Genomic DNA, 129,601 nt, shown 5'->3' with positions numbered 1-129,601 from the left:
TGTTCCAGCGTGGTGTTTTTTACCACCTGTCATACTGGGTTTGGTTTGCCAAGCTGCAGTTTTCTTCTGTATAACCCCCTGCCAGATTGATGGGTAGCAGAAATTGCTTCTCTAAGATCATTGTTGATGTCCAGACCAACAAACTGCCAGAGTATTGACTCAAATACTTTGTTATTAGTGATGGGATTTCCAGCTCTTTTTAGAGAACCGGCTCTTTCGGCTGCCAACCAGCTCTTCAGGTTGTTTTGTTGCTTTAATTAATTTATTATTAACAATACAAAATTATGGACAAAAGGAATTACTAATGTAAAAGAAAACCTGTGGTTTTATTTATATGTTTATATATAAATATATACGGTGGCCCCTACAGACAAAGCACGTACAAACTCCAAAACACATTTCTAGCATTAACTGAACTTCCAAAGCAGAGCTACCTAGATCACTTAAAATTGAAAGCATATGTGTATTGTTTGTGTATTTATACACAGGCACTCATATATATTCAAATAATTTAAAAAATGTTCATTTACCTGTTACTACCACACACCAAATCCGATCGTTGGTACTTCCTGGCTTGTGTAGCCACGAGGTAACAAAAGCCCAACACTGCCCCCTAGCATCCTGGAGCACTTCTGTTGTCTTTTGTACGTGTTTTGGAGTTTTTACGTGTTTTGTCTGTAGGGGCCACCGTAAATATACTTTTATTTATTCACTCCACATAAAATGTAATAAATAAATCATATAATACAAAAACCAACTATTTACATTTTAACTTTTAACTATTTAAATTTTCATCTTTTTCCTTTTGAACAAATTTAAAGTGAAACAACACAAAACACTGCAAACCACAACACAATTAAATATAAATTAAAAATATGAAAACAAAAAGAACATGCATATTCTCTGTCATATGGACCTGCATGAATAAACTTTCTGTATCCTTTATCATCCACAACTGAAAATAGTTGTGGATGATTACTATACCTTTCTAATGTGACGTTGTTGTCCCTGGCTCTCTTTCTCTCTCCCCCTCCCGCTCTGTTCCTGTGCTACTGCGAGTGTAACTACCGCCCCTCCCCTCTCTGTTGCTGAGCGTAAGCACAAGGCTCGAGTGCGGAGTGAAGCGGAAAAAAGTGCGAGAGAGAGGGTGAATGCTCGGAAAGCTCCCGGCCCAGACGGCGTGTCTCCTGCCACCCTCAGACACTGTGCAAACGAGCTGGCCCCAGTGTTTTCTGGCATTTTCAACTCCTCACTGCAGGCATGTCATGTGCCTGCCTGCTTCAAGTCCTCTACCATAATCCCTGTCCCCAAGAAACCTAGGATCACTGGACTAAATGACTACAGACCCGTGGCTCTGACATCTGTGGTCATGAAGTCATTTGAGCGCCTAGTTCTCTCCCATCTCAAGACCCTCACGGCCCCCCTCCTGGACCCCCTGCAGTTTGCATACAGAGCCAACAGGTCTGTAGATGACGCCATCAACATGGCCCTACACTTCATCCTGCAGCATCTGGACTCCCCAGGAACCTACGCCAGGATCCTGTTTGTGGACTTCAGCTCTGCCTTCAACACCATCCTTCCAGACCATCTCCGAGGCAAGCTTTCCCAGATGAATGTGCCTGATCCCATCTGCCGGTGGATCACTGACTTCCTGACGGACAGGAAGCAGCATGTGAGGCTGGGGAAGAATGTCTCGGACTCCCGGACCATCAGCACCGGCTCCCCTCAGGGCTGTGTTCTTTCTCCTCTGCTCTTCTCCCTGTACACCAACTGCTGCACCTCCACCCACCAGTCTGTCAAGCTAATCAAGTTTGCAGATGACACCACCGTTATTGGGCTCATCTCAGACGGGGATGAGTCTGCCTACAGGAGGGAGGTTGAACGTCTGGTGTCCTGGTGCAGCCACAACAACCTGGTGCTGAATGCCCAGAAGACAGTGGAGATTATTGTGGACTTCAGGAAGCACACAGCCCCACTCCCCCCCATCATCCTGACTGACACCCCCATCACCTCTGTGGACTCATTCCGCTTCCTGGGTACCACCATCACCCAGGACCTGAAGTGGGAGCCCACCATCACCTCCGTCATCAAGAAAGCCCAGCAGAGGATGTACTTCCTGAGGCAGCTGAAGAAATTCAACCTGCCAACACGGACGATGATGCAGTTCTACACTGCAATCATCGAGTCCATCCTCACCTCCTCCATCACCGTGTGGTACGCTGGAGCCACTATCAGGGACAAACAGAGACTGCAGCGTGTTGTGCGCTCTGCTGAGAAGGTGATTGGCTGCAGACTCCCATCTTTGCAGGACCTGTACACCTCCAGGACATTGCGGCGTGCAGCTCGGATCTCAGCTGACCCTTCTCACCCTGGACACAGTCTGTTTGACCTGCTCCCCTCAGGCAGGAGGCTCCGGTCCATTTGCACCAGAACCTCTCGCCATAAGAACAGTTTCTTCCCCTCTGCTGTTGGACACATGAACAATAACCGTATGACTGTTCCCACCCCTAACACATGACCCTACGCTGTGTTCACTGCATGATTCCATGTTTTGGCACTGATCACCACCTGCACTCATGTATATATCTATCTACTTAGCACTTTTAATTCTTATTCTCATGTATATATCTCATGTATATCTCATGCACATATCTTTCTACGTAGCACTTTTAATTCTTATTACTACTTTTATTTTTTCATGTCTATTTAAGTGCTATTTATGACACTATGTTTGCACTGAAGCACCGCAGCAATTTCCTAATGTTGTAAACCTGCTCAACATTTGGCAATAAACCCCTTTCTGATTCTGATTCTTTCTGATTCTGATTCTGATTCTGAGAGAAAGAAAAAAACAAAAAACAAAAACAAACCCCACGGCTCCCAATAAGGAGTTGGCTCGCGTCGTTCACTTCAAAGAGTCGGCTCTGAGAGCCGTTTCGTTCGCGACCGACACATCACTATTTGGTATGAAGATGCACAGTAAAGAAGGTCAGACATCAACTAGGGAGAAAGTAGAAGGATAAACAAAGCCATATTGTCATTCTCTATGTAGCAGGTTTATCAGAGAAACTCAGGAGAGTCTTCTCCAAGCACGACATCCCAGTGTACTTCAGACCAAACAACACACCCAGACACCAACTGAGTGGAGGATGATTTTGGAGTGGGATCAGGGTGTAGCCACACAAATATACTACGTCAACCTCCTAAAAGCTTGGTGAAGGAAAGACACGAGTTAGGGCCCAAGGTGCCAAATTCAACTATTCCTGCCTCACTCTATTGCAATAGGGTTGGTAGATGCAGATGTGTCCTTCCCCTGCCTGGACACTCCACACTCAAAGAGCACCATTTTGAAATGTGTTACCCATAGTTTAGCTGCATTTAGTGTACTTCCTGGGTAAAGTCCACTCCGGAGTACCAAAATTGACTGATGTCGCATTCTTATGGAAAACTTGAGTTTTGCTGGAGCATTTATGTGCTTTGATATTCCTGCTTGACTTAATCTCTCTTATCTCGGTTTACTTCATATTGGCAGATGTTCCTTTCATTTAATTGGCTGTGGCAACTACTGTCTCTGTGTATTTTAATGGCCTTTTAAAATTAAATAATACACAGACTCAGGCCAGCTGATAGAAATGTGAAGTTATTGAGTTTCCCAAATGAATACATTGACATGAACAGCCAGTGAGTGGAGCTTTTTTCACTTCACCTGGCTCCCGGGGTATGCCATGAATCAAAGTGTTGTGAACATACTGCCTACGGCTCAACTGATTCAGTAACTGTCCCTGCTCATTTCATGGAAGAGACGGACAAACAATGAAGGCTGTACAGCTCGAGTTCATGACACCAGCACAAGGTCGGAGGCTGCACGTGTCAAAACCCTAACGAAGAAGGACAGCCTGTGTGGCTGTGCAAACATGTATGCTGCCACTCTAGCTGACTTTGCACTTTAATAAAGTAGATGCAAAAGTTAATCAGTAAAAGAATGTAACAACCTTTATTACTGCTTTATTTGCCTTCACTTTTACCTCCAGTTACAACTTTATTGTGCCTACTGTCAGTCAGCTCATTGGAAAATCAAGGTAGTGAACATCAGATTAGGGCTGTGCAATATGACCAAAATCTCATATCCCGATATAAGACATCTATCGTCCGATAATGATATAAATCACAGAAATGTAACATTTTCTGTAAATTCTGTGAATCTCGGGCAGCTCGACTTGCCTGAAGTGTTTCCAGCTGCGCGTCATGTACCTGGAGTCGAGTGTTTTAACTGATGCATGAAACGATACATTTTTAGACATAAGTTGTAACGGCCGCCGTTTTCTTTGTGAGTATTTATTACACGGCGTGCTGCGGGGAAAAGCCTGTTCTAACGTTTGAGTCTAAGCTTTATTTTTTAGCACCTGGCGGCTCTTTTTTACTTCTCATCCGTAAACACTCTGCATCTTTCACGTGATTCAGTTTATTTTGAAAAGTCTCAACAGGATCTTGAGCTTTATTGTGAAAGGTTTATGTGGAAAATAAACAAGCAGACACGCGGTGGTTTTACCGTTGTTGTTGAAAGAAATTAAGAAATGAATATAGCCGCTACAATGACCATCAGAACCATGAAAAAAATATTGCCGTAAACAGTTTATTTTGCGACACCACGAAACAAACGACAGCGTAAAATGAAACGATAGATGTTTTTATATCGTCATCCGATATATATGGTTATATCGAACAGCCCTACATCAGATTGCCCCGATGCATCCGTGGCAGTGTGTATGACAGGTAAAAACATGGGTTGTACAAATGTGTGTGAGTGCTTTGTCTGTTCATTACTTACATATTAAAAATACTATACTTACTAGGCCTAAGAATCACCACCTTAAGCGTGAATGATGCGGTGAATACTTTTTAGAAAAGACTAGCAGTTTTCTACATCAGTAGCATTTTAACCACACAAAGCACTTCACAATACAAGCCAACAGAGTTTTGTGTGGCAGAAGTTGTGAAAAGGTGGAGCTGAAACACTACGAGAGAAAAAGAACCAAAAAACTCAAATGAGCTGACATGTTAGCTGTGAGGGCTGCTGCTGCACTTTAAACAGTAGTAGCAGCAACAACAAACAACTAGCAGCAAGCCCTCGCTCTCACAGCAGGCTGCTATTAGCACCACCTGTAGAGAAGTAGTGGGGGGGGGGGCGTCCCAAAAAGAGTGAGGAGGTGACCGAAATAAATAGGAGGGACATAATTAGGAAGGGAGAGATTCAAGTCAAATAAATTGCTACTTTGACCATGAGCCACTCCTAGTAGCTAAAGTGTAGCTTTTAATTGTCCCATGCTGCAGTGCAGTGCAACTAAGGACCGACCCTAAAAAATCTTGGCCCTAAAAGTCTAAAAAATATGATGTCCAACCCCAGATTTCGTATTTGATAAGGTTTGTAGTCAGGCCTTGATCAGGTGACCGTGAATCCTTCTTTAGTTACGTTGCAATAGCCGTAGACTGCTGCGGGCTTCCCATGTTCACTCACTTTCCCCTATACCTGTTCACTTAAGTTATTCAGCAGATCAAGATAAAAGACAAGTTAAAGTACAGCCCTCAAAGAAGTTTGCAACAACTATGGTTAGCACAAAGACACAGGCTGCACATGCAGTTAAAAATCACAGCTTGTCAGTTTTTGTGGCTCTTTAATAACATAGGACATATGTCATTAGAAAGATCAAAAGCTCCTAAAAAAACTGCATTTGTCTAACGAATAACCTGTTTGGTTTAAAAATGTGAAGTTTATGATTTCTGTATACTAATATAATTCAATTCAGTTTTAGTTATACAGCACCAAATCACAACAACAGGAGCCTCAAGGCACTTTATATATATCAGATAACCAGTGTAAAGCAGCAAACGTAAAACGGCAGGTACAAAAATGACTATAAAGCAAATAAGGACAAAGACAGGAGCAGATAAATGCAGTGACCTTCCCTCACTGCATTCCCATACAGCAAAGCAGAGCTGGGAAAAGGCCAGGCACTTAATTAACTCTCCTCACAGAGAACAGAAGTGGCACTAATCTAAAAATAGATAAGGTTCAGTTAGCTAAATTATACATACCTGAAGCTCCATCTAGGTATCCCCTCCTCCTACGTCCTGCAGTATGTATCTGAGCAGCAACACAAGCACACACTGAAGGTAAGTGTGACTGCACTCAGCTTAAACATTAGATGTGAAGGAGGATAAACACCACTTTTCATAAAACAAACAGGAAAATGTGGCTTTCAAGAAAGAACTAATTTTATATTATATGGTAAAAAGTTCACACTATTTAACCTTGGAAAAGTTTTTAGTAACGGGCAGCATTACTAGATTCAACTCCAAAATCGAATCTATTTTTACAATTAATAATTTTTGGCCAGAAATTGCAGTCTTGAGAAATTAAAGAGTGTAGTAGGCATCGACGTTGTCCACATATTCTGCAGTTTATTGAGGATTACGTAAATTCATTAAATTCAATTCAATTCAATTTTATTTATATAGCGCCGAATCACAACAAAAGTCGCCTCAAGGCGCTTCATGCATGCATTAAAGACTGCAGTGTGGGCTTCTGCAAGACTGCTAACCATTAGACTTATAAATGATGACTCTGTTCCTGGTTAATGCTCAATATCTGACTTTGTGTAGCTGTGTGTAGCTAATGTGTCCAGTCTATACACTGTTAGACATTTTATTGTATTTTTACAGTAACTTACTGGCAACACTATTGCCAGTAAGTTACTGTAATTACTGATCTACAGTATCTTTACTGTTGTGATGTTTTACAGTTCAACCACTTTACTGTAAACGTGGTTTACAGTTAGAAAGACTTACCGTGATTAAGTTTTGTAGTATCACTGTACTGCAAATGTGGTTTATGGTATAACACTGTAATTGTGTACAGTATAATTTGTTTAGACTGTAATTGTGTTTTACAGCAAATAAAAATAATGTTAACATTCATATTCAATATAAGAACATTTACAAAAAACAATATAATTCAATAAAGTAGTCTCAGAATAGTGAATTAAACCAACATTTATTGTTGATAATTTTTTTTAACAAGAAAAACATTTTTCAACTGAATAAAAACAATGCCAATAACCAAAATAAATAGAAGCGTACATGAAAACTACACAGTCCTTCACCTTTCTGTGTCTGATTTTTTTAAGGAAAACAGTTTTTCATTCCACTAAAAACAGGACAAACCCACCAGCATGAACATTAAATAAACTATTACAATTGTAAAACAAAAATCATTTACAAAATGTAATAATTATCAGTGGGTCCCAGGAAATAGAATGTGACATGGGATTTAGATTTCCGTTACCAGGATGGTCGGGTTCAGCGTAGTCTTTATCACCACCTGTCAAAGACACATCATCAATATTCATGTTTGCTCAGGTTATTCACTTGTTCACATCTGTCTGAGATCATTCATACTGTTGTATGGATGTGTGTACAGTATGTATATAATTATCAGCTATGTAAAAGATATTATCATCTCTGTATTCTTACCTAGTTGGAAGTCCTCCATTCAAACTCAGAGAGCCGCTGGAGGAAGGTGGTGATCCGAGGGCTGATGCTTGTAACCTTCCTCTTTACGACACGACCTGTCTTGCGGCTTGTACCAAGTTTTGCAGGGCATTTTGTTCCCATGTCTGGATTGATCCTCACAAAGAACCTTTTAACGGAAAAAAGGCTGCTTTAATTTCAAAATTAAAACATACATTACAGCAATCACCTATATGTTTCTGCAACTGTAGTCAAGCTATCACATATATTTCATTCTTAAATGGTGTAAGCTTTAATGGTGTAAAGTATTTACCTCTGTATCATCTCCAGTGTGAGGGACGCTGACTCCTGATACTCAAGGTTGAAAACGTAGTATGACGCAAAGAAGACAGCAAGGGTGCTGGCAAAGTCATGCATCTGCTCAGGCTCATAAAATACCTTGCCCTCCAAACTGATCATCCAGCGGCTTGCAGACATGAAATTATTCCCTAAAAACAGACAAGAGTCCAATAAGACAATGTGCTCACCCTTACAAATAAGGTTTCCCCAAGAATGCTGGATAGCAGGCCTCACACTGTACAAAAATAGAATCCATACGGTTTGCTGCTATTTCTCTTATTATTTATTATGTAATGAAAATTATGATCAATTACAGGAAAAAACTGCCTAATGTTTTGGCATTTTGGCCTGTGCTGAAATGTTAGGCTGTTTTTTCCTGTTGGTCATTGTGTATAATAAATAATAAGAGAAACAGCAGCAAACTGTGTGTATTCTATTTTTATACAATATAGAACAGACAAACCCCTGTTAAGTAAGTTGTTGTGGGTACAAATACCACAATAATTACATAGATTTTTTACAAAAATATTACAAGAGGATTGAAACTATTTACTTACCAAGCGCTATTACCCTTGGTGTGATGGGTAAGGTCATCTCTCTCTCAACAGACATCTTGGTGGAAAAAGCCTTTAAAACACAAAAGGAACTGATTTGAATGATGATACCCAAAATCATTGAAATACTTTTCCTTTGTTTATGTTGACAGTATCAGACAGAAAGTTTTTTGCCACACTCCTTAACCTCACATGGTTTACTGAGACTATCATTCCCTGAGTATTTAAACTGTGTGATCGACCTGTTTAGTTGTGCATAAGTGAAATGCTTTTCCTGTTTCACTAAATGACTGATGTACAATGCCAAGTCATTAGAGACTACACCTTCAAATAAATCATGACCCAAACATGGGGGAAGCCCAGTGCAGACATGAAAATATTTCAGAGAATTGAAAGGTGAGTCAAACTTTACCCCCTGTACCATGTCTTGGTCAGTGGTGGATAGCTGTTGTACACTCTCCTTGTGATCAGTGATGGTTCTTTTTGGACCAAGCTTTAGTGGTGTCTTTTCAAAGTCTCTCCTTTCAATCAAGCAGTATCTACAAAAATGCGTACTACAACTGAAGTTTTCAGTGAAACCACCTAAGCAGTGTGAACCAAGATTATCTCCACAAATGGAAATCAAGGCCGCTTTGAGGGTATTTCCATCATCTGTCTCAATCCCTGTATCTTCTAGATCTTTAAGGTCTGTGATAATACTTGAGAAAACTTTCTCCTGACCAAATGTCTTGAAGTCCCTTTCTCTGCACAGCATCACCAACTGCATGGGATCAACTGAAGAGCGATTGTGTGGCTGGACCTCACCTAGACTCATGTAAACCCCCAAAACTTTATGTTTTTTCTTCCCTGACCCAAGAGGATTCACAACCTCAAATCCATCCTGGTAAAGGATGATGGACAATGAAGAAGGATTGTCTTTTAACAGAGCATTTTCTTTTACATTTCTTCCATCTGCCACATCCTCTACAACCATGTTGGAAGAGGTATGATTTTTGGATTGGTGATATTGCTCTTTAACACTTGTCTCTTTGATGGAAATGTACTGGCAAAAGCATTCCTTTCCAGCAGCATCACTTCCCAGATAAATCTGGGTGGGTTCAACATAGTCAAAATACTGCTTGTAAAATGTTCTCCTTGTTTTGTCAGATCTGAGTATTCCTTTGTTGTATATTGTGAAGACATCCTCTTTAGAGAGATTTTGAATAATCATTTCTATCTCAGTTTGTGGTATGTCTAGCTCAGAAAGCTTGCCCTTCAACTTGTCAAAAACATCTGACATAGAAGTGCTATGGACATGCTGAAATCCATCAAGAATACACTGTATTGTGCTCGCTGGCAACAGCATCTTGGCTTGCATTTTCAGGTAGAAAAGAGCCAAATTATGTAAAAATGTCTCTTGTTGAGAGAGAGCAGAGAGAAAGCAATCTACAGTGTTTGCATGGCATTAAAGATAAAGATGTAGCAGAGGCAGCAGCGTACTAGATGGTGATGGAGGAAGTGAGGAGGAGTAAAACTGCACCATCACTGACTTGGGTTCAGATCTTGTACTTTTCTCGTGGTCTCCCCTCATACATAGAAAGGTCTATTTTTGTAATTTTGCCTCTGTACATCTTCACATTAAATCAAAAAGTCAAGGTGAGATTAAAGTACACACGTTGTTTTTATTTTGTTCAGCGCTTTTGCAATCACAATTATGATCCGAATGTGATGTCGTACTAAACACTTTTTCCAAGATGAGCTCTATAAATTCTCTCTAGGCTCCTCTTGTTTGTGTGTTTGTTTTATCTGTTTATTTATTCATTTCTATCAGTATTATTTCTCTTATTTCAGCATATGTGTAATATAACAATGTCTAGCCAAAGGCACACAGAGAAAGATCCAGGAGAAGGGGGGCCATCAGTACTGAAGACCTGAGCCCAAATACGACTGTTGCTTCACCCTCTGCATCCTCTCTAGCTCCTCGCTCAGCTCTTGGTATTTCTCCAGATTCTTGTGTTTCTTCTCCCTTCTTCTCACTTGTAATCGCAACATCTATTACCAAGGCCATCTTCCTCTGCTTGTCCACTACTTACTATGTCCAATTGGTAAGTTACCACCAGTTTCTCTGTCTGTATCAGGAAGTTCCACAGACTCGGTCATTCTCCACCACCCTTGGGGGTGTCTCCCATTTTGACCTCGGGACTTCCAGGCCATACTCTGCACAGATGTTTCTGTACACTATGCCGGCCACTTGGTTATGGCGTTCCATGTATGCCCTGCCTGCTAGCATCTTGCACCCTGGAGAGAGTTTTGAAAATGATTTTATACTTGTAGTCTGTAATATCTATTAGACCTTATATAGATGTAATATCACATTCTTGTATAATAATTGTATAAAATGCAGGTCACAGCAGCACACAGAAGGTCCAGTTTATTTATAGCACATTTCCAAACAGTCCATGATGCAGAAAGGGCTTAACGATGTAAAATGATAATAAAATAAATAAAATCCACAACAATGAGGCAGTAAAATGTAGAAAAACACACAAGTAACTAAAATAAGTGAATAAAAAAAATCTAAAACAACAACTAAGGCTGTTAAAACCAAAATGTTTAGGTCAACGTGCGTTAGCAGCCAGACCATAAAAATGTGATTTTAGTGACGATTTCAAATGTTTGTGCAGATCTGGGCATCTGCACTCGTCCGCAGCTCTGCTTGTGATTAGCTGCAGGAGTAGCAGCAGGACGCACAGACGGGAAGACATCAAGGAAGCAGCACGCTGACGAGCAGACAGGTCAGCAGACGCGGGGCTTTGCGCTCGGATGAAGGGCGATGCTGACTGTGGCGTGCAGTTGAGGTGCGGCTCCGGGTCTCGCTGTGGTCGCGGTAGAGTCCTCCCCTGCTCGGATTTGTCCTTGGAGGGATGTCGGCTTCTCATCAGATCAGTCTGTTCGTGGGTAAGCTTTGCTTTAAATGTCATACAGTGCAGTGTGTGTGTGTGTGTGTGTGTGTGTGTGTGTACTGCGGGTTCTTGCTGCACTCCCACACAGCTTTGAAAAAGTTTTTGCGGTACTGTTTGAAAAGAAGCTTTGAAAAGCACCTCTGTGGATTAATGTGCACATACAAGATAAGGGCATAAATACCTCAGTACAGTAGACACCGCACAGACTGCTTGTCAAATGACAAAAGAAGATTGTTTTATGAAGGACAGAATTATTCCCGTTTATATTATTAGAGAAATATAATAAAAGACTGCACCTGAGCTGTGGTTTCACCTGCAGACAGAGTAAGACCAGTGTTCTTCCACAGGATATATGTGTGTGTGTGTCAGTGCTCATGTTGATAAAAACATTGGACAGCAGTGTTGTTGATGGAGTTTTTACCGTCACAGTACTCACTGCCCACATTCAGCTGACTGCCATTTTGTGCCAAGAGGAATTTGTCACACATTTCCAGATGGACAGTCCTTTGAACATCACGAGCATCGTTACTCTCCGTGCTCTGAACCTTTCTCACTTTATGTCCTTGTTTCTCTGCCTGTTCTGTGTTAGGCAAGCAAAGAAGACAAAACGATGGATTGAAGTTTGGAATTAGGTGTTGATTCCATCCTGATTTACCTTCATAGTGTGTAGGGTGTGTGTAGCTATTTATGTGCAAATTTCACATTATGACAGAAATGCCTAAGACTTACCAAGCATGTTAGCATTTATTGAGAAATATGAAGGTGGAGTAAACAGAGCTGCTGCAGCTTCTGCTGACCATTACTGTTTTAGAAAACAAGTCCCACACGAGAGAGAAACAGCACCACCATTGGTATGCTTGTCTGTGGGTGATGAGACACTTCATTACTTGCATTATGGGAAAATGTTAGACGAGCCACAGCAAGCACAGCTTGTTGTACTTCATCAGCTTGTCGTGCAGCTAAGTAAATGTGATGGAGCCACCATGACACATCAGTTTGTTTGTGCACTGACACCATATCTGATTGTGTGGGTCGTGTAGTAGTATTCAATTTAGGATTCAGTACAGTTGAAGTATGAAGATTGCTAAAAGCTGTCTATAAACCAATAAGAATTCATCTCTTTCAGTTTGAGTGGGTTAGGGTTTTAGTGTACTTTCTCTTTGAGCTTTAGGAAACTCACCTCTTTGCCTCCTGTTGAGTACTGAGAACTATCGACCTCCTTGCTTACATTGAGCTGATTTGCACAAACAGTGAGTTCGGCCTTATTCCTCTGCTTGTGTCTGGATAAAGAGATCAGCAGTGGCAGGCCAAAGGCTCTGTTAAGAGTGGAGATGATAGACGTTAGGGTGTGATGTGTTGCAGCATTCTGTCCTCAAATCTGTGGCAGCTGCCCTCCCTCGTCTCCTTTTCTTCTTGTTGAGTGTCTCAGCAGTGTGTGTCATCGGTGACTTTGACAGCCAAAAGACTCAAATAGGCCAATAGCTTTGGATTTGTTGTTCTTTGGGATGTGGGAGCAGTGCACTCCCTCCGCCCGCAACGATGCACATGCCATCTCTTCTTTCCATCACTCCAGATTCACCTTAGGACTTCAGTGTGCATCTCGCTCAGACACTCGTCATGTTTGATAATCAGAGTAGAATCTTTGTACGTTTAATGTTAGAGTGCCCAGTACAGAAGGCCTGTTTCACTCAGACTAAGGAGGTCAGGTGGCAGGAAGTGGCAGTTTTGTCTTGTTCATCCAGAACTGTGAGAAATGTGAGTAAAATGTATACCTTAAATACATCAATGTAAACTTTGTTTAGACTTGGCTCTAATCATCGCTCCATTCTTGATGCAACCATGAGTTTATGTGCCAGTACAGATCCAGTCGGTGGTGGACACACGGTCCTGCCTGGTGGAACTGATACGGGGCTGCATGCGTGTATGTAAACACTGAGTTTTAATTGGCTGTGTATAGCAGCAGGGATTGGTCCCCCTTCTGAGCGCCTCCTCAGCCAATTGACAGAAATCACTTTGACACTGTCGTCTCACTTCCCTTCACCCCGTCTCCTCGTCCATCTCTTCTTGCTCTCCCTGCCAACACTATGTCATTGCCTCAGACAGCACCTGCACACTTTGAACAACCTGTGCCGTTCATATCAACCTGTTCAGCGGTAGTGCAGCCACATAGCCTTAGGAACAAAGAATAGATGTGTCTGCAATAAAAGTTTGCACCACATGATAGTTTTTAATGAACTGATTTCTCACATTTATGAGTTTCCATCAGATTTCAGAGCACTGAATGAAAATGACAGTCACAGGTTTGTTTTCTTTTTTCTCACTTGTGGCCATTTTTCCAGTTCCAGTATTTAAACCTTCCCTGAATGGCTTTCAGAGTAATGATCATTCAGGGAAGGTTTAAAACCATGGAGAAGTCTTTTTATGGCTGTGGGTAGGGATGGGTATCGTTTACGTTTTATCCGATACCGGTGCCAAACTGGTACTTTTGAAACGGTGCCGGTGCTTAAACGGTGCTCAAACCGGTGCTTAAAGAATGGAGAACACAAAATTGGTCCAAAAACCTCTCATGTTCAGCTGTTTTTTTGTAAAAAGATAACAATGTTAGCCTTTTCTGCAGCTATGGGGCATATATGGCATCACTCTTGGCTGGAAGCAGTGCTTAAACAATGGAAAAAACACAAACTTTGTCCAAAAACCTCTCATGTTTAGCTGTTTTCCACTTTTTCTTTGGTCATTTTAGCCTTTTTGTCCAGGGTGAAGGGAGTATCTGCCATCAAACAAGAAGTCAGCTGCATGTAGCTACAACGGTGTTTGCTAGTTCACCTTACATGCATTAATGTAATAACGTGGTTAGCCTACTCAACGTAAATTACACACAAAAAACATTAAGCTACTCACGCAGAGAAGAACAGCTGCTGCTGCATCATCATCCTCATCATTCCTGCTTCACTGGCAGGGCTAGGGGCCAGGACTCTCCTCTTCGGGTTTTTGGGGGATGTTGCTAACTTCGGGTCCGATAACAGGCACCACTCCCGCAGTAGAGGTGCTCGGTGTGAGGTCTCGCAGCAAGCTATCAAATACGGCGCATTTTTCGGCTTTAAAAAAACGCTATGTGTCGCCAGGTGTTTCATCGGATTCGAGGTGTTGCCTCCTTTGACAGTATCACAGTATCAGCTTAAAGCACTTGTTGCAGGCTGCTGAGTTTGCATATTTTGCTGTGAAGTACAGCCAGACTTTGACTGCTTCGCCTTGGGCATTTTTAATCTGTAGCTCTGCTCTAAAAGAACGTACGTACCTGGACCCGCCTACTATCCTCAGAAACGTAGAATGATTGGCTAGAATTCAAAGTGTATCACAGCTCAGAAAAAAAAGCACCGAAATAAAGCACCGAAATATGCGCTGCTTTTCGGTCTGGTTACTACCGTTTATGTCAGAACCGGTGCCATCATGGCACCGGATACCGGTACCCATCCCTAGCTATGGGTTTGATTTCCATCATTACAGATGGTTATACATTACACATGTATAACCATGTTATTGCCCTGAGGACTGAGGTTACAATTCACTTCCAAAGTAATATTCCAATATTATTTCTCCACAGCCACATCGGAGTGGCTGTAGGTCAGGAGGGTTTGGAAGGTTGTTCGATCCCTGACTGATCCCCAGTCTGCATGCCAAATAACCTCAGGCAAGATATTAAGCCTAAGTTGCTGTGCGATGCATCCATCAGAGTATGAATGTGTATGAATGTTAGTTAGTGAGCATTTAAAAAAATCATAGAAGAAACAGCTTGTATGAATGGGTGAATGTGGCATGTTGTATAGAGTGCTTTGAGTACTCTGGGAGAGTAGAAAAGCATCCATTTACCATTTACACCCACAGATTTAAACACTGTTCGGTCTGTGTGGACGTATTTTACAATTTCCAATAGAATACAAAGCAAAACCCTTTAGTGCGACCCAGACAGGTCACCAGTCTGCCACAGGGCTACACAGAGAGACCGACAACCATTTGAATTTAGAATCACCAGTTAACCTAACCCCACAAACCCCACAGTCTTTGGACTGCTCTGTAGCCTGACAGAGCAAACCACCATGCCACCAGTGAATTAAAGTGAAGCTACTGCTCATTTCCAACCCATGCCCCTTGTTGGGCTTTTACATCCATAGCTGAGGGCTCTGCCTCCAATTCTGGAAACTAGGAACAATAAATAAGGCTCCACTTTTAGGGCAAAGTGCTCTTAAGTACAGTAATGAATTATTGGTAAGTGAGGAGAAGATTTTAAAAGCATTTTTTCACATTCAAGGGTGGCCAGTGAATAGAAGCTAATAATAATAATGGATTGGATTTATATAGCGCTTTTCAAGGCACCCAAAGCGCTTTACAATACCACTATTCATTCACTCTCACATTCATATACTTGTGGAGGCAAGCTACAGTTGTAGCCACAGCTGCCCTGGGGCAGACTGACAGAAGCGAGGCTGCCATATCGCGCCATCGGCCCTTCTGGCCAACACCAGTAGGCAAGTAGGGTAAAGTGTCTTGCCCAAGGACACAACGACCAGGACAGAGAGCCCAGGGATCGAACCGGTGACCTTCCGGTTACAGATGCGATTTCCAACCCCCTGAGGCACGGTCGCCTCTAAGCTAATATGTTATTAAGGACTTAGAGCAGTCAGGATGTTTGATATGCATCTTACAGGCCATATGAAAACATATAGAAATGAGCCTGAACTTATTGATACAGTTTTTAAAGGCAGATATAATGATTTTATTTTTGTCTGCATTTATATACAGAGAATTACAAATAGACAGTCTTCTGTATTTCCTTAAGCCATCTCCCCCAACCAGTCGCAGCAGATGGCCGCCCCTCCCTGAGTCTGGTTCTGCTGGAGCTTTTCTTCCCCTTAAGAGAAAGGTTTTTCTGCCCACTGTAATGTATTGCCTACTCATAGTTCATCTGATTGCTGGGGGTTTCTCTGTATTATTGTGGAGAGACTGTTGTTGTGATTTAGTGCTACATAAGTCAAATCAAATCAAATCACTTTTATTGTCACATCACATGTGCAGGTACTCTGGTACAGTACATGCGAGTGAAATTCTTGTGTGCGAGCTTCACAAGCAACAGAGGTGTGTAAAAATACCATAACATAAGAACAAGCAAAATATAAGAATGGGTAAATCTGAGAATTATATGAATAAATATATGTACAATATAAGAGTGTATGCGCATTACTGAATGTGTGTACTAAATATGTATATCTACGTGTGTATGTGTGTGTGTGTGTGTACATATTTTAAAAATGAAATAGACTAAACAATAAAATAAAATATACAGAGGTTGGCAGTTGGGAATGTGCAAAACAAGTGGCATTTATATACAGTGTGGAGTGCATAATGTTGAAGTTCTGGTAAGTGAGGGTGAGGTGACTATGAAGTGTTCAGCAGTCTGATGGCCTGATGGAAAAAGCTGTCTCTCAGTCTGCTGGTTCGGGACCGGATGCTGCAGAACCTCCTTCCCGATGGAAGCAGTCTGAACAGTTTATGGCTGGGGTGACTGGACTCCTTCATGATCCTCCCCACTTTCCTCAGGCACCGCTTCCTGTAGATGTCCTGGAGGGAGGGAAGCTCACCTCCAATTATCCGTTCAGAGCACCGCACTACTCGCTGGAGAGCTTTGCAGTTGTAAGCGGTGCTGTTGCCGTACCAGGTGGTGACGCATCCAGTGAGGATGCTCTCAATGGCACAGCGATAGAAGGTCCTGAGGATGTGGGGGCTCATGCCAAATCTTTTCAGTCTCCTGAGGAAGAAGAGGCGCTGCTGCGCCTCTGCGTAGTGTCGTCCGCAAACTTCACAATGATGTTGGAGTTGCTAGTGGCCGTGCAGTCGTAGGTGTAGTGTGAGTACAGGAGAGGGCTCAGTACACACCCCTGTGGAGCACCAGTGTTCAGTGTGATGGGGGATGAGGTGATGCTGCCCAGTCTGACCACTTGGCATCTGTCAGTCAGGAAGCTAAGGATCCAGCTGCAGAGGGAGCTGCTCGGTCCTAGATCCTGCAGTTTACTGTCCAGCTTCGAGGGAATGATGGTATTGAATGCTGAGCTGTAATCTACAAACAGCATTCTCACATACGTGTCTCTCTTCTCCAGGTACGAGAGGGCAGTATGTAGTGTCAGGGCTATGGCATCATCAGTGGACCTGTTGTGGCGGTATGCGAATTGTAGAGGGTCCAGTGAGTCGGGTAGTGCAGAGCAGATGAGGTCCCTGACCAGCTTCTCGAAGCATTTGCTTACGATGGGGGTCAGGGCTACAAGTCGCCAGTCGTTCAATGAGGAGATGGTGGAGGATTTGGGTACAGGGACGATGGTGGCCAATTTGAAGCAGGCTGGGACTACAGACAGAGAGAGGGAAAGGTTGAAGATGTGTGTGAACACTCCAGCCAGCTGAGCCGTGCATGACTTGAGGACGCGGCCGGGAATCCCATCCGGACCAGTAGCTTTGCGTCCGTTCATCTTCCTGAAGCACTTCCGCACATCCTCCTCAGACACAGTGTGCGTGCTGATGTCATCCGCGGTGCGCACACACTGTCCGGTCTCGTGGTGTTCGCTGTGTCGAATCTAGCGTAGAATAAGTTTAGATCCTCACACAGAGAGGCCGTGGTCTGCGGTGTGCTGGGTTTCCCTCTAAAGTCTGCGATTGTGTTTAGTCCCTGCCACATACTCCGAGGGTTGTCAAACTGTTGCTCCACCCTGTCCCTGTACTCACGTTTGGCTGCTTTGATCGTCTTCCGGAGTTGGTAATGTGCATGTTTGTAGTCCGATGTGTTCGCGGAGGCAAAAGCGGTGCTCCGTGCCGCCAGTGCTGTGCGAACATCTCTGTTAATCCACGGTTTTTGATTTGGGAAGGATTTAACTGTTCTGGATGGGACGACATCTTCCACGCATTTCCTGATAAATCCGCAGACTGAGTCTGTGTACTCATCGATGTCATTAGCAGCCACGTGAAACATTTGCCAGTCCTCGTGATCAAAACAGTCCCGCAGCGCAGACTCCGATTGGTCCGATCAATGGTGCACTGCTCTCAGGGTTGGAGCTTCCTGTTTCAGCTTCTGCCTGTAGGCGGGCAGGAGCAGGATGGAGCGGTGACCTGATTGGCCGAATGGGGCGTGGGTGAGGGCTTTGTACGCATCCCGGAAAGAGGTGTAGCAGTGGTCAAGTAGCCGATCTCCACGAGTGTTGAAATGGATGGTGAAAAACCTGAAGAAAGTTGGTGAGACTTTCTTCAGGTTTCCCTTATTAAAGTCCCCGGTCGTGATAAATACCGCCTCTGGGTGTGCGGTTTCCTCACTGCTGATCGCGCTGTACAGTTCCCTGAGTGCTCGGTCAGTGTCGGCTTGTGGGGGGATGTAAACAGCCGTAATAATCACTGCTGTGAATTCCCTCGGTAGCCAGAATGGCCGGCACTTAATCATCAGGCACTCCAGGTCCGGTGAGCAGAAGGATTTTACCGGGTGCACGTTCGCATAATCCCACCAGCTGTTGTTGATCATGAAACACACCACCGCCTCTGCTTTTCCCAGTAAGATCCTGTGACCTGTCCGCGCGATGCACGGAGAACCCCGGTAGTTGTATTGCGGAGTCCGGTACCTTGTCCGATAGCCAGGTTTCTGTGAGGCAGATCACACAGCAGTCCCGCATCTCTCGCTGGAATGAGATCCGTGCCCGAAGCTCGCACAGCTTGTTCTCCAGAGACTGCACATTAGCCAGTAATAAACTGGGTAACTGTGGTCTGTTAGTGCGCCGTCTCAGTCAAACCAGAACGCCAGATCTTCTTCCTCTGCGTCAGCGTTTGCGGCCTCCAGGGGCCCAGAACAAAGGCGTCTCAGGTGAGATGAATGGGGGGTCTGCAAACGGAGGCTCCGCGTTGCAAAACTTGAACTCCGGAAAGTGATGAGAAAGTCCATCTCTTATGTCCAGTAAGGTTTGTCGGTCGTACACAAAGAGACATGTGCTACTTGTGAAAAAATAAAGGAAAAGTAAAATTAAAATTAAACACAAAAACCAGCTGTTGCTTGGAGGAGCTCGCAACGAGGCTGCAATGCTCGGCGCCATCTAAAATTGAATTGAATTAATTGATTTGAGCTCAGTTATATCTGATATTGTCAACAAATGTAACGATGTATCTTCTACAAACCAGCAGATACCCAGTGTGTGGTGTTTTGTAAAGATGCATATTAGTTAAGTCAAGTGGCTTCACTGTCATTCCAACCATGTGCAGTGGTGATCATAATTAATCATGCTTTATATTGGACGTGACAAAGAGTTAGTGTATTAGAAAAAGGGAAACAACTATTAGTGTAACGTAGACTTGAAGTCAAGACCGCCTAAACCAAGACCAAGACAAGACCACGACAGACCGAGTCAAGACCAAGACAAAGTCGAGATGAGATCAAGACCGAGAACGAGACAATAAAGCCTTTAAACTGCAGCCAGATGCTGCTTTGTTTACGGGTGTCAGGCATATTCATGTGTTTTTGCGATGCACTTGCACAGCCCTCCTCACCGCTGTCTACTGTCTCACTCACTCACTGAGAGGACAGACGCACGCTCCACTTGACTGTCGTGTCTCTCACGCTCTCTGTTTTTCACATAATGATATTATCCTATATCCTCGCATGTGATTGGCCACAATATGGAGGGATTGGAGCATAGCTGAGCCACTGTGTGAGAGCTGAGCAGCGAAAGGAAATTAAGTGAGGAGTGGCTCTCGCTCAATGGGAGTCGACTCTTCTGATTCACTACAAAGTACTCTCTAAGCACGGCTCATAGAGCTGATGCTTTTGCACATGACACATTATCGAATGTTACGTTGTGTGTCACTCCAAATCTCCCAACCACTATGTCGATCTGAGACAGCAACACCGAGACAGCGAGACCAAGACAAGACCAAGACCAAAGTCCGTCGAGACCAAGACCACGTAAAAGTGGTCTGGAGACCGGTCTGGAGACCAAGACCAACTCTAGTGTAACGGGTCAGTGCAATATCAGGACAGTCAGAGCATGTGTAATACTGGGGTTTGTGCAATATAATTGATGTGTTTCCGTTATTGTTCTCTATTGTCCTCTGTTGTCCATTCTTCTTGTCATTGTTTGTTCTAATATGATGTGATTACTGTTTTTGTTCTTGTCACATGATCTGTAAATAGTGTCTCTGTATGTTTTTACTAACTTGTGTGTAAGACCAACCTGCCAGAGGGTCTGCAGATGGAAATTAGCCCAAGGCTATAATCTGGCATATTTGTTAAAATGTTCATTAATAACATTAAATTATTTATTAAAGGAAACAATGTTCTTCCAAGATCATGGTGCTACATATAACAGACAATCAACATGGGACTACATAAAGTGCAAGTGTGCAAAAAACAAAAATCAAATCAAATCAATTTTATTTATATAGCACTTTTAAAAACAATATCTGTTGACCAAAGAACTGTACGATAAAATAATCAGATAAAATTTAAAAGGAAAGTAAAATATAAGATAAGAAAATAATAAGAATAAAATAATGACAGACTCATACAGAATTAAGACAAAGAGTAAAAATGTGTCTTTAAACGAGTTTTAAAAGTATCCAGTGTTGGCGAGGTCCTGATATGTAAAGGCAGTTTATTCCACAGTTTCGGAGCAGTCGCAGCAAAAGCCCGATCTCCTCTGTGTTTTAATCTGGACCTAGGGACAATTAGAAGCATTTGGTCCGCAGACCTCAAAGGTCTTGCTGGAGTATAGGGCTTTGGAGTTGTCACGCCGCAATGCATTATGGGAGCGCACCACCATTTTAGCAGGCCACGAATCAAAACAAACACACTGTGTTGGAAGGAAGATTGCTACGAACCACACTTAAAAGCAGCTCAAAAGAAAAAGGACGTTATAGAGACAGATTGCGTCCAGATGCAAAGAGACGGTACTTACAAAAAATAGTGTGCATTGGAAATGTAGACCCGTATGAAATACGGCCGTGGAGTAGAAACACTGAAGACCAACCGCTATTGACTTAGCCTGATATATTTTCGTACCTTGTCTGTGGAGTCAGTGCATACACAGCGAACCAATTTTGCAATTATAAATGTCTGGAGGCGCACATCCAATTCACCAATGATTGGGTACAAGATTTGGCTTTTTTTAAGCCTCCACGTTGTGAATTCGCCGTCATTCAAACAAAGGTAAGTCAGCTTGAGTACTGCGAGTAAAATGCGTTTGATTTCCCCCCAAACATCCAAGTTAGTGAGCCACCTGTACCACTAAGATTAAGTCTTGTTAATGCTTGATCGCTAGCAAACAAAACGTTTATTCTTAAGGACTTCTTCACTGATCGGGGACTGGATCTAATGTTTTTAATGGAAACTTGGCAGAGAGTCAGTGAGTCCAGCTGTTTTACTGAACTTTTACCGCCTGACTGTGAATATCTTAATGTGCCGAGGATGACTGGGCGTGGTAGTGGAGTGGCAGCTGTTTTTAGGAAGAAGCTCTCTTGCAAACAACTCTTAACTCACTCGTATTCTAGTTTTGAACTTCTGACGTTTGAATTGAGGCATCCCCGCCCGACACTCGTTGCAGCTGTATACAGGCCTCCAAAATATCACAAGGATTTTATCCAAGACTTTTCAAACTTTTTAGCTGGAACTGTGCCAAACTACGATCGAATCTTAATCGTTGGAGATTTTAATATTCATGTGTGTTGTCCCTCCAATTCATTGGCCAGAGACTTTTTAAGTTTGATAGACTCCTTCAGTCTTGCTCAACTTGTGTCTGGGCCAACCCAGAAACAGGGTCATACATTGGATCTTGTGCTGTCTTTAGGGTTACCGGTCCTAAACATGGAAATATGTGATGCTGTTTTTTCTGATCACTGTCCTGTTGTGTTTGATATACTTTCATCTCCCCGCCATTTTACACCTCTTATTTCAACACGTCGTTGTCGTGTCTTTAACCAATCTACAACAGAACAATTTTCTATTGCTTTTAAAAAAGTTTTAAGATCTCCCCTTGGCTTTGGTACGAAGGAAATGACAGTTAATTTTTATGATATATGTAAAACTATCCTTGATGAGTTCGCTCCTTTTAAAACTATAAGCTCGAAACCACGACCAGACCCATGGATAAATAAGGCCACTCGTTCAGCCAGACGAGAGTGCAGGAAGGCTGAACGTAAGTGGAAAAAAGATGGGCTGCAGGTGTCCTATCAGGTATCAGGACATTGTAAAAGCTGAAAAGTCAAGGTTTCTTTCTAATGTTATTGAGAATAGCTCCAATAATTCTCGGGTTCTTTTTTCAATTATTGACTCTGCCCTGAATATTTCCCCAGCTTCTTGTATTAATAGTTCCTCAGACACCTGTGAAAGGTTCTTGCAGTTTTTTATCAATAAGATAAAACAGCTTCGATCTATGATCGCCCTGCCTTCACATGACGTTTCTAAAATATTCACCTGCTTTGCTGATTTTGATCAGTTTGAGCTTGTGTGTCTTGATGAGGTGGAGGAAGTATGTAATGGCACAAAGACATCATCGTGTCCAAATGACATTATTCCAACACATTCTAAAAAAGATTTTTAAGGTTGTCAGTTCTGACATTTTAGCTATTTTTAATAGCGGCCTTAGCCCAGGTGTTGTACAGCCTGTTTTAAACATGCTGTTGTACCGCCTGTACTTAAAAAAACCTAATCTCAACTGCTCTGTCCTCACTAACTTCAGGCCTATTTCAAAGCTCCCCTTCCTGTCGAAAATTTTGGAAAAGATTGTATTTGTACAGCTGCAATCTTTTGTAAACAGACACAATGTTCTTGAGAGGTTTCAGTCTGGTTTTAAAACTCTTCATAGCACAGAAACTGCACTTTTAAAAGTTCTTAATGATCTTTTATTAGCCACTGACTCAGGTGACTCAGCTGTGCTTCTGCTTTGAGATCTGACCGCTGCCTTCAATACTGTTGACCACAGCATCTTAATCTCGCGGTTGGAGCATTGTGGCGTAAAGGGCACCCCATTAGAGTGGTTCAGGTCATACCTGTCTGACAGGACCTTCTCTGTGAGCTTTGGCGATTTTATCTCTTCCTCAGCTCCCCTTACTTGTGGTGTTCCCCAGGGATCTATACTGGGGCCAATATTGTTCTCCATTTATATGCTGCCTCTAGGTCTAATTTTTAGAAAATGTAACATTTGTTTTCATTCATATGCCGATGATACTCAGATCTATCTTCAACTGAAGGGAAACAGTCCTGCCTCACTAGATCCTTTACTTCAGTGTCTCGGTGAAGTTAAATCTTTGATGGCCTCTAACTTCCTTAACTTCAATGTGAACAAAACTGAAGTGCTAATTTTTGGACCAAGCGGCAATCCCAGCACCTCTAATGTTAACCTGCACAGTCTTGAGCCTTTTGTCAAATCAAATCCCAAAAATTTGGGGGTTATATTTGACAGCAATTTCACCTTTGAAAAACAAATTAGCTCAGTCGTACAGTGGTCTTTCTTCAAACTGAGGCTTTTATCTAAGGTGAGATCATTTTTATCTTTTAAAAACTTTGAACGGGCGATTCATGCTTTCATTACATCCCAGCTGGACTATTGTAACTCCTTATATGCTGGAGTTAGCCAGACCTGCCTGGCAAGGCTGCAGTTAGTCCAGAATGCTGCAGCTCGTCTTCTGACACGTACTAAAAGATGTGAACACATTTCCCCGGTGCTCGCCTCCCTTCATTGGCTCCCTGTCCACTTCAGAATTAATTTTAAAATTTTATTGTTGACTTACAAAGCCCTGAATGGACAGGCTCCTGGGTATTTGTCTGACGTCTTGCAGACTTATACCCCCCTTAGATCTCTTAGATCAAGTGATCTTTTGCTTGTAGCTGCACCAAGGTCGAGGCTGGTTCACAGAGGCGATCGAGCATTTGCAGTCGTAGTGCCTAAGCTGTGGAATAATTTACCCCTACACATCAGACAGGCTCATACTGTCAATCTTTTTAAATCTTATCTTAAAACGCATTTTTATTTACTGGCTTTTAATACAGCATGAGAGTTATTTGTTAATTCATATTTGGTGTTTGCTATCAATACTCTAAGTTATTTTATTAGGTATGTTGTATTCTACAGCACAGCACTTTGGTCAACGCTCCTGTTGTAATTAAATGTGCTATATAAATAATTAAACTAAACTAAACTAAACTTTCTCCATCTCTAAAGTGATTACATCATTTTTTGTTGGCAGATTTAGAATGTAACATGCAGCGTTCTATAGATGGATACATAAAAAGATAAAAAATTACATGTATGTAGGGATGGGTATCGTTTAGGTTTTATCCGATACTGGTGCCAAATCGGTACTTTAGAAACGGTGCCGGTACTCAAACGGTGCTCAAACCGGTGCTTAAAGAATGGAGAACACAAAATTGGTCCAAAAACCTCTCACGTTCAGCTGGTTTTTTTGTAAAAAGATAACAATGTTAGCCTTTTCTGCAGCTATGGGGCATATATGGTATCACTCTTGGCTGGAAGCAGTGCTTAAACAATGGAAAAAACACAAACTTTGTCCAAAAACCGCTCATGTTTAGCTGTTTCCCTCTTTTTCTTTGGTCATTTTAGCCTTTTTGGCCAGGGTGAAGGGAGTATCTGCCATCAAACAAGAAGACAGCCGCATGTAGCTATGATGATGTTTGCTAGTTCACCTTACATGCATTAATGTAATAACGTGGTTAGCCTACTCAACATAAATTACACACGAACAACATTAAGCTACTTACGCAGAGAAGAACGGCTGCTGCTGCATCATCATCCTCATCATTCCTGCTTCACTGGCAGGGCTAGGGGCCAGGACTCTCCTCTTCGGGTTTTTGGGGGATGTTGCTAAATCCGGGTCCGATAACAGGCACCACACCCACAGTAGATGTGCACGGTGTGAGGTCCCACAGCAAGCCATCAAATACGGCGCATTTCTCGGCTTTTAAAAAAAAAATGCTGGCGTGTCGCCAGGTGTTTCATCAGATTCGAGGTGTTACCTCCTTTGACAGTATCACAGTATCAGCTTAAAGCACTTGTTGCAGGCTGCTGAGTTTGTATATTTTGCTGTGAAGTACAGCCAGACTTTTGACCGCTTTGCCTTGGGCATTTTTAATCTGTAGCTCTGCTCTAAAAGAACGTACGTACCTGGACCCGCCTACTATCCTCGGAAACGTAAAATGATTGGCTAGAAGTGTATCATAGCTCAGGAAAAAAAAGCACCGAAATAAAGCACCGAAATATGCGCTGCTTTTTGGTCTGGTTACTACCGTTTATGTCAGAACCGGTGCCATGATGGCACCGGACACCGGTACCCATCCCTACATGTATATGCTAACTTTCTAAACACTTTATTTGTTACATTTGTGATAAATGGATTTGAAAGTAGATAAAACACGTTTGTGTCAGCCTTGGCTCATTAAAGTTCTTGTCTTTAAATGAACTTTGTCTGTGTGTGTTTCAGGTACTGCACTCTCAAAGACTGAATAAACCAGCATTGCAGCCATGGGTCAATGTGAGCATCACAGGGAAGGTTGAAGCCGCCCACTGCACCTGTAAGGCCGGAGTCGTGGAGACCTGCAGCCATGTCGCTGCTCTTCTGTTTAAAGTAGAAGCAACAGTGTTGATCTGTGGCACAAGGACTGTTACAGATGAACCTGCATACTGGGTTTTGCTGGGTAATATGACCAAGATACAATCAGTGGTTGGCCATAAGATAGACTTCTCCTCTTCAGCTGCCCCCAAAAAAGGCTCTCAATCAAAACATAAACAGACCATCCGTAGTGACAGGTAAAAGAAGCCGTCCTCAAAACAGAAAAATTCCACCTGCTACTGTGGAGGAGTTGGATCAACTGATGGGAAAATATTTCTCTAAGCATAGTTCTGTTCTGAATAACCCATAATGTTTTATTTAGGGCATAGGTGTCAAACTCTGGCCCGCGGGCCAAATTTGGCCCGCAGCCTAATTACATTTGGCCCGCGAAGCCATACCACATTACTATTAGAGCTGGCCTACTGGTATTACATATACACACACACACATATATATATACATACATATATATATATAGTCTAGTATTTAAGCTTTGCTTGTTCCATATTCAGTTTTTCAGCAAAACTTGTTTGACTCCATAAGAAGAGATTCATTCTTATATCTGGAGGAAGATTTTTTTTTTTTCAATAAATATTAATGTTAGCCCGCGACTTTGTTCCAGTTTTGAATTTTGGCCCACTGTGTATTTGAGTTTGACACCCCTGATTTAGGGGGTCTACATTTGTGCCTGAAGTGCATTGCCATGTAAATAATTTGCATTTACTGAATATGTACTTACTACATATAAGTAACACTGTTGAAAAGTTGAATAAAGAAACAAATAAATGTTTGCCTTTTTTTTTTAAATTAAAACCACTTTGTAGAACATCACATCAGTAACAATGTAGAATCAATGTCATTAATAGTTTACAAATGACAAAATGTTCACATAAAATCATGACAGCATTTAAATAATATCACCCACTACTAGCGTTCTGTAATTTACTGTCTCTTTTGAAAACTTAACACTACATATACAGCACAAGACTTTTAAGAGTATTTAACAAGAGCATGTTTCCCTGGTTTTACTACCACACTGGGGCACATGTTCACCCTCACATGGAAGAAGTAATCTGATTGGCATGCTGGTATGTAGCATGTGGTTTGAAGCAGGGATTTCGTAGTGCCCCATGTGTAGCGTTGGAACCCAGTCAGGATTTGTTTTATCCATTTCATAGGCTGGTTTGCTACAATAATGAAAAACAATTAGGAACTCTATAGAACGTATATCTACAAAATCACTCATTAGGATGTTTGTTCTAATTTGCTATGACCTATAAAACTAATAGGCTATAAAGAGTAATATGAACTTATTTAGATCATACTCGTCTCACAGCTGCTATCCAGGCTAGATGCCCTCTTTTGGTAACATCCGATACATAAGCTCCCGCACGTTGCTTCTAAGTGGGTAAAGAATAAAAAGCGAGCCCATTTTCCAGCTTATTCCCTTCCCGGTCATGTGATCTAACAACTTACAACACAGCAAGGGCGAACCTTTGCTGATGCTTTCGCTCCTTTAGCCCTTTGTTTGGCCTGCTAAAATGGTGCCTCGGCAGTCACGTCCCCTCCCATGACATCATGCTCCAAAGCCCTATACCAATTTAAAAGATCAGAAAGATATATAGGAGCTAGTCCATGCAATGTTTTAAAAACAAGTGTCAAGATCTTAAAATCAATTCGAAAACTTATTGGCAGCCAGTGTAGCAAGGCAAGTATAGGGGATATGTGCTCTCGCTTCCACTTGCCAGTCAGAAGCCTTGTTGCAGCATTTTGAACCAGCTGTAGTCAGCCAATAGATGACTGTTAGGTCTGTCTAGCACATAAACCTATTCGCTGTAACGTTCAAGACAATTTAATTACACAACAAAAGCATTGAACACCAAGTAGGCAAAGTTCTTCGTGTTACTCATGCATGAGGGAGAGAACCACGACAAGTGCCGTTCCTTCGCTTGACCCCAGTTGCTCTCGTCCGCTCCCCCATAACATTGTTCTTTTATTGCGCTCACATGAATATACATAGGTTCATTAACATATGACGTCTACATACACACAAAGAGCACCTTGCCTGTGTGTGTGCGTGTGTGTGTGTGGGGGGGGGGGGGGGGGGGGTCAAGATGTGACCCTGTGAAGACTCCCCAAAGCTGGTGCTGACATAGCTACGTTTATCCTACCAAAAAACAATAAGACAAGGTACGACCTCTCCCATGCTCCCAGGATGTAGGTGTGAATGCCAGAACACTCTGGAATGCACACCAAGCCTTTGCAGACTATTAAGGATCAAACCTCTACCAACATGACATTGATTATACAACTCTAAGCATATATGAGTAGATATTTCTAAGCATAAATGACAATCAACCATACAATAACATAACAACGACGAAGTAACATCAGAGTAGAGACTGTTGCAGAAGTCGAGGCGAGGTGAAATAAAGGCATGGTTTGCTTTCTCAAAGTCTCTGAAGCAGAGAAATGGCTTCCCCTTTGCAAGTAGGCGGAAGTGAATGAAGCTGTACACAGTACACAAGACAGTGCAGACACAACAGTGCTATAGAAAAGTGCAAAAGACTGAGTATTGTGCAAAAAGTAACTTGGTGTATGAAGGTGTGTGTGTCAGTCCCTCAGTGTTCATATTAAGAATATGTGTTCCAGCTCAGAACCCTGTGGAATTTAGTTACTAACTTTTAATTCAATTCAATTCAATTTTATTTATATAGCGCCAAATCACAACAACAACAGTCGCCTCAAGGCGCTTTATATTGCACAGTAGATCGTACAATAATATATACAGAGAAAACCCAACAATCATATGAAGCCCTATGAGCAACCACTTTGGTGACAGTAGGAAGGAAAAACTCCCTTTTAACAGGAAGAAACCTCCGGCAGAACCAGGCTCAGGGAGGGGCGGGGCCATCTGCAGCGACCGGTTGGTGTGAGAGAAGGAAGACAGGATAAAGACATGCTGTGGAAGAGAGGCAGAGATTAATAACAGATATGATTCAATGCAGAGAGGTCTGTTAACACATAGTGAGTGAGGAAGGTGACTGGAAAGGAAAAACTCAATGCATCATGGGAATCCCCGGCAGCCTACGTCTATTGCAGCACAACTAAGGGAAGATTCAGGGTCACCTGGTCCAGCCCTAACTATATGCTTTAGCAAAAAGGAGATTGGCCTATAATTAGCTAAGACTGCTGGGTCTAGAGATGCTTTATAAGTAAAGGTTTAACTGCAGCCAGCTTGAAGGCCTGTGGTACATAGCTGATTATTAGAGGTAGGTTGATCATATTTAAGTTTGAAGCATTAATTAATGGCAGGACTTCTTTGAGCAGTTTTGTAGGAATGGGGTCTAAAAGACATGTTGATGGTTTGGAGGAAGTAATTATTGAAGTTAACTCAGAAAGATCAATTGGAGAAAAAGAGTCTAACTTAACATCAATGGTACTAAGAGTAGCTGTAGATAATATTATATCTGTAGGATGATTATTGGTAATTTTTTCTCTAATGATTAAAATTTTATTTGTGAAGAAGTTCATGAAGTCATTACTAGTTAACGTTAAAGGGATGGTTGGCACAACAGAGCTCTGACTGTTTGTCAGCCTGGCTACAGAGCTGAAGAGAAACCTGGGGTTGTTCTTATTTTCTTCAATCAGTGATGAATAGTAAGATGTTCTGGCTTTGCGGAGGGCTTTCTTATAAAGCAACAAACTATTTCTCCAGGCTAAATGATGATCCTCTAAATTTGTAACACGCCATTTCCTCTCCAGCTTACGAGTTATCTACTTTTGGCTACATGTTTGAGAATTATACCACAGAGTCAGGTACTTCTGATTAGAGACTTTAGTTTTCACTGGAGCTACAGTATCCAGAGTCGTACGTAGTGAGGAGGTAAAATTATTAACAAGATGATCGACCTCTGTTGGCGTAGCGTTCAGGTAGCTGCTCTGCTCTGTGTTGGTACAGGGTATTAAAGATGCTAACAGTGGGTGGATTATATTCTTAAACTTAGTTACAGCGCTTTCAGGAGACTATCTCTCCACACCGTTACATATTCCATATGTACGGGGTAACTCTGTAAGACACCCCGCGAGGAGACAGTGCAACCGAACTGCCGAGAGTGAAGGTGCCGGGAGTCAGTGACAACGTAATAGGCACACCACCCTGGTCAGGGCTTCGTAGACGCAAAGGCCGAGCCAGGGGGCGGAGGCAGCAGTCTGCAAACGCCAGACTGGCCTGAACCGGTCATGCAGGACGCTGGACTGCAAGTGACCGCAAGTGACGCAGGGCCACTCAAGGTCAGCCCAGGAACCGTGAGGCAGACCGCCAAGGAACGCAGCACACCAAGCTGTCAAGTAACATCCTGCTGGTTGCATAGGCCTACGACATGCGGGCAATGCCAGGCAGAGAGTCGGCGCTACAGGCTGGAGAACTCTCACTCGCCACAGTGAGGTCCGACTGGCGTGTAAGCCGGCAAAGCGGGCAACATGCCAGGGGAACACAGCCAGCAACCGCAGGTCAAGCTAGGGATGTGACCCGTCCATCCTCTAGACAGTGACATAGTGCCAGGGAGAGAGAGCCTTTTGCAGCAGCTCGCCCACTCAGTGGATGGCCGGGGTAGGACGAGGCTCTGGGCCTGTTCCAGGAGCAGAGCAGCTGACCTGCACCATCCATGAAAGGGGAAGGGCTGGTGGCTCAGGCCACAGAGGACCCAAGTGATGAGCGACCCAAGGTTCGTCACGAGGGCATAGCAGCCACTCTGCACCATACAGGCTGGAGAACACTCACTCGCCGGCTGAAGAATCAGACACAGTGAGGTCCGGCTGGCGTGTAAACCGGTGAATGCGGGCAATATGCCAGGGGAACACAGCCAGGAGCTGCAGCAGCTGATATGCCAGAGATAATCCAGCTAAAATAGGCTGGTGAATGCTTACTCGCCACAGCGAGGTCAAACTGGCGCGTAAGCCGGCGAATGCGGGCAACACGCCAGGAGAAGACAGCCTAGAGCTGGATTGCAGCCAGGGACATGACTCGTCGGGGATGTCAGCTCACTAAGCCGGCTCTGCCAGCCACGTAGACCCGCAACATTTGGGCAATCTGCCAGACAGAGAGCCAGCGCCGAAGGCCGGAGAACTGTCAACCGCTGGCCGATCCATCAGATGCAGCGAGGTCCGACTGGTGTATAAAACCAGCGAAGCACGGGCAATATGCCAGGGGAACACAGCCTACAGCAATGCTGGCCACTAGGCCCCACTCAAAGGATGTCAGGAGGGAGGAGGGCAGCTGGAGGACAGCGGAGCCTAGGCTCCGCGTCCTCCCCGCCTCAACTGAACATGAACACGCCTGCATAGGCCCCTCAGCTTCTTCACAGCGAGGTGGCCGCAGGGTAGACAGGCAGTTCCATCAGCCAACCCTGGTCGCTCATAAACATCAAGCTCCTGACAATCAACCTTCACCAGCCCAGGCCTCACAGACACAGGGCCATGGGAGGTAATGCTGTGGGAGGGGCCTGGAATCAGGCGACCCAGACATGGGTTCACTCGTCCGGGCCCCACTCCAGTGGTAGCCAGAGGGGATGGAACTTCCTCAACATCCACCTCACGATAATCAATCTCTACCAGCCCAGGCCTCGCAGAGGCGGGGCCATGGGAGGGAACACTGCAGCCATCATCCCCATTTAGCCTGAGAGGCACAGGATTGGGGCGGGCACTCCATGCCCAGCCGCCTGCAGCTGTCGTGTCAAGCCACCAGCAGGGCATAAGTAACCCTCACGCCCTGTTAGGGCATGCCGCCCTGCCCAGGGAAGGCCCGAAGTGGCAACTAGGGACCGGGGGGGGGGCTATTGGAGGAGGGGTCAAAGGCAACTACACCCGCCATGCACGGCAGCAACCAACTGCGGGCAGGGGACCATAAATGCTGGGAGGCAGGGCACTCAACTGCCTGCAACCAGACCAATCAGGCAGCTGCGGCACCTGAGGCAGGACGTGCTGAGGGACTAGATGGCACCTCAGGAAGGGCTAATTCCCACACCCGGCATGCTCCAATCAAGAGCCGAAGGGACCCATCTCGCCCGACACTGTGCCTGGGGACCAGCAGGGGGCAGCCCAGGGACAGGTCAGCAACACCTGAGAGAGGATGGAAGCTTCAACATCCGCCACCTGATAGTCAACCTCAACCGACCCAGGCCTCACAGAGGCGGAGCCATGGGAGGGACGCTGTGGGAGGGACCAGCAGTGAATCAGCAACAGGTGTGGGAGGGGACCCAGCCCATGACCTGCCTATCTGGTGTCCACAGCAGTGACAGCCATGTTCCCCATAGTAGCCTGCTCTCTCATTTTTGGAGGCAGGAGAAGGGGGAGGGGCGGGCCATTTAAATGGCCTTTCAGAAAACCAAGCACGGTTTGTCTAGTTCGTGCTGGCAACAAAGCATTGCATGGAAGCATTAGCTTCTTTAGCCAACACAGTAGTGATGTGTTGGTCACAAACGAAACGGCTCTCAGAGCCGACTCTTTGAAGTGATTAACACGAGCCGGCTCCTTATTGGGAGCCATGTTTTTATTTCTTCTTTCTCTCACCCTCTCTCTCACCCTTTTTTCCGCTTCACTCCGCACGTGAGCCTTGTGCTTATGCTGAGCAGAGAGGGGAGGGGTGGTAGTTACACTCGCACTAGCACAGGAACAGAGTGGGAGGGAAAGAGACAGAAAGAGAGCCAGGGACAACAACGTCACATTAGAAAGGTATAGTAATCATCCACAACTATTTTCAGTTGCGGATGATTAAGGATTCAGTTTACGTTTATTCATGCAGGCCTATATGACAGAGAATGTGTATCTTCTTTTTGTTTTGCATATTTTAATTTATATTTTATTGTGTTGTGGTTTGCAGTGTTTTGTGTTGTTTCACTTTAAATTTGTTTCAAAGGAAAAAGCTGAAAATGTAAATAGTTAAAAGTTGAAATGTAAATAGTTGGGTTTTGTATTTTATAATTTGTTTATTACATTTTATGTGGAGTGAATAAATAAAAGTATATTTACGGTGGCCACTGGAGACAAAGCGTGTACAAACTCCAAAACACGTACAAACTCTGAAGCACATACAAATTCCAAAGCACGTGAAACCTCCAAAACATGTACAAACTTCAAAACACAACAGAAGTGCTCCAGGATGCTAGGGGCAGTGTTGAGCTTTTGTTACCTAGTGGCTACACAAGCGAGGAAGTACAAACGACTGAATTTGGTAAATTAAATTTTTTTAAAAATTATTTCAATATAAATGAGTGTTTGTGTATAAATACACAAACAATACACATGCTTTCAATTGTGTAATTTCAGTGATCTAGGTAGCTCTGTTTTGGAGTTTGTACGTGCTTCGGAGTTTGTACGTTTTTTGTAGTTTGTACGTGCTTTGTTTCTAGGGGTCACCATTTATATTTATATCTAAACATATATAAATAAAACCATGTTTTTTTACATTAGTAATTTCTTTTGTGCATAATTTTATATTGTTGTTAATAATAAATTAATTAAAGCAACAAAACAACCTGAAGAGCCGGTTGGGAGCCGAAAGAGCCGGCTCTTTTTAGTGAGCCGAGCCGAAAGAGCTGGTTCTTTAAAAAGAGCCGGAATTCCCATCACTACAGCACAGCATGTTCTAGGCTGCTTTTACATTGTTATTTATTTTTCCTTTTTCGCCCAGGCACAGCAACACTGCTCATGCCTATCGTCAAAAGGCAAAAATGCCATACACAGACATGTATGGAAAGCTGCCATACTTCTGCTATCAAGCAAGGGGGCGGGGCCACATGCTAACCACGAAGTGCTAACAGGTAGCCGGCACTAGCCGCAACCTGAATTCCCCTTTCACTGTTTACTAGCTCCTGCGTCACAGTGCTGACAGTTAAAAGCATATGCTTGGAACTCTGACACATTTCCCCAATGTAGCCGAGCTACGAGCGGAGCCCTGCTGGCCGCGTTAACCCGCGAGCTGCGGGCAACACGCCAGACAGGCTAACTGGCTGGAATGCTACTCGCAGGCCGGCTAACGATTAGCCGCCACGAACCGTAGCCTAATTCCCCACTGTTTATTCCCCAGTGTTAAGCAGGCCAACAGCGAACACTTGGAATGCTGAAGCCGTATCCCCTCTGTGTTAACACACATAGCAGCCAAGCTGCACAGTGCCCAGGCGACAGCGTATGCTTAAACGCTGAAGCCATGTCCCTGCTGTGTTTCCTCACTGTAGCCGAGCTACTCGCTAGCCGGCAGCCGCACAATGTGGTCCGACCAGCGCATAAGCCTATTTTTCGAGGCCATAAGCCGGAGAAGGGTGTCAGGGCTCTGTGTGCGGGCAGGCGGAGAGGAGGATCCAAGCGCAGGACTCGAACACAGAATTGTAAATCAAAACCTCAGCTTTATTGCTGGCATGAAAACAAAACATAAACAGAGCAAAGGTACTGAACACTAGAATGCTGACACAAAGACACACAGGCATAATCTGAGGGGACGACGCGACACTGAGCACGGAAAACACAGGGCTTATATACACAGGGTGGAAATCAGGGAATGGGCAACAGGAGGGAGACACAGCTGGGAGAGATCAGGGCTAACGAGATGGGGGAGCTACGCTGCACACACTAACATAAGACAAAGACTTTCACAATAAGACAGGAAACAAGAAACCACTAAACAAAGATGCAGACACGACACAGAGACAGACTAGACACTGAACAGAAACTGCAATGAGAACCCAAAACCTAAGAACTGATACCTCACGAAGAATAACTGAAACAGATCTATAATGATAATAATAATAATAATAAACAAAGCACCAGAACATCAGAAAATAATCCATAATGCAAAAATAAACCAAAGTATAAGAAACTCAAAATGCTGGGTCAACACTGACCCAGAACCGTGACAAAGGGAGACCAACCAAGGGGAGAGCTAAGGGCCAGCTAAGGGGAACCAAGCTAAGGAATACCAGGGGAATACCAGGGGAGATGCAGCGCCCACGGAGGATGCCGAAAAACGCTCCTGACGGACGCACATACATACAGCACTCTCAAGGCACTCACACACGCACACAACACAAGTGGAGATCAAATGATCACCGGTGTCACGTCTGCACAGCTGTTTTATACGTGAGCTGTGGGGCGTAGCCGGGCGTGCCAGAGTGTCTTAAAGAAATATCCATACGCCATGACCAAGGGGGTTGTACCCCGTACATATGAAATATGTAACGGTGTGGACATATAGTCTCAATATGCTAGAGAACTACTGTGATAAAGTCTACTCTCCATTGCTGTGTAATCAATTATCGTAAATGTAAATGTTATCAGGAAATGATCAGACAGGAGAGGGTTTTCAGGAAACACTGTTAAATGTTCAATTTCTATGCCATATGTTAACACAAGATCTAGAGTGTGATTAAAGTGGTGGGTGGGTTCTTTTACATTTTGAGAGAAGCCAACTGAGTCTAATAACAGATTAAATGCCATGTTGAGGCTGTCATTTTTTGCATCTACATGGATGTTAAAATCACCCACAATAATTATTTTATCTGAGCTGAGAACTAAATCAGATAAAAAGTCTGAGAAATCAGAGAGAAACTCTGTGTAAGGCCCAGGTGGACGATAGATGATAACAAGTAAGACTGGTTTCTGAGTTTCACAGCTGGGGTGGACGAGGCTAAGCATCAGGCTTTCAAATGAATTAAAAGTCTGTCTGGGTCTTTGGTTGATTAATAGGCTGGTGTGAAAAATTGCTGCCACACCTCCCCCTCGGCCTGTGCTTTGAGATTTCTGGTAGTTAGAATGACTCGGGGGTGTTGATTCATTTAAACTAACATAATCATCCTGCTGCAACCAGGTTTCTGTAAGGCAGAGTAAATGTTGGGGGAAAACTCTGTAAAAAACCCAGGAGAAATAAAGACACAATGAGACAAAGTTACTTTCTTTGCTAAACGTGTACACGGGTGAGCTGCTGAGAACAACTCACATCGTGAACAGAGGCTTGGCACTTTTTATAGGAAAGACAGTGAGAACAGGATAAGAAAATAATAAACAGATAAAATAAACAACTCCATATGTGGCGCTAGTCTCGTCAGCAGAGAGCTGGGAGAAAGCTGTGAGAGATAAAACAATCTAAAACAATATGTCTTTGCTGGGAAAGTCTAAAAGGATAATTCTAAACTAATCTAACCATAGACAAAGGGCATCTTTGTACATTTAAAAGAAGGTAAAGAAACATAGAATCATTTTTCCTGTAACATATTCCCTCCTGTTTTAACTTATTTTAAATGTATACAACAATATCTGAAAAAGTCATTTATTAAGTATCTTTAGCAATTTATTAATTGTCAAAATGTCAGCAAAGCAGAAATGTAAATCATGTGGTCTAAAGAATAAAACAAATAAAAGAATAAAAGAATTAAGGAAAATACAGTAAAAGAAAGTATAAAAGTAATAATGAAGGAAAATAATAAAACTAAAACTACAAAAAATAAAATAAAATAAAAGAATAAGAAAACCTTATGTTGTACCTGTATTAACTACTAATGTGTTAATCAGTGCATGATCACTTGACAAGTCATTTTTAATCACCACGTCATTTATTAGCAGCTATTACAAGTTGTCCTCTAACAGAATTGCAACGGGATGCTGTTCTTCTTGAGGCACGGCAACATAAGCAGTCATTGTAGTTGTTATCATCTTTGAAATCATTACTCTTAGACATGGCAACACACACAACACTAATATGAGCAGTGCTATCATGATGAGACCTAGAAGGACAAACGGCTTTGCTACAGCAGCCAGCCATGAACCGCCGAACAGCCAGTCCAGCCAGTCCAGCCAGCCTTGTGCTGTAGCTGCTCCAGGTGTGTGGTCAGTGACATATTTTTGCAGAACGGTCAAATTCTGCAAAGCTTCATAAATGTCTCCTCCAGCTTCGTATCCATCAGGGATAAACGTGCAAACTCCTCCTTGTGATGCTGTTAGCAGGTCTATTGTCAGTCTGTTCTGCAGCACCATCGTTCTGATGGCCTTCTGTTCTCCTGCTAAGGCCGTTCCCAGGGTCTTAGTTAAGTTGATGTGTCGTAGCAGAGCATATCGGTTGATTTCCACGTGATCCCGCACCTCGGCAACTCCAATGCCGGGGACCAAGCTCTGTAAGAATTTCACTCCTCCTCCCCAGATGCGAAACTCTCCCGGCACTCCAGTGTCCACTGTAATGCCGAAAGAATTGGGTGAGGCGATGTCCACTTCACGTCTCTGTCGGCTGCTTGGGTGATGTGCAACACTTTGCATGAAGAAGACGTGATCTGATAATTGCACCAGGGCGCACAGACCTCCCCAACCTTCAGGGAGTGACAGATAAGCCTTATTGCCACATAGGAAGTACCAGTCAGCCAAAACTCTGGTTCCTCTACTGCTGGGTGCCGTCCGTGCACATCCTGTCTGGTACTGAGTCTTTGTTTGTAGTGGCATTCGGTAGCTGTAGTCGGGGCGACAGTTGAGGCTCATCAGTGTTGCGTTACTGGCACAGGTTGTGTTGGTTGAACAGGCCATACACTTCCTCTCATTCCTCGGTGGGCAGAAAGTGTATATGTATTTACATAGGTGAGTAGGCAGCTCCCCCACTGCCCGCGATCCGTTGTTCATCACACATACTGGCAGTTGTGATGCGTTCAGTTTGTTCAGTAGAATTACATCAGGCAGTGGGTCTGAGACTTGGGGCCAGGTCAGTAGGTAGGTCTGTCCGGAACAGTGCACATTCGTGAGTGACGATGACCTCCAGGTTGCTTTTGCTGGGATGCTGTAGTTGGCCTTGGACCAAGGAGTACCGTAACCTGGATGTGTTGCCAGGCCCAACAGGCACCAACTGCGATCTTCAGGTATGCTGTACGGCCACAGGCCAGACGTCTGTGAGGATAGGGGCATATGGGTACATGCATAGCAGTCAGTTTTATTATTCAAGTGAGCTGTAGTGTTCATAAGCTGCCACCAGAAGTTAGTGGCGTAGCCATGGGGAAACTTGGTGTACTTTCCTTTTTCATACAGTGTCTGCCTTTTCTTCAGATAGCGTGACTTGTTGTCCCTCACGGAAGCAAAGATGAGGAGCCCGGCCAGGGTCAGGGCCGCTGCAGTTATTAGGAGCCACCACCTCATGACAACAGGACACACCCTCCTGTCGTGAGTAGACCCCCCGGCCAGAAAGGCTGTTCCCTCCACCGGGCGAGATCACAACGATTGGGTGAGCCTGTGTCTGCTGAGTTTAGATGGCTTCACTTACTCGCCTGCAGTGACTCTGATGGATCCAGGATGGTCGTTCCGCAATTTTGCAAGCGGTGGGCGTGGTGAGGAGAACCTGATGTGGTCCCTCCCACCTGGGTGCGCTCCAGTTTTTCCTTTGGAGCACCTTGATCAGAACCCGGACACCGGGCTGTAATCTGCAAGACACTTGATAGACATCATTACATTCTTCGTTATTTACAATCATCTCTTTATTTTCCTACAACTTAGACATACATTTTGCTACTGAAATTGTATCTGCCTTTTTCACTGGGTAGATTTCTGGCCACTTTGAGAATACATCTATAACCACTAGGGCGTATTTTTACCCTTGGCATTCATTTAGCTCAATAAAGTCCATGTGGATTGTTTTGACACGTCATGCACGTTCTGACAAATTGTTTTGCTGATGTTTCAAAATTTACAGTGTAGAATTTACAGTGTAGAAATGAGAGTTGACAATACTGGTCAGTCCCCCCGTTGACAAATGCGGCCGTTTTGTGGAGGGATTTTGGCAACACTGGCTTGCCATAACGCATCATTAAGTTGTTTGTCAGAACTGCACCATGTTTTAGCCATTTTGCCTGCTCGGCTGTGCTTGCTGCTTTTTGTTCATTTTTCAACACATCCAGTGGAATCTGATGTGTGTCTACTGCCATCAATGTGATGTTTGTCGTTTGTGCCGCCTGTTTTGCTGCTCTGTCAGCAAAGTTATTGCCTGTAGTAATGAAAGAGCCATCAGTTTTGTGTGCTGCACATTTACACAATGCGAGTTGTTGTGGTAAATGTATTACAGTCAGTAGGCATTGTAGCAGGCTGGCATGCTGAACCGGTTTTCCGGTTGGTCTAATCATTCCTCTGTTTTGCCAAATTTTTTGCAAAATGATGCACAGCAGAGAAAACATACTGGCTGTCTGTATAAATGTTTATTTGTTTATCTTTGTGTATTTCACATGCGCGAATCACAGCTATCAGCTCAGCGCTCTGTGCAGAATATGAAGAAGAAAGTGGTTTTGCTTCTATTATTTTACTATCTGTGGTTACTGCGTAACCTACACAATTTCGGCCTGTGCTGTAAGGTCAAATAAGTTCTTAAGTGGCTGCCCCAAAACTGTTTTGCATTATTTCTCTGTGGCCTCCTCCTACAATCTCGTGTGAAGTGACCTTCCTGTCCACGGTTCTAGCAGGCGTTGTCTCTATGTTATCTGCTGTTTCTGCGTGGCTGTCTGCAGCCTTGGTGTTTGTGACTTTGCTCGCCTCTCTGTTCCTGATAGCCACCTGCGAATTAGTGTTTTAGTCTATTGTCAACACGTCAGCCTTATTTTTAAGTTACAGAATGCTTCTTCTTTTTTTGTCTTGGTTTGGGAGAATAGATGCAACACTACATTTTCACTTAAGGCAGTTTTAAATAATTTCTAGTTTTTCAAACAAGTCATGGATCTCACACATTTCAAACTTTGAAGTTAGGGTTGTTTCCCATTTATACATATATATATTTAACTTTGCATTGCTCACAGCTCATAGCTCACAGCTCTAAACCTAGGCATTTTCCAATCATATGCCTAATCACTATGTGTCACTGTGATTCTCAAGTATTGTCACAAGTTCGTTTAAATTCGTTTCCAAAACCAACAAAATAATCAAACAAAAACAAAAACATACACGTGTCAGGACACAAAAGAAAAAAGAAAAAATGCTGCCATCCGAACAAGGCAGAAGTCTGCATATGTTGGCTTTTAATAGCATGCAGCTTGTAACATGGTAGACTAATGTGCCTGTGTTAATTCAGCTCCATATTATTGTGTGAAGTTGCACTGGGTTGGGAGTGGTTTTGTGTGTGTCACATTTTTGGTGAGCCAATGGCTGGAATGGGGGTGGACTAATTAGAGGCAGGTGTACTTGATTGCACTGATACACTGGTCTACTTATAGCCCACACTACAAACACTGCTGTGTCGTTTTGTCTCTCTGTGCAGGTATGTAATGTGATGAGATCAGATATGTTTGGGATGGATGGGTTTTGCGCTATGAATTTTATATTAAGTGTGTCGTTTTGTCTCTCTGTGCAGTCCAGGGCCTATTATATGCCACAGCCTAAAGGCAGCAGAGTTGCAGAGGCTTGAGTGACCACTGACTATATGCTTGCAGGGTGGTGGGTCTCCAAGGACAACTTCTAACCCTGTTAAAGGCAACATGTGGAGTGCAACTTGGCCGTGTGGCATAGCTGGCTCTGGCCTTGGGACTGTGTGTTTTTATACAATTCATAAGTGGGACACTGGACTGTTTTATCTTTTATCTCTTGATATATTTTTCGTCAATAAATTATCTTTTAGAACTTTATTGACTGTCATCTTTTTGCCCACGACTGAGACGGTTGGTCAGACCTAGAGTCTTTCTTTGGGTGTGTTACAGCAGCTTCTGCTTTAAAAGAAACAAAAAAGAAATAAAAAATAAAAGAAAATGTGTAACATGCTCATCAGCTTAGCAGTGTCTACATATTTAATTCAGCTTCTCAATCCTGTAGTTTTAGCTGTTGTCTACAGGGTTTTGCTTATTGGTTGTTATTATAGGTGTGCTCTATATCTCAGCAATGTGTCATTCTAGGATGATAGGTTTCAAGCTGGTCAAGTGCCTCTATGCACTTAATTAGTTTAGTTATTCTCTGTATTGTCTTCATCTCACACGTCATTACACTGAGTTTCAGCAAACCTTAAGCTTGATGCAGACTACTGCTTAACAATTATCCACCTCACATCATAACCGATTTAGGTGCCTCTTCATATTAATATTATGTCATTGTTAATATTATCCTCTTTGTCTTATATAACAGCAATAGCATATTATAATATTTTATCAGTGTGTACCACTATACTACTACTGAGCCAATTTGTTAGTTAGGATCATCTTATTCAGCAAACAGATAATTTAGAATTCATCCAATCTGCGGTCACATTTGTTCTCTCTGTTGCATGGCGGACCAGGCAGTTCTATTATAATATATTATTTATATTTTATTTTGTATCCATCAAGGGCTTCAGATGACCTGCAGTATCATCCTTTTCCCAAGGTGGAGACAGTTACCTTTTCACACACTGTCCTTGGCTGAACAGTGACACAGCCTTAATATACTTTATTTATGTTATTAAAATATTTTCGTGTGAATTATTTGCTTTACATTCATTTTATACATTGTGGGCATGGTCATCATGCCAACTGTGTTTCATTGATAATATCACTTTACAGGTTGTTATCCTTGCTATTATTAATTTCAAATACTCTAAAGATAATTTCTACTGTAATTTTCCCTTTGTTTATCTTTATTTCGTACTTTTTATATTTATATCTACACAGTGGGGTCTGTTTTCAACCCTTTTAAACTACTTCAAACTACTTTGATCTCTAGTTTTCACTTAATAAGGGATTATTATGTTCTTCCTGATATGGGTGTTGCTGCAGATGCGGCTGCAGGAATGAGTGTTGGTTTACTAAAAGGATTGTGGGCACTGCACAGTGTCTCGTCTTCTGGTTTTACTAAAACTGGCAGTTGAGTTCTATTCTTCTGACCGTTTATATTTTGTTTTCTTAATTTTCTCAATTTACAGACTGTTTTGTCCGGCGCCTGGACTTTTCTTTTCTCACCACTGCTCGTCAGCAGGAGTGAGTTTTAATTTCACTTGCTTGATTACCCATCTTATTTATGTATTTACTTATTTTTTGTTTAAGTAATATATTCACGATACAGCTGCTATCACCTTCGCCGGTATTAGAGACGAGAGTGGTTGCTCACACGCCCTTCTACTTTCGGACTATTTCCAAAAGCGGTGTGAACTTTACGAGACGGAACTCGACCGTTCTCTCAAATCACCAGTATGTCAGTGAACAGCAGTAAAAAAAACACAGTAGGAGCAGCTCAGTCTCTTATTGGACCGTGAAAATTCAGCTTGCTCCGTTAATTGAAACAAAACACACACACATTCACATTCACAGCTTCGACGCGCGCGCGACCGGAACCCTTATGATAAGGGGAGCTCCCAGAGCTACTTACTCCCTAGACCCAGTCTAGACCCAGCTGGGGGAGCTACCCAGAGCTCCAAAGCTACCAGTCGACGAGCTACTTCCGCTATTTTAAATTCCCTGAATTTAAAATGCGCTTTTACGCAAGATTGTGTCAGTGTGTCTGTATCTACCTGGTCAGTGTCGCCGGGTCTGGTCCACCTCGATCGGGCCCCACCACCGTGGGTCACTTTCTAAGACGTTGGCCAAGACCCGAATTTAACGCTCTTGGTCTTTTATCACACACCTGGTGTGTGAGCTGTCGACAGGCGAACAACGTGGACTGGTCACGGAGATGGGACACGATGGAGGCGCTCCGGCTCCGAAGGACCAAGAAATGTTGGGGGAAAACTCTGTAAAAAAACACAGGAGAAATAAAGACACAATGAGACAAAGTTACTTTCTTTGCTAAACGTGTACACGGGTGAGCTGCTGAGAACAACTCACATCGTGAACAGAGGCTTGGCACTTTTTATAGGAAAGACAGTGAGAACAGGATAAGAAAATAATAAACAGATAAAATAAACAACTCCATATGTGGCGCTAGTCTCGTCAGCAGAGAGCTGGGAGAAAGCTGTGAGAGATAAAACAATCTAAAACAATATGTCTTTGCTGGGAAAGTCTAAAAGGATAATTCTAAACTAATCTAACCATAGACAAAGGGCATCTTTGTACATTTAAAAGAAGGTAAAGAAACATAGAATCATTTTTCCTGTAACAGTAAATCGATTTGTTGATCGATTATTAAGTCATGTACTAACAGAGACTTGGAGGAGAGAGACCTGATATTTAATAATCCACATTTCACTGTTTTACTCTTTGGTTCAGATGTGGATACTGTATTGTTCTTTCTTTGTCATTGTTTATGTTTAAGTTGTTTGTTGCTGGTTTTTAGTTTGTTTTTTGTCTGTTTGGGAGCTGACACAGTCTCTATGGAGATGGGTTTTTGGGGGGTAGCAGGAGGAGAGAAGCTGCAGAGAGGCGTGTAAGACTGCAACTCTGCTTCCTGGTCCCAACTCTGGATAGTCATATTTTGGGGGGTTTAATAAATTTGTCCCTATTTCTAGAAATGAGAGCTGCTCCATCCAAAGTGGGATGGATGCCGTCTCTCCTAACAAGACCAGGTTTCCTCCAGAAGGTTTGCCAATTATCTACGAAGCCCACATCGTTTCTGGGACACCACTCAGACAGCCAGCAATTTAAGGAGAACATGCGGCTAAACATGTCACTCCTGGTCTGATTGGGGAGGGGACCAGAGAAAACTACAGAGTCCGACATTGTTTTAGCAAAGTTACACACTGATTCAATATTGATTATAGTGACCTCCGATTGGCGTAACCGGGTGTCATTACTGCCGACGTGAATTATGATTTTACTGAATTTACGTTTACCCTTAGCCAGCAGTTTTACATTTCCTTCAGTGTCGCCTGCTCTGGCCCCTGGAAGACAATTGACTATGGTTGCCAGTGTCTCTAGCTTCACATGTCTGAACAGAACAGAATCACCAATTACCAGAGTTTGACCCCCGGCGGGTGTGTCGCAGAGTGGGTAAAAATGGTTAGACACATGAACAGATTGGGGGTGTACCTGGGGCTTCCGTTTAAGACTATGCTTCCTCCTCACCGTCACCCAGCCGCCCTCTTTCCCCAGCTGCTTGGGGTCTGCTGGGGAATGCTGTCTCGTCTTTGACCTCCACTCCTACCTTTGTTTGATGTTAGTCTTGATAGTGCATTTCCTGCCTTACTTTGAAGCGTGTTTTTTACATGCTGTGCTCTAGTTTTACTACATGCTTTGTGATTGCCCTGATTGTTTTCATATGTGGGTAATAACTTTCCCATTGGTCAGTCCACCGTGTACAAATAAACCTGTAGTCTGCAGTCTTGTGCAATTACAGATGTAACTGAGTCGCTAATATGCAACATTAGTCCTGTGACAGACTGGTGACCTGTCCAGGGAGTATTGCAGCTCGGACCCTCTAGCCTTCCTATCACGTGCAGGGCAAATTTGCCAACTTAAAAAACTCATAAATATTGTGTTTTACATCCGATTGCCTCGAGGCCTTATGACATCCGCCACACTATGCACTTGAACATATAAAAGTGATGAGCACCTCTTTTCATTGAACTTTGAGTGTTTTAATCAACCTTGTTACATCTGGGATGTTCCCGGTCGAAAGTGACTGCCATAGGAAATTAATGGGAATCCCCCCCCTTTGGCCTCTGACTCCTGAATGGCCCACTGAATGACCCATTGAACCACCCACTGAACCGAATTTGTTGGTGAAAAATGTTTGTCATGCTAATTTCAGAGCTGTTAAAACAGACTGGTCAATTTTGACAGAGAGCACTAAAGTTGGGGGGGGGGGGGAGCACAACTTTAGGTCTAGGAGTCTGAACCCCCCAACCCTGAATTGGATATGTGAAATAATATTGATAGTAGGACTACACAGATCAAATTTATCAAAAGAAGATATATTTGCCAGCTGAAAAATTGTCTATCTCAGTCACTTTATTATGATAACTATTAACACTTCAGCTGCACTCTTGCCTCCTTAATAGTGATTGCATTATTAGTTAGTGTTATAGTTCATTTGGTGTTTATTGAATTTCTTCGAGAAATAGCAGATTGGACGGTCCACTCCGTGTTGATCTGCCTGCAGCAGAACCGCACCCGCTGCAGTTGCGGTGGCGTCCACCTCCAACTTAAAAGGGGATTCAAAGTTAGGTGCTGCTAAAACTGGGGCACTGCACAGTAGAGTTTTCACTGACTCAAAAGCAGTTTGGCACGCCAGAGTCCATATCAAGAGTTTGGTCGGGCTGACCAGGTCAGTTAAGGTAGCGACTACGGAGGCAAAGTTTTTACAGAAACTTCGGTAGTAGCCACACATTCCCAGGAAGCGGCGTAACCCCCTCCTTGTTTGTGGAATCGGAAACAAAATAATACCCTCTACCTTCGCGGTCACGGGGCACACTCGCCCTTGACCCACCTGCTTTCCAAGGTAGGTGATGGTTGCTTTCCCGAACTCACATTTGGTCATATTTACGGTGAGCAATGTTTCCTCAAAACATTTAAAAACAGTTAAGAGGGTTTGGAGATGATCGCTCCAGGAAGCAGAATAAATGACCACATCATCTAAGTAGGCATCACAGTTAGGGACCCCGGCCAAAACCTTAGCCATCAGGTGCTGAAATGTGGCTGGTGCATTACGCAAGCCAAAGGGCATCACACTGAAGGAAGTGATTGGGGGTAACGAATGCAGAGATCTCAGATGCTTTAGCAGTTAAAGAAACCTGCCAATATTTCTTTAATAAATCCAGTTTGGTCACATAAGTAGCGGATCCCACCCACCATCACCACAGTCATCCATCCTAGGTAATGGGAAAGAGTCTGCTTTAGTGGCCGCATTTACCTTTCGGTAATCCGTACAGAATCGAGGAGTATTGTCAGACTTGGGCACTAACACACATGGAGAGCTCCATGCGCTAGCACTTGGAATGGCTAAGCCATGCTCTAGGAGATAATTGACTTCTCTCTGCATTATTTCCCTTTTCAATGGATTCACCTGGTACGCATGTTGTTTAATTGGCTTATGCCCCTCTACATCAATGTCATGACATAAGACAGTGGTTTGGCGTGGGTGATCAGTGAAAAGTTATTTTTTATCAGAGTAATGACGTCAGTTCGAGCAGTTTCAGGTAAGTCGGCAACAAATGATTCAAGATCATTTAAAATGAAAGAGTTTTTCAGATGCCCACTACCTAATGCATCATCCCTCCCAGATAATCCGTCATCCGACAGTTTGTAAGCGGGGAGGATGGCAACAGCGCACACTGGGGGCGCTGTTGTATTTTGTGCACGTGGATGGAATAGTTTCAACGTATTCACATGACAAACCCTGGTTTTTCGCCGCCGATCTGGAGTGTGAATCACATAGTGGTTATTGTCGAGTTTACATTCAACACTGTAAGGACCAGCGAACTGCGTTAGTAAACTGGACTCCACCACGGGCAATAACATCAACACTTCCTCCCCTGGTTGGAAACTTCTAACCACAGACTTTTTGTCAAATCGAGCTTTCATTTTAGTTTGCACTTGCTTTAGGTTTTCCCCGGCTATTTTCCACACTAGGCGAAGCCTGTCTCGAAGCTGACTCACGTAGTTAAGAACACTACACTGCTCGTCCGGGGTCTCCGACAGCCATTTTTCCCTCAAAAGTCGGAGAGGGCCTCGGATCACATGTCCGAAAACCAACTCAGCGGGGCTAAATCCCAGGGACTCCTGTTTAGCCTCTCTAACAGCAAACAACAATAGGGGCAACCCCTCATCCCACCCCCTACCAGACTCCAAACAGAACTTGCGTAACATAACTTTAAGAGTTTGGTGGAACCTTTCCAAAGCACCTTGACTTTCGGGGTGATATGGACTAGATGTAACATGCTTGGCATGTAGTTCTTTAACAATCTGTAAAGTGTAAAGTGTAAAGTGTGTGTAAGTCCCCATAGGGAAATAGTTCCTTTGCATTTAACCCATTCACCCAGTGAAGCAGTGGGCAGCCACCAATGCAGCGCCCGGGGAGCAGTGTGTAGGGACGGTACCTTGCTCAGGGGTACCTCAGGGTAGCCGTTCAGTGGAGTCGAACCCCCGACCTTCTGATCATGGGGCTACCACTCTACCTACTGAGCTATCCCTGCCCAATCTGTGCAAAGACTCTGGACATGAAGTTGGTGCCTTGGTCTGTTTGAATGATTTTCGGCAACCCAAACACAGAAAAGAATTTGATCAAAGCTTTAATTACTGCTTTGGCTTTCACCGTACGCAAATCTCGTTGCTGAGCACATTACCGTAAGAATATACCGACGGCCGGCTTTTGTTCTCGGCAACGGTCCTACACAGTCTAGTATTACTTTTTCAAAAGGTTCACTCATTACAGGGATAGGAGATAACGGCGCAGGTGGAATGGGTTTATTGAGTTTGCCCACCAACTGGCAGGTGGCACAAGATCAACAGTAAGAAGCTACATGTTTTTACTTGTCTTGTATGCTATGTCACGAGAGGTCATGACTTGCAGATGACTTCCGGGGTAAAGAGACTCGGGAGGAAGAGAGGAGAAAAAGAAGGATTACTAAAATGGCATAGACGAAGCATGGACTTTGGGACTGCTTATGTCACCAAAGTTGTTCGGCAACAACATATCACCCGTCTGCGGACTTCCCGGTGATCATTCGGAGCGTTTGAGCCGGGCTTCCCGTATCTTTTGTGCTTGGCTAAGCACGAGGCACGTTTGGCTACGTTGGCTAGCTGGAGCTAGGCTAACGCCACGGTCCTGGCTAATGGAGATTCCGCCGGAGCGGAGAGACGGAGTTTGAGAGTTGTCTCGGGAGAGAGTCGCTAACCGTGGATGATTCGCTGCTATCTAAGGAATCGGAGATTCGTTGCTCGCTGCCGCGAGTGGAGACGGTTGCTACCACAACGAGCGAGTTATTCATCGGAGGAGGTGGAGACATCACGGATACTCGGAGGTATTGTTACTATTAAGAGCTCCAACTAAAGCGCGCCAACAACAAAAATAGACTAAGAGTGCACTCTGGGAAAAGAATAACATTGGACAGGTTAAGGGAAAAAAATACTAAAATCTATCCCCCGGGGGTTTATTGTATGTTTTGTATATGTGTTTTTTTTCATGAAGAAAAAAGGGTTGGATGTGAATTTCCTGCAATTGTTTAATACATTTTCTAACCCTGAGATCCTGTGTTGGGTTTATTGCATGGTGTCTTATCATTTGAGTATTCACATGTATTAGCCTTAATCGGTTAAGTGTATTTCCTTAGCCTCCGCTTGTCTGTGTAGACACGAGAATCATATGAACCCTAGACTGATATTTATTTTTTGAGATGTATCTTTTATCACAGAATATTTAAGTAGAGTCAAGACTGCACCCGAGGGCATAAGGGGGGGGGAGTCTTGTCACACGAGCCGGTGGTAAAAGTGTTACACCAGCATCATGTGCTAAGCTTAGCACCTGATCACGATGCTGAGATGATACCACCACCTGTGTAACATTTGATGTTCCACTCTGATCTGAGGACCTCCGCCTCATTAACACTCCATCTTGCAGGAAAAAACGGGGAAGGGGGCTTTCCCCGGCGGTAACTACGGCTGCAAAACAGGAACTTAAAGACTTGTCATTTTCCTGAGCGCTTATCAAAGCTTCTTTATTCACATCTCCACCCAATTCCGGCATTAAATGTAGCACACTGCATTTTTTTTCACACCGTCTTTCCCCACTACAGAAAGCTTTTGCTCTATAGCCACAAATGTACACTCAACAAAAGTATAAACGCAACACCTTTGTTACTGCTCCCATTCCCCATGGGATGGACGTAGAGACCTAAAATTCATTCCAGATACACAATATAACCATCCCTCCCAAACAGTGGTCACAAATCAGTCCAAATGTGTGGTAGTGGGCACATCTGCTATATTGAGATAATCCATCCCACCTCACAGGTGTGCCACATCAGGATGCTGATCTGACATTATGAGTAGTGCACAGGTGTACCTCAGACTGCCCACAACAAAAGGCCACCCTGGAATGTGCAGTTTTTTGCGCTATTGGGGGTCTGGGGACCCAGAACCGGTCAGTATCTGGTGTGACCACCATTTGCCTCATGCAGTGCAACACATCGTCGCATGGAGTCTATCAGATTGTCAATTGTGGCCTGTGGAATGTTGGTCCACTCCACTTCAATGGCTGTGCGAGGTTGTTGGATATTCGTGGGAACTGGTACATGCTGTTGTATACGCCGGTCAAGCACATCCCGAACATGCTCAATGGGTGACATGTCCGGTGAGTATGCTGGCCATGCAAGAACTGGGACATTCTCAGCTGCCATCTGCCCTGAACAATGTGAACCATGATTCATCCGTGAAGCGCACACCTCTCCAACGTGCCAGACGCCATCGAATGTGAGCATTTGCCCACACAAGTCTGTTACGGTGACGAGCTGGAGTCAGGTCAAGACCCCGATGAGGACGACGGGCATGCAGTTGAGCGTCCCTGAGACAGTTTCTGACAGTTTGTGCAGAAATTGTTTGGTTGTGCAAACCAATTGTTCCAGCAGCTGTCTGGGTGGCTGGTCTCAGACGATCTTGGAGGTGAACCTGCTGGATGTGGAGGTCCTGGGCTGGTGTGGTTACACGAGGTCTGCGGTTGTGAGGCCGGTTGGATGTGCTGCCATATTCTCTGAAACGCCTGTGGAGACGGCTTATGGTTGAGAAATGAACATTCAATGCACGGGCGACAGATCTGGTTGACATTCCTGCTGTCAGCATGCCAATTGCACGCTCCCTCATTGCTTGTGGCATCTGTGGCATTTTGCTGTGAGACAAAACTGCACATTCCAGGGTGGCCTTTTGTTGTGGGCAGTCTGAGGTACACCTGTGCACTACTCATGATGTCAGATCAGCATCCTGATGTGGCACACCTGTGAGGTGGGATGGATTATCTCAATATAGCAGATGTGCCCACTACCACACATTTGGACTGATTTGTGACCACTGTTTGGGAGGGATGGTTATATTGTGTATCTGGAATGAATTTTAGGTCTCTACGTCCATCCCATGGGGAATGGGAGCAGTAACAAAGGTGTTGCGTTTATATTTTTGTTGAGTGTATCTGCAATACTAACGACATCAGCAAATTTGCGCGCTTGCGCCCGCGTAACAGCACAAACAGGAAATACTGTCACTTTTAGATCAGTACCATCTGAGGCGGTAGCAACAGGGGTATCCACCACTTCAGGCGGTGGGAACACTTTTCCCCCGGACAAATCACTGCCCAAAATAAATGACGCACCTTTAAACGGCAACTGTCGCCGTACAGCGACTTTCACAGGGCCGGTTGTAATTGGTGAGTGTAAATATATGCTGTGGAGTGGCGCATGCAGAACACTCATTTCAATTCCCCACACCAACACATCCGTGTGGTAGGCGGTTTTATCCGACAGTGGCAACACATCATCTAACATAAAAGATTGATGTGCTCCAGTGTCTCGGAGAATAGTGATAGGGATCCTGTCCTTCTCTTCTCTCCTGTTACCGAAACGAAGCCTTGGGAAAGGAATGGTTTAAAACGTGACTCTCCCTCCATTTCTGGGTCACACCCCTGTATCCGATCAGGACATATAGGTGGGGAAACTACTTTAATGAGCCCCACGGGTCCCTTAGACCCTCTGCGCTGCTCCTTCTTCCGCAGTGCAGGACAACAGGCAATCAGGTGACCAGACTCACGGCAATAAAAACATTCCCGCCTTTCAGTTTCCTCCTGTCTCGCCCTTCGGGTCTGTTTAGGAGATTTTTGTCTCTTTTCCTGCCCTCCCCTCACTTCTCGTGCTGCCTCATGTGAGAAAATGGTTTTATGTGTGAGGGTAAATTCGTCCGCTAAAACTGCTGCTTTTTTCCAGGGACATCACTTTCTGCTTGTTTAAATAAACTACTAACTGATCCGGGAGACACTTCTTAAATTCTTCTAAAAGTACCAATTCCTTCAATCCCTCAATATCCTTCACTTTGCTGGCTTGCATCCAGCGTTCAAACAAGCGATGTTTCTCACGGGCAAATTCCACAAACGTTTGATCAGTGGTCTTTTCACTTTTACGAAATTTCTGACGGTAAGCCTCAGGAACTAATTCATACGCGCACAGAATGGATTTTTTCACAATATCATATTGGAGGCTGTCATTAACGGAAAGGCTAGTACATACTTCTTGAGCCTTGCCGATTAACTTACACTGGAGTAGCAGTGCCCAAAACTCCTTAGGCCAATTCAATGTAGCTGCTATACGCTCAAAAGCACTGAAATAGGAATCAACCTCAGCCTCCCGAAACGGAGGTACTAGTGTAACATGTTTGGTGATGTCAAAACTTGTTGAAGTAACTGTGGATGTGTCAGGGCGACCCGAGACAGGTGTGGAGGCAGCGGAAACAGGTGTTGAGGCAGCGGCGGGCTTGCGCTCTAACTCCAAAGCTCTAACACGGAGGTGCATAGCTTGCACTTCAAGCTCCTTAGCGCGAACCTCCACCTCCCTAATACGGAGGGTCAAACGGAGGTCCTCCGTAGACCCTACTGCCTGAGGCTCCTCAGCCACCCTGACTCCACCTCAGCCGCACCAGGCTCCACTTCAGCTGGGAGCACATTAGCAGGCCCTTTGGCATCCGGCTCCGGCTCAGTCTCCGGAGCCACCTCCACGCCGCCCCTGCCAGGCTGCTTTAGAGCTGCCTTCAGGGAAGGGAGAATGCCCTGCTGCACCAAACCTGCACCTCCGCTTTACGGGCATTGTAGGACACTTTAATACCAAAAAAACTTGCTATAATAAGCAAATCTGCCTTTCTACACAACTCTATCTTATCCCAGGAAGGCGAGGTAACAAAGTCATCTAAAGAAAACTCCATCCTCCCACACACACACACCTCACGTCCCCCCCACACACAAAAGAAAAGCTGACTGAACAAAATACAGACCACAAAACCAGCCAGAAAAAAAACAGACAAAACGGACGAGCCCCCAAATCATGTTACGACCTGGCTCAGAATGACCGTGACAGGAGCGGGGTGTCCCGCGACTTCCCATGCCCAAACAGACACAGCCACAGCATCGGACTTTTAAGAATAATTTATTCACAGCAATGGCGCTCAATACAACGGTAGTGCGAGTGTATGATTAGCTCAGGGTGAGCTTAGGCCAACACAACAAACAAAACCCAACCTAGGCTTCTGTAACAGGTATTACAATTAAATAATATGAGATACACATTAAATTATTGTCTCGACAACTTTGGACTAGTATCAGAAAGTTCTAGGTAAGACTATGGAGCCTTGAAAGGATCAGCAGAGAAGGAACCACACAATGATAGATAAGATGTGATTTGAATAGAAACTGTATTGAAAGTTGTAAAGTTTACAAACCCTGCCTGTCTAAAGCTGGCTTCCTACAGTGCACAAACGCACATTAAAATCAAAACCAAACATCCTCTTTAAGGAAATTCTCCAAAGAGTTTCAATTAAAGAGCTTCCGCTCCTGTTGCTCAGTCCACTTCTCTTTGGGAAGAGAAATTAGAGTTCCTTGTGTGTGTGTGTGTGTGTGTGTGTTTCTGTCCACTGGTTCTAACACTACCCGGGTAGATTTTTAATGTGTTAGTCTTATCTGTGTCAAGGAATGTAGTTATAGTCCTGAGGTTTGCTGAAGATGGATCCCACGGCTGGCCACACCGTACTCTGGTCCGTCTACAGTCACTCTCTTGGGATTGGCTCGCCACTGAACCCAAAGGGTTCAGATCTCGAATGATCCAGTCCTGGTCAAAAACCAATCTATGCACACAGTTCAGAGTGCATACATTACTATTTTATCTATACTTCTTCCATCACTCATCTTTCAGTCAAGTATTGCTCAAGTATAACAAATTATTTTAGTTATACAATGTCTCAACCATCATGAAATAACTTGAGTTACATCACACAAGGTTTTACCCTTTTTAAAATAAATAAACTTGTAAGATTCACTCTTCCATATTTATCCTTTTAACAGCTCGCTTTTAACTGTTCTTCTTTTTAAGATATTTCAACTTGAATTATTTCTCAGAAAAATATATCAACTTCTTAAAACATTAATACTTCAACAGAGTGATGAGATCCCTCACATTTTATAATCACATTTTATGAACTTTTTGCATCTTTATTAAATGAATTAACTTCTAAGTCAACAAAACTGAAAGGGTGCATTTAAGCACTACACGACAATATTACTGCTTCTCCAACGTTTTGGAAAGCTAACAAACTCTGATGAATCACAGTAATGTTAGAATACACAGAAATACACAGAAATCGCTAAGCAGTAGCTTAATACTAGTGGTTAGCTGGGCACATTTTAATATATTCTTTAGCACTTAAAATTAAACATCTGCACATCAGTGATGTTACAGTGCTTTAAACATAAATATCACAACTCCGACTGGTTTTGTTTTTTAAAGCAGAAAATATATTAACAGCAGTCAACTACATGTCTTTATGGTGCTAACATTCATGTAGCATCCCTTACCGGAGCTCGTGGTGAGATAGCTCGCCCGCCCCTACTAGTATGTGAAGATAAATTGTGAATTTAACTTTTATTTTAGCTTTTCTTACCGGGATCTTTCAGCTAATTTGGCGGTTGCCTCATGAGTAATGGCTTTCAAAACAGGAAATGTTGACTGACAGAAAGTCATCACAAGGCATACTCGCCTCCTAGTGGCGGGGAGGGAAAATTACACCTCCAGCCTTATTCAGCAGCACAACCCACAAATCTGATGTGGGTTACACTTTGGTTCCCCTTTTACCTCTTCCAGAAAATAAACAAAGAAATGACACAGTCTGACCTCCCTGGTCTAACAACACAGGAGAAAACGAGGCTTCCCAAAATAATCGGCAGCTCACCCTTACTTGCTCCGCACTTCACACACACGGCCAAATTTAACTAGGTAGCTATAACTGTGGCCGCTCCATCTGGACTGGCGGCAAGTGCATGGGAAGTTTTCACACACACACCCCTTTCGCAACTCTTCAATCGTCCTTTATGGATTACGTCCAGAGCCGGAGCCAGTTACATCAGGCCGTGCCTTCCGTCCACCAATCACAGCCGAGCCCCTGCACAGGTGAATTAGCATACACACATTAAGAAACAAACAAACCAAAAACACACGCACGTAACACATCTTCTTTGCTGAAGCCTTCGCAAGTTACTCCAAACATGACAAGCTTCTCATCCACGTGATCTTCCAAACTCACGCTCAGGAATCCAGGGGGGAGACAAGGACAGGTTCAGAAAGATCTATGTACAAGGAAACAGGTGGTTAGAAACAATATGACGAGATCACAAAGAACACGAGAGCAGAATAGAGCTGGGGCTACACAAACACAGGTTGCACAACGATCCAGCAACGAGAGACACTGAGCAGCCGCCTTAAGTAGTGGCTAGAAGAGTCAGGTTAACAGGCTGCAGGTGAGTGATCAATTACCAGTGCGTGGGCCAAAAGAGGGAACCCATAATGAGTTCATCAGAATGACATCAAGCTGTATGCCAAGAGTGAACGAGACATCGATTCACTGATCCACACCACCAAGATATACAGCAATGACATTGGAATGTCATTCAGATTGGAGAGGTGTAGTCAGATGATAACAAAGAGAGGGAAGGTAGTCAGAACTGAGGGGATCAAACTACCAGAAGGCAACATTCAAATTCAAATTCAAATTTTATTTGTCACACACACACAACCATACACAGTATGACACGGGGGTGAAATGCTTGTAGCTGTACAATGCCCGACCATTAAATGACAGAAGAAAAGTTTTACAATATTTACAATTTACAGTTTACTACAAAAATTTACAAATTAACTTAGGAATTTACAGTAAAGAATGTGCAAATAGCAGAAGAGATTATAAAGATAAGGATTATAAATTATAGGAATTATAGGATTATAGGAAATGTGTGGTGGTGCGTGTGGTGACGTGTGTGAGAGTCCAGTCTTATAGTGACGTGTTTGGGAGAGTCCAGTTCTACACCTGGTTCAGGCCCCGAATAGCCTGGGGGAAGAAGCTCCTCCTCATTCTCTCTGTTTTGGCCTTAAGGGAGCGGAAGCGCTTCCCAGACCTCAACAGTGAGAAGAGTCCATTGTTGGGATGGGAGAGGTCCATCATAATCTTCCTAGCTTTGGACTTGCACCGCTTGGTGTAGATGGACAGCAGGTCAGGGAGCTCTGATTGAATGATGCGTTCTGCCGAGCGCACCACCCTTTGCAGATCTCATCTGTCCTGCTTGGTGCTGTTCCCAAACCAGGTGCAGATGTTTGCCGTCAGGACGCTCTCGATGGTGCAGGAGTAGAAGTTCTTGAGCACCTTCAGTGGCAGATGGAAGTCTCTAAGTCTTCTGAGGAAGAAGAGACGTTGACGGGCTTTCTTAACCAGGGTGTTGATGTGGCAGGACCATGACAGGTCCTGAGTGATGTGGACACCCAGGTATCGGAAACTGTCCACTCTCTCCACTGGCGTGCCACTGATGATGAGGGGTTTGTAATTCCTCGCCTGCTTTGTAGTGAAGTCCACGATCAGCTCCTTAGTCTTGCTGATGTTTAGGAGGAGGTTATTCTCCTGGCACCAGGTCTCCAGGTTCCTAATCTCCTCCAGGTAGGCCGTCTCGATGTTGTCGGAGATCAGGCCCGAGAACATTGCAGACATAGACGACAGCTACAAGTACCTGGGGATCCCGCAGGCAAATGGAAACCATGAAGAGGCCACTAGGAAAGCTGCAATCACCAAGTACCTGCAGAGGGTCAGGCAAGTCCTGAGGAGTCAGCTGAACGGTAAGAACAAGATAATAATAATAATAATAATAATAATAATAATAATAATAATAATAATAATGGATTGCATTTATATAGCGCTTTTCTAGGCACCCAAAACGCTTTACAATTCCACTACTCATTCACTCTCACATTCTCACACTGGTGGAGGCAGCTACAGTTGTAGCCACAGCTGCCCTGGGGCAGACTGACAGAAGCGAGGCTGCCATATCGCGCCATCGGCTCCTCTGGCCAACACCAGAAGATGTGATCTATCAACACCTACGCCCTGCCTGTGATCAGGTACCCTGCTGGGATAATAAGCTGGGCAAAGGAGTAGATAGAAGCCACTGACATCAAAACCAGGAAGCTCCTGACCATGCATGGAGGGTTTCACCCCAAGTCCAGCACCCTGAGGCTGTACGCTAAGTGGAAGGAAGGAGGCCGGAGACTGGTGAGTGTCAGTACCACAGTCCAGGATGAGACAACAAACATCCACAAATACATCAGGAAGATCGCTCCAACCGACCGCGTGCTCGGTGAATACCTCAGGCAGCAGAAACCCAAGAAAGAGGAGGAACCATCATGGAAGGACAGGCCCCTGCACGGTATGTACCACCGGCAGATAGAGGAGGTGGCTGATATCCAGAAATCCTACCAGTGGCTGGACAAAGCTGGACTGAAAGACAGCACAGAGGCACTAATCATGGCAGCACAGGAACAAGCTCTGAGTACAAGATCCATAGAGGTTTGGGTGGATCAGGCAAGACCCCAGGTGCAGGCTGTGTAAAGATGCCCCTGAGACAATCCAGCACATAACAGCAGGGAGCAAGATGCTAGCAGGCAAGGCATACATGGAACGCCATAACCAAGTGGGCGGCATAGTGTACAGGAACATCTGTGCCAAATGTGGCCTGGAAGTCCCGAGGTCAAAATGGGAGACGCCTCCAAGGGTGGTGGAGAGTGACCGAGCTAAGATCCTGTGGGACTTCCAGATACAGACGGACAAAATGGTGGTGGCTAACCAACCGGACATAGTGGTGGTAGACAAACAGAAGAAGACGGCCATAGTGATACTGAATGACAGCAACATCAGGACATCTGAGTTCCGAGCTATCTGGAACGCTGCATATGTTTAGTTTGACAGTCTACACACACAAATGTGTAATTAATTGCATATGTGCACATCCACATCCCATCTGTTGTAAATGCTGACATTTACAACAGATGGGACAGTTTGAATTTATAAAACACCTCATTAGTTTGGCCTGAATTATTTGGATATGTCTCATCTCCCCCAAAGGTGGGGCTCATCTCAGGGGGAGATGAGACGGCGTACAGAGCTGAAGTTTAGAGGCTGTCAGATTGGTGTGTAGATAGCAACCTGGACCTCAGTACCACCAAGACAAGAGAACTGGTAGTGACTTCAGAAGAAGGAAGTCTGAGCTGCAGCCTGTCAGCATCAACAGGGAGTGCGTGGAAAGGGTGTCCAGTTTCATGTTCCTGGGTGTGCACATAGACACAGACCTCCAATGGAGCTCAAACACCTCTGTGGTTTGAAAGAAGGCCCAACAGCGTCTCCACTTTCTGAGAATCCTCAGAAAAATGGACCTGAAGGAGGAGCTGCTGACCGTCTTCTACCGCTGCTCCATTGAAAGTGTGCTGACATATTGCATCTGTGTGTGGTTCTCCAGCTGCACCACAGCACACAGAAAGGCACTCCAGACGGTCATCAATATGGCCCAAAAGATCGTTGGACATCCTCTTCCCTCCCTGAAGGACCTGTACAGCACTCGCTGTCTCAAGAGGGCACGCAGCATCCTACGGGACTGCACACACCCAGGACACCGGGTGTTTAAGCTGCTGCCGTCTGGCAGGAGGTTCAGGCTGCTGAGGTCCCGAACAAATAGACTCAAGGACAGCTTTTACAACAGGGCAACAGCCCTGATCAATGCTAACAGCTGACCTGACTGGATACCTCCCTGGACTTTTTTGGGGGGGGAGGTAACAACGGTAAAAACAGTAACAATAATAATATTTATATTTATAACAAGGTGCAATAACAATTAATGTGTAATAATAACAGTGTGCAATTCAAATACACTTATTCTTCTTTTTTATTACTAAGTTAATATACTGTGCTGTGTTGTTTGTGTTGCATTGTGATGTGTCGTATTGTGTCGTGTTATATGTGGTGCCGATGTAGGACAGTTTTCCAATTTCATTGTACTATTGTACTATGTATGACTGTGCAATGACAATAAAAAGTTATCTTATCTTATATCTTGCTATTATATGTATATTTCCTTTTGTTTTTGAGTATTTGCATCGAGATCTAATCAACTGATACATAAGCTGAAGGGGCACTGGACTAATAGGACAAGATCATATATGAAACTAAATACATTTTTTGCAGTTATATTTATGTTGATTACACCAAGTAAATTTTAACTCATGCAACTGTAAAAACACACTGTGTCTTGCAGGAAAAGAAATACCAAATGAACCGTCCTGTGGGGTGTGTCCTGCAAAGGTTCCCGAGCACGTTCCACCTACTGGTGCTGCTGCGACTGACCTTTATCAGCAGAAGCTGGGATCAACCTTAAAAAGTTGATCCCAGCTTCTTCAGTTTATCCCCTCTTAAGAAGCCAAACAGTTGACTAAAACTGAGTCTGTTTCTCATTCTCACCTGTTGTCACTGTACCAAAATGTGGTTCACAATAAGTATGAATGTTTTAAAAATGCAGACAGGTTTGTTTGTGTTCAACAAAAGTTGTGTGTGACCTGTTATGGTGGTGTTCATTGAAGAAATGAGTATACTTCTGCAAAAAGAAAAATTATTACAGAGAAAATGTTAAAGCTGTTTCAGTTTAGAACTGTTAAAATATTTTGCACTTACAATCTTGCATGGGATTGTTGGCAATAAACGGAGAGATTGCAAAACATAATAAAAGCACGGATGAAATAGGTGGGGCAAACACGTAGGTTAGCATTAAAATGCACGACTACCCCAGCTGATTTCACAAATAGTTCCACTTCCTTTGTAGGAGAACCCCATCAATTCATTCACCTACTGTGGTAGTAGTACCGTGGTGCAGTATTATGAGTTACACGTATATGGACCAGCACAGACATCCTTAACCTGGTGCGACTGTGTGGCATCAATGCCTGATTCAGACACGTGAGAAAAATAAAAAATGAGTCCTATAATATGCTTCCCTTGAGTCTAGAGTGTTCCTTGTGTCATTATTAACAAGTCTGTCTGTTGTCAATATTGCTTTCTTTCTTTTGTATTTTAGTACTGTCCATGCTGCTCACAGTTAGCTACACCTGCAGCATCTTGTTCCCATGTTTCATCTAAAGGTTGTGAGAGTTTTATTTATTTGTACAGAAATTCATCAAGTCCTTACTGCTTACTGAAGGACTATGAGGCCCAGAAAAATTCTTTGTCAGTGGGCCTTTTCTTCTTTTGCTGACAGATAGTGGGTTTGTTGTGATAAATTAAATCATTCCAGTCCAACTGAAATCATTTTTAATTAGTGCAAGTACACTTCACTTCAGGCTTATGGGTTCTCTGCTTTAAATTGGAGCTTTGTGATGCCACAGCACCCAGCGCGGTCTGCAGCACTACTAACAAGATCGCCCAAAAAGTGCATTATTGTAAATAATAACATAATTGTGAATCACAGACCTAACTGGTCACAAGGTGCTTAGGGAAAAATGAGAGGCTTGTCTTGTTTGGAGTAACTTCAGCAGAGAAGATGACACTACATATTAATACAGTCACGTAAAGATTATAAACAAGTTGTTAAACATTAAATGTTCATTTTCTGTGTCATATTTCAAGTGCTTGATTAAGATGGTGAGTGGTTTATTTACATTCTGGCAGAAATCACACGCTGTGTGAAGTTGACACTGGTGGTATCAGTAAATAGCCACAGTTTAGTTTTCATTCCACATGCAGCTATAGCATTAATAAAGACGCTTTCATTTGCAGGTGTTGTTCCTATTCATTTAGTGCAGAGGGTTTGCATTGTTATAGTGTAGAGGATATTGTCATATAGAATGGCTTTTTTCCCATTACTTCCATGACTCATGACAGCATTTTTACTTTGTGTACTTTTAAATCGCAGTGCCTTTTCATTCAGGTACATTACAAAAGCCCAACTAACGTTTAGTTTTGCTCTTGTTTTACACACCCCATGTCAGACATGTACATCCTCACCAGCTGTATGTCTGTTCTTGCTACATACTTTAGGGTTGTTTGTGGTGAAGTTTGGCATTTAGGACACAAGTCCTTTCAAAACAAGAGGAAGTGCAAAAAGTCCCCAGTGTTTCCTGAGTTTCCAGGGTTGTATATAATACATGATATGCAGTACTAGGTACCATATATCATCTAAATAAGATATATTGTCTAAATGTGTAAGGATATCGCCTTACATTAGGTTTATTTAGGCCAGTTTGTTTCATGGAAATTGGGGAAATGGCCTGATACTTGCACAAAGGGAACATTTGTTATTAAATGCTACCCTCCCAACCTGTTTCTCATGTTGAGGCTGTGTAAAAGAATGGGGCATAAAAGGCTGCTTTGTCATCACAGCAGTAACAAACACAAACATCTGAAAATGAAGACCTTCTCCGACAGGCTTCATGCCAGGGGTGTCTAACTCCAGGCCTCGAGGGCCGGTGTCCTGCAGGTTTTTAGACCTCACCCTGGGTCAGCACACCTGAATCACATGATTAGTTCATTACCAGGCCTCTGGAGAACTTCAAGACATGTTAGGGGTGTCCAAATTCATAGGCTGAATCCTCCTGAGGACCCGTCCTTCACGGTCTACGTGGGCTGGGTCCTCAGAAGGTCGGGTAGACAGGAAGCGAGCGGCTGTGAAACTGGACGGTCTAGCCTTCAGATTTGCATCACCGCTGTCTCGGTGGAGTTTAATAAACTCGTCCGTCTGCTCCTTGCTATCTAAAATATAACAGGACACTGGTGTAAATTCTCGACCATCTCACACTTCTGTTTAATCAGTTTTCTGTTTGACGTGGATTAATAAAGTTTTATTTTATCTAATCTAATCTAAGAACTTTAATCTCAGCCAAACTGATTTACTCAGGAACAAATAAAACACTGAAAAAAGCCAAACAATAACATTTTTAGGTTATCTAAGTGACTTATATATCACGTTTAACCTGAGTAGTGCAAGACCACGGTGATCTGAAAATGATCCGCCGGGAGTTCTCGCCGGCTCTAGTGACCCTCGAGCTCCCGGCTAGCTATCGAGCTGGTGGATAACAGACGTCTCTGAAAACGTCAGAGCACTTTTGCAAATATGTGATGTCTTGATAAACCGAGCAGATATTTGAAGTTTACACAGCTACTTTCTCACCTGAAAATATGTTGAAAGTGTATTTTGTGACCCAAAAAGAGTAAAAAGAGTAATATTAACCCTCTGGGGTCCAGGGTATAATTGGCCGTTTTTGACTATTTTTGATTTTATATTCTATATTTCCCCTTTAAAAACTGTTTATCTTGCCTTGTTTGGTGTCATTATTTTCAGCACAACCTCAAATATTTGAAATTTGAGTTTTTTTTTTCCATTTTGGCATACTATATTAGCACAATTGATCTAAATTCAGACAAAAAATTAAAAATCTGAGTAGGAAAAAGTTATATTTTTTTACTGTAAAACCCACAAACATGTTTAACGAATCATTTTCATAACTTGAAATGCAAATAGAAATTGTACATTTCTAAAAGTTTTTTATCAAAACTCTGGTTTTACGTGGCCCATCGACACAATTCACAAAACTGGTATATAGTTTGAAGTCCGCACTTTCGACCCAAGTTGAAATGGAGACTCTGAGTCGCTGCATATTGTAGCTGTGTCATCTTAAATTGGTCATGTGATTTTGATGCGCCGGCACGTCTGTCGACACCAGAGGGTTAAAACTTAGTAGCCACCATTGTTGAAAACTGGAATTGGCTGGGCCGTGCTATGCATTCTGGGATATGGTGGGCCACAAAGGATACACCCGACCCATCCTTCAAATTCGGGAAAAAGGAGGACGCATTTGTCGGCTGCATTCGGGGGAGTCTACGAATTTGACTCTTTGAAGTGAACGACGTGGTTTTTTTTTTCCTTTCTCTCACCCTCTCTCTCTTGCACTTTTTTCCCGCTTTTTCTCCTTGTGCTTTGCGCTGGGAAGAGGGGGGAGGGGCAGTAGTTACACTCTCAGTAGCACAGGAACAGAGCGGGAGGGAGAGACAGAGAAAGAGAGCCAGTGACAACAACATCACATTAGAAAGTGTAAGGAAGAGGACTCCCTTACTGCATTTATGTATATTATATGTATAGCACTTTGGAGCACACTGTTCACTTTATTAAAAGCACCTTATCAAGCACTTTATGAGCATTGCACTTTAAGCATGGATTTGCACACAAGCAGTTTAAATATTTATTGTCTATTTATTGGGAATTTTAAAATCAGTTGGTAGCCTTATTTCAGATCCTGCACAGCTGCTCCTCGTCAAGGAATGTGGTGGTTGTCTGTCAGGAGAGAAGAATGGTGATTGAGATTGTGATTAAGGTTTACCAATAAGGAAAACTAATGCAAATGTGTGTGTGAAATCTAGGGAAAAGTGTTGCAAATAAGTGTTTGTAAGTTAATGATTACTCACCTTTCTTGCCTGTGTCCTCTTCAAGGTGTTTGGGCAAATGTTTCCCCGGGGGTCCAGACACCATTTAAAGGTTCCGGGAGAGACCATTGGTAAAGAGAGTGTGGTGAATCTTGTTGTGCTTGGGTTTCTGGGTTTTTATAATATTGGGTTTGGTGTAACATTAAAGTGTGAAGTATTTATTAATATGTAAATGTGAAAATGTATTTATTTATTCTTATTGATATATTGTATACTGTGGTGGAAGGTTGGGATTTAAGAATTTACCTGAGAGTGGAATAATGGTTTAGTCTGTGACAGCTGAACATATTTAAGGCTGCCAGTTGTCATTAGAGGTGGATTTTTTTTGTGCTGTGAAGAAGCTCGACAAGTTAATTGTTGTAAGGAGAGCCATATAGCAAATAAATACTTTGTTCCACTACACTTGCCTTGGTCTGTCTCACTGTGTTTCCAGCCGCTAAGGGCTGCCCTGTGACAAGTGGTGTCAGAAGTGTGTCACTCATGCCACAGTGAGAAGATGATGACAAGAGGTGGAAGAAAGCCAGGCCAAGAGGAGCAGCCTGATGAAGGAGTTGGAGCTTCATCTGAGCTAGAGGCCATGGCAGCAACAAGCCCTGAGGACAAATTGGAGGAGTTAACAGGGTTGGTGAAATCTCTTATGCGGTCTCAAGCAGCCAGAGACCAAAAGTGGGAGAAGGATTTGTCACGTCAGGAGCAAAGGTGGAAAGGCATGCAGCATCAATTTCAGCAAATCCAGCTACAAGTTAACGCTGTAACTGATAAGCCTGACCCACCAGAGGCGCCAGCGCCCCCTACAACATCTGAAGAACAAGAACTTAGATTCAATGGTGAAGACATTCCAGTGGCCAGTGGGTCCAGGTCTTTAATTGAACCAAAACTTTTTCCTCTGTCACCAGAAGATGACATTGAACATTTTCTGACTACGTTTGAAAGAATGGCAAATGTGTGTCGATGGCCCAGAGATGAGTGGGCTATTCGCCTGGTTCCCCTGTTGACAGGTAAAGCCCGCACAGCCTACGTTCTTATGGATTTAACAGACTCTGAGAATTATGATAAGGTGAAAGAGGCAATTCTGGCAAAATATGAGATCACTGCTGACACCTACAGACGCCGCTTCAGATCTCTGAAAGTTGAGCCAGGTGAGACGCCACGTGAACTTTATGTAAGATTGAAAGACCTGTTTTCAAGATGGATTAAACCTGAAAAATCAACTGTAGAAGAAATATCTGAGCAGATAATTCTGGAGCAGTTTTTGAGAATGGTTAATCCAGAGCTGGAGATTTGGATACGTGAGCATGACCCGAAGACTGCAAAGGAAGCAGCTAGCCTCGCAGAGGTTTTCACTTCAGCCAGAAAAGGAAGCAAGAGCACCTACTTCAGCCGGGAGACCCACTACGCCCAACCAAGTAAGTCCATTGGGGGTGAACAGGGTTCTGGTCAAGTTCAGGCTAGAAATCTTTCTAGTTCTAGGCAGCTCCCTTCTCATAGACCTCACAATGTGAAGAAATCCTTTAAGTCTTCAGTTCAGGATATTAAATGTTATCACTGTCATAACTTTGGCCATACACAACAATTTTGCCCTGCCCTTAAGTCAAAACCATCTCTTTTGTGTGCAGTTCCAAGACCAGCCACAGAGCCGGTAGGAAGGAAAGCTTGTACTGTCCCTGTTTTAATTAATGGGCGTAAAGAGGAAGCTTTGCTTGACTCTGGGTGCTTCCAAACTCTCTCTCTAGCATAATTTCAGGAGAAAAGCTAAGTGGGGTTGGGGCTACAATAAGTTGTGTGCATGGAGACGAACACAGGTACCCCACTGTTGAGGTTTACCTGACAGTAGGAGGTCAAACCTACTTGTTAGTGGTAGCTGTTGTTCCCAGTTTGCCATATTCAGTGATACTTGGTAATGACATCCCCACTCTTTTTGATCTAATACATCAGTCAGATTATGACCCTCAAGTGAGTGCTGAGAAAGACATTCAAGGCTTAAGTGATGAATCTGGAAGCTCACTTCCTCTAGATATGACAGTTGAACAATTTAAACCCTGTCATGTAGTCACAAGAGCACAAAGTGCAAAGGAAATGATGCAAGAACTACCCTTTTTTGAGGAGTCTCTCGAAACGGAGCCAGGGAAGATTAGGAAGTCTAGGGCTCAGAAAAGAAGAGAAAAGTTCAAAGGCTCAGGGGAAAAAGGTACAGCATTGTTCCCTAAGCCAAATAACCAACTTGAGTTTGATGTTCCCTCAGATTTAGGTGCACTCCAAAGAAGCGACCCTACTCTAAAACCCTGGTTTGAGAAGGTAACAGAGGTAGAGGGGGCTAGTCAAGGTCAGGTAAGCTGTCTTGCAGACACTGTTTACTTGCTTAAAGGAGGCATCTTGTACCAGAGAAAGGGGAAGTGCGAAGCTGTGGCACTCCCGCAACAGTTCAGAGACAAAGTTATGGATTTGGGTCATTCAATTCCATGGGCAGGTCATATGGCTTTTCACAAAACACTGAATAGGATCAGCAGTCGTTTTGTTTGGCCAGGGATGTATGTCCAGGTTTCTGAGTTTTGCCGTTCCTGTGAAAAATGTCAGTTGACCTCAGGCAAAGGAGTAGCACGAGCCCAGTTGCAACCACTGCCAATTATTGAAACACCATTTGAGAGGCTAGGCATGGATATTGTGGGCCCTTTAGAGAGGAGCTCCACAGGTCATCGCTACATATTAGTCATATGTGACTATGCAACACGGTTTCCTGAGGCCTTCCCACTCAGATCAATTAAAGCTCGTCACATTGCTAATTGTCTTCTGCAGCTTTTCTCTAGGGTAGGCATACCAAGAGAAATTCTGACGGATTGTGGAACGAACTTTCTATCAAAGTTGTTGCAGCAGGTTTATAAGCTGTTAGGGATAAAGGGACTTAAGACCACCCCGTATCACCCCCAAACGGACGGGCTAGTGGAGAGATACAACCAGACTCTCAAAAGTATGCTGCGCAAGTTTGTCTCTGACACAGGTGCTGACTGGGATCAATGGCTGCCATACCTTCTGTTCGCCTACCGGGAGGTCCCGCAGGTTTCCACTGGCTTCTCGCCTTTTGAACTTTTATACGGTCGCCAAGTGAGAGGCCCCCTGGATCTGCTTAAGGACTGCTGGGAGGAATCCAAAGCAGAGGGTGAAAACATCGCAGCCTACGTCATCACCATGAGAGAGAGGTTGGAGAAAATGGCATCATTGATGCAAGACAACATCAAAGCTGCACAAAAACATCAAAAGACTTGGTATGATCAGAAGGCCAGGGATAGGGTCTTCCTTCCAGGTCAGAAAGTACTGTTATTGCTTCCCACCAGCGATAACAAGTTGCTGACAAAATGGCATGGACCATACGAGATCGTCAGACAAGTGAGTAAAGTCACTTATGAGCTGAATATGCCAGAAAGAGTTAAAAAATATCAGACATTTCACGTGAACTTGTTGAAAGAATTCCACAGCCGACAAGAGCCGGTCTATCAGTTACTGGTGCGTTCAGTTAAGGATGAGGAGGTGACTGAGAAGTTCTTTCCAACTAACATTCAAGTTTGTGCTTCAGTTGACCTTTCTCATTTGTCTCCTACTGAGCAGGCTGATATAAAACCACTCGTGGACCCACAGCTCTTTCGAGAAACACCAGGCTTCACATCACTGGTTCAGCACAAGATACGGGTGAAGGAGGATGCACCCGTTTGACAAAAGAGTTACAGAATTCCTGAACGGTTGGTGCCAGTGCTGCAGAAAGAAATAAAACTGATGTTGGACCTGGGAATCATTGAGGTGTCAAGTAGTGAGTGGTGCAGCCCGATTGTTTTGGTACCAAAGAAAGATGACACCCTGAGATTCTGTATTGATTTCAGATATTTGAATGCAGTATCCAAGTTTGATCCCTACCCAATGCCCAGGGTGGATGACCTGCTGGAGAGAGTTGGATCAGCAAGGTACATTACAACACTCGATCTGTGTAAAGGATACTGGCAAGTGGCTTTGGCGCCAGAAGCGAGAGAGCTGACAGCCTTCAAAACTCCTTTTGGTATGTACCAATTTAAAGTCATGCCATTTGGGCTTCAAGGTGCACCAGCGACATTCCAACGATTAATGGACCATGTACTGAGAGATGTGTCAGCATTCTCTGCAGCATATCTGGATGACGTGGTGGTGTACAGCCAGTCCTGGGAAGAGCATGTCATTCACCTACAGAAGGTGCTACACTCCATCAGAATGGCTGGACTGACTATCAATCCCAAGAAGTGCTCCATAGCCAAGAGAGAAGTGGAGTACTTGGGCTTTGTAGTTGGCTCTGGGAAGATAAAGCCGCAGGTTGGAAAGATTGAAGCAATTCAGTCCTTCCCAGTTCCGACAACAAAAAGGAAGGTGAGAGGTTTTCTGGGTCTAGTAGGCTGGTACCGGAAATTCATACCTTCTTTTGCAGAGCGATCCACTGTACTTAATAACCTCACAAAAGGCTCAGCCCCTAACAAAGTGCGTTGGACGGAAGACTGTGAGCGAGCATTCAGAGACCTCAAGGAAGCAGTTTCCACACATCCAGTTCTACACAGTCCAGACTTCAACAAGCCATTCATCTTGCAATCTGATGCTTCGGGAGTTGGCCTTGGTGCTGTCCTTCAGCAAGAAGTGGATGGTGAAAGAAGGCCTGTGGTGTTTCTGAGTCGGAAACTACTCGACAGGGAGACGAGGTATTCGACGGTGGAGAAAGAGTGCTTGGCCATGAAATGGGCTATTGAGGCCTTGAGGTATTATCTTCTGGGACGTCACTTCACTCTGGAGACTGATCATCGTGCCCTCCAGTGGTTGAACCGCATGAGGGATGCGAATGCCCGCATTGCAGGATGGTACCTGTCTCTGCAGCCTTATGACTTTACGGTCCAGTATAGGCCGGGGAAGTCAAATGTGGTTGCTGATTGTTTATCTAGGATGACAGAGGACTGAAGCACTTCGCGCTTAAGAGAGGGAGGAGGAAATGTAAGGAAGAGGACTCCCTTACTGCATTTATGTATATTATATGTATAGCACTTTGGAGCACACTGTTCACTTTATTAAAAGCACCTTATCAAGCACTTTATGAGCATTGCACTTTAAGCATGGATTTGCACACAAGCAGTTTAAATATTTATTGTCTATTTATTGGGAATTTTAAAATCAGTTGGTAGCCTTATTTCAGATCCTGCACAGCTGCTCCTCGTCAAGGAATGTGGTGGTTGTCTGTCAGGAGAGAAGAATGGTGATTGAGATTGTGATTAAGGTTTACCAATAAGGAAAACTAATGCAAATGTGTGTGTGAAATCTAGGGAAAAGTGTTGCAAATAAGTGTTTGTAAGTTAATGATTACTCACCTTTCTTGCCTGTGTCCTCTTCAAGGTGTTTGGGCAAATGTTTCCCTGGGGGTCCAGACACCATTTAAAGGTTCCGGGAGAGACCATTGGTAAAGAGAGTGTGGTGAATCTTGTTGTGCTTGGGTTTCTGGGTTTTTATAATATTGGGTTTGGTGTAACATTAAAGTGTGAAGTATTTATTAATATGTAAATGTGAAAATGTATTTATTTTCACAACTGTACCCTCAAACACACAATAATAACATGGACTGAACCACCACTCACAACCACTAGCACTTTATATAGCCTCTGTAGAAACTATCTACACCCTCACTTATCTTAACTGCACTACTGTATAGCTCTGTGTAAATAATCATTCTGTACATTCGGTAATCTTTAATCCTACAACTGTTTACAACTTGCATAGTTCCCATTTCTGTATAGCTGTATATCTCAGATTCTGTAAAGTTATTTATTTCATATTCTGTATAGTTTTTCATATTTATATCCTGTTCATATCCTGTACATAGCTTGTACTCACTACAGCCTGTACATACTTATAGTTATAGAATATTCACAACATACTTCATACCGTGTACATTATAACATTCCATAATAGACCCATTTCTGTATTATACTCACATATCTATATTATTGCTAATATATATTGTAATATATCTATATCACTAAAGCACTTCTGGATGGATGCAAACTGCATTTCGTTGCCCTGTACCTGTGCATGTGCAATGACAATAAAGTTGAATTCTATTCTATTCTATTCTATTTATTCTTATTGATATATTGTATACTGTGGTGGAAGGTTGGGATTTAAGAATTTACCTGAGAGTGGAATAATGGTTTAGTCTGTGACAGCTGAACATATTTAAGGCTGCCAGTTGTCATTAGAGGTGGATTTTTTTTGTGCTGTGAAGAAGCTCGACAAGTTAATTGTTGTAAGGAGAGCCATATAGCAAATAAATACTTTGTTCCACTACACTTGCCTTGGTCTGTCTCACTGTGTTTCCAGCCGCTAAGGGCTGCCCTGTGACAGAAAGGTATAGTAATCATCCACAACTATTTTCAGTTGCAGATGATAAAGGATTCAGAAAATTTATTCATGCAGGTCCATATGACAGAGAATGTGCATCTTCTTTTTGTTTTCATATTTTTTCATATTTATATTTAATTGTGTTGTGGTTTGCAGTGTTTTGTGTTGTTTCACTTTAAATTTGTTTAAAAGGAAAAAGCTGAAAATTTAAATAGTTAAAAGTTGAAATGTGAATAGTTGGTTTTTGTATTATATGATTTATTTATTACATTTTATGTGGAGTGAATAAATAAAAGTATACAGGGAGTGCAGAATTATTAGGTAAGTTGTATTTTTGAGGAATAATTTTATTATTGAACAACAACCATGTTCTCAGTGAACCCAAAAAACTCATTAATATCAAAGCTGAATGTTTTTGGAAGTAGTTTTTAGTTTGTTTTTAGTTTTAGCTATTTTAGGGGGATATCTGTGTGTGCAGGTGACTATTACTGTGCATAATTATTAGGCAACTTAACAAAAAACAAATATATACCCATTTCAATTATTTATTTTTACCAGTGAAACCAATATAACATCTCCACATTCACAAATATACATTTCTGACATTCAAAAACAAAACAAAAACAAATCAGCGACCAATATAGCCACCTTTCTTTGCAAGGACACTCAAAAGCCTGCCATCCATGGATTCTGTCAGTGTTTTGATCTGTTCACCATCAACATTGCGTGCAGCAGCAACCACAGCCTCCCAGACACTGTTCAGAGAGGTGTACTGTTTTCCCTCCTTGTAAATCTCACATTTGATGATGGACCACAGGTTCTCAATGGGGTTCAGATCAGGTGAACAAGGAGGCCATGTCATTAGTTTTTCTTCTTTTATACCCTTTCTTGCCAGCCACGCTGTGGAGTACTTGGACGCGTGTGATGGAGCATTGTCCTGCATGAAAATCATGTTTTTCTTGAAGGATGCAGACTTCTTCCTGTACCACTGCTTGAAGAAGGTGTCTTCCAGAAACTGGCAGTAGGACTGGGAGTTGAGCTTGACTCCATCCTCAACCTGAAAAGGCCCCACAAGCTCATCTTTGATGATACCAGCCCAAACCAGTACTCCACCTCCACCTTGCTGGCGTCTGAGTCGGACTGGAGCTCTCTGCCCTTTACCAATCCAGCCACGGGCCCATCCATCTGGCCCATCAAGACTCACTCTCATTTCATCAGTCCATAAAACCTTAGAAAAATCAGTCTTGAGATGTTTCTTGGCCCAGTCTTGACGTTTCAGCTTGTGTGTCTTGTTCAGTGGTGGTCGTCTTTCAGCCTTTCTTACCTTGGCCATGTCTCTGAGTATTGCACACCTTGTGCTTTTGGGCACTCCAGTGATGTTGCAGCTCTGAAATATGGCCAAACTGGTGGCAAGTGGCATCTTGGCAGCTGCACGCTTGACTTTTCTCAGTTCATGGGCAGTTATTTTGCGCCTTGTTTTTTCCACACGCTTCTTGCGACCCTGTTGACTATTTTGAATGAAACGCTTGATTGTTCGATGATCACGCTTCAGACGCTTTGCAATTTTGAGACTGCTGCATCCCTCTGCAAGATATCTCACTATTTTTGACTTTTCTGAGCCTGTCAAGTCCTTCTTTTGACCCATTTTGCCAAAGGAAAGGACGTTGCCTAATAATTATGCACACCTGATATAGGGTGTTGATGTCATTAGACCACACCCCTTCTCATTACAGAGATGCACATCACCTAATATGCTTAATTGGTAGTAGGCTTTCGAGCCTATACAGCTTGGAGTAAGACAACATGCATGAAGAGGATGATGTGGACAAAATACTCATTTGCCTAATAATTCTGCACTCCCTGTATTTACGGTGGCCCCTAGAGACAAAGCACATACAAACTTCAAAACACGTAAAAACTCCAAAACACATACAAAACACAACAGAAGTGCTCCAGGATGCTAGGGGGCAGTGTTGAGCTTTGTTACCTAGTGGCTACACAAGCCAGGAAGTACCAACGACCGGATTTGGTGTGTGGTAGTAACAGGTAAATGAACATTTTTTTAAATTATTTGAATATACATGAGTGCTTGTGTATAAATACACAAACAATACACATATGCTTTCAATTGTGTAATTTAAGTGATCTAGGTAGCTGTTTTTGAAGTTCAGTTAACGCTAGAAATGTGTTTTGGAGTTTGTATGTCCTTTGTCTCTACGGGCCACTGTATATATTTATATATAAACATATGTAAATAAAACCACATTGTTTTTTTTTTTACATTACTAATTCCTTTTGTGCAGAATTTTATATTGTTGTAAATAATAAATTAATTAAAGCAACAAAACAACCTGAAGAGCCGGTTGGGAGCCGAAAGAGCCGAGCCGAAAGAGCCGGTTCTAACCCTAAAAAGAGTCGGAAATCCCATCACTAAAGTTTAGCTAATCCACCGCCTCCTTTAATAATAACGATACTTGTAAGAAATTTAGCCAGTTTGCAGCTCTGGGTACCAGGATGAATGAATTAGAGAACCAGCTCCACACCATTGGCCCTGGCCTCCACCAGGCTGCTGTAGTCAGAGTGAGTGAAGGTAGCTTAGCCACTATTAGCTGTATTATCCAGCAAATGATGTTGAAAATCAGTCCAGCTGGGTGACTATGAGCAGGAAGCATAGCCCTAAATAGAAGACCCTTGTACACCACCAGCCTCTGCACACTTTAAATGGATTTTCCCCACACAGCAACACACCAAGAAAAAACATGGCAACTGTATCGTGAGAAGCATAATGCTAGACACATGACCGAGCATTGTTTATTGCCTTCCATGGGCCAGAGCAGGCGGCACTAAAGAAGCCCTGAAACTGTTACTCATATTTCCCATCGGCAGTGATGCCAGAAGTCAAAGGTCATTAGAACATGTTTACCATGTTTAGCATACTGTATTCATCTTAAATCGCTGTCTGTTTTTTTCTTGCCCTGTCTGGCACTTATGATAGCTATATAGAATCTCTATAGGCTCTTCTTGTTCCTGTGAATCTGTTAGCTGTTTATTTATTTCAGATTTTACATTATATGTGGTATGGTATGACGACGTCCAAGGCAGGACAGGCAAGAGAAAGAAAAGAGGAAATGGTGGGAGGTGGGACCTTCTGGGGGAAACCTGGTCCGTCCCACTTTGGAAGTAGCAGCTCTCATTTTTACAAATCTGGCCAAAGTTATTAAACCCAGGAAAGCATGACCCCACCCCCACAGAGACCTCTCTGCTCCCAGACCACCAAACCCAGACCAAAAATCAGCAAATAAGACATTAATTATGAAAAAGTCACAGACAGAATAATTAATACACATACTTAACAAACACTGTCAACTGAACCAAAGAGTAAAAAAGTTAAACGTGTATGATTAAACATTAGGTCTCTCTCTCTAAAGTCCCTGTTAGTAAATGATTAAGTAGCTGATCAACATATTGATTTAGTCTGCCTTACAGAAACCTGCTTACAGCAATATGATTATATTAGTTTAAACGAATCAGCACCCTCAACTCATACTAACTGTCAGAATCTGAGGTGAGGGTCGGTGTGTCCATCCAAATATCAATAACATTGAGACAATAGGACAGGGGTCAGCAACCTTTAAGACCCAAAGAGCCATTTGGACCCAGTTTCCATGCAAAAGAAAACACTGGGAGCTGCAAATATTTTTTGACATCTAAAATGAAGATAACACTGTATATATTGTTTTTTACCTTTATGCTTTGTGTGAACAACTAAGGTGTGTTGCTTATGAAATCCATGAAGTGCTACAGAGAAAATTACATTTTATTTATGTAATTAACACATTTTGAACTCTTAAAGAAATATAACAAAAGGAAACAAAAACTGTTGTGAGCCACCCCCCTTATATCGCTTTTGGACTTTTGGAGCCTTGAACTGACTTTTAAAAAATAATTGGAAAAAAAGCACTATGCTGCTAAAAAATGAAAAATAGATATTTGCAAAATTCTGCCTAAATATGTATTTTAACTGGTTAATGTGTGTGGCGGGGCATCGTCTGCAGCGCCGCTGCAGGGGAGGCGGACGCACCTGAGCGGCACCCCCAATCAAGCCTCACCGCCTTAACGTCTGTGCTCTGTTGTATTGTTGTTGGTGTGTGTCGGGCTGTGAGCTGAAAAGCTACAGCCAGCTGTATGCGTACAGCAACCGTGTGTGAAAAGCGGTCGATAAAGAGATGCTGAAAAGCGTGTTCATGCAAACATCGTCGGGTCTGCCGTGATATGTTTACAATAGGACTTCTGCTGCTGAACCTCTGCAAATTGGGGCTGTAAGAAGTCACTTCATCTTTACGCAGGACTGTAAGCTGTCCTCTGTGAGGCGTGAGCGGTGTTTGTTTTTAACATAGTTCGCGGTGGAGCTGCTGACATAATGTGGATCCGAAGATCAATAATTGGCCTACCTGGGGTTGAAAGTCTGCACGGCGTTTCGGGGGGTACACCGGCTTACGCTAGTGTGACGCTTATTTTGAGCGAAGAAAAAAATAATAAAATATAATTTTATTTTTATATTTCAATATCACAATAATCTTCCAATTTAGAACTACAAGTTAAAAAAGAACTAACATAAATAAAATACACTTCAGCTAAATACTTCTAATTTATTTTCCCAAACCACGCGGAGCCGCAGTACAAGGACTAAAGAGCCGCATGCGGCCGACCCCTGCAATAGGACAATAGGAAAGATACTTTCTCTCCTCTAGGTTCAGTACATTGTTGCCGCTCATCCAAAATGAGACGTCTTTGCAAACACCATTCTTCTCAAGCAGGCTCACGTTGCTCCACCCCCTCTTCCATAATCTGCTGTGATTGGTTGTCCTGCACTCATGTGACTGAGCCTTACTGAGCAGTAACACACTGTAGTGAGTCAGAAAGCAGAGCATCGTGTTGAAGTACTCTAAATGAAACACTGCAAACATGATGCATGTTTCTCTACTGTGGCCATACCACCAACTTATATGAAGACTTAAAGGAGCTTGAAAAAAGAACTTTGTCCTTGAACAAGCAGCAAAAGAAATGAAGGGAGGAGGAAGGAAATCCCTGAAACAGACAAAAGAAACAAGGGGGAAAAACTCAAATATAATTGAGTCTCTCAAGAAAACTGAATTACCATTAACTGATTAACAAATAACTTCAAACTCTGCAGCAGTCAAGATCCATGCCCAGTCATTGCTACCCGCAGGTACTGACCGTAAGACCATATTGTAAACACACCAATGACTTTTACTCATCACTGCACATTTACTGGCAGGCTGCAAGCTCCCAAGAGCGACACTGATGTCAAGCGATTCAGCTGTTTTGCATTATTTTAAAAGGAAGACATATTTGGATGTGCAGGCATACTATTTCACCATACTGACAGGACTAAAACTGTTCAATTCAATTGAACTCAATTCAATTTTATTTATATCGCGCCAAATCACAACAACATCCTCAAGGCTGTGATGGCAACATCACTACTATGCATTGATACTGTCATAAATATGACCTTTAATTCAACCGGCTGCATTTCCATCTTATCAGACTGAGATGTGGCTAGAACAGTTATGAGTAACTCCTTCAGTAACAGTTTTCAACTTTTTTTAATCCAGCCCTCAAAGGGTTAGTGATTTTGTCTTCCACTGACATTGTTACGTCTTTTATTATCAACAAATTACACAGTGTTCTTCATTAAAGACTCCTTTTCTTCTGCCTGTCAGCTCTGGCATTGTTACACTAAATATAAAAATAATAAAATTATCTAACAAGAGGAACCTGCAGAGAGCTTATAGAGCTCTTGTTGGTAAAGCAAATGTGTTTGGCACAACAAAGCGTTCAGACCATGATCCTTCTTTTTAACATTGCTGCACATGACATGTTTGAATTCAAAAAGAGTTTAATATTTTGGAACAGTTAAGCGAGGCATTGTCTCAATTGTTGACGTTCAGTCTTCAGCTGAGCAACTTTCCAGCTGGCACCACGCATCCTCTCCAGGTCCCAACATCACTGAAGAAGGGGAGAGCATGAAATAAAGTGCAGCTGCCCTACCAACCTCCCCTGCACTGCTGCACCACCCCTCCCCTGCAGCGGAGCCATAGACCACACACACCCCTCCGCCACAAGCTCAAATTAAAAAAGTGTGGCTAACTTTGATATTGTATCTTTTACCATTTTAAACTGTACTGGGACATGCAAACTGGATCACATATCTCCCGTACTTGCATCATTACATTGGCTACCAGTCAGCTTTCGAATTGATTTAAAAATTTTAACACTTGTTCTTAAGACGTTACATGGCTTCGGAATTTTTATGTGTTTTCAAATTTGCATGTTTTTTAGAGTTTGTATGTGCTTCAGAGTTTGTACGTGTTTTGGAGTTTGTCCGCGCTTTGTCTCTAGTGGCCACCGTAAATATACTTTTATTTATTCACTCCACATAAAATGTAATAAACAAATTATAAAATTCAAAACCCAACTATTTACATTTCAACTTTTAACTATTTACATTTTCAGCTTTTTCCTTGGAAAAAATTTTAAAGTGAAACTACACAAAACACTGCAAACCACAACCAGTGGCGTGTCTAGAAAATTTTTGTTGGGGGGGGGGGGCAGGTAGGGGCACAGATTTGGAGAAGGGTGGCAGATGTAATTGGCAGATAGTGTTAAAAAAAATTCTACCAATCATTAACCATAATTCAATAACCCTGTAAACCTAATAACCGAATGCGCTTTTAACTCTTATTAGAATGAGATTTTAACCACTACGGTGCAAAGTTTTTAGATACTGCGTTGATGAAGTACAAGAGATACAATCAGTGCTTTGTCAGTGTTTATTAAGCATTCAAGGACAGCAATGTTTTCATAGTATTTTTACTGACATATAGTGCACATATGTTTTGGGCAAAAACATTTTTGAATATTAAAATATGAACATTTTTAACATACAATTGGCAAATTAGCCAATGGCAATGCAAAACTTTATTTGCCTATTAAAAAAGAAGATAATCTGTGCACAAGTCTGTAAATGATTCTTTATATCAGCTGTGTTGAAGTATGGAAACATCTGAAACCGGGAGGACAGGAGCCTTGAGAACCAGAACTGCGCATCCCTGCATTGAACATGGCACAGCCGTTTCATGGGGTGATTTACACTCTATTCATAACATGGAGCTGGAAGATAGGATAAGTAATGAGAGAAATTAGCTAGACCGCACAGTGTAGTGTAAGTGCTGCCTTATGGTAAACTTTAGTAATATTGATGTATAAAGAACAACACTGGCTGATGATTAAATACAATCAGCTGGCATGGTGACACTGCCAGTATTAACCTGCAACCAAATCTGCAGCTCCATACAGCAATGTTACGACTTGGATTATATCTTATAACTAGGGATGGGTATTGATAAGATTTTCACGATTCCGATTCCATTTTTGATTCTGTTTAACGATTCGATTCTTTATCGATTCTTTTTAAAAAGGAGAACACTAAGTTCGAATAGCTTAGAACTTTGTTTTATATCTTCTCTTTGAACAAGATAGAAATTTAGGAGTAACATGGCCTTACAAACCCAACAGTGAGATCTTAAGAGATCCACAGCCTACGGCTCTTCAATGGGGTGTCACAGGGTGCCCAGGAAAAAAATTGTAAATGTAAAATAATAAAATAAATATTCTTCTGTAGCAATAACAAAGTATAACATAAATTATTCTGTAGCAATTACACAAGAATATCCAGTAATGTCCCTGCCTACAATTAAACACATTCACTTACTGAAAATCATCTGCTGTAGCAAATGGGTTCAAGCCTTTGACCACAAACTTAGTCACTGCTCGGTGACATTCGTCTATCCTGGCCTGAAAGGAGACGCTACCGGTAGACTGCAGCGAGAACTGCCAGCATCTGAGCCAGACTCTGTCTGTCTCATCATGGTCACCTAAATGCACAGTAATGGCAGGTTTTGTAATTAGACAGATCGCGCTAACATAATATGCACTGTTATTGATTATTTACCTGCCGCATTAACGGGAGAGGACATGCAAACGTTACCGCTGCTGCTGGGTTGAGATTCACGAGTCCGGAGAGGAATTAAAAACATGACATTCATTTAAGGTCATCGCGTGTTTTGTGAGCAAATGCTTTTGCATATTCGTAGTGTTTCCTCCCTTAAATGAAATATCTACTTTGCAAGTATTGCAAGTTGCCCTGTTGTCATCCATTCTCATAAAGTATAACCAAACTTTTGAGCGTTTGAGCCGCTTAGGCGCCATGTTTCCTGCCAGGTAAATGACGCTCAGCAACGTGGTGACGTCATTCGGGGCGACTGGAATCGATAAGGGAATCGTTTGCAAAAATGGCAAACAATTCCAAAGAATTGAAACAGTGGGTTTTCGATACCCATCCCTACTTATAACTCATAACTCTTATGCTAGCTTCCCCCAGTAGCCTACTGTCTGAAATATTTGACGGTTGCAATAATTCTTTAAGTGGCGACCGTGGCTCAGGGGGTTGGGAAGCGTATCTGTAACCGGAAGGTTGCCGGTTCGATCCCTGGGCTCTCTGTCCTGGTCGTTGTGTCCTTGGGCAAGACACTTCACCTACCGCCTACTGGTGTTGGCCAGAGGGGCCGATGGTGCGATATGGCAGCCTCGCTTCTGTCAGTCTGCCCCAGGGCAGCTGTGGCTACACCTGTAGCTCCCTCCACCAGTGTGTGAATGTGAGAGTGAATGAATAGTAAGTAAGTAAACTTTATTTATTAAGCGCTTTTCACAGACAGGCAATCACAAAGCGCTGTACACAAATATTAAAATAATAAAATAAACAATAAAATCAATAGACATTATATACAATGTAAAAGATCAAATGTAAATAATGTAAAAAAATATAAAATATGTAGATCAACAAAAGGCTTGTTTGAACAGAAGAGTTTTTAACTGTTTTTTAAAAGAATCCACAGAGTCAAGCAAACATAATTGTAGTGGTAAACTGTTCCACAGCCTTGGTGCAACAGACTGAAAGGCTCTGTCCCCTTTTGTCTTCAGTCGTGTACGGGGAACAACTAAGAGACTCTGAGTCTGTGAGCGGAGATGACGAGCAGCAGTGTATTTTAAAAGAAGCTTGGATAAGTAATCTGGAGCCTGGCCATTTAGTGCTCTGTATGTTAAAACAAGAATTTTAAAGCGAATTCTAAACTCTATTGGGAGCCAATGTAAAGAATATAAGATGGGAGTGATGTGAACACGCTTGGTAGAGTGAGTTAGTAGTCTGGCTGCTGCGTTTTGTATTGTCTGGAGGCGAGAGAGAGATGATTTATCCAAGCTAGTAAACAGGGAATTACAGTACCGTAATCTAAGTGTGATGACACAAATGCATGAATGAGTTTTTCCAGTTCAGCTGAGGAAACCATATGTCGCAGTTTAGATATGTTTCTTAAATGATAGAAACAGGAACGAGACAAAGATTTTACATGAGAGTCGAGGCCCAGAGAAGAGTCAAATATTACTCCAAGATTTCGAATATTTGACTTGACAGATGGACAGAAAGAGGCAAGAACCTGACTGATTTTAGAATGTAGCTCAGGAGGAGCTATGATCATGGTCTCGGTCTTGTTAGTATTTAGAACGAGGTAGTTGCTTGAAAGCCAATCAGAAACCTGGGTTAAGCACTGGACTAGGGTGGACAGCCTATCCAGTTGATGAGGCTTAAAGGACATATGGAGCTGAATGTCATCAGCATAAAAATGATAAGACAGGTCGCTAAAAGATTGAATGATACCAGCTAAAGGAAGCATATAAAAAGAAAATAGTAATGGACCTAAAACTGAACCCTGTGGGACACCACAGGTCAGGGCAGCAGTGTTAGAGGAGAACCTATCAGTCCTAACAGAAAAGGTCCTGTCTGATAAGTAGGAAGAAAACCAGTCTAGGGCAGAGCCAGATACACCAGCCAAAACCTTGAGCCTGTTAAGTAGGATTTTGTGGTCGATGGTGTCAAAGGCTGCACTAAGATCAAGCAAAATGATCACAGAACAGTTCCCTGCGTCAGATGCCATTAATAGATCATTATAGACTCTTAAGAGAGCGGTCTCTGTAGAGTGCTGCTTTTGAAAGCCAGACTGAAAAGGGTCAAGAATCTGTAATTTACATAATAGAGACCTGAACTGATTTTCAACAATTTTTTCAAGTAATTTACTTACAAATGGCAATTTTGAAATAGGTCGGTAATTACTAGCAGAGCTAGGATCAAGATTCTGTTTTTTTAACAGAGGGGTTACCTCAGCATGTTTAAAATAAGATGGAACACAGCCTTGCCTCAGTGAACTGTTGATGATGGATAGTAATGTGGGACCAATGCTGGTGATAGACCTGGACAGGACAGAGGGAGGTAATATATCTACAGAGCATGACAAGGATTTCATTTTACCTAAAACTATAATCAAGTCATTTAGTGTGATTGGAGAAAAGGAGGTAAATGATCCAGGACAGCAAGGGGTATCTTCATAAGGGGAGGCACTTGAGGAAATTTTAGATTTCAAGTCCATCACCTTATTTACAAAGTAATTAAGGAAAGTATTACAATCTTCATCAGAAAGCAACAGAGCATGCTGGGTTGGAGGAGAAACAATACTGTTGATGGTATCAAATAGAATTCTTGAATTATTTTTATGACGATTTATAAGATCGCATTAGTGGCATTGTAAAGCGCTTTGGGTGCCTTTAAAAGCGCTACATAAATCCAATCCATTATTATTAAGTGTTATTTTTCCTTGGTATTCTAATTTCACCAAAGTTTACTAAATTCAACAAACTTAATATTACTTACCAGGACATTTATTCTCTCCTCATTTTCTTTCGCCGAAAATTTGTTTTCTGCCCTGCCGTCTTTCGCGCTTGGCTCTCCTTCCTTTGCTAATGTGATGCTCATAGTACAGAAGCCGATGCTGCATTCACTTACACTCGGATATCTGAGCTTCACTGTGAAAACATAATCGAGCATTTGATATTTGATTGAATTTTATTGTTTTAGCTTCGGATTGGCACCTGGGGTGGCCAGTCTGGTTGGGGGGGGGGTGTATGTGCCCCCCCAGGCCACCCCGCTGGACACGCCACTGACCACAACACAATAAAATATAAATGAAAATATGCAAAACAAAAAGAAGATACACATTCTCTGTCATATAGGCCTGCATGAATAAACGTTCTGAATCCTTAATCATCCACAACTGAAAATAGTTGTGGATGATTACTATACCTTTCTAATGTTGTCTCTTTTTGTCCCTGGCTCTCTTTCTCTCTCTTTCCCTCCCGCTCTGTTCCTGTGCTACTGCGAGTGTAACTACCGCCCCCCAGAGTGAAGCGGAAAAAAAGTGCGAGAGAGAGGGTGAGAGAAAGAAAAAATAACCCACGGCTCGCGTCGTTCACTTCAAAGAGTCGGCTCTGAGAGCTGTTTCGTTCGCGACTGAAACATCACTACTGTGAATTTCACATTCCAGCCGCAGCATATTTGGTGCTTGCTTGGACATTTAGGGGTTTCTTTGCTGTAAAAAGAAGTTTTCATCCCAAGCAGTGAGCAGCGGACGCTAATGTTTTTGTCACTTTTTATCGAATCAAACTCAAAGTAAGGTCAGTACTTCCACGCTTTAAACGCTGCACAGTCATACTCTCTCCCGCACTAAATATATGATCCATTTTTGATCTGCACACAGCTGTTGCCATGAATGTCGCACTCGCTTACGTCACTGTCATGAGACACTCTCTCAAAAAAATCATGGTTTTAGTAACGCAGTAACGCAGCGTGCTTACGGGAAAGTAACAGTAATCTAAATACATTTTTTGCAATAGTAATCCCTTACTTTACTCGTTACTCGAAAAAAGTAATCGGATTACAGTTACGCGTTACTTGTCACGCGTTACTGCCAGAGGTGGAAAGTAACGAATTACATTTACTTGCGTTACTGTAATTGAGTAGTTTTTTTGTGTATTTGTACTTTTTAAAGTCATTTTTCAAGTCTGTAATTTTACTTTTACTTAAGTATATATTTTTAAAAGTATTGTAGTTCGCTACGTTTTCAATCACACCCATTACTGAGTAAATTAAAAAAAAAACCCAAAACATTGCGCTTTGGAAATACTGCAGGGAATGATGGGTAGTAGAACAAATTGGCGCTAAGGTCACGTTAAAGATGGAGTCTGACATCGGTGTTACGGATCCAGTGAAAAAAGAAGCCCCGTCGAATTCTGCTGACCCTGAACTCGAAGAAACGGATGTAAACCCCTGGCCGTATTTAAGGGACCATTTCGGCTTTAAGTGCAAGAAAGGCAACAGCTTTATTATGCAGTGTAAGCTGTGTTTGCCCAGAGAGACCGAGTTAGCAGCTTTTAAAAATTCCACATCAAACCTGCGCAAGCATGTAGAGGTAAGTTAAATACAACTCGTACCGTTATGGTAGCAAAAAGGCTGGGTTCAAATTAATCACATTAAGTTAAGACATCTGTGAAGAACACAGATAACGTTGGTTGGTACTAGAAACTTGCTGTAATCGGGCACGTTGTTGTCCACGCAACTTACTTTTTTTTTTTTTACTGGGTTGGTAAATTGCCAAAAGAAAATGTGTTTACCTACGTTTTTCCTGTTTATTAATAATAATAATTTATTTTAAAAAATAGTTTAATTAAAGACAGAAGCGGCTACTTTCTTACTTAACCCACATATGTTCACACTGCAGGCAAAAGAATAACAGAGCGCTCACTTACCTTAGATTAGTCAAAGACAGCTGACTTCTGTTACTTGTTAATTAGCACTTGCAATCTCCCGTTAACTAGCCTGTTACTGTCCAATAAAAAAAAAAAACACGAGGTATATTGGTATAATTTACCAGCGGTAGCTATGTAATGCATTGATGTCTTATTAGGGACGTCAAAAAACGTTCTCTCAAACTTAACACTGGCCTGCCTGCCTCAGCTGCCTTCGAGCGTCTCTTTAGCTGTGCTGGACTACTGTTCACTGCAAAGTGAGCAAGGATGAGCTCTACTAACTTTGAAAATCAACTGCTGCTCAAAATTAACAGGGAGTTCAGAGAGTAACACTCTAGGATGGATACAAAGGAACTTTAATCTAGAGGTACAGTAGGGCAGGGCCAAGTTTAAAAAATTAAAAAACATTTTTAAAGCAGCTGCCGTTCAGTTCAGTACTTGTACTCTTATTTGACAGTTTAGAACACATTCTCATGTGAAAGAATGATATGGTTTTGTATTGAAAACACTGTGATACCTGACAGTTTGGTTGATTGGTTTGGTGACCATTATCCATTTTCATGTATAGACTTGCAGTTTAACTGCCACTGCTCTTTAATATGTAAAGTTTTTCTTTTCACTAAAAAAGAACTACTTTGAGATTTATATCCCACTGTCTTTTTTTTTGCGCTACTCAGAAGCAGCTGTCCTCCTGCTGACAGAAAAGTAACTGTAACTTTTACTCTGAGTACATTTTAAATGAGCTACTTTTTACTTTTATTTGAGTACATTTTTAGACAGGTAATTTTACTTCTACTTGAGTAAAATTTCAGCGAAGTAATAGTACTTTTACTTGAGTAAAATATTTTAGTACTCTTTCCACCTCTGGTTACTGCCCATCTCTGCTGATAGAGGCCATGTTTGTGGAGTTAATGAACCTGCCTGAATAGTTATTCAGATCTCACTTAAAATCTCACATTAAAACCAAGGCTTTGACTATCCAATTATAAGTTTTGAACAAATCATTATAACTTGACCAGTTTCTGAATGACATGAGTTTTAAAATATCTAATGTAAGTCAAAAACTACACTGCTAAAGCATCTATTTTCTTTGAATAGACACTCTTGTTCATTTTCAAATTTTACAATAAGGACTAAGAACATAAGTATGCAAGCTGGCTAAATTGTTACACTTTTAAATGTCTATATCTTCAAATCACATTCCTGTCTAGGATTCATGAATGTTTATTATTTATTATATTTATGTTGATATCTGATGCAGTGAACAATGATCTTGAAGAAGCCTGTATCTCTACAGTTCTGCTGGGTGTGCTAATGACATGTGCCCAGACAGTGATGAAGAGGGTTGTTGGAGACAATGCCACGCTGCCCTGCCACCATCACTTCTGGGTTGGTGATCATCCCACTCTGGACATTGAGTGGCTGCTCCTCAAGCCAACCAACAGGCAGAGAGTGGTATGTGTCTCTCAATGCATGAGGTTCACTGCCCATTTTGGATAGACAACAACAAACCTACTGTTACCTGTTCTCTTCCATAGTCTCATAGTCATTTTTAAACTATTATTTTAGTAAAATATTATTTTTATTAATATTTTTTAATTGATATTTTAATATTTAAGTTACTTCGAATTTTTTCAGTTGCACAGGTTTTCTAGGCATCATGAAAAGTTTCACACAAAGGTTGTATGAGTTAAGTTGTAGTTATAGTCGTTTTTCTATATAAAACTATTTTAGCGATTTTGTAGTACATAAAAAAACTACAAAAGAGTGCATACCTTTTGCAAATTGAAAACAGCATTTATCCATAGCTGTTGCAATTAATGTATTTTGCATTGCCTTGTTAAATGCACAGACAGAAAATAAAGAGCATTTCAAAGATCTGTTCATAGCCAACAGCTCGCTATTCTATGATGCAAATTCTGCAATCAAACACATTAAAACCTGATATTTTTCCAGAACCTTCCTCACCAACATTTAAAAGGATTTCTTCCTCTCCACATGGTCTACCTGTCCACTACATTTCATGAAATTCAGTATGGTAGTTTTTGTGTAACCCTACTCCAGGCAATCAAACGAACAAGCAAAGAAATGGCAACATTGGGTCCTTGACATTGGTAGTATGCAAAGGCTCAACAAAGCAGTGTTTTATCAGCATCCTTCCATTTTTAAATAATTATTTTTTCAAATAATTAAAAACATATATATTAAAATTCTTAAGCACATATAGTTCGACTCTCTCTCTGATATATTTGCTCATTGTTGTAGATAAACTGGACATTGTTGTTCCTCTATATATGCATTATCTTGCATGACATGTTACAAAACCACTACCATTACTACCCACCTGTTTCACATCCTCCTACCAGGTGATTACCTACTTTTCTGGAAGGGTTTTTGACCCCAACGAAGGACAACGCGGTCGTGTAGCTTTTGCTGGAGAGTACTTAAAAGGCGACGCATCTCTGCTCATCAGTGACTTGTCACTCACAGACTCAGGAGAGTACAGCTGCAAAGTCAAGACTGGGCCACGGTACCACTGGAGTACCATCAGTCTCACAGTGCTAGGTAAGTAAAAGACAGCCCTTGGTTCACAGAAACTAGAGATATATAGGTAGAAGATACATAAAGTGCCATGAAATCCATAACCTATGAATTAGAGCAGTCGTTCTACAATAGTTTCAAGTTTTACTGTCATATAAAGATAAACAGCGTAAAATTCTTTGGCTCGTGCTCCTCAACAACAACAACAACAACAACAATAATAATAATAATAATAATAACAACAAAATACTTAAGCATTAAATAATAAGAGAATTTAAGACAGTTGTTTGGTATTTACATTTTTTGCAAAAATCTTGTGCAGTGAGGATTTAAAGTGGTTAAAGTGACACTGTGTAGAGTCTAGTAGCTATAGTGAGTGTGTAATGATGTGTGCAGAATGTCAGCAGTTCCAAAGCCGGATGGCTTGTGGGTAGAAACTATCCCTGTGTCTGGTATTGTGGGTCTGGATGCTCCTAAACTGCCTGGATGGACAGCAGGAGTGTGAAAAGTCTGTGGCTGGGATCACAGAGGATCCGCTGCATCTTCCTCGTGCAGCGCTGTCTATGGAAACCTTGCATGGCTGGCAGTTCAGTCCTGGTGATGCGCTGTCTGATCTCACCACCCTCTGCAGAGCTTTGGTCCTGAGCATTACAGCTTCCATACCAGGTGGTGATGCAGCCAGTCAGAAGACTCTCAATGGTGCATCGGTATGAGTTTGTTAGTATTCTGGGGTTCATGCCGAATCTTCTCAGGCGCCGCAGGAAGAAGAGCCGCTGTCTTGCTGCTTTTGTGATCACACCAACATGGTGTGACCAGCTCAGATCCTCGCTGATGTTGATGCCCAGGAATCTGAAGCAGATGACTCTCTCCACCTCTGCTCCTTCGATGTGGATGGGAGTGTGGCCTCCTCTCTGCAGTCTCCTGTAATCCACGATGAGCTCCTTGGTTTTGCTGACGTTGAACAGCAGGTTGTTGTCGCGGCACCATGATGTCAGGGCTCTCACTTCTGCCCTGTATGCCATCTCATCTCCATCAGAAATGCAGCCGATGATGGTGGTGTCATCTGCAATATATGATGGTGTTGGAGCTGTGTGTTTCTGTACAGTCGTGGGTGAACAGGGTGTACAGCAGGGGGGGTGAGCACTCATCCCTTGGGGGCACCTGTGCTGAGTGAGAGTGTGGATGTCTGTCAGGAAGTCCAGGATCCAGCTGCACAGGGAGGAGCTGATGTTCAGGTCACTGGTCATATCATCCAGACAGGACGAGTCTGGATGATATGATGGTGTTGAAGGCGGAGCTAGAGTTAATGAACAGCATATGCACATATGTGTTTTTCTGGTCCAGGTGGGAGAGGGCAATGTGAAGTCCACTTGCTATTGCGTCTGTAGATCTGTTAGGCCTGTAGGCAAACTGGAGTGCTCAGAGCACTTCATAGCAATGGAGGTGAGTGCTACTGTTCGATAGTCATTTAGGCAGCTCACATTAGTTTTCTTTGGGACAGGGGTGATGGTGATCCTCTTAAAACATTTTGGGACAGCAGCTTGGTCCAGGAGCTTTCCGAGTGTTTATTTTCCTGACGTATTTACACACGACTGCCTGAGAAATCTGAAGAGGGCAGCAGCTGTCCTCTTCCAGCAAAAGCTCTTGAGATAGATGTTTATCAAAGCGTGCATAGAAGGTGTTAAGCTTATTAGGGTAGAGAAGCAGTTACCTTCCTCACTCTGCCGCTGTTTCCCTTGTAGTCTGTGATGGTCTTCAGACCACTCCACATGTTCATCCACATTCCTCCACATGAGCTGCTTAGTGTTGGAGGGAGGTTGGAACAGTAAGAATTTACATTCAGAAGGCAATATCCTTGGATTCTGCCAAACAAACACAGATTCTCACAAATGCTTGTACAGGACTGTCACGATGCACTCAGGAGAGAGCGACTCTCTCTCGTACAAATAAGAGAGAGATATTAGATATTGGATGGGGCCGCTTTATGTAAAAGCATATGGTTCTGTGAAAAAATCTAACATTGCCCTATTTACCCATCCTGCAACCCAAGCACTCCATTTAGAGCTGGTCTGGAATCAGTCAACTGAGACATTTTTGGTAGCATTGAAGAGATTTGTTGCTCTGAGAGGCGTTATCTATTTCGACAAAATTTAAGAGAGCAGACCAAGACTTAAAAGGGCTATAAAAGACCAATAAAGTCCTGCAGTTATTGAAGTTTTTCTCAAAAAGGGGCATCACCTGGAAGTTCATTGCAGAGCAAACAGCCTGGTGGGGTGAATATTGGGATCATCTTGTCCAGTTGGTGAAAACCTGTCTCAAGAACGTACTAGGAAGAGCTTCACTCAGCTTTGAAGAAATGTGCACTGTACTAACAGAAGTCAAAGCTACCCTGAACTCTAGACCTCTCACTTTTGTGCACAATGAGGGAAATGAGGCAGCCACTTACATTCCCACCAGGGAATTGGGTGGTATAAGACGGATCAACAAGAAAACAAAATGAATAGGAGCCTAAAGTCCAAAAACAAGAGCATAAGCATCCAAAACAAAGTTCACTGCTACCCTTGTAGCAGGAACAGGGAATGACCGGGCCCTAGCCACCTTTACCCAGGGAACTAGAACAGGTGTAGAAAAAGGCTGGACCGCAGTCGCCCTTGGGACAGGAACATGCTGAGGTGCCGAATAAGTCTTTACAAAGTCCAACACAGCTGTAGAAAAATGACACACTGACTTATTGCTTGTTGCCTCAGATTCACTACATGGTTTAATAGTAACTAAACTAGAAAGTTCATTAGGCAGCTCTGAAACTCCACTGCTAACCCATCTTGAATTTGCCTCCGATAAAAGAGTTCACAGTCTTAACCAATGCTACTGACACGGAAAGAATTTAGAGTCTTTATGCTGGCAGACTAGGGTTTGAAAGGGTGGCAGTGCTACTCACAGGAGACATAGACTCAAGTGGAATAACTGTTTGAAGTTGACACGTGGACCTCTGAGAAGAGGGAGTCTGTGGGACCGAGGCAACATATCACTCTGAAGTGCTGTGGTGTATCTTGAAGGCCTGAACATGAAGATGAAACCTGGCGAGGATACGGTAACCTTGGAAACATGGTGTGAACATAACCTGACAACGAATAACAGGAAACTCACACACTGGATACACAGAGAGGAGACACATGGGGAACACAGCTGATACAAATGAACATGACGCCACAGGGGAAGCAAAACTCAACACATTGGACATAAAACACAAGACTATCAAAATAAAACAGGAAACATAAACATTTTATCTACCTCGGGAATTTACATCGGTCATTGTAAGTGCCGTTTATATTCCACCACAAGCGGACACGGTCACCGCCTTATGCGAGCTGCATGAGGCACTCACACAGCACCAGACACAACACCGGGACGCTGCGCTTATTGTGACGGGGGACTTTAATAGCGCCAACCTCAAACGCGCAGCGCCGAACTTTTATCAACACATCACCTGCCCCACCAGAGGTGAAAGGACACTGGACCACTGCTACACTACGGTCAAGGACGGCTACAAGGCACAATCCCGCCCCCCGTTTGGCAAATCTGATCACGCCGCCATTTTCCTCATGCCAAAATACAAACAAAGGCTGAAACAGGAAGTTCCGGTTCAGAGGAAGGTCGCGCGCTGGACGGACCAATCGGTGGCCGCGTTACAGGACGCACTCGATGACGCAGACTGGGGCATGTTCAGGAACAGCTCCGACGATGACGTCAACGTGTTTACGGAAGCGGTTGTGGGATTCATCGGGAAACTAGCGGATGATACCGTGGAGACAAAGACTATCACAACGTTTCCCAACCAGAAGCCGTGGGTGGATAAAACCATCCGCGACGCTCTGAGATCCCGCACCGCTGCCTACAACACGGGACTCATGACGGGGGACATGGACCCGTACAAAGCCGCGTCATATAACGTGCGGAGGGCGGTGAAAGAGGCGAAGCAGCGCTACGGGAGGAAACTAGAGTCACAACTCCAACAGAGTGACTCTAGGAGCCTGTGGCGGGGACTAAGGACAATAACGGACTATAAAGCACCAACAACCGGTATGACGAACGCGGCCGTGACTCTGGCAGACGAGCTGAACACTTTCTATGCTCGCTTCGAGGCTGCAGCTAAGGTCTCCAACAATGCTAGTGTTAGCGGCGCTAACGGCTGCAGACAGGAAGATGCTGCCAGCACCGGAAACGTGCTCGTCATCTCCGAGCATGAAGTAAGGAGAGCCTTCAAGAGAGTGAACACCAGGAAAGCAGCAGGACCAGACGGCATCCCAGGTCGTATCCTAAGAGACTGCGCATACCAGCTAGCTCCTGTGTTCACTGAGATATTCAACATCTCTCTATCTCAGTCGGTGATCCCCACATGCTTCAAAGAGTCCATCATTGTTCCTGTCCCGAAGAAACCCCACCCTGCTTCTCTCAATGACTATCGCCCTGTAGCCCTCACCTCAGTAGTGATGAAGTGCTTTGAACGCCTGGTCAGAGACTTCATCATTTCTTCACTACCAGACACACTGGACCCACTACAGTTCGCTTACCGTCCAAATCGTTCCACAGACGATGCCATCTCTCATCTCCTCCACACATCACTCACTCACTTGGACACTAGAAGGGGGAATTATGTTAAAATGCTCTTCATAGACTACAGCTCTGCATTTAACACCATAATTCCCTCCACACTCACCACCAAGCTGGAGCATCTGGGACTCAGCTCATCTATGTGTCAGTGGATCTCCAACTTCCTAACTGGCAGACCACAGGCAGTAAGGATGGGCGGACATGTCTCAGCCTCCACCACTCTCAGCACTGGAGCCCCCCAGGGGTGTGTTCTGAGCCCCCTGCTGTACTCTTTGTACACATATGACTGTGTGGCCACTACCAGCTCCACCACCATCATCAAGTTTGCTGACGACACCGTCGTGGTGGGCCTGATCTCTGATAACAACGAGACGGCCTACCTGAAGGAGATTAGGAATCTGGAGAACTGGTGCCAGAGGAACAACCTCCTTCTAAACGTCAGTAAGACAAAGGAGCTGATAGTGGACTTCAGCACAAAGCAGGAGAGGAACTACCAGACCCCCGTCATCAACGAGTGCCCAGTGGAGAGAGTGGACAGCTTCAAATACCTCGGAGTTCACATCACGCAGGACCTGTCATGGTCCTGTCACATCAACACCGTGGTGAAAAAGGCCCGACAGCGTCTCTACCACCTCAGACGCTTGAGAGACTTCCAACTGCCCTCCAAGGTGCTCAGGAACTTTTACTCGTGCACCATAGAGAGCATCCTGGCGGGAAACATCTTAACCTGGTTCAGGAACAGCACCATGCAGGACAGACGAGCTCTACAGAGGGTTGTGCGGTCAGCTGAGCGCACCATCCGCTCCGAGCTCCCTGACCTGCACTCAATCTACAGCAGGCGGTGCTGGACCAAGGCCAGGAAGATCGTGAAGGACCTCAGCCATCCCAACAACGGACTGTTCTCTCTGTTGAGGTCAGGAAAGCGATTCCGCTCCCTGAAGACCAACACAGAGAGACTGAGGAGGAGCTTCTTCCCGCAGGCGATACGGTCTCTCAGTCACACCACCACACAGTACTGACCCACACATACAGTTCTTACACACACACTGGACTTTCTGGACTTTGTTTTTGCACAACACTGGTCACTATATTCTTCATTTCCGGTTAATACTTGTACAGCTGCTGTTATTGTGTATATATTATTTATATTTAGATTTCTTCATACATTCTTATATAGTTCTATATTGTGTATTTTGTTGTACAGTTATTTTATTTTCAACTTTAATTTATATATTTTATCTTATTCTTCCCAGTTAAATTTACCCTTCATTCTAATTTGTGTTGTACAGTTATTTCATTTTTAACCTTAATTTATATTTTATTCCTTCCTAGTTAAATTTACCCTTTTTAATTTTTCATATTTATTTCCTATCTTATTCATAGCCTTTCCTTTTTTTTTGTTTTCTTTAGGTCACGAGCAGTTGTCCAAGCATTTCACTACATATCGTACTGTGTATGACTGTGTACGTGACAAATAAAATTTGAATTTGAATTTGAATTTGAAGACCAAAGACACATGGGGAGGTAAACGTAAACAGTTTCTGCCACTAGAGTGGCCGATAAAAGACGAAGTCATTTGATTTCACAGGCAGGCAACAGGTGAGACAAGCACATAAGCTCAAGGAATAAATCATAATGAATGCAAACCACAAAACTCAAATATATCAGAATATGATACCAGACTAAACTATTTTAAACAGTAACTAAATCATCATGATACCAAGAGAATATACAGTTAGCTCAGGATGCTGAGTGAAAACAATCCTGTCAATTGTCATTAGAAGACAGCATTTTCCAGGATCCTTTGCAGTAAGAAAAAAAATTAGGGAAGCCATTATAATTTGTGCTCTTCTGTTGTTCAGTGTTTCATGTTGTCCACCATTTTAAAGTCTCATATAAAGTCTATCGTCTCTTTTACAGATATCCTGTCTGTTTTCTTGGCTAAGGGATAGGACCAGGGATAGCTCAGTAGGTAGAGTCGGGCCCCATGATCAGAAGGTCGGTGGTTCGAATCCACTAAACGGCTACCCTGAGGTACCCCTGAGCAAGGTACTGCTCCCTGGGCGCCCAATGGCTGCCCACTGCTTCACTGAGTAAATGGGTTAAATGCAGAGAGGAATTTCCCCACGGGGATCAATAAAGTACACTTTTCTTTTCTAAGTGGATTTGCTACATCAGGGATATTTCAATCGGCTTTGCAGTCTTTAGGACCAGCGGCAAAAAAGTGGTTTGGTAACTCAAAGTGAGACCCAAGATTTCCCAGAATTCAAAAAGTTAAAGTTAAACAAATTTGACCTTGACCTTAAAGAGCCTGGTTTGACTGAAAAAGCCAGGAAAGAGCATGGTGAAATACCTGAGAGAGGTCTGGCCTTTGCTGAAGAGCTTGTTGTGACACCTGGTCCCTCTACATCACAGCTAAGAGAAAGTAAAAGGTTTTAATTCCCAGCCAGAGTCCTAAAAGAGGGATTTTCTCTATTTCCTAATTATAAAGCATTTTTATTGTTAATAATGGATTAATTCAAAATACAGGTTTGATCAGTATATAAAGGAAAAATATAGTTTAAGTAGTGAAAATGATTGTTTTAATGTCAGAGTTGTGTGTGTGCACATGAGCCAGCCTCAACCTTGTGTGTGTCTGAAGGAATGAAGGAAGATAAGAACTGTGTTGCCAACTCATCATAGAAATAATCCTGAAGAACCATAGCATTAGGTTTTTTAAGTGTAAAACACAAAACCATGATTTATATGTGGTTGTACTGATGGTTAACGCAGTTGCACTTAAAACTAATATAATATAACATATTAAATGCAAATACATAAGGATCAGCCACAGAAAAATGATCTGTGGCTAATTCTAAATACAGGTCCTCTTCTGCTTCTCTTGAATATGGTGTGCCACAGGGCTCTGTTTTGGGGCCTTTATTGTTTTTGCTGTACATACTCCCTCTTCAGCACTTATTGAGCACTTTTAAAGATATTTCTTATCACTGCTATGCAGATGATATTCAGTTGTATATCTTCTTTAAGCCCCAAGATGTTTTCCAAACTACCGATTTTACAAAGGTGCTTAGATTCCATTAGGGGATGGATGGCTGATAACTTTCTTCAGCTAAATGAGGGGAAAACTGAAGTCCTTGTTTGTGCTCCCAAAAAACTGGTACCTATGGTGATGGAAAACTTCACTACATTTGCCAAACCTTCTATCAGGAACCTTGGTGTAACTTTTGACTCAGCTCTGACTTTGGACACTCATGCTAATTTATTGGTTCGCTCCTGTTTTTATCATTTAAAAAATATTGCTAAGGTGAGTCCCATTATATCACGCTCAGAACTAGAAATGGTCATCCATGCATTTGTCTCATCTCGTTTGGATTATTGTAATTCTTTGTTTACTTGTTTATGTAAAGCCTCCGTGGATCGTCTCCAAGTTGTTCAGAACGCTGCCACAAAGCTTCTGACCAAGTCTTCTAAATACTCCCACATTACACCTCTGCTGATCCAGTTGCACTGGCTCCCCATAAAATTAAGAATCCACTTCAAGATTTTGACTTTGACATTCAGCACCAACCTATATCAGAGATATTTTAAATCAGTACATCCCCAGCAGGTCCCTGAGGTCAGGTGATGAGGGCTTGCTGGTCGTCCAACATACGAGGCTAAAAGCGATAGTGTTTGTAACTGTGGCCCCCAGACTCTGGAACTCCCTTCCTTTGAGCCCGAGATCTGTGGACTCAGTGGTTTCATTTAAAAAACAGCTAAAAACCGATCTTTTTTGGGATTTGGGATTTTTGTCTTGAAAGGTGGTATACAAATACAATTTTACTTTACTTTACTTTAAGGGTTAATTATTCTTAGTTGCTTAATACTGGCATGCTGAATATCAATAAAATAAAATAAATATGTTTAAGTTAACCAGTATAATGAATCAGAAAATACAGTAACAGTGATTCTAATAACAGGCTTCACTGAGAGCCTGCACAGAGTCTGATCTTGGTGTGTGTGTGTGCAGGAAGTGAATTATATTCATTTGTAGTTAAATGTTTAAATTTAAATGATTTCTTTATGTTAAGAATAACAAAGAAAATGTAATGAGGTGATTTTAAAGTGTAAAAGCTGGCATGCTGAATATCAATAAAATAAAAATAAATAAAAGCTTTGTTTTAAATCATGTAAGTCAGAGAGATAGATAAGGTATTTAAACGTCAACAGTTAGACTGTCCAAAATGCAAAATGTGACATCCAGTAGGGAAATGAGGGAGAAAGGGTGAGCAGATGTAAAAGAGATTTTGGGTTCTTCCCTTTCGTCTTCTGTGAGCAGTTCAGACGATTCCAGCAGATAGAGTCCAAACTGTGAACCTGTGAATTGATTTTTGAATTTCTGGATTTTCATCTGCTCATTTTTGCTGTTTGATGGTTCATTCAAAAGTATTTTGATTTGCATCATACTTCCACTAAATGCCCATCTGCTTTCCTGTTGGGTGAACAAAATCAGCATTAGCTCGGAGCAGGTTGTTAGATAAACATAGTTAAAGTATTTAATAATTGTTTAATGATGTTTTTATTATTTCATTTTGTTTTTGCTTTGCTCCTGTTAAATCGCTTTAACAAAGTCTAAATGGTGGACATATACTTTACTGTTTCACAGAAGGTTAAAAAGTCTGAGGATTCTTCTTTATTGGTGCAAATAGCTCTTACAGGTTATCCTAGCTATATTAATAAATTTATAATTCCTTGGAGCCTCCTTTCCAGGCCACTAAAATCATCCCAGAAATAACAATTGCCATGATCAATAGAGGAGCTACCATTAATATTCCTGCATTTATTCCCGTGTTCAGTGTTGACTGGAAAGTCCTCTTTATCCCATAATCTAACTTGTCAAAAATGAGCAGAGAAAAGCCAAAACCAATTTGCAGGTTTACAGTTTGGGCAGCAGTTGATCCCTCTGGCACCTGAAAGGAAAGAACCTCTGTGTCTTTTCAACTTTCATACCTGCCCCCCCTCTGTCTTTCTGGATATCTTCTGAAATGACATCTGGCCTCACCCACTGTGACATCCAATCAGCTGATGTCCTTGTCTTCCTCTCTCATTCTACCTGACTGCTCCACATACATGATTTAAAAAAAAGTTTAAACTTTAAAATCACTTCATTACATTATATACCTTATTTCTAATACTCTGAACAGAGAAAATTCCATTATGTATGAACATTCAGTCACATATGAAAATACTTTAATTTAGTTTATGCTATTTTACTTTAACTAGATCTATCGTTAGCTCATTCTAATATGAAAATGTATTTCTTCAAAATCCCTTTTTGTTTTAAACACATTCAAATACTTTCTCTCACCTTTTCTCTTCAAAACTCTGTGCTTGCTAATCACACAACACAATATAATTACTTTCATTAAATCACACATTTTAAAAGTCAGACGTTCTTTTAGATAAGTGGCTCCTTGGTGTCACTCGCTCACTTGCCCCTCCCATCCTTTCCACATAAACACATGCACACACAACTTCCAAGGTCATCTTTGCAAAAACAAGCCACTCCATATGAAATCTAAGTGAAAGGCCTTTTATTAGAATTATTACATAGATTATATTTTTTTATTTATTATATTCAGATCAGAAAAATCATATCATTTCAAAAATAATTTCAGCAAAATCATATATGGTTCTCTGTTCAGCTACAACACTTAGTACCATTTGTTTTATTCAGAATCATGTGTAATAATGCGTTGTTATCTTTCATATTCCTGCAGCCACACAGACACTAATCTGCCAAGTGTGAAGCTGGATCATGTCTGTGCGCACAAAGACAGGGTGGCTGTAGCTCAGGAGGTGGAGCAGGTCATCTACTCATTAGAAGGTTGGTGGTTCAGTCTGCTCCACTGCTGCAGTCTCCGTGCCAAATATCTGTGGGCAAGATACTAATCCCAAGTTGCTTTCTGATGCATCTTTCAGAGTGTGAATGAGTCAGGCATGTTGTATAAAGTGATTTGAGTGTTAGAGAGTAGAAAAGTGCTAAATAAGAATCAGGCTATCATTCATTTAGCAAAATATAGGCGTTAGAATAATTTCCATTGCTTATCTGATTTCTGGGCAGCATGGTAGTGCAGCGATTAGCACTGTTGGCTAGACTTGTAGTCAAGACCACCTAAACCGAGACCAAGACAAGACCAAGTCGAGACGAGACCAAGACCGAGACCGAGAGTGAAACCAAGAGGACAGACGCACGCTTGGCCACAATATGGAGGGATTGGAGCATAGCTGAGCCACTGTGTGAGAGATGAGCAGCGTAAGGAAATTAAGTGAGGGTAGAAATGACTGAAAGATTAATAGGCTGTGTTTTGAGTTTTGTTCAAAAAAGAATGACTTCATATAGGAAAAAAAAAATATCACATATGCAGGACACCTTAATCTAGCTTTTTAATTAAGCAGCGAGGCAGAACAAAGTCGGGGCTGTATCAAGACACGAGGACTAAACCCCAATTCAACCAGACCCAGAACTGATCCGGAATTAAATCAGGACTACAACAGTTCAAAATCAGGACTACTGAGGACCGATGATAGTAGCACTAAAACTCCTCATAGACCTGCACTACACTTATTTTTTAATTCTACCAAAGTACACTATTTAGATTGAGAAAAGTTTATATAATAACTTAGCCTTGTTGTGCGAACAAGCCTGCAAAACTTAATAAATATAGAATTTGAAAGTAACATATTGTATCTAAAAAGATACAGTAGGCACTGGATACATGTTCTGATGAGTTTTGGCAAACAACCATGTGACTAACATGTGTGTCTCACCTGCTCTTGTTCTCTCTCTCTCTCTCTCTCTCTCTCTCTCTCTCTCTCTCTCTCTCTCTCTCTCTCCCCCTCCCTCCCTCCCTCCCTCCCTCCCTCCAAACACCAACATCATCAAATATACAGTTGAAACCAGATAAAAACACTTTTTTAATTGTAACATCAAATCAGACTAAATGTTTATTTTTTTAGATTTGTTAACATATTTGTTAACTTTAAGAGTAAAAAGAGAAACTATCTGTATTTCTTAATTGCAAATGGCACCAAATTGTATTCAAATTGAGCCACACTTATGGAGCTCCACAATTCTTTTCCTGGTGTTTTGGTTGACATCTCTTGATTTTCCCATGTCAAAGAAACAGGCTCTGTGTTTTGCCTTATATGCATCCACAGCTGTGCCACCAATTTACTCACATGGACTCTACAAACCTATCAGAAGCTTCTTCAGCTCAGAATAGAATCGTCTGGAGTTTCTTATTAATTAACAATAAACTTAGTGTATATGTACTGCTAAATTTGATGAAAGTGATCAAAATAGACAGCTCTCTCTCTCTTTATTCTGACATTCAACTAATTCAAAAGATATTTCAATATTTATCTAAAACAAAACAAGTTTACTCTAAATTCATGTTTAACAGTAAATTTTTTTTTTTTCCCAACAGTGTATAAAATATCTGGTTTCAGCTGTGAATATACTGCTGTGTATTGAAATTCCTCTTGTTTTGCATAGAAATATACTGAACAACATACAAAGCATAATATATAAAATAACATCTACCTGAGTTTTTCTTTGAAAGAAGCCCCTTATGTCCATTGTTGTGTTCATCAGTACATAACTGAAACCAATTTAGAGAGTTTGTTTAGCCGTGGAGGGAAACAACTGAAAATATGAAATAAACACACATGTGAGCTAAGACTCTCTAAAAAAAACCAACATTGTTGTTGTTCGGCTTTTCATTTCGCCATTTGTTGATTCACTTGAAGAGCAAGTAACGTAATATGGGTCAAGTGATAGTTTGATATCAATCTTTTGTGATACACCGCCATATTTACATTATTTGTACAGTACGAATGATTTGCTTTGGTACCTGGTCAAACTTAAGCTCTCCTCTGTCTGCCTGTCTGCACTTCTCCTACAGCAAACTCGCAGGCAGCAGCTTCTTCCCCCTCGCTCACATGCGTAAGTGCTGTGCTCAGTCGCCTAGTGCCTGAGCTCGGATCATACCAAAATTAGGGGGAATTTACGACTGTGCGCTATGTGCTTCGAATATTGTGTGTAGTTTTTGTTTTATACAGTTGTCAGTCAGGCATCTGACGATGTTGATCTGAGAATGCAAGACCAAGACAGCGAGACCAAGACCACGTAAAAGTGGTCTCGAGACCGGTCTCAAGACCCAAATAGAGGAGCTAAATCAATGCACTTTTGTGAAAGACTGGGTGGGACCAGTTCCATGCAGGGCAGAGAGTGTGGATAAAGGCACGTGACCATCAAAAGGACACTGCAGTGTTGTGATGAGTTTGACATACTGGAGACAATTTTGTTAAAGAAGAGGGATGTGCAGGTAAAAGAAGAGCAGTTTAGCCTATTCCAAGGTAGAAGGAACCAGGAATCAAAGTGGCCAACAAACTAAACCAGGAACCAAAGGGGCTGTTCATCCATTTTGGTGGGTTGTATGTTAGGATTTGACTGGAAACTATGTGATATGGACTAACAGTCCTGGCATAAATCAGGAAGTAAAGATATGTGAATGGAGTGGAGATCACTACATCTTCAAAAATCAGGATTCACACCTAAGAGTAACTCAGAAGAGGTTGGAATCGCTGGTATCTGGATTGCCAAGGACTACAGCCAGCCATAACAAAAAGTGGTATAGAGGTAGATAGGCCACTTGGCTGGAATTAGTCACTGAAAGAGAAGAACCCATTCATATGTAGATGTGCATTGTGTGGCCAATGTGATTCAAGTATCTTCTAGCATGAGAGGAATTGCTGTTTCCTGGAATCATGCCATTGCCAAAGTCAGATGGATTGGCCATCACTGGAAGTAGGTGTGGCTGAATCTTGAGGTGAGGTGGTACCCATCCCTAATATAATCAGGAACTCTCTAGATGCTGAATCAAAAGACATTGTTGGGGACTTGAGGGAGGCAGCAAGCCACGCATAATTCCCCTGATACAAAGCAGATTCCTGAGACCATGTGGTGACCAAGAAGCAACAAAAGGTTCTAGGTAACCCTAACTTGGCCCGGGCAAAGAAGCAGAAATATAACCATAGGTTTGAAATTAAAAATGGAAATTGAAATGCCTATAGTACATAGAGCCAGCAACAAACAAGATATTGGACTTGAGGAGTGAAGACAACAGCCTAGGAAATGACAAGGATATTGAAAAAACAATTTTTCACCTTTGCCTGATGATTAAGGTTATGTAGCAGGCCTGGTAGCAGTCCAGAGATGTGTATGTTGCATAGGACAACCTGACTGTTTTGAAAAATCGGTGTAGGTTCCACTACTCCATTCTCACTCTTTTGTGATAACTAGACAAATAGATGAGAAAGAATCAGCTGCTAGGCTGGAGATGGGAGTGGCAGAAGTGTCACACAGTGTCTAGTGGAGCCCCATAGTTCTTATGGTGAGGAAAGATGGGTCTATACAGTTCTGTGCATTGGATTCAATGCAATTCATTTTAATTATACAGCGCCAAATCACAACAATAGTTGCCTTAAAGCGCTTTATATTGTAAGGTAGAACCTAGAATAATACATAAAGAGAAAAACCCAACAATCATATGACCCCCTATGAGCAAGCACTTTGGCAACAGTGGGAAGGAAAAACTCCCTTTTAACAGGAAGAAACCTCCGGCAGAACCAGGCTCAGGGAGGGGCGGGGCCATCTGCTGGGATGAGAGAAGGAAGACAGGATAAAGACATGCTGTGGAAGAGAGACAGAGATTAATACAGTGGTTGCAAAAGTATTTGGCCCCCTTGAACTTTTCCACATTTTGTCACATTACGGCCACAAACATGAATCCATTTTATTGGAATTCCACATGAAAGATCAATACAAAGTGGTGTACACGTGAGAAGTGGAATCATGTATGATTTATACATGATTCCAAAAAAGTTTTTACAAATAAATAACTGCAAAGTGGGGTGTGCGTAATTATTCAGCCCCCTGAGTCAATACTTTGTAGAACCACCTTTTGCTGCAATTCCAGCTGCCAGTCTTTTAGGGTCTGTCTCAACCAGCTTTGCACATCTAGAGACTAAAATTCTTGCCCATTCTTCTTTGCAAAACAGCTCCAGCTCAGTCAGATTAGATGGACAGCGTTTCTGAACAGCAGTTTTCAGATCTTGTCACAGATTCTCGATTGAGAAGAGAGTATAATAAACAACATCATTGCGATGATCTATGTGAATATAACAGTAAATACTAAATATTGAATATTATTGTGCAGCACGTAGGATCGACAGCGCACAGGTAGGAGCCAAAAAGGGTGTAGTTTTTGTCTGTGAGCACCCATGGGAAGACAGCCTAGAGCTGGAGTGCAGCCAGGGACATGGCTCGTCGGGGGTGTCAGCTCACTAAGCTGGCCCTGCCGGCCACGTAGACCCACAACATTTGGGCAATCTGCCAGACAGAGAGCCAGCGCCGCAGGCCGGAGAACTGTCAACCGCTGGCCAATCCATCAGACGCAGCGAGGTCCGACTGGCGTATAAAACCGGCGAAGCACGGGCAATACGCCTGGGGAACACAGCCTACAGCAGTGCTGGCCGCTAGGCCCAACTCAAAGGATGTCAGGAGGGAGGAGGGCGGCTGGAGGACAGCTGAGCCTAGGCTCCGCGTCCTCCCCGCCTCAACTGAACATGGCCATCTCCACATGCCTGCATAGGCCCCTCAGCAAGGTGGCCGCAGGGTAGACAGGCAGTCCCATCAGGCAACCCTGGTTGTCTGACCGGAGCCAAGCGTCAGAAACATCAACCTCCTGACAATCAACATTGTCCGGGGGGGGGGGGGCGTTGGAGGAGGGGCCAAAGGCAAGGCAACTACTCCCGCCATGCACGGCAGCAACCAACTGCGGGCAGGGGATCATAAATGCTGGGAGGCAGGGCACACAACTGCCTGCAACCAGACCAATCAGGCAGCAGCGGCACCTGAGACAGGAGGTGCTGAGGCTGCATGATAGCATCAACCTTGAGGTCCACTCTACTAGATGGCACCTCAGGAAGGGCTAATTCCCACACCTGGCATGCTCCAATCAAGAGCCGAAGGGACCCATCTCACCCGACACTGTGCCTGGGGACCAGCAGGGGGCAGCCCAGGGACAGGTGGGCAACACCAGAGGAGAGGATGGAAGCTTCTTCAACATCCACCACCTGATAGTCAACCTCCACCGACCAGGGCCTCACAGAGGCGGAGCCATGGGAAGGACGCTGTGGGAGGGACAGGCAGTGAATCAGCAACAGGTGTGGGAGGGGACCCAGCCCATGACCTGCCTATCTGGTGTCTACAGCAGTGGCAGCCATGTTCCCCATAGTAGCCTGCTCTCTCATTTTTGGAGGCAGGAGAAGAGGGAGGGGCGGGCCATTTAAATGCTCTTTCAGAAAACCAACCACGGTCTGTCTAGTTTGTGCTGGCAACAAAGCATTGCATGCAAGCGTCAGCTTCTTTAGCCAACACAGTAGTGATGTGTCGGTCGCGAACAAAACGGTTCTTAGAGCTGACTCTTTGAAGTGAACGACGCGAGCCGGCTCCTTATTCCGAGCCGTGGTTTTTTTCTTCTTCTTTCTCTCACCCTCTCTCTCGCACTTTTTTTCCGCTTCACTCCGGGGGGCGGTAGTTACACTCGCACTCAGGGGGGAATTCAGTGACATGCCCGTGAGCTTCGCCAGCAGCCAGCTGTGCCAGAGTGACCGAGCCCCAGGCCGAGAGGATGAGGGCACCCCACCCCCGAAGTGGCCCGAGCGAGCTCCAGGCTCCAGGCCCCGACGAGTGAGCCGGTGTGTACCTGTACGCCCATCCCCGGACACAAAGAACCACCAACGCACCGATGTCTGAGGGCGTCTGCCACTGGCAGGGGAAGTGGTGGGGGAGATAGGCCTCCATACCTTGGAGGGCCTGAGATGTCCCCAGAGAGGTGGCGTCTGATACCCAACCTGAAATATAGACACAGACATACAGGCACACACAGATGCAAACATCCATTCCCACCCTCATGCTCTCATATGCAATTACTCCACACTCACCCAACGTGGAGACAGACATAGAGAGACACTGTACACACAATCACACTCCCCAAGCGTACTCTAAGAACTGGGTTTAGGTACCCTTGCCCCTGGAGGGGGAAACTGCACCCAGAACCAGGTAGTGTTACCCTTTTCCCTGGGGTGGAGAGAAGCAGACTGCCTTGACTCGGCAGCAGCAGGGAGGCCCCACATTCCAGACCCCAATCGGATGGCAAACTCCTCCTCCTAGCCCCCCTGCTCCAGCAGGCCGCAGAGAACGGGGGTGTGTGAAGACTCCAAACCTCCCTCCGCCCGCTCGTATGTAGTGTTGATGCATGTGTGTCCTAAGGTGCATTTAAAACCCAGGAGGGCATGGAGCTACCTGCCAGAGAGCAGCTGGTAAGCGCATAGCCCCTCCTGATAGCCCTCAATGTCTACATGCATTTAAAATTGAGAGGTGGGCAACGGCGCCAGGGGAGAGGTGTACACCCTGATGGTAATTTGGATTCCGTGTAGCGTGCCCACCCCCAAGATCCTATATGTATGTGTTATGAGAGTGTGAGTAATGTGAATGTCTAAGTTGTGGGATAAAATTGAGGCACAGGCAGCCAGAAGGGGACAGAGGGGGGGGATGCCTCCCCTGCACCCTGGTGACACACCTTTACCCCAAGGCCCTGCATGTGTGGGTGGTTGTGGTGGAGCGGGAAGAGGGAGGCAGCTGGAGATGGGGAGGGAAGGAAGGGAGGGGCAAGTGACCCCTCCCTGGGGCCAGCTCCCCCGCTGACCCCAGTAGGCACCCCCCATACTCTGCAACCCGCCAGGGAAAGGGGGCCCAGGCCCATCCGGACCGGGGCCCAGTTCAGCAGCGCCGCCTGGCCCTACAGAGCCCGGGACAGCCTTCCCGACCCCACCACAGAGAAAACTGCACCCACCCCGTCATCCACTCATCTTCCAGACTACGCAAGACAATAGATGCCCAGGCTGAGATCTTCCTCCACCTCCTATATCTCCCCCTCCTGCAGAGTGAGTTCCTGAAGATAGGAGACCTCCTGCAAGATGTAACAGCCTCCCCCACCAGTTGAAGAGCCCCCCAGGTGGCTCGATGCACCGGCAGCACCCTGCGCCAGAACTGGGCCCCCATACACCCACCCACCCACAACCCCGGCAACACACCAACCAGGACCCAAGCCCCCAAGGCCCAGCCAGGGCCCCAGCCAGGAGACGGAGCACCCCAAGAACCCCACACCCGTCCCGGACCCACCCAGGGGCAGCCAGGCTACCAGGTCAGTAACCCACGTCCGTCAGCACAGACCCTCCCCTAGCCCCACTGCACGCAGCCACGAGGAAACCGTCACCTAAGAGCCAACCGAGCCCTTAATAGGCCATGGCCGCAACCCCAGGTTGAGCCCTCCAAGGAAGATGCTCCTGGGGAATCCCCCAACGCCCTAAGCCTGTCCCTACCCCCACACCAATCACAACAGCAAAGGTGGGATCAAACTATGACCCCCCACCCCCACTAGGTGATGGAGCTGATCAAAGGAGCCCAGAGCAATTGATCTATTGTGGTGGCAGAGGCTGTATCAAGACTAATGTAATCTATTAGATAAATTCTATATTGGTTAGAATTAAGATCATTTTTATTTTTCCAGTTCATGAGGACTGTTTTCTTGGCTATGCATAGGGCAGTGAAAACCATATGGGCCATATTCTTATCTGTAGTGACATTATCTAAGCTGCCCAACAAACACACTAAAGGGGAAGTTGGAATGTTACATTTCAGACACTTTGATAAGTCTTCACATATCTCGCGCCAAAACTTCTGAACTGGTGGACAGAACCAAAGAGCGTGGATATAATTGTCCGGTGAATTGGTTTGGCAGTGTGAGCAGTTGTTGATAGACATAAAGCCCACCTTGAACATCCGATGACCTGTATAGTGCACTCTATGTAGTATTTTGTATTGAATTAATTGAAGACTGGGATTTCTAATTAAATGAAAAGTTTTTAAGCAAATCTGAGACCAGAAGTTTTGGTCTAAGTTAACTGATAAATCCGCTTCCCATTTTGCAATAGGAAGTGATATTGATTCATCTGTTTTAGAAAGCATTCTGTATATTTTGGATAGTAATTTGGGGGTTTTAAGAGTAAGAAATTGAACCACACTTGGTGGTGTTTGTAGTTCAACTTGACCCGGTTTAAATTTCTTTTTTACTATGGATTTAATTTGTTGATATTCTAAAAATCTTTTCTTGTTGATCCTATATTGTGTAACTAGTCTGTCAAATGGAATAAATTCTGTTCCTTCTAATATATGTTCCAAGTATTTGATTCCTTTACAACACCAATCTGGAAAGTTGATCATATTATTGTTTTGTAATATGTCAGGGTTGTTCCAGATAGGTGTACGTTTGCATGGGATTAATGAAGACTCCGTCAATTTTAGAAACTCCCACCATGCTGTCATAGAAGAGCTGATGTTGACGCTTTTGAAGCATTCATGTTGTTGGATGTTTGAGCTGATAAATGGTAGGTCTGAAATCTCTAGATTATTGCAAAGTGCTTGTTCTACATCTAGCCAAGGTTCATCTAAGAGGGTATGTTTTAGCCATCCTGAGATAAACTGAAGCCTGTTGGCTAAGAAGTAGTGCTGAAAGTTAGGTAGTTCTAATCCTCCTTTATCCTTGGTCTTTTGTAGTGTTTTTAAGCTTATACGTGGGGGTTTATTTTTCCAAAGGAATTTGGACATGTATGAATCTAGGGATCTGAACCAATCTCGTGGTGGTTTAGTTGGGATCATTGAGAATAAATAATTTATTTTTGGTAAGGCCATCATTTTTATAGCGGCAACCCTTCCCATGAGTGATATGGGTAGAAATTTCCATCTAGCCAGATCACCTTCTACCTTCTTTAAAAGTGGGATATGGTTTAATTTAGTTAGATCTGCAAGCTTGGGAGAAACATTAATACCTAAATATTTTATATTTCCAGATTGCAGTGGTGTAGAAGAAGAATTATGGAAGGAGCAATTTATCGGAAGGACTGTAGATTCAATCACACCAGAGATATTGGTTTGTGAATTTTGGAGAAAAAGTAACACATCATCCGCATAAAGGCTGACTTTATGTTCCACGTTCTTGTATTTTATGCCCTTAATTACTGTATTCTGTCTAATTGCTGCTGCTAGTGGTTCAATAAAAATTGTAAACAGTGAAGGGGAGAGTGGGCATTCCTGCCTGGTGCCCCTCAGGAGACAGAAGCTGGAGGATGTTTGGTCATTTGTTTTGACACAAGCTGTTGGGGAATTGTATAATATTTTTAACCAGTTAATGAAAGAGGATCCAAAACCAAATTTGTGTAAAGTTGCAAATAGAAATTTCCAGTTAACTCTGTCAAACGCTTTCTCTGCATCTAAAGAAAATGTTGTAGTTTCGATGTTTTTACTGTATGAGTAGTCTATCAAATTAAGTAATCTACCTGTATTTGTTGATGAGTGCCTACCTTTTATGAAACCAGTTTAGTCAGGATGAATTAAGAGGGGGGTCATTTTCTCTAGTCTCTTTGAGAGAGCTTTGCAGATTATTTTAAGGTCTACATGTATAAGGGATATTGGACGATAGCTTGAGGGATATACAGGGTCTTTGCCTGGTTTTAGCAGGAGATTAATGTTTGCAGAATTCATATTTGATGGAAGTCTGCCCTTTTCTTTGATTTCCAACAACGTTCTGCAAAAAAAATGGTGCTAGAATCGTCCAGAATTCTTTGTAGAATTCTGCAGGAAAGCCGTCTGGACCTGGAGCCTTATTATTGGGCATACTTATCAGGGCTTCCTGGAGTTCACCTGGTGTCAGTGGCGAATCCAGTGCCATTGCTTGAGTGTCTAATAATTTTGGAGGAGTTATGTTGTCCAAAAACTGATCAATTTTGTTTTTAGATGGGTTTATTTGAGCCAGGCCAGCTACTAGGTGGCATAGGGGGCTGCCCTGCCGCCTCCCCCAGTTGTGCAGAGATAAATCGAGGCGCCCAAGCTGCCTGGGCGATGGCAGCAGATCCATCCTGTGGTCTCCATGGGCAGCCCGCAATGAACAGTTCCAGGATCTCCTGCTCCATGATGTGAGCCTCCCCTTGAGCGGACCTGGGTTACAGCCACAGCCTCGCTGAGTTGACTAGCGTAGGGGAAAGGCTAGTCCTTCGGCCCCATCCGACCCTCCCAGAACCGCCAGCGATAGTCCTGTGGTACAAGGCCCTGTTGGACATCTGCAAAGCTGCTGCTCACACGCGGGCAGGCTGAGAGCCACTGCATGGGCTTTGCCAGACAGCAGCGGGAGCAGAATCAGCACTTACTCCTCCTCCAACCAATGGTACACAACCGCCATGGCCCGCAAGACCTCCAGGAAGGCGTGGGGGGGGGGTCGTCTCCCTCCCCCATACAGTAGAGGGACACTGGCGGGGGCCAGCCCAAGCTACCAGACTTCCCAAAAGCCCCATCCAGTGCTCAGATTGGTCCTGCAGTTGTTCCAGCTGGTGGCTAAACACCACCTCCTGCTCCTACTGCATACCCACCAGCTCACCCACCATCCAGGCCAGCGCCTCCACTGGCTGGGCCGGTCTTGGTTCTGCCAGTGGAGGCGCTGGGTTTTGGCACCACTGTGGAAATGATGTACCCGCCAACAGCGTTTGCAGTTGCACACGTTTTTATTTGCACTGTTTTTAACTGGACAACTTTTCATCTGCCCTGCTTGTAGCCCTAGGTCCCACCTCAGGTCCCAGCACATCTTTTATCGAGGAGGCATGACTAGATGATGGAGCTCAGGTTTGAGTCAGCCTCACACCTGAGGCTGACTCCGCACCCTGAACCCTCTGCTCCACCCCTCCCCTGCAGCTGAGCCACAAACCACACCCTGCCACATGACTCAACAGCATTTTGAGAATGTCTGTGTGTCTGTCTGACTGTATGTCCACAGTGAAGCCATCTGAGCCACAGTGCTGGATGGAGGGCAAATTCTTGGAAGGCAGTGATGTTAAGATGAGCTGCAAGTCCGCTGATGGCTCTGATCCTATCCATTACAAATGGGAAAAAGTACTGGACGAAGGCAAATATGTAGACAAGCTGCCTCCACTGACACTGATAGGTAAGTCTGTCAGATGTACCTAGGGCTTTTTAAAACAAAAATTTTAACCTTGAAACGAAGCAAAAAAGAACAAAACACACACATCATTGTGATGTGGTAGGGCATCATAATGAAAACATAAAAAGTGTGTTGTACAGCTCTCTCCATGCCCAAAATATATATACCTCGATCTGGTCAACTTTGACCTTTGTTTATCCAACCTCGGTACTCACGTCCCCCAAGGTCAAGTGTATTGTTCTGGAATTTGAAGATGATCTATAAAAAATTGCAGGTAATATAAACTGTTTAATGATTTTCACATTTGGTGTTACTGACCTTCAACCAATTTTCAAAAAAAATCCACCATGATGCCAAATCTGAAAAATGCTAAACTGTGGACACTAGATGCTGTGCATGCTAACATAAAGACAAACAAACAGAACTGATTACATACTCGTTTTACTGCATAGTCATGTTTCAGCTCTTAAATAAATGAAGACTTCTGACTAATCTAAGTTATTCTGTTCTCCTTTTATCTTTTTCAAGTACATTTAGCTTGCATAAAGAATCTGTCAAAAGTATTTACTTTTTAAAAACAGCAAAGATTTGTACAAAGGCTATGGCTATTTCTTTATGTTAACTCATCTTTAGGTACATTTATTTCAATAGAAATCAACTCTTTTTCAAACAACACCATAAAACAGTAGTGCACTCTTAGATGCTGTCTTGTCATTCTTGGTACATCAGATTTCAAAACCCCAGAGATTGTGGCACTGAGGAATTTGACCAAGGACGATGCCGGACTCTACAAATGCACAGCCAGCAATGATGTGGGAGAAGAGAGCTGCACAGTGGAAGTCAAGATACACTGTGAGTGAAGAACTTTTTTTGAACACTGAATAAGTTAACAATTGCTGCTTTTGATTTGCAGAATAAAATCCCCTCTTCATGTCATTGTAGAGCTCATCTGCAAATTATTTTCATACACACTGCCTGAAGTGTTATAGTGAAACTGTAGGTGAACGTGACATTCTTTTAAATTGCAGATCACAACATCTCTCAAAATTTGTGGTCTGTCTGTGCTTCTCAACCTTAAGTTCACTGCTTCTTAAGTGGAATCTCAGTTATTTTCCTAAAATCATTGATCATTTTTCTTTTAGCAAAAATGTGGATGAAATTTGTTGAAGTGGATGGGAAGACAGTCTTTTCTCTATAGTTCAAAATAATACATTGCATTGTAAACTCACACTTGAAGGGGCTTTCTACACTCATTATTGATCAGATCCATCAATTAACACTAGACTCCATATATGATAGTGTTTTTTTGTTGATTCTGAGTGGAAAGGTGGTGCATTGGTTCACCCTATCACCTTGCATTAGTGGTTTAAATTTAGATTGGCTGGGGCTTTGGTGTGACAAAGCCTCCCTCAAACTTTAATGTAATGCAAATGGACTTATTCTTATACAGTGCTTTTCTATGCTCTTTCTATGTAAATGCTTTCTATCTAAATCCTACTTCGGAGAGCAACATGGGGTTAGTATCTTGCCCAACGACATTTGGCATGCAGACTGGAGCAGACAGGGATCAAAACACAACTGAAGACAATGAGGGAATAACTATGGGCAGAAACATCATGAGATATTGTGTGTAGGTATTTGAGGTAAAAAATGAATTTCATCCATTATGAATATGAATATTGTGAGAAAACCTGGAACAACTTAAGTGCTTGTCAGTACTTTCCCGGATCTGCTGTACCAATCCATTCTTTTCCTCATACCACTAGCAATGCAGCTCTTTTGATTTGAACATAATAAAAACCCTCAGTGGCCACATGGGAAATGTTCTGGCACAGGACATAAACTACTCTCCCAGTCCTCCCTCTGACATTGAGTCAGCACTGTCATCTGTGGGACATATTTGTCCTACGTATATTACACGCTTGACAGTGGCTTGTGCAGTAGCCTGGAGTTGGTCTCCAGCAGTGTTGTTCAAATTACTTGAATAAAGTAATTAGTTACTTAGTCACTTTTTAAAGAGTCAAACTCAAAGTAATGTCAGTATTTCCCAACATTAAATGCTGCATGGTGCTGCTCTATCCCGCGCCCCATGTTTTCTATTCTTGATCTACACATGTGTCTGTTGGTGCCATGGACGTTGGAAAGTAACAGTAATCTAATTACCTTTTTGCAATAGCAATCCCTTACATTAAAAAGTAATTGGATTATGTGTTACTGCCCATCTCTGGTCTCCAGTATTGTCTTCCAGTGCACTGAGTTCCTAAGGAACATTACTAGTGTACTTTAAGCCTTGTATAGTGCCAAGCATTCCTATACCTGTGAGATCTGATTGAAATGACCTCCTCAACATGTCTTGAAGTTCCCCTGAGGCCTGGTAATGAACTAATCATTTGATTCAGGAGTGTTGATCCAGGGTGAGATCTAAAACCTGCAGGACACCGTCCCTCGAGGCCTGGATTTGGACACCCCGATCTAAAGGATAAAGATCACTCTTTCAAGGATGTCAGTGTTCACATTTTAGACAGACAAGACAGATAGTTTGACAGAGAAGTGAAAGAGGCCTTCTATGTCCACTGTGAACAGCCATCTTTCAACAGAGGAGGTGGCTTATCACACCAACTGCTTGCCACCTACAATGCAGTTTTGAGATCCCTTTCCCAAGGTGCCTCAAGCCGTACTTACATCTTGCGTCAGTTGATCTCAATGGGTCACATGATATAGGGTGAGGGAAGGTTTGTTCTGCTGATGAACTCTGCTGTTAATGACTTACAGCTTTTTTAACATCTTGGCTCATGTGACAAGGCACATCGACCTTCTTAATGGACAACCCCCACTAGGGTTTAAATATCTGAGACTTTCCACCATTTGGTTTTAGAACTGAAGAAGCTTTCAGATGAGAGGTGAAGTGTCTTCAAGAAACTTTAAAAAGTCCAGGTTCGTTCTTTTCCAAGCTCATCAGACAATATAGGAGAAATCTGCTCTCTCTTTCTAGTCGCTGTCAGTACTCCTGCTGCAGCATTTTGGATCAAGTGACGGCTTTTCAGTCAGTTTTTAGAACAACCTGATAATAATGAACTAAAGTGATCCAGTCTAGAAGATTAACTGGATGAACAGGATTTTTAGCATCATTTTAAGACTGGATTTTTCTAATTTTAGATATTGTGCAAATGGAAGAGAGCATATCTGTTTAATATTTTTTAAGCCTTTGTGTTTTATGCTTGAATCATTCAAGTATACAAATACTTACAAAATACACACGGGATTCTTTTGATAATGCCGAGAGCACGAACTCAGAAGGTTCAACGTTCCAGCGGTGAGCTGCTCTGTGCCACTGCCTTAAATAGCAGCTGGGGAAATCAGCCAGATCAGCAGCAGGTGGAGACAATCACACAGGTGCGTGGGCCAAGAGCGAGAGCCCATAACGAGCTCCACCCAGGCAGAGAGGAGGAGGAGAGACAAAGAAAACAAAAACAAAAAAGAACAACAACAACAAAACCTGTAGCCAGCGTGAGCCAGCCAGAGAGACACGGGGACCGTGACAGAACCAGTGCCAGCCAAACAATTTATCAAAGAACCCATTTTAAATGGAATCTTTAGACACCTTGTTACTAGCAGCCTGGTGCAAAACACACCTTGAATCAACAACAAGGTGATTTAAAAAGACAGCCAAAAATCTGTTACAGCTCAATATGGTGTGCTGTGTGTCTTTAAAATAATTTGAGGGAAACTGGACAAGTGGAAGACAAAAGAGGTGGCAGGCCTTTAACAAACTACAAACTTTCCAATTGGTAGACAATGCACTCTTCCTCCTGAGCCACAACCACCTCTTAGAATAAGTATTTGCATTTATATTTGCACATACTTCAGTAAATCACTGAACATATTTCCAACTTTTCAATAAATAAAAAGTGATGACTCAAGACTTTCTCACAATACTATAGTCGACAACTTGGAACTTCGGGAATAGCATTATTTAAAACAATTTTAAAATGTATTGATTTTCAAGGTTCAATTATTTTATATTATAGCTATAATATATAATAGCTGAAGGGATAAATTGGTTTTTTTTTTAATCTGGCTTTAGCTTTTATAATACTGGGGTGTGTTATATAGGTTTCTGAAAATGATAAAGACGGGGAGACAAGTATTTTACTGAAACTTGCATGCAACTGAAAAATAGCAATGGTGAATTTGATGCATTGGTGGTTGTAGCATAATAGTGTGTCTTACATCAATATTTTTTGTTATTTTTGGTAGATGTGAAGGGAATTGGTGTGGTAGCAGGTGTAGTGGTTGGTGTGTCCTTCGCCATTCTGCTTATCTTACTCATCATCTGGTTGGTATTCTGCAAAAAGGACATGGAAAAAAATGAAGAGGAGGAGACGCCCAATGAAATCAGGTAGACAATGCCTAGAATATTTCTTTGCACATGATAACTACCCATGACAAAAAACTTTACTTTTACAGTTTTATTCAATATATTAATATAATTGCTGCATGTTATACAATCATTCATTTCATCGTTTCAGCCATCTCATTACCAGAATCACTGAAATATATGTATAACCTGTATACCTGTAGGACTGCCTTTCTGATCCATCAATGTTTCTGCATGAAATAAAAACTTCAAATAGATGAATCCCAAAATGATAGTTTCAATTTATGGCTGTATTGGTTATAACAGCAGTTACTTTTTCTCACTTTTTACACAAAGTGATTGTATTAGTTTGAATTGCAATAATTCAGACTGTTGTGGAATTTTTCTATTAATTAACCAGTTACAGAACAAGAAAGTTGAAAGTATTCACTACTGATCAGAAGACTTAGAACACTCTAATCCTTCCAGTTATTTATTGCAATTCAAGTCGTTCAAATCCAATGAATAGCTTGCAATGGTACAAAGGTAAGTGTTGAACTGCCAGAGGTTTAAAAAAAGGTAAGGTTACCCAACACTAAAAAATAATGTACATTTCAGAAAAATTGCCTTTTTCAGGGAACACAACATGGTTTTAACAATTTAAATCTGTTCTGCAACAGTGGAGGTTGATCCAGCCTTGAAAGCTGGTGCTACTAATTCCTACAGGTGTTCCAACTTCTCTGGATTACTTCCAGCTCCCTCTGTCTGCATAAAAGCAGTGTTTGAGCACACTGATGTACCCTCGTGAGCATCACTTGAACAGTACTGTACTGCAGAAAGTAGTGTGTTGTACAGAAATGGTGAGAAAAATGGAATTAACAATGGAAGAGAGACAGACCATCATAACATTTATAAATGTAGGTCTGTCCTACAAAGAAACTGCAAATAAAGTCAAGGTGTCAGTGAGTACAGTTTCCTTTACCATCAAAGACACTCAGAAACACCCCAGTTTCCACAAAACGCAAGATACCACGATAAAACCATTCAGGAGCTGAAATAATCGATTTGTACCTTTGGCTTAATCGTTGCCCAGCATATCTGAAATGTCTCCGCCAAAGAAAGCCTCGAACCTAGGCAAGAATAAGACTATCGACAAATGGTCGAGCATCGAGCTTGATGCTAATGATAGTTGCACCAGCAGGGCTTTGGCTGAGCCTAAAGTTGTCACTCCGGATGACAAGAGTGAAATGTATAAGATATGCCAGGAAACATGTAAGACAATATCTGAATCAATCCTGGAAAAACTTGATGAGCAGTTTGATGCTTTTGAGGCCAAGTTCCAGTTGGTGCTATCCATACAGACTGACTTACAGAACCGCATGGAAGGTCAGGAAATTAGCGGTCAATGCCCCGGGAATAGCGAATGGGAACGCTTGAAGCCAAATGCGAGGACCTGGCAAAGCTTGTAAAGATTCAACCCAAACTATTGGACTTGGAGGCCTGTACTCGGAGACTTAATATAAAAATTGTTGGCATAAAACAGCGCTCAGAAGATAGGGAGTCCGAAAGAGTTTATTTCCAACCTCATCCCCGAATTATTGGGTAAGCAACACTTCCCACATCCACTTAAGGTCGACCACGCTCATCGATCCCTATGGCCTAGGCTGGCAGCGGGAGAGAAACCGCATACCACCATCGCCCGAATACATCACTTTCAGACGAAAGAGCTTATTCTATGCCTCGCCAGGATGCAACCGATGGAGTACAAGGGGAATAAAGTTCTGATCTTCCCAGACTACACCAGCGAAGTAATGAGCTAGCACTGTTCCTTCCGGAATGTGATGCAAGCCCTGAGAGAAGATGGAATTAAATTCCAGCTATGGTACCCAACAAAGCTGTGTGTGCACTAGAAAGATGAGGATATTCCGGAGGTTTTCAATGATCCAGAACAAGCAGAGGTGGCTCGCCAGCGTTAGAACTATAGTGCTACAGAGAAGGAGTAACTTGCGTATCAGCTGTGATTGCATGTCTTCTTTTTTCTTCTTTTTTCTCTCTTTTTGTCTAATAAGGTGAGCGAGCTTTTAGTTTGTGTTGTGCCTCACGCTGTGGACTATCAAACAGACTGCACTGTGTTGCTCCTAATTTCTGACTTTTTAAAAAATGTTTTGTTTTCTTTATCTGTATGCTAACTGTCAATCCACAGTTTGCATACAAACTGGCGCCGATCAGCTTTTCCAGAAAGCACATAGTTCAGTAAGATCATCTGGTAATGTATCATAGTTATATAATTATATTAGTTAAGTAAGTGCAATAGAATACAAATAGAATACACGCATCTAAGCCACAAAACAAAACAATACCCCAGCGCCTATCACCTGCCCACCCCGCTGCTCCCAAAAATGACATGCATCTATCCCCTAGTAAACCAAACCGAGGCTGCTGGGCAAATTGTGAACCTCACTTAAAGGAATCACAATGCCCGGATGAAACGGATGATAAAGGATTCAGAAAGTTTATTCATGCAGGCCCATATGACAGAGAATGTGCATCTTTTTTGTTTTCATATTTTAATTTATATTTAATTGTGTTGTGGTTTGCAGTGTTTTGTGTTGTTTCACTTTAAATTTGTTTAAAAGGTAAAAGCTGAAAATTTAAATAGATAAAAGTTGAAATGTGAATAGTTGGTTTTTGTATAATATGATTTATTTATTACATTTTATGTGGAATGAATAAATATGAGTATATTTACAAGGCAGGAAGTACCAACGACCAGATTTGGTGTGTGGTAGTAACAGGTAAATGAATGTTTTTTTCTTAAATTATTTGAATGTATCTGAGTGCTTGTGTGCAAACACACAAACAATACACATATGCTTTCAATTGTGTAATTTAAGTGATCCAGGTAGCTCTGTTTTGGAAGTTCAGTTAACGCTAGAAATGTGTTTTGGAGTTTGTACGTGCTTTGTCTCTTGGGGCCACCGTATATATTTATATATAAACATATATAAATAAAACCACGTTTTGTTTTTTTTTTTTTACATTAATAATCAGAGGTGGGACCAAGTCATTGTTTTGCAAGTCTCAAGTAAGTCTCAAGTCTTTATCCTCAAGTCTCAAGTCAAGTCTCAAGTAATGTCAGGCAAGTCAGAGTCGAGTCTCAAGTCACTGGTGTAAAAGTCCAAGTAAAGTCACAAGTCTGAAATTTTGAATTTCAAGTCCTTTCGAGTCTTTAAAAAAACCCCGAAAAAAGCATGTTGCAGTTATATGCTAAATGTAAATATTAGACCATGTAATTTTTAAATCTGTGTTTTTCTCAACACATGACAAAATAGTGAACTTAGAAAATATACACAAATTGTGAAATTGCACCTCTTTAAAATGCAGCTCAATTAAACCTAGCTCCAAGAATAATTTTCACCAACAGTTCTGAGATAAGCTGCATGTTATTCTTGGATGCGCTTGTAGGACCGGCTTTAAAATCGCATGACAAAAATATCATACACATTTAAAAAAAACTGCATCACCAACGTAGCCTGGACAACATTTGCTAGTTAGATGAAGTCAGCTATCTCATCGTAGCATATTTATATGCATATTTATAATTATACGGTTCTTGGAGTGAGTGCATACACTCATGAAGTTTAGTAACTTCAGGTCACTGCAACAAGCCCAGGTACAGTTTACCGACGGATGGGTACAGGACCTTGAAATGCACAGTGTAGAACGAAAGACCATCGTACATATCATAAGTTTACCAGTCTCACAAATCGTCGTCATAAATACACATTCCTTAACCGTTTATTAATATAACCTTTGAGCTCAATGGTAATTAATTAGTAGTGGAAATAATTTCTGGTACGCATCACAGAAATGTAGCAGTGACAATAATACTGTATGCTGTAATCGCACTGGGCAATTAGTGTTACAAAACAACTGTTTTATCCTGTGAATAAAAGTATATGTTTTTGTCAATGTACCATAATAACAGAAGCGAAACGCAATATTGTGTCAGGACAATTCACTATTTATGCACAATAAACAAAGGAGCATAGCGCGACAATTTCTGTTCAGCGCCAGACTTGCTTGTAACCTATATCACCAATTATGTTATGAAAATGACGCATTAACTACAACAGCAGACTGACCTTTGTGGAAATGCTTGGAGCAGACTAACCTGTGAGCTGGAGTGTTCTGGGACGTTATATTTGATATTTGAATGGCTGCAATCCAGTCGCCTCTTTGTTACTTTGGAAACATGGCTCGAACAATTTCTCTTCAACGACGTAATCCGATAACAACCGATCTCTTTACCCGTCGGCTTTCCGTGGCTGTCATGCGACCGGCTATTGCAGTTAATACTACAACAGCTTCTTGACATTTTTGTGTTTCTTTTTATCGCTGTATAACTGATTTCAATTGAAAGCCTGCGTGCGCTAGTACCTCTTGCCACGAGTTCCCAGAATCCTTTGCGGTTCTACCCGTGAATGACGTCACATTTTTCAATCTCTATATAATATGCATGTTAAATTTTATATTTGGGGTAAAATATCAAGTCTTTTCAAGTAAACCGGTTCAAGTCCAATTCAAGTCCCAGGTCATTGGTGTAAAAGTCCAAGTCAAGTCACAAGTCTTAGAACATTTTTTCAAGTCAAGTCTAAAGTCATAAAATTAATGACTCGAGTCTGACTCGAGTCCAAGTCATGTGACTCGAGTCCACACCTCTGTTAATAATTCCTTTTGTGCATTTATATATTTATAGATTTTTTTATCTTTTATATTTTTGTTAATAATAAATTAATTAAAGCAACAAAACAACCTGAAGAGCGGGTTGGGAGCCGAAAGAGCCGGTTCTCTAAAAAGAGCCGGAAATCCCATCACTAATAACAACGATTCTAATATAATAGTGGCTGGAGACCTTAACTGTTATCTTGACCCCTTCTTAGATACATCATCCACGTGACTAGCACACCATTGTTTTTCTTGTGACATTACCAATAAGTTTGATGTGTCACATGGCCCTCTTCCTATTGAAAAAACAAAAGTTGTATCCAAGATGGCCGACTTCTAAATGGCCACCATGGTCACCACCCATCTTGAGGAGTTTGCCCCCTCACAACCATTCCCATGTTATTACGGTGTATCCATATAAATGGCCCACCCTGTACTTTATGGGAAGCACTGAAGACTGTTTTGAGGGGTGCGATAATTTCTTACACTTCAGCTCTTAAAAGAGAAAGAGAGAAACGTCTGTCGGAAATCAATAGCTTTCCTGTCCTGGAAAGAATGTATCAAACCTCTAAATCGTCTATGGATTATAAAGAGATACTGAAATTAAAATATTAATATAATGGCATTATGAGTGGCCTAGTCAGCAATTTACTCTGGATTTTGCGACAAAAGCACTTTGAGTTTGGGGATAAACCTGGTACATTGCTAGCACGACAGCCTAAGGGTGTTCAAGAGCAATATGCGGCATCAAATCTAAAACAGGAACTCTGCTAACTAACCCTATTGATATAAACTGTTGTTTCAGTGAGGTCTATAGTGATTTATATTCTCTTAAGCATAATGTCTTGCAATCCGATCTTAATGGTTTCTTCAACTCTCTCCCACTACCTAAACTGAGGAGCTCTGACCGGGATTATCTCGATTCTGAGTTTAGTCTTCAGGAGGTTGTCCAGGCTATAAATTCATTCCCTAATGGCAAAACAGTGGGACCCGACGGTTACAGTTCAGAGTTCTATAAGAAATTTTGCAACATTCTTCCACCACTTGTGCTTAGGATGCTGCGCAACTCAAAAAATGAAGGAAAATTGCCTAAAACTTTGTGCAAAACCAATATTGCTCTCCGTTTGAAAAAGTGAAGAGATGGGACTAACCCTGCTAATTTTAGGCCAATAGCGCTTCAAAATTTTAGTAGTAAGAAAATTACAAAAATCTTGGCTACTAGATTAAATAAACATTTGGCATCCATTATTCATCCTGAGCAGACGGGGTTCATCCCTGGTAGACTTTCCTTTTTTGACATTAGGCGATTACTCAATATAATTGTTTCCGACTATAAAAATTGTAAGGGAGCCTCTGTTTTGGCCCTGGATGCACATCAGGTCGAGTGGCCTTACATGTTTGAGTCAGATTTGGATTTGGTGAATCTTTCATTTCTTGGGTGAAATTGATTTACACAGAACCAATGTGCTGAACAATCAGTTCCTTTGCTCCTCAGCTTGATCACCTTTCGGTAAACTATCATCAACTGATCAAAGAGTGAGTTTATGCCTCTTTCCAACAATAGCTCGCCAGAATTTATGCTGCAAGATCCATTTAAAGTAGTTAAGAATCCTCGACCCTACCTTGGCCTGACCATACCTAGAGATCTCAAATTATTATTTAAATTGAATTTCACTGAGTATGTGTCAGGGCTAAAGCAAAGCATTGAATATTGGAAAACACTGCCCTTGTCAATCTTTGGACGCATCAATTCAATCAAGATGATTTCTCTCCCCAAATTTTTATATTTGTTTCAAAATCTTCCCATTTATCATACAGTGGCCTTTTTCAAAGATCTGGACGCAATCATTCAGTCCCATATTTGGAATGGCAAAAGGGCCAGAATCTCTAAAGTGCATTTGCAGAAATCCAAGAGAGATGGAGGGCTTGGCCTGCCAATTTTTAAAAACTACTACTGGGCTGCTAATATCAGAGTGTTAGTGTTCTGGCAGCAGGACTCCCTGGATTACCAGGCATCGACCCCCCTATTGTGGATTAGAATGGAAGCGTATCAGTGAACAATTCTTCCCTGTGTTCCCTATGTTATTCACCAAGCTTGGAAAATTAGATTCTTATAAATGTCTGGGTTTTGTATTAAAACAAACTATTAGAAATCAGGTTATAAGTTTTTTAGCACTGCCAGACACTTCTATACAGCCACCAATATGTTTTAATCACGATTTTATGCCTCCTTGGCAAGATAACATTTTTCACGGCTGGAGAGAAAAGGGTTTAGTGTCTATTAAGGATATGTATATTGATAACAAATTCTCTCCTTTTGGCCAACTAAAAGGGAAATATAATCTGCCACATTCACATTTTTATAGGCATTTGCAGGTCAGGCGATATGTCCAATCCAAGTTTAAAGAGTTTGCAACTCTACCGTCGGAACATGGCATCTACGAAATACTCAAGAGCCAACCTGATTCCAGACATCACAAAAATTGTACAGTTATTTGGTGATTCTATCATGGTGCATACTGCTGGGATTGGCAGGCTGGGAGAATGAATCGGGGATGAAGGTGTCTGAATCTATGTGGAGTAAGTGTCTGTCTAAAATCCATTCTTGCTCCCTGAAGAGTAGACGCCAATTAATTCAATTTGAAATCCTCCACCAATTACACTACTTTAAGATCAGACTGCATAAGATTTATCCTTCTATCTCCCCAATGTGTGACAGGTGTAGATTGGCAGAAGGTACGTTGTTCCATGCCTTTTGGTCTTTTCTCTCATTAACAGACTTTTGGTTTACAATATTTGACCAGTATTCCAAGGCATGTATGAAACCTCTACAGCCTGAACGTGAGCTTGTAATTTTTGGATGTTCTCCAGCGTCAGAGCTACTCCTGGTTACAGTGCAGCGGCCATTGGAACTGGGTTTGATTGCTGCCAAGAGGTTAATCCTGAGGGAATGGAAGTCCCCCACTCCTCCTTTCTTTCAGTTGTGGGTAACAGACATGATGTCCATAATACAAATGTGGTGTTTTGTGAAGTGCATGTTTGTCTGAATTAATTGTTTTTTCTGTAACACATCTGAGCCTGTTTGTTTTTGTTTGTTTGAAGTTTGTTTTTGTTTTATATTTTTAAAAATTTAAAATTAAATTATCCAAAAAAAAACCCCAAAAAACCAAAACACGGAGGAGGAAGTGTGACGGTCTGGGGCTTTTTGCTGGATCCAGGGTCGGTGACTTGTACAAAGTGAGAGGCACCCTGAACCAAAACAGCTACCACAGCACTCTGCAGCTCCATGCAGTAGCCTCTGGTATGGACCTAGCTGATCGGGAGTTCATCCTACAGCAAGATGATGACCCAAAACTTGAAAACATGGAGTGTCCAGCACAGTCTCCAGACTTAAACCCCATCAAGTTGGTTTAAGATGAACTGGACAGAAGAGTGAAAGCAAAGCAGCCTACAAGGTCCACACTTATGGGAACTTCTGCTACAGATATGTGAGAATATTTGATTTCTATTGTAGAAAGAATAACACGAGTGTGTTCAGCTGTTATATCTGCCAAAGGAGGCTACTCTGGTGAGTCAAAAGTTTAGAACAGCGGTACTGGCCCGTGAGTCTTTCGGTACTGGGCGGTGAGATTTGAGGCTTGGGTGTGAAATTTAGGCATTTTTATCGGTTTTTATCATTATTTTTTTTAAAATCATTTTTATCATTAACTTGGTTTCCCTTCGTCCGTCTCCTCCTCCGTCTTTTCCCGTGTGTTATGAATAAATCTTCTTTTTTTGGTACCGGTACTGGTTTTATTTTGGTGAATTTATCCATGACACCTTAAAGTCCGGTCAGTGAAAATGTTGTTGGACATAAACTGGTCCATGGCGCAAAAAAGGTTGGGGACCGCTGGTTTAGAACACATTTTGGTCTACAAATTGATTCCATGAATTTTTTCTTTTGACTCCAGTTGCTTATTTGTACTATGCTTCATTACAGAGTGCAATGTGACAGTAAACTTCATAATTTTCAATAAAAAACTGGAAAAATTGGGGTGTTTTAAAACTTTTGACTGGTACTTTTCTACTAAAAGTATACTTTCTACTTTACTAAAGCTAAACTTTCATGATCAATTTCAGTTTCGTCCTGCCAGTAAATCATGCAGCTATGTTCTCATTTCAGGGAGGATGCAGAAGCTCCCAAAGCCAAACTAGTGAAGCCCAACTCCCTCTCCTCATCTCGCTCTGGCAGTTCCCATTCGGGCACCTCCTCCACCCAGTCCATGGTGCACAACATGGGACCTAAATGTCAGCGTGCCTTTGTTCCTGCTGTGGCTGCCCTTAACGAGAACTGCCAGGCTTTCCCACAGTCTCCACCTGAATGCCATCAGAAGATTCCCAAGATCCCTGAACATCTTTTGCACCCACTTCCATGTCTACCTCTCACTCCAAACCCAGTCACTGCTGTTATGATCAAACCAGCTCAAACCAGGGCCTTCCAAGCCGTGTAGAAGAAAAATCCAGTTCCTCAGCTTACTTCATTCACACTGTGACAAAACACTTTCAGCAACTTAACTCTTGAAGAATTTCTGCAATATAAAAACAGTTTTGTTCTGGTGTCATTTATTTGTACACAGTCACCTCTGTAGGTTTTAGAGAGAGATTGTTAGGTTGTTAAAAGTATATTTCAGTATACTTTTAACAACCTAACAATCTCACATACATCTGTTAACACCTGTAGTTTTACTTTCTGACAAAAGTTTAGGTTTTTACAGATTTGGATATGATGCACAGTCTCAGAGGTACTTATTGAAAAATTTTAATTCAGGTTCATGGACCAGTTCTTACCATTGTTCACTTTTACATGAAAATGCATAAATACCTGCAACACAGTCTGATTGCAGTTTGTAAAATACTGTTGGCCACAAACTAATTTGTGGCCATGGACGTTAAATATTGTATTTTTTAGTTGGATCAAGCTCCACTGCAGAAAGAACTATGTAGTGGTGCTTGCATTCACAGTCACAGGACCTAAAAACTTCCGTCTGAGAGTTTTTTTTGTTTGCTTTGTGTGGGACCACCAGGGGACTCCACTCACATCCAGCAATAAGGGAAGAGGGAGGGGTAATGTTTTTGGGTTGTAGGAGGTGTTTTCTGCCTTGTGAGTTCAGTTGTGTGAAGCTGAAATTAAAGTTGGAGTAAAACGTGATGAGGTCTTGTGTCATCCTTACGTACATCCACATTGGTGACCCCTGAGACAAACATGCTGAGGCCTGAAGAGGAAACCGGCCCTTTCCCAGAAGCATCTGTGGCTGCCAGACTCCCACCTCTGCCTGCACCTGCGTTTGCTTTGGTAGTTAAAGTACAGGACTTTTGGCTTCACGACCCTCCTTCATGGTTCGTGCATGTCGAAGCTCAGTTTGCTCTTTGTGGAATTTTATCTGAAGACATGAAAAACATGTGGTGGCCTCATTGGACTCCGCTGTCCAATGACCCTCCTCCAGAATTCCCCTGGCCAAAGGAAATACACCGCTCTCAAGGCGCTGCTGCTGCGGCGCCACTCCCACTCCGACACAGAGAAAAGAAACTCCTCTCTCTCAGGCTTAGGTGATGGTACCACTTTCAAGCTCATGGAGAACATGCTGTGCTTACTGGGGATGGATGACATAGAGTTCCTCTTCACACATGGTTATCTCCGACAACTGTCCGCTTCTGTGTGGGCTGGCACCCACACTAATTCTCCCAGAGGCCTCTGGCTCAGTGACAGTGGCTGGGATCACGGCACGACGTTTCAGCGCCAAAGTGAAGATTTAAGACCCAGGGAAATGAGCCCGCCAGTGTGGTCTGTAGCAGACGTGCCCAGGAATGGCTGCTCTTCATAGAAGACTCACACTTGGGGAGACATTTTCTGGTTGACTCTGGCTCCCCTCCTGCCCTCGGCTGGTTCTGAGAGGCTAGCTAAGGGCTGTGTGCAGCTACTAGCAGCGGCTAATGGCTCCCCCATCAAAACATTTGGTGAAAAGGCGCAGATTTTCTTTGTGCTCACAGACTACTGGTTGATGTCGTTAACAGATGTCAAATCAAATCAAATCAAATCAAATCACTTTTATTGTCACATCACATGTGCAGGTACATTGGTACAGCACATGTGAGTGAAATTCTTGTGTGCGAGCTTCACAAGCAACAGAGTTGTGCAAAATACAATAATGTAAACGTTGTTTGATCAATGCTGTGTCATTTTCTTCACTGCTATGCTAATCTTGTAGTTTAATGTAGGTTCATGTTGATTGCATGTTGGATGATGTGTTTTTGGGGAATACTGTTAAATATGTCAGAACAAGATCTAGAGTGGTGGGTTCTTTTACAATTTGAGAAAAACAAACTTAGTCTAATTCTGTCTAATTAGATTAAACACAGGAGTGTCGATTAATTTAAACTAACATAATCATCCTGCTCTAACCAGGTTTCAATAAGGCAGAGTAAATCAGTATGTCTATCATTTATTAATTCATGTACTAACAAGAACTTAAAAGAGAGAAAGACTTAATGTTTAATAGTCATAGTTTTTACTATTTGGGTACTATATTGTTCTCTTTTTTTGGTGGTCTGGGACCAGGCACTCTTTAAGCGGATGTGGTTTTACAGGGCTAACAGGTTATTCTATGATTAAGCATTTCTATACCAATGAGTGTTTTTGAGGAAATGGTGCCTCTATTCATAAAGAATGAGCTACTACCCTAAATACTAAAGACTATGCTAAGGCTCGTTATTATTATTGCGCTTTTTTCCTCTGTCTGAGCACTCAAAGCGCTTTATACAATATGCCTCATTCATACATTCGCTTTCTATCTAACATTCCAACTCCACTGGAGGTATCAGAGAGCAATTTGTGGTTAGTTTCTTGCCTAAGGATATTTGGCATAAAAACTTGAGCTGCTGGGGATCAACCTTCCAACTTTCTAATTAATAGATGACCTGCTCTAACCCCAATCTTAAAAGCCTTGGAGAAGTTTGGAGCAACAAGAAGGTCACTTGGTGTTCGCTCTCTCTGCGGTAGAGCATCACTTACTGTTCCTGCTCAAACACAGTGGTGTTTTTGAGTAGCTTATCTGCTTAGCAGTTTAATTAAAAAGTTTTAGATACATTCTTTTTTCATAGCATAATCTTCACGTGCTTCATCCGAAGCACACTTTCTGTGTACCCACTACCTAATTTATAGCCAAAGTATTCACTCACCGTGTCTTTACTGTTTCGCTAGCTTAGCTTAGGTTGTAGCCGACTCGCTAGCAGCATGGCCTCTTCACCTGTCCCTCCTGCACTTTCCTGCTCATTGTGTCAGATGTTTAGTTACTCCTCGGCCTCCTTTTGTAGTAGTGATACTTGTAACACATGTAGCATATTTGCAGCTCTGGAGGCCAGGATTACTGAATTGGAGACTCTGCTTCGCACCCTTCATTCACCCGTAGCTAGCCAGGCCCCTGTAGCTGGTGCAGCCGAAACGAAACGAAAGACCAAGACAGACTTCAATTCATTTGAAAGCCTGATGCTTAGCCTTGTCCAGCTGTAAAACTCAGAAACCAGTCTTACTTGTTATCATCTATCGTCCACCTGGGCCTGACACAGAGTTTCTGTCTGATTTCTCAGACTTTTTATCTGATTTAGTTCTCAGCTCAGATAAAATAATTATTGTGGGTGATTTTACCATCCATGTAGATGCTAAAAATGACAGCCTCAACATGACATTTAATCTGTTATTAGGCTCAATTGGCTTCTGTCAAAATGTAAAAGAACCCACCCACCACTTTAATCGCACTCTAGATCTTGTGTTAACATATGACATAGAAACTGAACATTTAACAGTGTTTCCTGAAAACCCTCTCCTGTCTGATCATTTCCTGATAACATTTACATTTACAATAATTGATTACACAGCAGTGGAGAGTAGACTTCATCACAGTAGATGTCTTTCTGAAAGCGCTGTAACTAAGTTTAAGAATATAATCCACCCACTGTTAGCATCTTCAATGCCATGTACCAACACAGAGCAGAGCAGCTATCTGAACGCTACTCCAACAGAGGTCGATCATCTTGTTAATAATTTTGTCTCCTCACTACGTACAACTCTGGATACTGTAGCTCCTGTGAAAACTAAGGTCTCAAATCAGAAGTACCTGACTCCGTGGTATAATTCTCAAACACGTAGCCTAAAGTAGATGACTCGTAAGCTGGAGAGGAAATGGCGTGTCACAAATTTAGAGGATCATCATTTAGCCTGGAGAAATAGTTTGCTGCTTTATAAGAAAGCCCTCCGCAAAGCCAGAACATCTTACTATTCATCACTGATTGAAGAAAATAAGAACAACCCCAGGTTTCTCTTCAGCTCTGTAGCCAGGCTGACAAACAGTCAGAGCTCTGTTGAGCCAACCATCCCTTTAACGTTAACTAGTAATGACTTCATGAACTTCTTCACAAATAAAATTTTAATCATTAGAGAAAAAATTACCAATAATCATCCCACAGATGTAATATTATCTACAGCTACTCTTAGTACCATTGATGTTAAGTTAGACTCTTTTTCTCCAATTGATCTTTCTGAGTTAACTTCAATAATTACTTCCTCCAAACCATCAACCTGTCTTTTAGACCCCATTCCTACAAAACTGCTCAAAGAAGTCCTGCCATTAATTAATGCTTCAATCTTAAATATGATCAACCTATCTCTAATAATCAGCTATGTACCACAGGCCTTCAAGCTGGCTGTAGTTAAACCTTTACTCAAAAAGCATCTCTAGACCCAGCAGTCTTAGCTAATTATAGGCCAATCTCCAACCTTCCTTTCATATCAAACATCCTTGAAAGAGTAGTTGTCAAACAGCTAACTGATCATCTGCAGAGGAATGGCTTATTGAAGAGTTTCAGTCAGGTTTCAGAGCTCATCACAGCACAGAAACAGCTTTAGTGAAGGTTACAAATGATCTTTTTATGGCCTCTGACAGTGGACTCATCTCTGTGCTTGTCTTGCTAGACCTCAGTGCAGCTGTCAGGGACCTGGGTCTGAGGGACCCAGGGTCCTTGAGCAGTGTGGACTATGATTATTGTTATTATGTGTGTTTTTGGTGGTATTCTCTCCTTTTTTGTCCTCCTCCCTGTGTGCTCCCGGATGTTTTGGGTTGCTGAGGGGGACTGCGAACCGGAAGTGTTCCCGCACTGGAAGCTGCCACACGTGCTGCTCGTTAGCCTTCACCAGCTGCAGCCGGTGGCCTCATCAAGAGCATCCTATTTAAGAAGGTGGCCGAGCTCCAGTCAGCACGGGATTATTCTATATTAAACTTGTAAAGTACCTCCGTTGATGAGTGTTTATGTGAACGACATCGCTACTGTGTGTTTCCTGCTGAGCTGTGTGTGTTTTGTGTCACCAGGAGTCGGGAGCGAGGAGTGTCGTCACGAGGGGAAACTGGGTTTTGGAGTCGTCACTTTTTCACTGTTTATGGACACGTGCACGGTATGGGATTCACAGAGGAATCGCCACGGGAGCTACAGTGCTGGACATAGTTGTTGTTTTTGTCCACTCACCATAAATAAATCCACTGTCCTTCACTATAAGAGTCTAGCGTTTGGGCCCTACTTTCCTCAACTCCACGGCCATCGCTGACCGTGACAGTAGCATTCGATACTGTTGACCATAATATCCTATTAGAGCGATTAGAACATGCTGTAGGTGTTACAGGTACTGTGCTGCAGTGGTTTGTATCATATCTATCTAATAGACTCCAGTTTGTGCATGTAAATGGAGAGTCCTCTTCACACACTGAGGTTAATTATGGAGTTCCACAGGATTCAGTGCTAGGACCAATTCTGTTTACATTATACATGCTTCCCTTAGGCAGCATCATTAGAAGACATAGCATAAATTTACACTGCTATGCAGATGACACCCAGCTCTATCTGTCCATGAAGCCAGATAACACACACCAACGAGTTAAACTGCAGGAATGTCTTAAAGACATAAAGACCTGGATGGCCGCTAACTTTCTGCTTCTTAATTCAGATCAAACTGAGGTTATTGTACTCGGCCCTGAAAAGCTTAGAAATATTTGATGATGTTGGTGTTTGGCTTTTTAGTTAGCACAAAGAGGAACAGAGAGGGAGATGGAGAATGAGGACAGAACAGAGATGGAACAAGAGCCGGTGAGACACACATGTTAGTCAAATAGTTGTTTGCATTCATTAGAACATGTATCCAGTACCTAGTGTATCTTTGTAGGTTTGGAAAAGCCCGGATCTCTCAGGGTCTCCTGTGAGGAGTGTGAGGGTGCTTTGGGAGCATTAGGCGTCTGGCCTGTTGTTATAGGCCATTCAGTTCCTGTACAACCATAGTGAGAGCTTGGTTCATATTGCTGGCAATAACTCATTAACGGTGAGTGTTGGACTCGGTGGCTCCCCTTTGTCATCAGGTCTGTTCAATTTGAAGCTGAATGAGAAGTGGCAAGAATGAAAATTACTATCTCCAACTTAGATACCATGGTTCCCAGTGGGAAAAAGGTTCAGTGCCCAGTCTGGGTCGAGGAGTTAGTAAGTTTACTAATAACTTTACCAGTTTAATGTTTTTAAATGTCGTTTCTGAAGCATTTCTGAATGCAAATGTGAAGATGATGGTATTTTAACTTTAACCTTGTAACTTTAAATTGTGATATTTATTTTTTAATTCTCCTTTATAGTACAGCTAAAGCAAAGTAGTTAATCATTGTTTGTAGAATACATGACTGCCCTGCTAATTATTGTTAGTGACTGATACCATATAATGCATCCGTCAGGAGCTGATAGCCACACATTCTCTAAAGGAATTTCTGGTAAAGAGCAGGCTGAAGCAGCAAAGCAACCAAAGACCATGACATCATCACCACTGTTTTACTGCTGGTATGATGTTCTTGTTTTGAAATGCTGTGGTAGTTAATTACTTCCCTCACAGGGCCTAGTCGCTTTGGACAACTCTTTTCCCTTAATAAATCAAATCATCATTAAAAGAAATATGCACTTACTGATATGTTTACTCAGCCTTTGACTAGTTTTAAAGTTCGTTTGACAATCTGTAATATTTAAATGTGACAAATATGCAAAACAAACAAACAAAAAGGTCAGGGGGCAAACACTAACTATTTACATGTAAAAATGATAATACAATAAATACAGTATAGAGTTGTAGTGCAATTTATCAGAAGTCAAACTTAATGATGGAGAATTAAAAGAAAAAAAATCTACTCATTAAGAAAATTTTGTTCTAGTAACCTGAGAGTCATCAAGGCAAAATTAATAGATTAATAAATTAAAAATAAATAACAAATAAATAAATAATAAAATGAATAAATACATTTCTGAGTTAAGTTTAAACTACATTCTTAATAAACCATACAGTTACATAGATGCACTTCACATATAGGCTACTGTTTTGTTTTTGTCTATATACCGAGCTTCTTACTAACTGCACGCACACACCAATCTCTGCTCCGATTCCACTTTATTTCCTCTGCAGCTTCTTGCTCGCGAGTGAATTACACACATTGCAGCAACACAGTGCCATCTAGTGGCTGATACACACATGAGTCAACATGTTACATCTCCCTTCTTAAAAAAAAAAAAACACAACACAACTCAGGCTTGAAAAATTCCTAAGGCAACTGAAATTACAGGAATAACATTCTGAGCACATCCATTGATAACATAGCATTCGACTCAATACTGGCTACATCACAACCATAATAAACAGATGCATTTAATGACATCATTGGAACAACAAACATGTAAACAGCTTTTGTTTTTGTTTTTTTTGTTCTTTTTAGGGCAGCGATCCGCCTGCACTCTTTACAATATTACAGGTCCAAGACCTGTCTTGGTTTGGTAACACGCCCATAACGAGTCGTGTATCCAGGTGTTGTAATGTCTTTATCAGGGGGCTCCACAGGCGGGGGCTGAGATACCACAGGGCTGTCATCGCTGATGCCTGTTGGTTGAATGAACTCCTCACCTCCTACGCTGTTCCTGCTTTCGCGGAGGTGTCGGCGGTTACGCCGGTAAACTTGTCCTGTATCTGTAGTTATGTTGTAGCTTCTGGACGTGTCGGCACAACTGGTGACCACAGCTGGTTTCCAGGAACCGTCTTGTTGCCGGAACCGGACCGGTGTGCCAGGACATAGTTGAGGCAGAGGTCGGGCGGCTTTGTTGAAATAAGTCTGCTGGCGCTGCTGGCAGACCTCTCTCCTCTCACGCACTGTTTGCTGGCAAACTACTTGGGGTTCCAGCTGTTTTGGTGTTGCAGGGAGGATGGAGCGAAGTCTCCGGCTCATGAGTAGTTGTGCAGGCGACTTTAAGTTGTCCACAGGGGTGTTCCGGTATTCTAATAGGCTCAAGTAGGGATCCTTATGTTCCGCTTTGGCCTTGTCCAGAAGTGTCTTTGCTGTCTGGACTGTTTTCTCGGCTAGGCCGTTGCTCTGTGGGTAATGGGGACTAGTAGTGGTGTGGGTGAAACTCCATGACTTTGCGAACTGTTGAAACTTACTTGAAGCATAGCACGGACCGTTATCACTAATCACCGACTCTGGAATACCATGCCTAGCCATGGCTGACTTTAGTTTGTGGATCACTGCTTCTGCAGTGCAGCTGCGCAGTCTTTCCAACTCGAAGAATCTACTGTAGTAATCTACCATGATGATGTAGTCTTCCGAGTTCCAAGTGAACAGATCGGTGGCTATGACCTGCCACGGTTGTTCTGGTATTGCATGTGACAACAGGGGTTCCTTGGGGTTAGCAGCTTGTCTCTCCTGGCATGTGCTGCAGGCTCCGACTGCTTCCTCAATCTGCTTTCCCATGCCTGGCCAAAACAGAAGGTCTCTGGCTCTGTTTTTGCTCTTTTCTATACCCATATGGCTGGAATGAATCCGCTCTATCATGTCCTTTCTGAGCCTTTTTGGGATGATCATTTTCTCTCCTTTAAACATGATCCCGTCTATCAGTGAGATCTCATCCCTGTGGTTCCAAAACTCCTGAATGTCAGGCGGACATTGAGACCGTTTATCTGGCCACCCACTCAATGTGGTCCTTCTCAGGCTGTTGAGCTGAGGATCCTGGGCTGTTTCGTTTCTTATCTCTGAGAGTCTCTGATCACTGACAGGCACGTTGCTGAGGATTGAGTGGATCTGCACATCCATCCCGTCACATAGTGATTCGACGTGGAACTCTATGGATTTCCGGGAGAGTGTGTCGGCTACCGGGATGTCTTTCCCTGGCTTGTGGATGATGCTGATGTTGTACTTTTGCAGCTGTAGTATCATCCTCTGTAGCCGTGGTGGTGCTAATGCTAGTGTTTTTTTGAGTATGGACTCAAGTGGCTTGTGGTCCGACTCAATGGTCACATGTCGACCGTACATGTACTCGTGGAACCGCTTGCAACCAAAGAGAACAGCATACAGCTCTTTTTCGATTTGGGCATAGTTCTGCTCAGTGCTGTTGAGTGACTTGGATGCGTAGGCGACTGGCTTGCCGTCCTGCAGCATCACAGCACCGAGGCCACTTTTGGATGCATCGACCTGGAGTCGTAGCGCTTTCTTGGGGTCAAAGAAGGAGAGAACTGGGCCTGGTTCTCTAGTGATCAGCTCCTTCATTCGTTGAAAGGCTCTGTCATGGTTCTTGTCCCATACAAACTCACTGTCCTGCTTTAACAGCTGGCGGAGCGGAGCGTTTATCTCTGACAGGTGTGGGGCAAATCTTGCTAGATAATTAACCATCCCCAGCACTGTTTCCAATTCCGCCCTGTTCTGTGGGGGCGCCATGTCTTGGACTGCTTTTACTTTTTGTGGATCTGGTTTCAGCCCTTCGTGTGACAATGTGTGACCGAAGTAACTGACCTCTTTGACGCAGATGGTGCACTTGTCAGGGTTCAGTTTTACACCTCTCTCTCTGCTGCGCTGCAGCATGGCCCTCAGATTGTCGTCATGCTCCTGTTTGGTTTCTCCGAAGACCAGTACGTCATCCACAATGGCTGCCACGCCCCTCAGGCCCTCGTAGGTCTCGTCCACGCGTCGCTGGAACTCATCCTGAGCTGAGATTATGCCGAATGGCAACCTAAGGAAGCGGTACCTGCCAAACACAGTATTAAATGTGGTTAACAGAGATGATTCGTGGCTTAGCTTAATGGCCCAGTAGCCTGATCTGGCGTCCAAAACACTGAAATACTTGGCCCCAGCAAGTTTTGTGGTGACATCCTCTAAGGTGGGTAGAGGGTAATGGGGTCTTTGTATAGCCTTGTTGAGGGGTCTGGGGTCCAGACATACTCTGAGTCTGCCCGTCTTGGGTTTTTCCACGACAACAAGTGCATTCACCCAGTCCGTAGGATCTGTGACCTTGCATATGATTTGGTTCCTTTCCATGTTGTCGAGCTCGTCTTTGAGTCGGGCTCGCAGAGCGATGGGAATCCTACGAGGTGGGCTGACTGTGGGTGCAACGTCTGGATTTACATGGAAACTGCATTCACCAGGAAATTCTCCTATCCCTTTGAATACGTCTGCATATTCGTCTAGTATTGCCTGTGAACTGTTGGTTGTCTTGCCTCTTTCCTCCGTCACTGCCATCACGATCCTTACCAGGTTAAGGTCACGGCAAGCTTTCATTG

The 129,601-nt window shown here is 42.8% G+C and overlaps 2 protein-coding genes across 4 annotated transcripts; one reads left to right on the top strand and one right to left on the bottom strand.

Moving 5' to 3' along the window:
• Positions 1-10,724: 10,724 nt before the first annotated feature.
• LOC120734749 (CXADR-like membrane protein) lies at positions 10,725-120,260 on the top strand. 3 transcript variants are annotated; one of them, XM_040033711.1, is made up of 7 exons: positions 10,725-11,357; positions 82,865-83,022; positions 83,934-84,132; positions 105,711-105,878; positions 106,605-106,727; positions 110,133-110,274; positions 119,123-120,260. In XM_040033711.1, the coding sequence occupies exons 1-7, from the start codon at positions 11,324-11,326 to the stop codon at positions 119,448-119,450; spliced, it is 1,152 nt and encodes a 383-aa protein (XP_039889645.1). In that variant the 5' UTR covers positions 10,725-11,323; the 3' UTR covers positions 119,451-120,260. The 3 variants fall into 3 exon arrangements, with proteins under 3 accessions (XP_039889645.1, XP_039889643.1, XP_039889646.1); XM_040033709.1 differs by lacking the exon at positions 10,725-11,357 and having other exon boundaries at positions 82,022-83,022; XM_040033712.1 differs by lacking the exons at positions 10,725-11,357; positions 105,711-105,878 and having other exon boundaries at positions 82,022-83,022.
• Positions 35,934-43,046, bottom strand: LOC120734748. Its single transcript, XM_040033708.1, has 2 exons — positions 42,465-43,046; positions 35,934-38,446 (listed from the first exon to the last, which is right to left on the bottom strand). The coding sequence occupies exon 2, from the start codon at positions 38,153-38,155 to the stop codon at positions 36,611-36,613; it is 1,545 nt and encodes a 514-aa protein (XP_039889642.1). The 5' UTR covers positions 38,156-38,446; positions 42,465-43,046; the 3' UTR covers positions 35,934-36,610.
• Positions 120,261-129,601: the final 9,341 nt, after the last annotated feature.

The sequence above is a fragment of the Simochromis diagramma genome, unplaced genomic scaffold (assembly GCF_900408965.1).
Source record: "Simochromis diagramma unplaced genomic scaffold, fSimDia1.1 OVJJ01000721.1, whole genome shotgun sequence".
Classification (NCBI taxonomy): domain Eukaryota; kingdom Metazoa; phylum Chordata; class Actinopteri; order Cichliformes; family Cichlidae; genus Simochromis; species Simochromis diagramma.
Note: the sequence above shows the minus strand (reverse complement) of the source record. Positions and strands in the feature narration are given on the sequence as shown.

Excerpts from the sequence above, each read along its gene's own strand:
- LOC120734749 (XM_040033709.1), top strand. The coding sequence starts at position 82,810 with ATGTTGATATCTGATGCAGTGAACAATGATCTTGAAGAAGCCTGTATC. Across the intron at positions 105,879-106,604 it reads GCCTCCACTGACACTGATAG|ATTTCAAAACCCCAGAGATT; the intron begins GTAAGTCTGTCA and ends TTGGTACATCAG. Across the intron at positions 106,728-110,132 it reads AGTGGAAGTCAAGATACACT|ATGTGAAGGGAATTGGTGTG; the intron begins GTGAGTGAAGAA and ends TATTTTTGGTAG.
- LOC120734748 (XM_040033708.1), bottom strand. The coding sequence starts at position 38,155 with ATGAGGTGGTGGCTCCTAATAACTGCAGCGGCCCTGACCCTGGCCGGG.